The sequence below is a fragment of the Schistocerca cancellata genome, chromosome 2 (genome assembly GCF_023864275.1).
Source record: "Schistocerca cancellata isolate TAMUIC-IGC-003103 chromosome 2, iqSchCanc2.1, whole genome shotgun sequence".
In the NCBI taxonomy this organism is placed as follows: Eukaryota; Metazoa; Arthropoda; class Insecta; order Orthoptera; family Acrididae; genus Schistocerca; species Schistocerca cancellata.
Window position 1 is genome coordinate 633,254,905 of NC_064627.1, and position 144,179 is coordinate 633,399,083.

General features: G+C 43.8%; 1 protein-coding gene and 1 pseudogene across 1 annotated transcript; one reads left to right on the plus strand and one right to left on the minus strand.

Annotated features, from left to right (window-relative positions):
* The first annotated feature begins 16,409 nt into the window (after positions 1-16,409).
* Positions 16,410-16,527, plus strand: LOC126163814 (5S ribosomal RNA; annotated as a pseudogene).
* A 10,282-nt stretch (positions 16,528-26,809) lies between these two features.
* Positions 26,810-118,708, minus strand: LOC126162300 (juvenile hormone esterase-like). The gene is made up of 10 exons (XM_049918719.1): positions 118,560-118,708; positions 92,419-92,556; positions 92,156-92,315; positions 82,790-82,975; positions 78,984-79,180; positions 55,065-55,236; positions 44,843-45,015; positions 36,833-36,986; positions 29,965-30,094; positions 26,810-27,876 (listed from the first exon to the last, which is right to left on the minus strand). The coding sequence occupies exons 1-10, from the start codon at positions 118,701-118,703 to the stop codon at positions 27,699-27,701; spliced, it is 1,632 nt and encodes a 543-aa protein (XP_049774676.1). The 5' UTR covers positions 118,704-118,708; the 3' UTR covers positions 26,810-27,698.
* Positions 118,709-144,179: the final 25,471 nt, after the last annotated feature.

Here is a 144,179-nt window from a genome sequence, read left to right on the forward strand (position 1 = left end):
TCATATATACAGGGTAGACAAAATTGTGTCCCGAAATTTTGACCCTGGGTAGCCGATACCAGTAGCAACCAAAATTACTAAAGTTGTGTAGGTCGACAAAAAAAATGGCTCGAAGTACTAGGGGACTTAACATCTGAGGTCATCAGTCCCCTAGACTTAGAACTACTTAAACCTAAATAACATAAGGACATCAGACATATTCATGCCCGAGGCAGGATTCGAACCTCCAACAGTAGCATCAGCGCGGTTACGAACTGAAGGGCCTAGAACCGCTCAGCCACAGCTGCCGGCTGTAGGTCGACAACGCACAATTTTTAAACTACAGAATCTTGGCGCTACGAGCTCCGATTGGCCGTGGGATTGCCCTGTTGCCGTTCGTTGACGGGCAGCGCTATGGTTGTCGGTTCACACGTACAAACGTCCTTCGCCCCGTCTCTGCCCCTATCGTGATAGGAACACGGCAGCACAAGGCATTCGCCGTCATGCGTTGTCCAGAGCATCCGGCAAGGGATGACTCCCGCGGCCAATCGGAGCACGTAGCCCCAATTTTGATTCGTTCTTGCATCAGCTATCCAGGGTTAAAATTTCGTAACACAATTTTTCTCCACCTTGTATTTCATTAACCTCATCTCTGCTGCCAGTGCACACTATTTTTCTTTTTCTTGTGCTGTACACGATTCAAACACATATAAAAAAGTAGGTACAGCCATAAATTTACAGGATTTCATTTGCGTTTCATTTCTCGTTTTACTTCCCAAAGTTCCTTCAGTTGTTGCACAGACACCGTGATATTTATTAAACTTCTTCTCAATGTCTTCATTACAGTTAAAAATAATATTCCAACCTAGACAATTGAAGTGGGACACTAGTTCTGAAATGTTCTTATTTCCTTTGATACTTATTATCTTTGTCATATTTGCAGATACATTTTAAGTTGTAATAAATAGCGTTTTGGCTCAATATACACTCCTGGAAATGGAAAAAAGAACACATTGACACCGGTGTGTCAGACCCACCATACTTGCTCCGGAAACTGCGAGAGGGCTGTACAAGCAATGATCACACGCACGGCACAGCGGACACACCAGGAACCGCGGTGTTGGCCGTCGAATGGCGCTAGCTGCGCAGCATTTGTGCACCGCCGCCGTCAGTGTCAGCCAGTTTGCCGTGGCATACGGAGCTCCATCGCAGTCTTTAACACTGGTAGCATGCCGCGACAGCGTGGACGTGAACCGTATGTGCAGTTGACGGACTTTGAGCGAGGGCGTATAGTGGACATGCGGGAGGCCGGGTGGACGTACCGCCGAATTTCTCAACACGTGGGGCGTGAGGTCTCCACAGTACATCGATGTTGTCGCCAGTGGTCGGCGGAAGGTGCACGTGCCCGTCGACCTGGGACCGGACCGCTGCGACGCACGGATGTACGCCAAGACCGTAGGATCCTACGCAGTGCCGTAGGGGACCGCACCGCCACTTCCCAGAAAATTAGGGACACTGTTGCTCCTGGGGTATCGGCGAGGACCATTCGCAACCGTCTCCATGAAGCTGGGCTACGGTCCCGCACACCGTTACACCGTCTTCCGCTCACGCCCCAACATCGTGCAGCCCGCCTCCAGTGGTGTCGCGACAGGCGTGAATGGAGGGACGAATGGAGACGTGTCGTCTTCAGCGATGAGAGTCGCTTCTGCCTTGGTGCCAATGATGGTCGTATGCGTGTTTGGCGCCGTGCAGGTGAGCGCCACAATCAGGACTGCATACGACCGAGGCACACAGGGCCAACACCCGGCATCATGGTGTGGGGAGCGATCTCCTACACTGGCCGTACACCACTGGTGATCGTCGAGGGGACACTGAATAGTGCACGGTACATCCAAACCGTCATCGAACCCATCGTTCTACCATTCCTAGACCGGCAAGGGAACTTGCTGTTCCAACAGGACAATGCACGTCCGCATGTATTCCGTGCCACCCAACGTGCTCTAGAAGGTGTAAGTCAACTACCCTGGCCAGCAAGATCTCCGGATCTGTCCCCCATTGAGCATGTTTGGGACTGGATGAAGCGTCGTCTCACGCGGTCTGCACGTCCTGCACGAACGCTGGTCCAACTGAGGCGCCAGGTGGAAATGGCATGGCAAGCCGTTCCACAGGACTACATCCAGCATCTCTACGATCGTCTCCATGGGAGAATAGCAGCCTGCATTGCTGCGAAAGGTGGATATACACTGTACTAGTGCCGACATTGTGCATGGTCTGTTGCCTGTGTCTATGTGCCTGTGGTTCTGTCAGTGTGATCATGTGATGTATCTGACCCCAGGAATGTGTCAATAAAGTTTCCCCTTCCTGGGACAATGAATTCACGGTGTTCTTATTTCACTTTCCAGGAGTGTATGTATATTGCTCTTTGTAAATTGCCTTCTCTTTCCTATGTAATCATTGTTCGTTAACATATAACAGAGTATTTAATGCTACGCTAGATCATATTTTAATCCCTAAGCGTATTTCATTTGTCGGTTCGTAACTAGGTCGTAAATACATAAATAAAATAAAGTGGGTGAGAGACTGCGCCCTTGCCGAACAGCTTCATTTGATCTCATTTTTTCGAACCTGACCATATAACTGTTCTTGTATTTTCGTATAGACTCTTTACGGTATTAATATAGTGTTTAGTGTAACCTTTTATTTCCAATATTTTCCACAAAAGAGATCTTTTTACCTTATCAAAGGCTTTTTAATAATCAATATACACTCCTGGAAATTGAAATAAGAACACCGTGAATTCATTGTCCCAGGAAGGGGAAACTTTATTGACACATTCCTGGGGTCAGATACATCACATGATCACACTGACAGAACCACAGGCACATAGACACAGGCAACAGACCATGCACAATGTCGGCACTAGTACAGTGTATATCCACCTTTCGCAGCAATGCAGGCTGCTATTCTCCCATGGAGACGATCGTAGAGATGCTGGATGTAGTCCTGTGGAACGGCTTGCCATGCCATTTCCACCTGGCGCCTCAGTTGGACCAGCGTTCGTGCTGGACGTGCAGACCGCGTGAGACGACGCTTCATCCAGTCCCAAACATGCTCAATGGGGGACAGATCCGGAGATCTTGCTGGCCAGGGTAGTTGACTTACACCTTCTAGAGCACGTTGGGTGGCACGGGATACATGCGGACGTGCATTGTCCTGTTGGAACAGCAAGTTCCCTTGCCGGTTTAGGAATGGTAGAACGATGGGTTCGATGACGGTTTGGATGTACCGTGCACTATTCAGTGTCCCCTCGACGATCACCAGTGGTGTACGGCCAGTGTAGGAGATCGCTCCCCTCACCATGATGCCGGGTGTTGGCCCTGTATGCCTCGGTCGTATGCAGTCTTGATTGTGGCGCTCACCTGCACGGCGCCAAACACGCATACGACCATCATTGGCACCAAGGCAGAAGCGACTCTCATCGCTGAAGACGACACGTCTCCATTCGTCCCTCCATTCACGCCTGTCGCGACACCACTGGAGGCGGGCTGCACGATGTTGGGGCGTGAGCGGAAGACGGCCTAACGGTGTGCGGGACCGTAGCCCAGCTTCATGGAGACGGTTGCGAATGGTCCTCGCCGATACCCCAGGAGCAACAGTGTCCCTAATTTGCTGGGAAGTGGCGGTGGGGTCCCCTACGGCACTGCGTAGGATCCTACGGTCTTGGCGTGCATCCGTGCGTCGCTGCGGTCCGGTCCCAGGTCGACGGGCACGTGCACCTTCCGCCGACCACTGGCGACAACATCGATGTACTGTGGAGACCTCACGCCCCACGTGTTGAGCAATTCGGCGGTACGTCCACCCGGCCTCCCGCATGCCCACTATACGCCCTCGCTCAAAGTCCGTCAACTGCACATACGGGTCACATCCACGCTGTCGCGGCATGCTACCAGTGTTAAAGACTGCGATGGAGCTCCGTATGCCACGGCAAACTGGCTGACACTGACGGCGGCGGTGCACAAATGCTGCGCAGCTAGCGCCATTCGACGGCCAACACCGCGGTTCCTGGTGTGTCCGCTGTGCCGTGCGTGTGATCATTGCTTGTACAGCCCTCTCGCAGTGTCCGGAGCAAGTATGGTGGGTCTGACACACCGGTGTCAATGTGTTCTTTTTTCCATTTCCAGGAGTGTATAACTGACTGTGTTTCTAAGTCAAATTTCCGACGTTCTTCAACAATTTATGCTATAAATATATTATCATCACACAAACGTCCAGTTCTAAGATCGTTGCATCAGCGATTGTATGCCACACTTGTTGACTATTTTTTCCACATAATCGCCATCCCGTTCACTGTACGTTGCGAGTCGTGGCACAAGCTTCTTTGTGCTCTCCTTGAAGAAAGTTCCAGCCAGCTCCTTCCTCCACGTTAAAACCTCTTTCTGCACCCGCCTGTCCTCTGAAAATGTCATTCAACTCATGGGTGCTTTCAGGGAGAGGAAAACATAATCTGAAGGCGCCGAGCCAGGGGTTTAGGGGAGGGCGTGTAGTGGTTCGAACCATTCCAACTAAATGAGTCCAAGAGCGCCTTGGTGGCTAAGGCTGTGTAAGGATGGACGTTGTCATGTAAAAGCGCCCTCGTCTCGTTTGTATTCCCTACTTTTCTTGTGAATGGTCTTTTTGAGATTTCCTGAAGGTTACTCAATTCACTGTACATTAACGATCGCCTCCTGTGGTAGAAATTCAACCGAAATGATGCCTTTCCGGTCCCAGATTACTGAGACCGTAATTTTCTTGCCCGAAATTGTGGTTCTGAAAATTTGTCAGATGGAGATGGCACTGTGACAACCTTTTTTTTCTGGGGCTTGTAATGAGCCTTCCACGTTTCAGCTCCAATTACAACAGAAAATATCCACCAACCAACTCAAGTCGCTCAACAAACTCGCGGGCGCTACTGACGCGATTTTTCTTGTGCTGCTCTGTCAGCTGTTGTTGGAACCGTCTTGCGTACAGTTGCCGGTATCCTTGTCTTTCTGTGATTATCGTGGAGATTTCCGAAAACACTGCAGAAATTCCATCCACTGACAATGGGCGTTATTCAAAAACTGCTTCCTCGATTTTTTACTCATCAGTCAAAATGGAAGATTTCCTATTCCTCTTTTTGTCATGAACATTTGCTCTACCTCTACTAAACCCCCTACAACACTTAAATACACTTGTCTTGTTCATAGCAACTTCACCGTAAACCGTTTTCATTCACGAAAACATTTCGCTAGGCATTATTCCTTCTGCGAGTAGGAAGACGATCACAGCACATGGCTCGCAGTTTGCGGAATTTCTTACCAACATCTTTCACGCAACTACACTACAACATGAGTTCCTGTGATGTTCACTCTGGTCAGGGGATCTCCCTCTACCACTCTCTCCCTCTATCACTCAGCGTTGCGAACCATAAAAAGACAGCGGTCCATTATGGTTACAGTACACTTACTTTCTGAATATGCCTCCTACCTAGACACGCTACTGCCTCAACATCGCTGTTTTCCCGATTTGCTATCATATTGCACTTTGCGGAGATTAATTAACGGACTGTAAGTGGCTTACCCGCTTCATCACAGGAAAATGTATAAGTAAATTCTCTCCAAAATGTACATAAATTATCATAGAAGCATTTGGTTATTAACAGGGACGGGAAGAAGTACACACTAAAAATTCCAACGCCGTATTACAAAATTAGAACCCAACAGTTAGCAATGGTATATTCAACAGCAATGTAGAATATCATTTAATGTATGGTGTAATAAACCACTTACACACAGATATCGGGAGTCACATTTTGCGCATCAGCAAAACATATGAAGAGTGGTAATGTCAAACGTTCTACATGGCAGATTTTCTCAAAACGCAATTTCAGTCCTTCTGTGTTCTCGGTAGCTACTCTGTTGCATGTCACTAGATTTGTTCCTAGTGCCAAATCATGGAGAAATGGTTTCAAATATTTGGAAATAGATGGCACACGGTGTTGTGCCAGGAAGTTCTTTCTTGTGGAGTTCCAAGTGCCATGTATCACTGTCTCCTCCATTTAGTTGATGCAGAGTTCGTGTGGTACGCATTATACTTGTAAGTTTTTGTTTACATGAATAAAACATCTTTTCACTGGAACGACATAATTTCTGTTTCAAGAACAGTAAAAAAATAGAGAAGTGAACGGACAAAACAAAGCGTACCTGCAAAATGTTACGAAAAGAGAAAGATAAGAGATCTTAGTAACTCTGAAGTGATTTGGAGAGGTAAAGTAAGTGGGTACAGCTTTTCGAGCTGTGGCAGAGATTTCGCAAGTGTAGAAAAACAATTAAAGGCAAGCAAGATTTAGTTACGTAGAATTTACAAAAGACTGTTGAATCAGCTAAATCTATGAACCCATTCCACATAATACCAGTACATAAATCTGAGTTCTTTGATAATAAAGACGCTGCTGAAACAAAGTTGCCACTGCATGTGCGTAACATCTCCAACTGCAGTATGATCAAAGTGCCTCATGCTCGTCCATCTCAAATAACTATTAAAAGTTTTACCCTGAGACATAAAAACGAAAAATATAAGTGTATTCAAAAGAAAAAGTCAATGGCAGAGTATGTCATGCTGTACATTACGGAAACACCAGCCAAGACCTGTTGACGAGTCTGCCATTTCTTCCTAAATAGCACAGACATTTCTTCAATAAACTTTGATATATCTCTTCCGAAGAATGGAGTTGTGTAAGAAATCAAGGGTAGCACTGAGAGATTTTTTATTGAATTTCATTTACTTATCCCGTCGTAAGAAACCTGAAAAACCAAGAAACGGGTTTTATTGACTACGGTTCTATTAGACATGACCGCTTTGTTTCTGTACTTGCACTAAGACAAATAAAACATAGCGGCTCGGTATTAATGGTACATGAAACAAGAACTTTATTGTTCGGACTTAGAATTAGTCACTTCCTAGGACGCTGTTGATAACTACTTATTTGCTAATTTGCCTCAGTATTTTTGCAGTGATTAGGTAAAATGCACATTTCTGTAGTATCAAAATACCACCTCAGTTTTTTGGATACGAGTAAGTTATGTACAGAGATACATACTTCTTTGATTCTCCATGTGAATGTGAGATTTGGGCCTTAGAAAGTTTGACATTTCGGCTCTTTAAATGAAACCATGTTAGTGTAACTGATCAAGTAAATGATAATTAATCTGCTGAAATCTACAAATGATTTCAATTTATGTAATTCGAAATGAACAATTATTTTAGGACTGTTTTGTGACGCAGTACTGAAGTATCGCCATTTGATTAAGTAGCTAAGTGGATTGCGCTGACTTTCTGACTTACAAGATTTAGATTCAATACAGCCACAAACCGCAATCAGAAGTTGGCAACTGAAGCACAACTTAAATGTCTACTACAAACAATTTCATAAAAGAATTCTAGAATGAATCTTTCACTTTACAGTGGATTGTGCACTGATTTGAAGCTTTCTACCAAATTAAAATTGTGTGTCGGACATGGACACGAACCATAAATGCTGCCTTGCAACAGTGAGCTCTTGTCCGAGTCCGGCTCAAAGATTTAATGTATCAGTAAATAATTCTCATTTGCAGCACTGATCTGTGCTCACGAAGTTAGTACACGTCCCTGCCATTATTAGTAACATCTTCAACATTTTTATCGCAGTAGAGTTACTACAGGGATTCATCGCCCAGCCGAAGATATTTATGGAACGTTGACTGAAAGTAACAGTGTTGTATTGTCTAAAAATCACGTAAAGCCTCAGTAAGGGTTCTGTTTACCTGTCAAAGTCGTATTTCGCCGTAGAAGAACAGTACAGGAGCAAACATCAATCGCGGATATAGTTGAGGCCAACGGCCTGGCCGCAGTGGTAACACCGTTTCCCGTCAGGTTACCGAAGTTAAGCTCTGTCGGGCTGGGCTAGCACTTGGATGGGTGACCATCCGGTCTGCCGAGCGCTATTCGCAAGCGGGGCGCACTCAGCTCTTGTGAGGTAAACTGAGGAGCTACTTGACTGAGAAGTAGCGGCTCCGGTCTCGGAAACTGACATACGGCGGGGAGAGCGGTGTGCTAGCCACATGCCCCTCCATATCCGTATCCAGTGACGCCTATGTGCTGACGATGACATGGCAGCCGGTAGGTAGCGTTGGGCTTTCATGGCCTGTTCGGGAGGAGAATATAGTTAACTATCTAACTTACTACGAATAACGCTGAAGAAGAGGCGCCATGACAAAAGTCATGGGGTAGCGATATGCACATATACAGACGAGGGTAGTATCGCGTACACAAGATACAAAGGGGCACTGCGTTGGCGGAGCTGTCGTTTGTACTCAGATAGATGAATCATGTGGAAAGATTCCGATGTGAGTGAATCCCCATGAAGGCAATTAACAGATTTTGAACGCGGATTGGTAGTTGCTCTAGATGCATGTATGAGACATTCCATTATGAAAATCGTCCGTGAATTCAATATTCCGAGGTCCTCAGTGGCAAGAGTATGCCAAGAATATCAAATTTCAGGCATTGCCCCTCACCACGGACAACGCGGTGGCCGACGGCCGACACTTAAAGACCGAGAGCAGCAGCGTCAGTGCTAGTAGACCGGAACAATGCGTGAAATAGCCGTATGAATCAATGTGGGACGTTTGAGACGAACGTATCCGTGAGGACAGTGCGGTGAAATTTGGCGTTAGTGGCCACATGATGGGAGACGAGCGACGAGAGCATGACATCGCCTGCAGCACCCCTCCTTGTCTCGTGACCAAAGTTGTCCACAGGGCACTGTGCAAGCTGGTGGTGGGTCCATAATATTGTGTGCCTGTTTCTGCATGGAATGGACTGGTTCCTGATTATGTTCAGCTACCTGGAGGCCATTTACAGGCATTCATGGACTTCATGTTCCCAAACAACGACGGAATTTTTATGGATGGCAATGCGCCATGTCATCGGGCCACAATTTTTCGCGATTGGTTTGAAGAACATTGTGGACACTCAGATCGCTCGACATGAATCCCATAGAACGTTTATGGGACATAGTCGAAAGGCCAGTTCGTGCACAAAATCCTATACTGACAACACCTTCGCAATAGAGAATGGTTATAGAGGCAGCATGGTTCAGTATTTCTGCAGGTGACTTCCAACGCCTTGTTGAGTCCATGCCACGTCGAGTCGCCTCACTACCGCGGACAAAAGGAGGTCCGATCTCCGTATCCCATGACTTTTGTCATTGCCGTGTATGCTCTATTGCTAATAGTCCATATGAAATTGTCAGCAGCTGAAACAGAGAAAGCGCTTTGAAAATCTCTTTTACTCACGGCATTTCTTTAAAACTCGGGTTCAGTTGATTATTAAACCAATAAAGTCACATGTTAAATTACTTCCTCCGTCTTTGGCTTCTGCACGAGAATTAAAAATGTAACCAAGAACAACGACAATGAATGTGTCTGTCCCCATTTAAACTTTTTGCACTTAGATCTTGAATTCTGAAGAGTATCAAAAAGAATAGTCTACACCATTTGTAAGGTGGCTATAACTTCGCACCTCACAAACAATCATCTACATACTTTGCTGAGATTTACAACCGGAATTAGGTATCATTCGATAGGCTGTACATTGTATATATGAATATTTAAAGAAGACTCACATTTCACGTACACCTTGCAAGTTGCATGAAACGTGATGGATTGTTTTCTTATAAAACTGCGTAATGAATGACTGCCTATACTAGCAGAGGTTGGAACGCCAGTGGAAATGAAACAGCAGCCGTAACTCAGGACCTGGGTGGAAAAACCCACACAGGTGTGTTGGTCCTGCCTACCACAGGAAGTCACCGAAGACGGACAGTGGGGGCTACTTGAGCGCTGAAGCACAACACAGCGGCGGCCGGCCGGTTTGTAGCGTGGCCGGAAGGATAACGGGATAATACTTCAGAAACTCTGAAAGTCTTGGACGCCACAGAGAGGAACGAGGAAGCGTTACCTCGGAAATCACGCAGTCTCGATTCTTTCTGAGGATTTTTTACTCTCAGAAGCGTACCATTGTATGAATTCCCAATTAACGGGTATATGCATTTCCTCACAAACTTTCCGCGCTGGACGACAAAAGACTAAAATATGGTTGCTCGGCGTTCAGAAGAATCTGTAGAGAGGGAGAATATTCAATGGTTCCGAGAATATGATTCGCCTTCTGCAGTTACGAGGGAGGGGAGCCGAGCTTTGTTGGGATGCCAGCGGTGGAGAGAAGGAGGTCTTCCGTTTGAAGCGCCTGTCTTTGACGGTCGATCAGTATCAGCCTCTGTTGGTACAGACGGACTTGCTGTCCTGGCTCTCAGGAGATTTTATAGTTAGAACAGTTAGGCACTGTACTGTTGCGAACTTACACGATTCTGGACTTCTCCTTCAGGTAGAGAGTCGTCGTTCAGTGCGCAGCTTTCACTGATTGAGAGCAGTGTTCTGTCTATACTCACGTTGAGACATAATCTGAATTCCGTCTTTGTGGCTGGGAGTTCCCGTTTCTTGTCTGTAGAACTCAGTGATGTGAAGACAGTATTAGATTATACTAGTGAGAGGACCGCCTTCTGCCGTCCTAGTGTTTGACTGACTTTTATTTTGTGGCTGGAGTTCTTCCATCGTCGCAGACGTGTACGCGAACCATAACTCCGACGCACCGGACTCAGTACATACGGTGATGATGCTAATTGCTTCGGCTTATGAGGGCTATAAGCGAAACAGCTGTGATTACGTAAGTTTTCTTTTCACTGAGGTTGCATACCATTGTAGATCATCTTTGAAAGCAGTGTCTTCTAGTGTTTGGTACATAGATGTTGTCAGTCATCTTGCGTTACTTATATTAGATCGCGTAGCCATGAAAAGGGGCAGATCTGGGCAACTGATCAGTAAGAATAGTTAGAACATTCATTTATACCTCTTGCGCCCATTGGACATTGATATATAAACATTTGTAATATATAAAGGGTTTTTAAAATACAATAAATGTATAAGCAGAAACAACATTTATCATTATTAATAGTCCCCTTAATCATTCGTTTATGTTTATGTTGTAATTTATACGTTAAAGAGCAAGATGAAGGAAATAATATCACCATTACGATATCCTAAGAGCTGCTTCAGGGGGTAGTCAGACAGGGCCAAATGTTCATTTTGGCGTTCAGTATTTTCCGTTGCTAACATTCATTTTACATCCGCCTGGGTTAGCATCTTGGACATTAACAGTAATCTGGTAATATTTAAGTGCACTAGATGCAGTCGGGTTTAAATATACTGCCGGCCATTAAAATTGCAGCACCATAAAGGCGACTTGCAACAAAAGTTAAATTGGCATTAAGTGAACTACATGCTTTGATACAGGACAACCACGAAAAGTAGTTACGTGTAAAGCTGTCTACGGTCTGTATGTACGGAGTTATTATGCTGTGACAAAGGTTTTCCCCATCACAAACTAAGATGACGTATTTTGAATGATAAACAAAACATGTAATGATGATGATCTATAATTCATACATAATTACACTCCTGGAAATGGAAAAAAGAACACATTGACACCGGTGTGTCAGACCCACCATACTTGCTCCTGACACTGCGAGAGGGCTGTACAAGCAATGATCACACGCACGGCACAGCGGACACACCAGGAACCGCGGTGTTGGCCGTCGAATGGCGCTAGCTGCGCAGCATTTGTGCACCGCCGCCGTCAGTGTCAGCCAGTTTGCCGTGGCATACGGAGCTCCATCGCAGTCTTTAACACTGGTAGCATTCCGCGACAGCGTGGACGTGAACCGTATGTGCAGTTGACGGACTTTGAGCGAGGGCGTATAGTGGGCATGCGGGAGGCCGGGTGGACGTACCGCCGAATTGCTCAACACGTGGGGCGTGAGGTCTCCACAGTACATCGATGTTGTCGCCAGTGGTCGGCGGAAGGTGCACGTGCCCGTCGACCTGGGACCGGACCGCAGCGACGCACGGATGCACGCCAAGACCGTAGGATCCTACGCAGTGCCGTAGGGGACCGCACCGCCACTTCCCAGCAAATTAGGGACACTGTTGCTCCTGGGGTATCGGCGAGGACCATTCGCAACCGTCTCCATGAAGCTGGGCTACGGTCCCGCACACCGTTAGGCCGTCTTCCGCTCACGCCCCAACATCGTGCAGCCCGCCTCCACTGGTGTCGCGACAGGCGTGAATGGAGGGACGAATGGAGACGTGTCGTCGTCAGCGATGAGAGTCGCTTCTGCCTTGGTGCCAATGATGGTCGTATGCGTGTTTGGCGCCGTGCAGGTGAGCGCCACAATCAGGACTGCATACGACCGAGGCACACAGGGCCAACACCCGGCATCATGGTGTGGGGAGCGATCTCCTACACTGGCCGTACACCACTGGTGATCGTCGAGGGGACACTGAATAGTGCACGGTACATCCAAACCGTCATCGAACCCATCGTTCTACCATTCCTAGACCGGCAAGGGAACTTGCTGTTCCAACAGGACAATGCACGTCCGCATGTATCCCGTGCCACCCAACGTGCTCTAGAAGGTGTAAGTCAACTACCCTGGCCAGCAAGATCTCCGGATCTGTCCCTCATTGAGCATGTTTGGGACTGGATGAAGCGTCGTCTCACGCGGTCTGTACGTCCAGCACGAACGCTGGTCCAACTGAGGCGCCAGGTGGAAATGGCATGGCAAGCCGTTCCACAGGACTACATCCAGCATCTCTACGATCGTCTCCATGGGAGAATAGCAGCCTGCATTGCTGCGAAAGGTGGATATACACTGTACTAGTGCCGACATTGTGCATGCTCTGTTGCCTGTGTCTATGTGCCTGTGGTTCTGTCAGTGTGATCATGTGATGTATCTGACCCCAGGAATGTGTCAATAAGGTTTCCCCTTCCTGGGACAATGAATTCACGGTGTTCTTATTTCAATTTCCAGGAGTGTATTTTTTAAATTTAAATGTAAACGATTCAGTGTACAATAAATACAATGATGAGCCAACATTATGACCACCTGTTTGTCCGTCTCTGGAACGAAATACGCACTGATTCTGGGTATCATGGATCCGACAGTTTGTTGGTATGTTTCTGGCTTTAGATGTCAACGCAGAGGTCATGTAATTCATGTAAATAACGGTCCAGTGATTTACCTACGCGATGATGGCGGCCGATAGCGAACCAGTTGGGTTCCATAGCATTTACATCAGGCGAATTCGATCAGCAAAACGTCTGCTTGAGTTCGCTATAACGCTCCTCAAACGAATGTAGCAAGATTCTGGTTCCCATACATGGACAATTAAACTGTTGGAAGGTGACATCGCCGTCGGGGAAGACATCAAGCGTGAAGGGATTCACGTGTTCGCAGCTGCAGCATGTCTTCGATTACTACCACAGGTAGCATGAAACGCAGGAGAACGTCTCACACAGCATAGCACTGTCCCCGTCAGCCTGCGTCCGTGGCGCGCTGCACGTTTTGAGCCGCCGTTCACCTCGATGACGGCGTCTGTGGAGACGACCATCGACCTAGTGTAGCAAAAATGTGATTCACCCGAAGAGTTGACATGTTTCCATTGATCGACGGTTTAATCCCGATGGTTGCATGCCCACTGCTCTCGTAATTGACGACGTGGTTAGGTCAACATGTGAACACATAGGGTTTCTCTGCTGCAGAACTCCATGTTAAATAATGTGCGATGAACACTCTGTTCCGTAACACTTCTCCGTACACCAGCACTCTGCTCTTTCGCCAGAGATACCACAGACTACCATCTATCCTACTTTACGGTGTAGACAAGCCTGCGAACCACGAGTTCTGTGAAGAGTCGTGGACGTCCAAGCATTTAGCGCCTAGCGGAAGTCACAGGCTCCTTTTACCTCTGTCTGTAAGTGCTCAAGCCAGTAGCACGTGAACATTTGACCGGCTTTGCCGTTTTCGAGATCTTCGTTCACAGGCTTTGCATGGTAATAATCTGCCCTTTGTCGAAGTCGCTTATGTCAATGCATTTCCCCATTTACAGCCTATATCTTCTCTAGGGTGAACCCCCACCGTGTCTGCTCCGCTTACATATTTCTCTTAGTGCGTCATGTGTCCCCGCAACGCCATCAGGTGGCATCCAATGTCGCCGTGGACAGTGGTTTAATCTTTTGGCTCATCAGACTATGTTGTGTTTGCTGCAACTTTGACTGTGTGTAATTTCCATGCACGCGACAATGCTTTTCTCTAATAGTAGAAATATGATCTGTGCAAACTTTATTTAAGACAGAAGCAAAAAATGAAACTGAGTTAGATGAAGCTGACATATGGCTGTGCAACGATGAAGAGAAGTGACGTATCATTTTATTAGTGGAGAAAAGTGAAAATTTGGTAGGAAAGAGACACTCTTCTTTATAGTTATAAGTGAGGGATGTAATGTGGAGAATTATAATACGGAGACAGTGGAAGTAGTTTGCGCGAAGCAAAGAATTAGGCAGCAAATTATCATAGCAGTATTGTTGTAATAAAAGTAAAATAGTGCAGTTTTGGAGGAGACAAAGATTCATTTCGAAATTATAAACGGAGACAAGACAGACGAGAAAGGAGATGCGAGAGAAAAGATTTCAGAAACGCAAAATTCAGCAAAAGAGCAGTGCGGAAACACAGAAGATTATGAAGATGAAGAAACAAGGCACAGAAAGTATGAGAAAGGTCCAAACTCCATTACAAAACGCGATTGTATACGGCTATATACGTAAAGACACTATTTTGACTCAGGGAAGAGGAGGTGTACAGTGAACTAAAGCCGTTGGACTATGAATCGAAGAACTATTTGCTAAATGTGTTTAACGTCTAGATCAGGACAGCGAAATATTGACAAAGGGACACCACACTACTCAAATACATCGTTATGTGGATTTCCGTTGTTATGCACAAAAAATCTGTTTTCTTATGTCATCCCAAAACATCCCATTCCTACTCCCTTTTTAAAGAGTTATAGAAGGCTTATTAGTGAAGTCTACAAAAAGTCCCCGAAAAAATGGCGTACTATGCAACACAAATCTCAGCAACCACATTTCTCTTATGGCAGCCATTATTTCGATATATCAGTGATCTTCACCTCGTAACCAAACATTACGTAGTACATTTCACGTAAAGATAAAGGATAGAGTGAAGAACACTGAAAGCAAATAAGCTGTTTGAGAAGAAGAACAATAAATCCAAATTCTTATATTTTACACTGAAATGACGGATTTATGATTGAAATTGTTCTGGTTGTTGTAAAGCGTCATTGTATAAAATACTTTAATTATAAAGGGTAAAAACAGGTCGAAACAGAAAGATAAAACAGGAAACCGTCAAAATATTACAAGGAGCTAAGCCACCAACACACAATAGTACACATGAAAAAGACAAGCTGTCAGATGAGTTCAAGAATAATAAGGATATTTGTGGTCCTACATGCAGACAAAGGAAACGCTACGATTTTGATGGAGACTGCTGAATATGAAAAGAAAATGGACAAACTGCTGAGTGATCTCATTTACAGGGAACTAAGGGTTAACCCCAGGTGAGGGCAGTCAAGTAAAGAGCTGAGAACCGACCCTGACACAGCCAAGAGGCTCATCAAGAAAGTTCCATTGCCATCTATAATTTATGGGTTACCTAAGCTCCATAAGGAGGGTTACCCACTGAGGCCTGTAGTGAATGGTATCGACTTACCTAACTATTACGTAGCAAAACATCTGACATCTAAATTGCGATCTGTTTTCGGACAAACATATCCGTATGTGAAGGATTCTTCCCATTTTGTACGACTAATTAACAAGCAATTGATGGTGATGATGATGATGTTTGGTTTGTGGGGCGCTCAACTGCGTGGTTATCAGCGCCCGTACAATTTCCCAATCTTTACTCAGTCCAATTTCGCCACTTTCGTGGATGCTGATGAAATGATGAGGACAACACAAAGCAATTGATACAATCAACTGACGGTCTGGTTAGTTTCGATATCAAGTCTCTCTTTACCAACATACTCATAGAGAAGACCTTTCGCTTCCTACAGCAACAGATTCGTGATACTGAGCGCTTGTGCCTGTCATCAACGTGTTTCACCTGGTGCGAAAATATTACGAGCAATTACACGGAGTGCCAATGGGCTGCCGCCTCACCCCAGTCATTGGGGACATCTTCAAGAATGCTTTTGAGTAAACGGCCAAGCTTCGGCACCCTTACGCCCAAGTTGCTGGTTTCGGTATGAAGACGACACATTCATTATTTGGCCACATTGGGAGGCAGAGTTGGGAATCTCCGTTCGGCATTTAAACATCTTGCATCAGGATATACATTTCACCGATGAAACCGCAAACAACGATGGGTTACCATTTTTTGACATGGTGTTATATATATAATTGGCAACGGCCTTGCCGCAGTGGACACACGGGTTCCCATGAGATCACCGAAGGTAAGCGCTGTCGGACGTGGTCGGCACTTGGATGGGTGATCATCCAGGCCACCATGCGCTGTTGCCATTTTTCGGGGTGCACTCAGCCTCGTGATGCCAATTGAGGAGCTACTCGACCGAATAGTAACGGCGTCGGTCGAAAATACCATCCTAACGACCGGGAGAGCAGTGTGCTGACCCCACGCCCCTCCTATCCGCATCCTCCTCTGAGGATGACACGGCCGTCGGATGGTCCCGGTAGGCCACTCGTGACCTGAAGATGGAGTGCTTTTATATATATATATATCATTCCAGATGGGACACTGAGACACAAAGTGTACCGGAATCCAGCCCACAGAACTCGGTACCTGCACGCGGAAAGCCACCGTTATCCATTTCAGAGATATACAATTCTCCCCACGCCGACTGTCCATGCTTACCGAATAAGTGACACAACGTAAAAGTAGAATTCAGAGAGCTACACCACACGTTTCGCCCAACGGTTTATGACAACAACGTTATAAGAAAAGAGACAAAGGCCAGCCGGAATAAAAGAAGAGAAGAGGGCAATGAAGAAAAGCTTCCGTCAGTGCAGTTACCACAAGTGAAGGGCGGCAGTGAAGGGCTGGGCAACGTCCTCCGCCGAGTAGGTTTAAAACCGATTTTCCACAGCAGCCACGGAATCCACAACATTGTAAGTACCACGAAGGTTGTAGTCAACAAACTAAATACTGCAGGAGTATATGAACTACGTTGTGAGTGCGCAGTTGCCTAAATAGTGGAGACGGGGAGACCCGTCAGCACACGTGTAGCAGAATATGAAAGCTATGTGTGATTAGCACAGGACACTAAATGAGTGATGGTGGAACACCGCCGTAACTATGGGCATCATCTCTTGTTCCAGGAGTCCCTTGTGCTGGCGAAAGAGTCGTGGACGCGACAACGGAAAATTTGAGAGAAGATAGAAATTATTAATGGAGACTAAGATCAACAGAGGAGACGGCTACAAGATTTCCTGCGTTCTGGCTGCTAACTATCCCAGCCCAAAGGGCCGTGAGCATGCAGAAGCCTCACCGGGAGCGGACGCGACAGCATAAACAACTGTAGGGAAACTGTCGGTGCATTTCCGCGCACATCACGAAGAATACCCACCCACCGCAAGCCATATGCTGATTTGCAGACTATCGCCAATCACTGCCAAACCGCCGAGCCGACGAATAGCTTCTTTCCCACCGTCTCCCACTCCATCATGACTAACCTATTATATTCCAGGAAGAATTAACTTTCAAAAATGTGGAATATTGACATCTGTCGTCTGCAGTAAATAGAGCTACGTTTTCTCCACCAAAACCACTCTTATCCTGAGGAAGGCAGCTGTAATACTGCCGAAACGTTGATTTTAAGTCTATAATGAAGGTATTTTACACAATGACGCATTACAATACGAAGAATAATTTTAATCATCACGACACCGCCCACGTGAGCCTACATAGTTAAATGCTTATGGAACTATGTGGATCGTCGTTCAGTTCAGCAGCTGATGGTTACACATATCTTATGTTACTGTTTGCACATGATTTTCACTTTTACATACGGATTGCTCAATAAAAAACTAAACTCCGTCAGAACAGGCCATGAAGGCCCAACTGTAATGTCTGGCCGCCGTGTCATCCTACTGGATGCTGATATGGAGGGTCATGTGGTTAACAAACCGTTCTCCCCACCGTATGAAGGTTTACGAGACCGGAGCAGCTGCTTCTCAGTCAAGCAGCTCCTCAGTTTGTCTCACAAGGGCTGAGTGCACCTCGTTTACCAACGCACTCCGCAGGTCTGATGGTCGCCCATCCAAGTTTTAGACCAGTCCGACAGCGCTTAACTTCGGTGATATGACGGTAACCATTATTACCAATGCGCGAAGGCCGTTGACATAGATTTCTCAATAGGTACAACAATTCGTTACAGTTTATACATCCACAACTGAAGGCGTCACCAGAAGAAAATGCTAATCTTCAGTTTAGCGAGATCTAATCTGATCATGCTGTACGTCGTGGGTTTAGCTGCACTTCACGCTGCCAACCAGGAGCTCCATTTGAACTGCTAGAAAGCATTTATCGGCTACATAATTTGTTTTACCTTGTCCTTGGATGAAAACAGAGCTATGCCACAGTGGCAACGTCAAAATCTTGTAAAAGAGTAAACAAATGAATGTTTGGCAAGGACGCTGATGACAAAAGTGATGCAGACCCTGATTACGCACTGGGGAATACATCAGATGTTGAAAATACTGCAAGTGTGGGTTAGCGCTTTATCGCCACCAGTCGTTTCTCAGAAGGTTTACTCATGGTATTTGTTAAAACTTTAACATTATACGGGGTGTTCAAAAAGTCTGTCCGCAGTGCCTATGATTGTTAGCCCCGCGTGCCGTATGCCATTGTGAATAAACCGAAATGAAACTCACAAGGGAACCTCCCCATCTCACCCCCCTCAGATTTAGTTATAAGTTGTCGCAGTGGATAGGCCTTAAAAACTGAACACAGATCAATCGAGGAAACAGGAAGAAGTTGTGTGGAACTATGAAAAAAATAAACAAAATATACAAACTGAGTAGTCCATGTGCAAGATAGGCAACATCAAGAAGACTGTGAGCTCGGGAGCGCTGTGGTCCCGTGGTTAGCGTGCGCAGCTGCGGAAGGAGAGGTCCTTGGTTCAAGTCTTCCCTCGGGTGAAAAGTTTATTTTCGCAAAGTTATGATCTGTCCGTTCGTTCATTGACGTCTCTGTTCACTGCAATAAGTTTAGTGTCTGTGTTTTGCGACCGCACCGCAAAACTGTGCGACTAGCAGACGAAAGGACGTGCCTCTCCAATGGGAACCGAAAACATTTGATCGCAAGGTTATAGGTCAACCGATTCCTCCACAGGAAAACACGTCTGATATATTCTATACGACACTGGTGACGGCATGTGCGTCACATGACAGGAATATGTTGTCGACCGACCTAACTTGTACACTTGGCGAATAGGTAAAAAGATTCTTCTACCTTGCCCGATTTAGGTTTTCTCGTGGATGTGATAATCACTCCCAAAAAAGTGATGAAAACATGAGAGTTTGTCACATAAACTGCAACAAATGAATGCAACAGTTTCACAGTTTCCCTGTGCTCTGTCAAAACATATGTTTTTAACGTTTTCAGTTTTTGCATATGTAGACCGGCAAATCCTGCATATGTCCAAGCAAATCTGAACATGTCCTGGAATTCTGGACAGTGAAGTTGATTATATAAAAAATTAAACTCTTCTCTCGAATGAGGACTTGAACCAAGGATCTCTCGTTCCGCAGGGGCTCACGCTAACCACGGGACCACGGCGCTCCTGATCTCGCATTATCCTTGATGTTGCGTATCTTGCGCATAGACTACTCCGTTTGTATATTTTGCTTATTTTTTTCATAGTTCCACACAACTTCTTCCTGTTTCTCGATTGATCTGCGTTCAGTTTTTCAAGGCCTATCCACTGTGCCAACATAACTAAATCTGAGGGGGGTGCGATGGGGAGGTTCCCTTGTCAGTAAAATGCAAGTTATTAATTTACTGAATATTCATTTTTACTCACAAATTTTCACATTAAATATTGAAAGTGTCCGCCCTGTTGTTAAATACACAATTCAATTCGTCTAACCATACGGCACGCGCGGCTAACAATCATACGGCACTGCGGAGAGACTTTTTGAACACCCCAGTGTAATACGTAGGAAGGAAGACATTTAAGGTCGTCACAGTCACTGCTTCGTTTTACCTTGTACCAATAGAAATATAGCCCTAAATGTCGAAAAATGTAAGTTAATGCGGATGAGTAGGAAGAACAAACATGTAATGTTGGGATGAAGCATTAATAGTGTCCAGCTTGACACAGTCAAACCGTTGAAATATCAGGACGCAACGTTACAAAGAGATGTAAGGTGGAACGAGCATGTGAAAACTATGGTAGGGAAAAGAAATGATCGACCACAGTTTTGTGGGAAAATTTGAGGAAAGACTGGATCGTCTGTAAAGGAGACCACATATATGACGCTGGCGCGACCTATTCTTGAGTACTGCTCCAATGTTAGGGATCAGTACCAGGTCATTTTGGAGGTGGACATCGATGCAATTCAGAGGCGGGCTGCTAGATTTGTTACCGGTAGGTTCGAACAAAACGTGAGTGTTAAGGAGGGGCTTCGGGAACTCAAATAGGAATCCCTCGAGGGAAGACGGCACATTTTTCGGGAAACACTACTGAGAAAATGTAGAGAACCGACATTTGAAGCTGAACGCCGAAAGATTCTGCTGCAGTCAACATACATCGCGCATAAGCACCACGAAAATAAGACACGAAAAATTAGGGTTCACACGGAGGCGTACAGACAACTGTTTTCCCCTCGCCCTGTTTGCGAGTGGAACAGAACGGGAAATGCGTGTGTGCATATGTGAATTCCTAAGGGACCAAACTGCTAACTACACTAGGCTTACACACTACTTAAACTAACCAACTTACGCTAAGAACAACACGCACACCCTCATGCCCGAGGGGGGACTCAAACCTCCAGCGGGAGGAGTCGTGCAGTCCGTGACATGGCGCTCTAACCGCGCGGCCACTCTGCGCGTCGGTGGAGAAATGGCAAGTAGTGGTGCAGAGTACCCTCCTCCACACACCTTACGGTGCCCGCTGGAATATCTATGCATATGAAGAGGAATATGTTGATGAAATATCTGTAATAATCATATTTGAAGGTCAGCATGTTTTGTCCCTAACGTTAAACATTAGCACTATTTTTATCCTGTTTTACTTTTCTACGAACGTTCGTGTGTATTTATTTTTACGAAGGAACACAGTCTACATCCCTTGAAAGAGAAGTTGGAAGCAGGTGACAACGTCAATGAAAGTCAAGTATCAAGTGAATGCAGACCTCTCAATTTAGAATTAACCAACAACTTTGATGGACCACATCGTCTCAGCTAGAAAGCTACATAGCTCCTATAAATCATTACTACTTTGGAAGCTATCAAGACAGTAATGGCGAAAAGGAATATTGCAGTACACATGGTACAGTGACGAGTTGTGTTACACCTGTCTGGCTATGTAAACTCTGAGAATACAGATTTGTGGTATAATGAAAATCCGCATGCACTGGGCGAGCAACCCCTGCATTCACAAGAGATTGGCGTGTTCTTTGCAGTATCACAGTATCGCAACATCGGACCATTTTTTTTTCGGGTCTATTGTGAGAATTGAATTTTTACATCGAAATGTTTCGGGAATTTGTGAACCAGTTGGACGTTGAAGAACTTACCCTCGGCTGGTACCAACAGTTCAGTGACCATGGCTGAGGTCGAAATATTTTTCTCCGACAGAGTGAGTTCGTAACGACTATGACAACACCAGGGTTCTGGGCAGCAACATTCGAGAATCTGAAGCATCGTGTTTAGCTGTGTTTACATGTCGAGGGCGTTTATTTAGACCACCTTTCGTGATTCACCTTTATTTCTCCGTGAAGAAGGTATGTCATGTCCATTTCATTTCCTGATATTTATGAAACGCCATTATGTTTAATTAATCAATGTGTCTTTGGGGGCCTCTTTCGGATTGGACACACTGTAAAACACGCGCACTTTTGGGATAGCATTTTCTCTCAGCGACACCGTCCCTTTTACACAAGAAAATCCAATCTAGTTACACTGATGCACAACAACTGAGTTACAACAGAGAAGTAGATTTATCAATCTAGACAGCTGTATAAACATTATTGTGATTTCACATTTACACCTCTTTATGTAAGTGGGAATGTTTATGTGTGTGTGTGTGTGTGTGTGTGTGTGTGTGTGTGTGCGTGTGTGTGTGTGTGTGTGTGTGTGACTAGGATGCCCACCATAGACAAGGACAGACGTGTGACTAGCTACAAATAGGTCGGTTGTAAGCATTTCCTTAGCACTGAATTGCCGCTCGAGGTAGGATCGCGGTCTACGGCGCCTTGCCAGGATTCGAGCGGTCCCCCCGACGGAGGTTCAATTCCTCCCTCGGGCATGGGTGTGTGTGTTGTCCATAGCTTAAGTTAGTTTAAGTTAGATTAAGTAGTGAGTAAGCCTAGGGACCTATGATCTCCGCAATTTGGTCCCATAGGAAATTACCACAAGTTTCCATGTTTTAGCACTGAATTAATTTTGCGAAACAGCAGCAAATCTGGTGGTGGTACTTCACATGTTTCTTCTTGACAGTGACAGCAGACAGTCATTCAGGCACACGTCAGCAACAGTTTTTTTTTTTTTTTTGGGCCTTGTCCCGCTTCTACGCCGGGTCGGCCTTGTTATTATGGATTTGGCAGTATTGGTGACAGGGGATGGGTGGATGCCCTTCCAGCAGGCACACTGAACCCCCTGGGACGTAAGTAGTGTACCCCAGATTTCTGCGTCTACTGAAAGCCATGAAATAGTGCGAACGTCTTCAAAAGTCTGTGAGTCGTGTAACTGTGGCGGAACGTGGAGACCAGCCCGGTATTCATCTAGCGGGATGTGGAAAACCGCCTAAAAACCACATCCAGGCTGGCCGGCATATCGGTCCTCTTCGTTAATCCGCCGGGCGGATTCGATTCCGGGCCGACGCGCGTACCCGAGTCCAGTAACCAGCGCATTAGCGCTCTCTGCTACCCTGGCGAGTACACGTCAGTGACAGTCATGCGTATGGAAGCAGTACTCGAGGTTTATTTAGGCAATCAGTCGAAGAGGGGGATTCAGCCTCCCCTACCTATAGGTTTTACACAACCCACAAAGCGTTCAAAAAGCACGAGTGAGATTTTCATATTCTCTGCCTCGCTAAGCACAAACTATTAGGCCGACAGAAAAAAATGTACTGTAATGTTTTTTACTGGATTACGATTTCGCTGGAGGCCACAATTTTCGATATATTCAAGAAAAACGCGTTTGAAAGTCGCTTTGTACGTTTCTCTTGAATAATTCGAAAAATACGACCTCTTGCGAAAACGTGTCCTAGTACATTAACTACATTAAATTTCTTACAAAAAGGTTCTGCTCATTTTTCCTGTAGAACTAATAGTTTGCACGTAGCAAGGGAGAGAATTTGAAAATATTGAGCGTTTTATTGAAGGGTTTCTGGCCTGTGAGAGGATCGTCAGGGAGAAACTTAACGGCCCCATGCAACTATCACTCGAGAGAACATATATGTTATTTATTTTGGCTTGACATGACAGCATAGAGAGATGTGCTGGCAGTGGTTAGCCCACTGCCAGCAATGGACACATGTGTGTCTGTGTACAGACTCATGACGGATGTATTCATATGTGAAGGTTCAGAGGAAAGCGAACGTTGAAAGAGTGCATCTGTCATCATCACAAAGCCCCAGAACTTGCAGTGATATTATTAATTGTCTGTGCGTACGATCATCTCTTCATAGCGGTAATGTGGACAGCACTCGCTACACACCTTACGGGAAAAAAGAATTTGCAACAAGAAGAAATTATCCGAAAGGGACAGAAATCAGTAGATGTGATGCATGTGTACAGGCAAACAAATGTTTTCAATTTCAGAAGACTTGGATGATTCATTCAGTATAAAGAGCTTCACAAATTGAGAAAGTCAATAACGCGTTATGAAACTTCCTGGCAGGTTAAAACTGTGTGCCCGACGCGTTAGTCTCCCTCTGGCCCTTACGCAAGCAGATATTCGGTTTGGCCTTGATTGATAGGGTTGTTGGAATCCTCCTAATGGATAACGTGTCACAATCTGTCCCACTGGCGTGTTAGTTAAAATCGAGAGCAGGTTGGACGGCCCTGCCCATAATGCTGCAAACGTTGTCAATTGTGGAGATATCCAGAGATCTTTCTGTGCAAGGTATGGTTTGGCAAGCATGACGACAAGCAGTAAAAACTCTCGTCGTGTGCGATCTGGCATTATCTTGCTGAAACGTAATTCCAGAATGACTTGCCATGAAGAGCAACAAAACGGAGCGTAAAATATCGTCGAAGTATCGCTTTGCTGTAAGAGTGAGGCAAATGACAACCCAAATGGTCCTGTTATCAAACGAATGGCACTCCAGACCATCATTCATGGTTTCTGTCTGTATGGTGGACGACAGACAGGTTGGGATCCCATCAGGTACGTACTTCTCTGGTCAACGAGGCTCAGGTTACAGCGAGACTCCGTCACTGAAGACAGTTCTACTGTAGTCAATGTGATTCCAGGCCGAATCCCCCAGACAGTGGTGATATACCACCCAGACTTTCGCCCGCCATACAGCCCGACAGCCAGGTTTGATGGTCTGATGTGCCATTTAATTTGATAGCAGGGCCCATTTGATCGTCATAGGCGACACATTTACAGCAGAACGGCACGTCGACGATAGTATATGCCCAGCTTTGTGGCCCTTTATGGCAAGCCATCCTGAGCTTATGTTTCAGCAAGATAATATCCGCCCGCACACAGCGCGCGTTCCTACAGCTTTGTCTTCGTGGTTGCTAAACCCTACTGTGACCAGTATGGTCTCCGGATCTCTTTCCAGCTGAGAAAGTTTGGTGCTTCATGGGCAGAGCACTCCAACCAGCTCGGGATTCTGACTGTCTAACGAACCAAGTGCACCGAATTTGTCATGATATTCCTCAGGTTGACATCCATCAACTCTGTCAGACAATGCCAAGCCCAATAACTGTTTGCATAAGGGCCAGAAGGGCATCAACGCGTTATTGACTAGCTCGAATTGTGACGCTCTTTCTCCTGAGTTAATCAACCAATTCTTCTGAAATCGTAACCATTTGTTTGTCTGTACATGTACATCACATTTACCGAATTCCGTCTCATTTGGATAATCCCATGTAATTTTTTTTTATTTTTTTTATTTCCTTTCGTTCGAAGTCTTCACAAAATGTGTTTCAAGAAGATACAGCAGCATCTTACCCGTCTTGTTCTGACCCACCTCGATACAGATGGTGTGCGACTTTGTCCTTGGCCAGTATGATCTGCACATCGCTGTCCCACTGAAAAATGTTTGGCCAGTGATTAATGAGAGACTGGCACGCTACCACTCGCCGGCCACTATTACTGATGAACTCCGACACAGAGTTAAAGCAGCATGGAATTATGTACTCTTATCTATCAAGCTCATATCAACTCAAAGCTCAGCCTGGTTAAAACCATTGTTGCTGCTATAGGTGACAGCTCTGTGTACTAAATTTTGCTCCCAGTATACCACAGACATTCTACAAATTCAGTCGTGTATTCGTGTTTCTGTACTGTTCACACACGACCAACGTACTCGCCATACTTTCCATCTTTCCTTATTTTGATATTTCAACGGCCAGCAAAGTACCTCGGATATAGTACACTGTACATCATGTATTTATTCACTGTGGAAGGCACAGTCAGTGGACGTTATACAATATTTATATACCTTATAAACGTGTTCTTGATTTTCAAGGCTATCATCAGACAATAAGGGACTGTTTTCAGGTATGTGAGCTAGATAATGGGTAGGAGAGATGTGTCTGCGAAAATGACAGAGTAAAAGTTATCTTTGACAATGCAGTCATGGCATAGCAGAAAATATTAAAAGTAAACAAAAAAACTGAAGGTAGAGGTGTTGTAGAGCGTTAGCCTTACGAAATTAATGCATTCAAACCAGGTTAAAAATAAATGGCTATTTCCTGCATATTATGATAATTTGCATATGTGTGTATTAATATAGAATTACTCATGACTACAAGGAAGATAATAAAAGATGTCGTGTGACTAGGGCCTCCCGTTGGGTAGACCGTTCGCCGGGTGCAAGTCTTTTGATTTGACGCCACTTCGGTGACTTGCACGTCGATGGGGATGAAATTATGATGATTAGGACAACACCCAGTCCCTGAGCGGAGAAAATCTCCGACCCACCCGGGAATTCGGGAATCGAACCAGAGCCCGTAGGATTGACATTCTGTTGCGCTGACCACTCAGCTACCGGGGGCGGACGACAGGGGAGATGAACATAATGTAAAAATTTAGAAACTTAGAAGTCGTTGAAATTCATAATAAGATAAATACGAAACAAAAGAAATGTCCAGCTGTCCACTCAGTGTTACATCCTCTAACATCTTTTCAAGTGCTAAACATGAATTTCCAAACAATGCTCATCACCATAAAAATCATTATCTCTGTCAACAGAAATACTCCTATTCTAATTCGCCGTGTAGTCAACTGAAGAAAAAGAACGAAAGCTAAAGGTTATTCTGCTCTTATATGCGTCGTAGGCGAATCCTTTAGTTGCTTACAGAAAATGGAGGCATACTGCCCATACGTAATTTTAATGTGTTTAATTCATCTAAATACAACCATTGTTTCGAAATTTACCTGTTCAGTTTATACACGTTTCACATACTTTCCTACCCATTCTACTCATTCACTTTGCTAAGCGTTTATTATACTGTAATTTTCAAAGCATTACACACTATTTAGTATTCTCCTGTTTTAGCATTTGTGCATCTTCTCAGCAGTTTTGCGTAAATTTTTGTATTTACAAGTATCTACTGTGTATTTAACCAGAATTGAGCTTGTAATCTAGGTTGAGTCACCATAAAACCCTTGTTTTTTGTATTTATCTTTTCTTAGTTTTAATATTTTCTATTACGCCTTCATTATACTTCGATAATGACTTTAACTCTGTGAGTTTTACAATAAACCTTTTACATGCAGTATCTAATTGTTGAAGTACAGTCACGTTATATCAGAAAGTATTTCAGATCTGTCTTGAAATAATGCACAGACTGCAGTAGCCACTTGCAGGACTGACGTGGGATAATAGTATCTGAATTGGCCTGTCGATGCTCTATCGTTACTTCATTCGGTTTCATTTTGTTTTTCCACAGCTCAGTGAGCAAATACTAGTGGCGTGTTCCAAGGCTACTCCTTCACATCTACGTCTATTGCCGGTTGACAGACTGCTCCAACAATGGGCCAGAGTGTCATGCGGCGATAGCTCCGATCAACGCCGGAGGCAGCACGTGCGTCTTACGTGGAACATGTTGTGTAAAATAGGTCAAAGTAACAACTGTAGCTGCGTGTTTCTTGCTGTTATATTAAAAAGACTCAACTGGAGCTACTAGTATTTATTTTCATAACGACGAAGAATGCACTGCTTCTTTATTCTCCTTGGTGATGTTGAAAGTTGTCTAATGATTCCTATAATCGCTTTCAGGTACTCGATATGACAACGTCGTTAGGGGCATCACCAAACTGCAGCCGCTCACTGCAGATACAGTCTCTTATTGTGCACGTCATCCCAGAAGTCCATCCTGTCCTTGAGCATGTTTTCCTTGATGGCGAGTCCACTGTTGCTGATCTCCAGGTACTTCCCGTTGTCTACGCTGAAAGTTGGCCATGACACACCCAGCACTGGCTCATTCAGGTCTGGAGTGGGATTTCTGCGAACAAATTTGAAATCACAAGTGAACGGCAGGAAAATTATGTTGATGCAGGTATTATAGGTTTTGCCAAAGAAAAGCTGCATCATAAGTAAGCACATACCTAATGGAAACCATTATAACTAAAGGGAAAGAAAAATTCATGTTTCTGAAATGTGATCGTACCTGATACATTAAAATTAGGACCTCGACTGTGATTCGATCCCATAAACCTGCCCTTTGTAACAATATTCTTTCCGTTTAGCTACCAGGACAAGGAGGAAAGAATAGAAAAATACAATAAACCATTAAATATTCCACTTATGTTACGAAAAATCACAAAACTTCTGATACCGCCCAATAATGTCCAATAGTAGTGACAACAAATTCTTTGTAACGCTGCCTTCACTCTACTTCACGACACAGGTCTCTTTTCTAACCCCAGTGATAACGAATAACTTGATGGAAATTCCAGTGAATGTAGTTCTGTAGAGTACTGCACCCACCGAGAGAGATCACGCTGTAGGGTCCACATTAGGCTCGCTTTCGGCAGGAACGGGGTTCAAATCACTGTGTGGCCCTTCATATTTCTTTTCTGCAGTTTCCTGAACGAATTTGACGTAAATGCCCATATGGGATTAAGAAGACCAACGACGTCCTACTCGACCCCATTTCAGTGTTGCCAAACTAGCGGTTTTCCCCCCAAGTTTAGGGGTAAGATAGATAGAAAAGGTTTTTTGGAGGGGCTTCATTTTCACGGGGGGATTTTTGGGGGGAATCTGAGAGAAAGACAGAAAGAGCGCGTGAACGACAGCGGTTGAGATCATTTAGACTAGAGCATAGGAGTGTACACAGCGTGCTTCAGCAGTGGACACGAAATCTGTACCTCTTGTGGCGGCACTGCGGTCGGCAACATCTAAGACATATATGTAAGTAGACTGGTCTGTGATGGGAATGGTTTTCTCTAGTCTCCAAGGCAACGGGAAAGAGCTTCGTACCGCGCAAGCGCTGAACGGAATTGTACTGCTATGGATGGATGTTAACAAACAGCATTACAAAGTTTTTCAAATAATGAATCAAACATTCTTAAATAAAAATATCTATTTTTATATCAATTAACATCATCACAACGCTTAAAAATTAGTCGAAAAAATTCGCCAGTGTCTGTTTATCATAATAGGGTATTTAGATTATAAAATACAACTATGTAAATAAATTCACCATTTCTTCCTAACCAAATGGTTGTTTATTAATAGTGCAATGTTTCTATCAAACGCAGATGCGTATTCATAGTTTTAGGAGGTTCTAAGGAAAATTTAGGGGGTTATCGAAGTCATCCTAAGGGGAACATTTTTTTAGGAGTTGGCAACACTGTCCCAGTTTGTGCTCCACGTACAATGACTTAACGTTGATGTAATGTTTAGCTCATACTTTTCTTCAATTGTATTTTCATTCTGCAGCGGAGTGTGCGTTGATGTCAAACCTCCTCGCAGGTTAAAACAGTGTGGCAGATTGAGACTCGAACTCGGGTCCTTTGATTTTTGTGGGCAAGTGCTCTACCAACTAAACTACCCAAGCACGACTGTCATTCCTTTAGTTCCGCCAGTACCCCGTCTCCTACCTTTCCAACTTCACAGAAGCTCTCCTGCGAATCTCGTAGAACTGCAGCTCTGCAAGTTTCGCAGGAGAGCTTCTGTGAAGTGGGGAATGTAGGAGACGGGGTACTGGCGGAAGTAAAGCTGTGAGGACGGGTCGTGAGTTGTGTCTGGAGAGCTCGGTTTGGCACCGACACGGTAGCTCAGCGTGTTCTGTCAGAAGGTTACCTCCACTCTGTAATAAAAAACTTGAACCAGTGTCATGGGACGTCCGCAGCGATCCAATGCAACGAGCTTTAACAAACAAAAAGAGGTCAATAGAAAAAAAAATTTAAAGCACTTTTCTGCAAAAGGCAGAGGTCTCGAGCTCGAGTCTTTGTCTGGCACACTGTTTTAATCTGCCAGGAAGTTTGTACTTTTCTTACTTACGAGTAACCTAGAAAATTATAGAAATTTGTTAGACATGAACTGTATTAGATTCATTCGAAAGGGCAGTAACACACTGTGAGTGTACCCTGTTTTTGCGAAATTCGTCCACAGCTTGGTCATACTGGCGATGGTACGGCTTTCTACGGAGGTCGGTTCGGGGATTCTCAGGAACCTTGGCTTCCAAACGTAGGCGATGTCGTCAGCGTGAGCAGCTCCTACGATAGAAAAAAAATTCTGCAATTTTACTGCGGTTACAGTCATAAAGCAGAAATACATCGGTGAGCAAAAATTTAGGACGACAGAAAGTTTCGCATCATGTGTGGCTGCCAAGTAACTTCGCTCGATGCAACTTGTACCACACACAGAAAGACCTGCTGCGGCAAATTACAGTAGATAACTGAAACAAACACGCCGTGAGACGTACATAAATAACTCATTCATAGACAATAATTACACTGAAGACACCCCTGGGCATTACAAAAAGTTCCTAATAGGAAGTGTGATCACCACGTACAGCAATGCTTTCTTTGCAGCGTGCTCCCAAGCTGGTCACAAGGTTAGTGCGGAGTTGTTGCGCCAGGGCTTTCCATTGCTCTACGAGTGCGGTTGATAACTGTCGGATGCTCGTTGGCGCATGTGGACGTTCCGCAACACGTCTCCCCAACGCATCGCACACATGTTCGATGTTATTTAAGACGGGGAGACAGGCGGGCCAATCTATTCGCTGAATATCCTATGGTTCCAAGAGCTGCTCCGTCTGCACCAATGTTAGATGGGGTCACCAATCGACATTCACAAAGATGAAATCAGGATCGAATTCTCCGCTGAAAAGACGCACATGGGAAGGAGCAGTGTGTAATACAATAACGTTCACCGGTGACTGTTGTTGAACTTGATTGTTTTAGCGTTACAGATGTTATGATGTGGGCGAAATGACCATTTCTTTGAATACAGTACACTCAATAGTCAACGCTATTGCTACACTGTACAGTGAACACTGTCGAATGTGATCGTTTTGAGGTCCAGATGTTACAGTGATGGCGTAGTGGCCTCCTTACCATTCAATACGGTACAACCATTTGTCAACGTTATTCTAACACTGAAGTCTTTCCCTTCTTTTCAGGAGTGTATTCAGCCTTTACTTAATTTTAAATATGTATACTACTAAAAATTGCCACACACACAGTGTAGCATTCGATCCAGTAAAATTATTTGTATACTGAGGAGTCATTTCCATGTTTCTCGTTTGAGAGAATGGAGTTTTATGTAAGTATTAGGGAGAATATTTTATGTTTCCGTTATTATCCACTAATTTTATAATACATGTTCTCCAAAAATGTTTGTAGCCATTGTCTTGGGAAACCGAGTCGAACGTAGTTACCATCATTATGGTGTTGATGACTTACGTCATGTGCTCTAGGCATAGTGCCGGTAGTTGCGTAGTACGTCCGATCTGCCCAAAGAACTACTTTTGTCAGTGTGTTTCCTATGACAGTTGCTCACACGTTTCGGATCGTTTTCAGGAGGTTGATGGTTCTATATAACGTTTATTCCTCAATATTCCCGAGAAATAGAGACTAAGAGGTGTTAGATGCGGGCGCCATGTTTTGGGCACACCAGCATCTCTTCGACCGATTGATGGTCCAGGTAGAGAATATCCCAAATACGTCAAACATGAGGATGAGAGAAAAAATGTCATATTTCTATCTTCCACGAAATACTCCGGAATGACAGAGACAATCAATGTTTGAAGAATACTGAGGTGCATGTCACTAGTGTGACGAATGCGCCATCAAACTGGAAGGGATCAATCAAGTGGCTTCCATGTCTAGTTGTACAGCTATAGTGAGTTTCAGATTCAAACACTCGTCGTCAGAACAGCTAGCCTACCCCAAAAACCCATCACTCTCTCACAAACCATTCGCAGCACTGATGCCTGCCACCTTAGGTAACGCCATTCGCAGCTGGTATTAGTCTTGTAATGAATAGTGTAACGTAACCAGATGAAATACTCATCAGATGACATGTCCATCTATAAGAACAACTTCAAAGTAGAATGCCAGCTAGCAGCCACCCACTGGTTTACGGGGCAGGCCGACTAGTAGGCGAGACCCACTCCGACAGGGTGGACTGTCATTTGTTGGTGGATGGAAAACCGCGACCGTTGTAAACTGTGCAGCTGTACAACTGTGAACTACTGCCTGCATAGACGGTAAGAATTCCGTAGTGGCATTGCTCAAATTACGTTATTTCTTAAAGGAGTAATGGTATTCAATATGTAAAAATGTATATTTGATGATAAAAATTGAGAGGAAATTGACTGGCTGTGAAATCTTTCTGATACAACTAGTGTTTCCAGAGGTACACATAGTACAGAACATGTTTCACTACCACTCTCAGAAATTAATTAACTCTGTTGAAAAACTGATACGATATTCAATGAGGTGTCATAGATAGATCTTCGGGAGAGCTATTTATAGATATAATCGAATTGTTCGTATGCAGGTTAGCTGACGGGAGACAGTCGCTAATTATCGTACTTTCAGAGTAATTATGTCAAAACTGATATGAGCAAGTGTCAACAGATCTCGGTGAGAGCTATCTATAAATAAATGCACCTACAACGTTCATACGTTGGTGTAGGTAACAGGAGGTTGTCACTGATTACCGAACTGGATTAATGATTTTTGAGAAGCTGCAAAAATAGCAGCATGTTAGACACAGTGGTATGCACTAGTATGAAGGCCTAGTTATCAGAATAAAAATAAATTTCTCTGCCTGTCATATAAATTAAGTCAAAATTAGGTGACTTTAATGTGACTTCTACTTCGACTAATTGAAAATATAGGGTATTATTTCCGGAATTTGTAGGGTGAATAGAAACAGTAACAGTCGGTGCTTCTACAGAAGAACACCAAGAATTTGACGGATACGAAGAACGACCTGACAGTGTTCTCAACACAGGCACATTTAGATTGCATTCATGTAAAATTTATTACTTAGAAGGGAAAGATCTTTTTTTTTGGGGGGGGGGGAGGCGGAACAAAAGCAGTTTAACAGATGAGGAGTCATTTTGTAGTCAAGGATATGCCATTCTGGGTCTACGACTTGTACGAGGTGCATTCAAGTTCTAAGGCCGCCGATTTTTTTTCTAATTAACTACTCACCCGAAATCGATGAAACTGGCGTTACTTCTCGACGTAATCGCCCTGCAGACGTACACATTTTTCACAACGCTGACGCCATGATTCCATGGCAGTGGCGAAGGCTTCTTTAGGAGTCTGTTTTGACCACTGGAAAATCACTGAGGCAATAGCAGCACGACTGGTGAATGTGCGGCCACGAAGAGTGTCTTTCATTGTTGGAAAAAGCCAAAAGTCACTAGGAGCCAGGTCAGGTGAGTAGGGAGCATGAGGGATCACTTCAAGGTTGTTATCACGAAGAAAATGTAGCGTAACGTTAGCCCGATGTGCGGGTGCGTTGTCTTGGTGAAAGAGCACACGCGCAGCCCTTCCCGGACGTTTTTGTTGCAGTGCAGGAAGGAATTTGTTCTTCAAAACATTTTCGTAGGATGCACCTGTTACCGTAGTGCCCTTTGGAACGCAATGGGTAAGGATTACGCCCTCGCTGTCCCAGAACATGGACACCATCATTTTTTCAGCACTGGCGGTTACCCGAAATTTTTTTGTGGCGGTGATTCTGCGTGCTTCCATTGAGCTGACTGGCGCTTTGTTTCTGGATTGAAAAATGGCATCCACGTCTCATCCATTGTCACAACCGACGAAAAGAAAGACCCATTCATGCTGTCGTTGCGCGTCAACATAGCTTGTCAACATGCCACACGGGCATCCATGTGGTCGTTCATCAGCATTCGTGGCACCCACCTGGATGACACTTTTCGCATTTTCAGGTCGTCATGCGGGACTGTGTGCACAGAACCCAGAGAAATGCCAACTTGGAGGCGATCTGTTCAACAGTCATTCGGCGATCCCTCAAAACAATTCTCTCCACTTTCTCGATCATGTCGTCAGACCGGCTTGTGCGAGCCCGCGGTTGTTTCGGTTTGTTGTCACACGATGTTCTGCCTTCATTAAACTGTCGCACCCACGAACGCACTTTCGACACATCCATAACTGCATCGCCACATGTCTCCTTCAACTGTCGATGAATTTCAATTGGTTTCACACAACGTACATTCAGAAAACGAATGATTGCACGCTGTTCAAGTAAGGAAAACGTCGCCATTTTAAGTATTTAAAACAGTTCTCATTCTCGCCGCTGGCCTCATTTTAAAAGAATGCGCATGTTTCTATCTCTTTCCAGTCTGAAGAAAAAAAATCGGAGGTGATAGAACTTGAATGCACCTCGTACATTCAAAGACATCATTTTGCAACATGATGTCAGTGGCTTCTTCAATTTAATTTTACAATAAAGTAATTAGAGATATAACAGTTTTTATGCGACAAACAGAACAAAAACCACAGTTCATCTAATAACTTTTTGCATTGTAAAGAAAATTTTGTGAAAAAAAAAACTTTTTTTTTTTGGTCCTCTAAAATCCAAAATAAATTCTGGCGTGTCCCCACTTACCGCAAAAACCAATAAAAAGAAAACATTATAAGATTGACACTGATGGTATCTATTGAGCACTGTCTGTGGAGTGAAGAGAGAAACCAAGTTTTTATTTTATTTCGTTTTATTTTAAGTTATATGAGTCTCGTTTGTGCGAGGCATCTGTGTCGGTTTAGCTACGTTGGCAAAATATTTGTAGCGAGAAGTATTACCGTTCAGGACCTTAACTCTCCTAGGGACTTGGTATTTGATCCGTAATAAGCAACTCGTGACTAACTTTCGAAGAGGCTTAGCGCAATGAGCTGGATAATTAGTCGAAGATTTAGTTTTTCTGATAGGACATTGGTATAGTCACCATGGCCTGTACATGTGCCTGAGGGTAATAAACAGTTAGCTGAACGTTAATTATTACATTTGCGACTAGTGTAATTAAAAATTATGCGTAATCATTATTATTTAGGAACATTTTCTTGTCTTTTCCATGAGCAATATTTTCGGGAACGGAATGCGACCGTGTATGGCAACCCCTTGTGACACTAACGAGCCACAAACATTTGTTACTTATTCGTCGCATTGCACTACCGGGGTAATATCGTGGAAATTAATAAACATTAGTTTTATTTTAAAACTCCAAATAGTAGCAGAAGAGTCGCAACGTTCTTCAGATCATAATTCGTTGTACCCTTCACATAATTGGTCGACTTTCATGTTCGCACGTATTCACAGACGTTTACTGTTATTGTGAACAGTTTGCATTCCTTACCGTTGAAGTCTTTAGAGTCGAAAATTTCCCATATCTTTGCTTGTGGACATGCACTGATCACCCAAAACATTACGACTCCATGCTTAATAGCTTGTTTGTCCGTCTTTAGAAAGAAATACATCACTGATTCTGGATTTCAGGGATCCGACAGTTTCTTGGTATGTTTGTGGAGGTATGTCGATCAGATGTTTTCGCATTGGTCGTATACTTCGCGTAAATTACGGGCCGCTGATTTGAGTACGTGGTGATGGAGCCCTATAGCGACCCAGGTGGCCTTCATAGCATTTACAACAGGAGAACTCGGTCGCTTCAACGTGAGTTCACTGTAATTCTCCTCAAACGACTGTAGAACGATTTTGGCTGCGAGACATGGACAATGACACTGCTGAAGGATGACATCGCCGTCGCGGAAGTCATCAAGCATGTAGGGATTCAGGTGATTCGCGGCTGTCAGCGTGTCTTAGATTACTACCACAGGTCCCATGCAAGCCCAAGAGAATGTCTCCAATAGCATAATACTGTCCCCGCCAGCCTGTCACCGTGGCGCGCTGCGCGTTTTGAGCCGCCGTTCACCTCGACGACCGCGTTTGTGGAGACGACCATCGACCTAGTGTAGCAACATGGTGATTCGTCCGAAGAGCGAATACATTTCCGTTGATCGACGTTCGAATCCCGTTGGCTCTGTGCCCATTGCAGTCGTACTTAACGATGTCGTTGGGTCACCATGTGAATAAATAGGTATGATCCGATGCGGAATACCATTTTCAACAATGTACGACGAACGGTGTGTTCCTAAACACTTGTTCGTGCACCAGAATTGTGATTGTGATTTTTCGCCAGATATGCCACAGATCACCAAGATTACCATCTATCCTACTTTACAGATTAGCCAAGCATGCGAACCACTTAGCGCCTGGTGGTAGTTTCACTGTCCTTCTACCTCTTTGCGTAGATGCTCACGACAGTAGCACGTGAACAGCTTCGCCGTTTTCGAGATAGTCGCTCACAGGCTTTGCGTAGTAATAATCTGTCCTTTGAAAATGTCGCTCGTCTTAAGGATTACTCTATTTGCAGCCCATATCTTAGCTAGGGTGATCCCCATCCGTCTCTGCTGATCTTGCATATGGCGCGTCACATGCCCGCACCATCACCAGGTGGCATCGAACCTCGCTATGGGCAGTGGCCATAAATTTTTGGCTTATGACTGTATGTACCGTGCGACTGGCTTCAAATTAATCTCGAATGTGGGAATTTTATGACGTTTTGGTGGTACAGTTCTAATTTATTTTTATTTGCAGCTATCATGTTTCAAGTACCGCTTCACTATGCACAAGGAGAAACTTAATTTTAGCCAGATTTTCACATTAAAATATATCATCAGTTGGCCCCATGACGCTGAATGCAAAGCATCCTCTCAGTAAGAAAATCCCTAGCAATGCAGGAAACTGAACCCAGGTCATCCACATGGCACTCAGACAAGATGACCGTTCAGCTAATGAAAATATAAGGATTAAACTGTGGAGAAACTTTCTGAAAGTATAATACACGTTAAAACGTAGTGCCTTTTCACCGCTTTCCATACCTATGGAGGAAATTGGTGGTAGTTAAAGGGACTCACCTGGATATTTGTGGAGTTTTAACATCTGTTTGTATAGGTTGAACTTGGCGTCTACGTCGAAATAGCTAAAGTAGACAGGCGTAGATGGGGCAAGAGCCAGCTGCACCTTGGCCACCTGTTGCGCACCGTACGGAAACACAGGGTCACCTCTCGCCTAAAACACACAATTAACAGGACTGTGGCCAATATCCCACTAACAGTTCTGCTGTCATGTCTACTGATGACGGTATGATACCATGTGAACTACTCAGTCCGAGCTCTGCAGATTTAAATACAAGGAAGTGCGTCTCATCACTGACATCAAATTACAGCGATTAGTGTTGCTTATTTTTAGGTCCACAAAAGCAATGAGTTTGTTCATTTCCATAGTAAATTTTATTTTATAGTGTAGATTGTTTAGCTGTTGGTGGATTAGTTGTTCATCTAAATCTGATCCTTCTATTAGCAGTAGTGTATCGCCTGTGTATCTGTAATAATACACTGATCAGCCGGAACATTATTACCATCTACCTAATAGCCAATATATCCATTTTCGGCACGTACAGCAGCGGCGACGCATCCTGACATGGGAACAGTGAGGCCTCGGTATGCCACTGGAGGGTGTTGACACCACATCTGCATTTACAAGTCACCTAATTCCCGTAAATTCCGGAGAGGGGGGGGGGAGGGAGGCAATGAGCTCTGGCGCCATGTTTAATCAGATACAACAAGAGGTATTCGATCGAGCTCAGATCTGGCGAGTTGGGGGTCTTACACATCAACTGGATCTCGCCACTGGGTTCCTCGAACCCCTCCACCACACTCCCACCCTTGTGACCTGCAGCATTATCTTGCTGAAAAATGCCACTGCCATCGGGATGCATGATCGTCATGAAGGTATGTACGTGGTGCACAACGAGTGTACGATACTCCTTGGACGTCGTGTTACCTTTAACGAGCCCCTGTGGACACATGGATGCCCAGGTGAATGTTTCCCTGTGCATAATGGAGCCCCATCAGCTTGTCTCCGTCCTGCAGAACAGGTGTCAAGTAGGTGTTGGCCTGGAAGACAACAGATTCGTGCCCTCTCATCGGCATGATGAATATGGTATCGGGATTCATCACACCATGCAACGCTCTGCAACTGCGCCAACGTCCTGTGCCGATGGCGACATGTCCAGTTGTAGTTGCCGATTTGTCGTGGTGTTATATCATTGGCAGAAGCATGGGTCGTCGGTTGCGGAGGCCCATCATTAGGATTGTTCGTTGCACTTGTAACACCATAGCTCTTATGCTGTACGGATTTATTTTACTTTTGTTTCATTTAATGTTACATCATTGAGCTTCTGTAGATGTGATTGATTGAATAGGTAACACAGAATTGTATACTCCTTTCTTTGTACAAACTTTGATGTCATGGTTTGGTTCAATGCAAAGTAGTGTATCTGTACTGTAAATGCTTTGTCCCATTTGGAGGGAACAAAACTTACTGTATATAATTGTAATTTTGTGTGAATAATTTTTTGTAGAGATGTCAATATGTGTAAATGTTTTGTTTTATTTAATGTATTTGGTTGCTGTTATGTAAATTGCTGATCCTCACTTAGGGTTCTTAGTTAGTTTGTATGTAAACGGTGTAGTGGTTCCCCTCGGGAACGGAACTGTGTAGCGCGCGCAAATTGTGGTTGGCCTAAGTAGAAAAGGTGGAACTGATAGTCAGTCGGAGACGAGCTACGAGTCGGAGACGAGCTACGAGTCTGTGCACTGCCACGTAAAAGATGCATATTGTGCTGGTTCCGAGAGAGGCTTTTCCTGCCGCTTTCCAATGCCTCGGAAGAATGGATAAATAGCTGGAAATATTCTGGGATTGCTATCAATCATCGCCTCCAAGAAATTCTACCTACAAATTCTACCTACAAATCCACCTAACAACATGCAGTTGCCACCACATTACGCAATCATTACATCGGAATACTACAATGATGTACAGTGAAGGATCAGCTTAATGGATGTGTTAGTGTGCTCAAATATAAGGTAATTTATATCTGAATTTTTGTACCTACCCTGATTTTTCTCCTCATCATAACACCTCTCAGGTTCCTCTCCGTTTGAGCTAAAGTGATATCCGAGAGTCCTTACTAAAAGAACATTAAAGCCCAAAATTTTGCTCATTAATACCTCTTCAACATAGTAAAAAGAAAGTTAAAGTTAAGGTGGCAAGAGAGTGAGTTAAAGTAAATGTTGTTTGCTGAAAATATTCCTATTAAAACTGCTTATTAAAGTGCTGTTGCTAACTTCAAAATTAAAAGTTCTTAAGACTGAGACTTATAAAGTAAATGATCACATTGTTGTCTGTAGTAAAATCTAAAAGTTGAGTCAGTTTCTTGCAATTTTGTCAACATTGTGTTTCGCTGTAGTAAAAGTGAGAAAGCTGCAGTTGTGAAACGTTATATACTCATGTTTGCTAAGTGTTTGTCTCTCTTGTGTATTAGAAGTGCATGTTAATAGTAATGATATAAAGACCATTCACTTTGTGCAAGCCCTGAAAGTAATAGCGTGTTTCGGTATCTGTTATAATTTTGCAAATTGTTTCTGCTGCTCTGTTAGTTTCAATCTTACCGTAAACATATGTATGTGTCAGAGTTCACTGCACTCGCGTGTGACAACGTATAGATTGTGTTTATCCATTAAAGTTACTAACAACTATTTACTTGAACGAGAATGTTAATCATTCTCTTGCCTAGTTAGGCTGGCGACCGTTTTCTTTATCCATTGAACAGTGCTGATAGGCAAAATTTTGTTTGTTACTGTTCGAATATTTACGTAATTCTGACTTTCATTTCCGATAAGCCATTCCCGTTAGGTACAGCACGGTCAACTTAACAAAATTCCTCTCAGGGGATAACACTGCTCTGTTGCTTTATACCATAATTGTACTAACTAGACAGTTTTATTTCACAACCTGCCTCCAGCTTCGAGGTTATGGTACAGCAGTAGCAGACGGTGGGAGTGTTATACGTGGCTTTTCCGTGACAGGACTATTTGTTCAGTCGGTGACATACTACCTAATAAACCAAATTTGGTATTTCATAGTACAAGCTACGTAAATGCTGCTGCAGTGTTATACACTGCGTGTTCAGACACAGCTGTACTCTGCCCAGCAGTAAAATCTGATGTTAGGCCCGCTACAGTTCGCCGCCTGTCCTGTTTTACCAGTCTGCCCAGTCGACGACGTGCGACTTCTGTAATGATGGGTGGCCGCTAAACCCCACGACGTTTGGACGTGGATTCACTCTGGTTTCGCCACGTGTTGAAGATACGCACCACAGCATTCCTCGAGCACCGGGCCAGTCATGAAGCTTCCGAAATGCTCGTGCCAAGACTCCGATCCCTCACAATCTACCCAATCTACCCTCCGTCAGACTGAGATAGTCGCGCGCCTTCCCCATTCTACACATGGACAGCACGCTCAGTAATACAACATGCGCCGTGCATTTGTTCGACTAGCAGTTATTCCTCGCCAGGTGCCGCTGCTTTCGACTGGACGGGTTTATATGGATAGTAAGTCGGTGGTCATAATGTTGTGGCTGATCAGTGTATATAATTTTGCTTATCAATGGCTTGTGTGATTTGAAATATTTTTCTTCTAGTTTTTTAATGAAGATATTAGCTATTGTTCCTCTGTTCTGCCATCCATAGCTACCCCATCAGTTTTTCTGTATATTTTGCTGTTAAGTGTGTAGTAATTTTGTGCCATGTCAGTCTGAGGAGATCTGTTATCTCTTGTGTACCTGTGATGGGTAGTTTTCAGTATTTGAGGAGGTTCTGTTCAATAATGCATTGTTCCTTGTATGTGAATATTTACATATGTCTTGTAATATAACTAACTGTCAAATAATATACATAATTGATCACAATATTAGGCAGCAAGAAAATAGCGAGCAGACACAGCTAAGCAGCTAACAGGAAGTAACTATTCAGTAAAAATACAGGAAAATTAAAATAAAGGCTGTAAATGATAATTGCTTACAACTTACCACAGTGCTATACAGGAAGTCGAGACGAACAATTTAATGTGGGACATATGTGGTCAATCAAGTCGGAAACTGGCCTAAGCCGCAGCGCATGCGCGTCGTGAGAGATTTACACAGTTACACCACCGCCCAACCGGTCAGGAGTTTTAGTATACTGTATAAAAATTTCTACTATAAGAATAGTTTGCACATATTCGGTAATTTCTAGTCGTCATTGACTGGGCTATTAGTACGCCACCGGCGTAGTGGTTCATTAAAAATTGTAGAACTGACGTTTCTGTAAACTTTCCCTAACAATTCTGTGAATTTTAAGTCGTTTTGTCTTTCCGGCCTTGTTACAGCGAAACTGTTGCATGGGTTCTTGTGTAGGCTGAGATCGAAATTTAAACGTAATTAGTTTACGCAAAATATTTCCAAAAGTATTTTTGATTTCATTACTCTCACGGGAAAGTGTAAACGAATAATTTTAACGAAATAGGTGACTAAGACGATAGCGTAATAGCCCAGTCAATGAAGATCAAAATTCGTGTACTTGCAAATTTTTGTGCAGTCGTATGTGGGAGTGCTTTGATCAATATGTAACAAATACAATGAGAGTTAATACATCCTCTTCAAGTTAACTACTGTTTAACGGCATTTCCACCAAACTCGGGATGCCAAGTGTAAAGAATATGGGTGCTATAGGAGATGACAAGAGTAATAATTACGGTATTCAATATTCAAACTATTAGCAGTTTCACGACGAATGAAAATTGTAACCGTCATATGCTACACGGTGGGTTACTGAACGTATCACTTCCCACCAGAAACAAGCGCCCGGTTTCCCATATAAGGTGATTTTATGATTGCATTCTGTTCAGTCATTGTACCGGCTAATTATTTAAAAGAAATTGTACCCATGAAATACGACAATGCATAGTCTTTGCTCTTAACAGGAACGCATACTCAAAAAATTTTGAAAACATGATGTGCCCCTATACAGTTTATGTTGTTGTAACTGCTAGTTGAGAGTGACACTATTGCCGAAATCGCGATCGTAAGTAAATAAATACATCAAAAAACAGTCAAGGTGCCAAATCTCATCCGTAAAACTTACAGGTGTCAGATTAGTGTTGTAGACACTTGCGAACACGCATTTTGCAGGTTATAAGGCACAAGACGCTCGTAACAAAGTGCAGCGCAGAGTTTTGCAGTGAGTTATACGACGTCCGCAGAAATCATGAGCAGATTTACAAAATACCTTTGATAAACCCTGACTGAGTTCAAACAGTCCGAGAGCACAAATAACCACAAGTTTCATGTAAAAGAACATATCTTAATGACTGAAACATGTGTATATAGACATTTTCAGTAGTAGCACGTATGTCTCCACCGTACGGCTCTCTTTATCTTTGTCATTTTCAAATAACGTGTTTATTTCAGGTGTAGTAAAAAAAATTAGTTGTTATAACGCCTGGCAGATAATTAACTTCTAGTTCACATAACCATAGAAACATAAGTACATCATAGTAGTATATGCAACACAAATGTATCTCAAAGCTAACGGGTACGTTCTTCCGTTAGTGTGGTTCACTGGAAGCAATAAGAAAGTTTTCTGTCGTGTTGGATACATTTACCGTCCTTAAAACAAAAAGATTTTGATGCTGTGAGCATCTTACAAGTGGATGATCATAAGGTGTGCCAGTCTTCGGACGGTGTAAACTGACTGTTTACACACGATGGACCAAATCAAACTTTCACTCAGTTCCCCTCTCTGCTCTTTTAAATTCAACATAGTCTCCCCTGCTGTTCTCAATCCGACTACCCGTGAAGGTGAGGCGTATGATGGAGAACACAGCTTCAACCTTTCTCGTACCGGTAGAAAACTGCCTAAAAATAAATTTTTCGGTTTACATGATGATACAGGGTTATTGGACGTTAATATGGGGAGTCCAATCTTCGCCTTCAGCATGGCTTGAACTCTGCTGGGGACACATCCAGTGAGGTGTTTGAATGAGTGTGAAGGAATGGTAGCCCATTCTTCCTCAGAAGCAGAAACCAGGAAGGGCAGTGATGTTGGATATTGGGATCTGGAGCGACATCGACTTTGAAATTCACCCCATAGGTGTTCCAATAACTTCAGATCGGGACTCCGAGTAGGACAATCATTTTGTTTTTCACTATAACCCATTGTCTCACATGTACTGCTTCGTGACACGGTACACCGCCATGCTGATAGAAGTATAATCAACGTCCCTCCACCGTTTTACACAATGCTGTAAAATGTGTCAATATCTTTCCACATTTTGCGTTTTCTTAAGCGCAATAAGGGAATCACATCCTAACCGTGACAGACGTCCAGTGCTTTCACCCCTTGTACCACCTCAAGTGCCACTTAGCTTTGACTAAAGAAATGTGAGGCTTATGGGAAACTGCTCAAACATTGTACTCTAGCAAATGCAGAAATCTTTACGGGGGATCTACGATCACTTCAGAGACGAGTAGTTGATCCTGTATGGGAATAACTGTACCGCACACAAATAGCCGAAAATACGCATAACTGTCAGATTAAAGTACCGATGATAAACCACTGGAATGCGGAAAAGCCGGAAGATACTTGAAGAAACCTACCTGAGTGACCTGACATTGACTAACCGCGTAAACTAATTGTAGAAAAGCAAATGATAGAGAGAGCTTCACTAGAAATATTTTAAAGAAATTTAATTTAATTTTGGATTAATAGAAGAGATGGAGTTCATCCAACGAAGTGTGGGAAGTTTCGCCACGAGATCGTTTAATAAGTGCATAACGTTACGCAGATACTCAACAAATTCCAGTGGCAAACGTTGCAAGAGATACATTGCGCATTAAGGAGAGGTATATTGTTAAGACTTAGAAAGCGTACATTCTACGAAGAGTTGAACATTATTTCCACCCGTATAGTTTTTGTGAAATGACGTAAATGTGGAGCGCATGCGGAGGTTCATCGACAGTCATTCTTCCAGGCACAGTTCGCGAACGGGACAGGTAAGAGAGATAATGGTAGTGATAGCAGAAGTTCCCTCCAACGCAACCGTAAGTTGGCTCGTACAGTGTAGATGGATATGTAAAGAGATTTCAGTGAGGTGAGAGCGATCCACGGGGGATACTCAACTGAGCACCAGCGTGATGGACCATCCAGTTTTATCGTTTTCCGTAAGACTTCCCGATAAACAGTGCTTCAGGACCGCAGTAAAGGTTGGTTATGATTAAAGTGCAGCTTCTCGCAGAGGCCAGGTGTGGTCTGTAATTATCACATGGAAGCGAAACTCTATAGATTTGCCAATGCGTTAATTTGGAACCGATTTTCACTGTAAAAAAACTAGTTCTAATTTTGGCCACCACGTGGCGCTGCTGTACACCATATTGCCCAGTGCTCACATTGAAAAACTTTTGTAAGCGGCGGTTGATAACAAAATCAACATTATGCCCTTGTCATGTTATCTTCCATTAGGAATGTGGGTGTACTCAACAACTGTGATATGACTTTCAAATGATAGAGCACAGCAATAAGTCGCCCTTTTCTATCAGGTTTCATTAGGCAAATCTAGACTTCGGCTAGTGCCTAGCGATTATCAATGCACTATTTCATGGTATCAATGCATGTTCTAGTACGTCATTCCTCTATTGTTCGGGCTTCTGCCACAGTTCGTTCAACTTGTCTGACCTATTCTGCTCACGTCTCGTTCGTGTTCCATTATATATGGAATGTTTCCATAAGTTTTTCGTGCATTCACAGTGCCAGATTTGCACCTGGTAGACAAAATTGGAACTAATTTTTTTCCAGCATAGACTGATTTCGAGTATCTACCAAGCTTCGGCGATAATTACAGCTCTCACTGGACCTCTATGTGTGGCTGCACTTTCGATATAACCACACAGTATGATAGGTCCTTCGTTTTATTGTTGGGACAACAATGCCTTATAGATTCCAAATGCCACGAGTGGCCACTGTTGAAGTGGAGGCGGCCGCCGGTACCTGCGAGTACTGCTGGAAGGTGTCGTCGCCGAGCGGCCTGTCCCCCAGGTAGAACTTGCGGATGGCCCTCGCGATGGCCGGCCGCTCGTGCTTCTCGGCGCTCACGCTCGCCGGTACCAGGACGTCGAAATTAGCGTCGATGTCGCGCCACGCCGCCGCGTTGCCCATCACCCCTGGACACAACAACAAGACTGCCGTTTAATCACAATCGATAGCAGCGTCCCGCATCAGCGTTATTGCCAGGACGCCTATCGTTTTTCCATTACTGAAACATTACCCTGAAATACAGATTGCTGACTGCCGCTGTTAGCATTTCAATGGAAAATTGTTCCATCAGCACGTGTCATCCCAGTTATCAGATGGAAAACGCTAACGATTATACGTAACGAGCACGTCCTTTCTTTTATGTGTCGGCTAGTTATGTGCCCCGTTACCATGCTTCATTCTGAAATCCAAACAGAACCTGTAGGAGATAAGTGCAATTAACAATAAAGCACGAAATCACGCAAACGATCACAAATGCTGAAACGACAGTGCATGAGCAACGTTCGGATTCATCATCGCACCTTTAAGTGGTGCAATCTAAACACTGCGCTATACCGCCACTAAATGACGGAAAAACTGATACTGTCAGATGACAGTCACTATGTGATCCCCCATACGTACATCTGTATACTGCAGATCTGCGCGTACTGCATACAGTAGGACACATTTATTGTCCTACATACTGGACTTCCAGAAAGCTACAAAGATATCCACGTAATGTAATAAAGAACTAATATATTAATTATTTTGATGACTTTTCTGTTTTGTTTCCGCTAACAGTCTTCCTGGTATACAGAAATAAATACGTTATGTTCATCGTCCATTTCTGCCAATCCAAATACACTGCTGGCCATCAAAATTGCTACACCACGAAGATGACGTCCTACAGACGCAAAATTTAACCGACAGGAAGAAGATGCTGTGATATGCAAATGATTAGCTTTTCAGCGCATTCACTTTCAGAGCATTCACACAAGGTTGGCGCCGGTGGCGACATCTACAACGTGCTGACATGAGGAAAGTTTCCAACCGATTTCTCATACACAGACAGCAATTGACAGGCGTTTCTTGGTGAAACGTTGTTGTGATGCCTCGTGTAAAGAGAAGAAATGTGTACCACCACGTTTCCGACTTTGATAAAGGTCGGAGTGTAGCCTATCGCGATTGGGGTCTATCCTATCGCGACATTGCTGCTCGCGTTGGTCGAGATCCGATGACTGTTAGCAGAATATGGGATCGGTGGGTTCAGGACGGTAATATGGAACGCCGTGCTGGATCCCAACGGCCTCGTATCACTAGCAGTCGAGATGACAGGCATCTTATCCGCATGGCTCTAACGGATCGTGCAGCCACGTCTCAATCCCTGAGTCAACAGATGGGGACGTTTGCAAGACAACAACCATCTGCACGAACAGTTCGACGACGTTTGCAGCAGCATGGACTATCAGCTCAGAGACCATGGCTGTGGTTACCCTTGACGCTGCGTCATAGACAGGAAAGCCTGCGATGGTGTACTCAACGACGAACCTAGGTGCACAAATGGCTAACCGTCATTTTTTTCGGAAGAATCCAGGTTCTGCTTACAGCATCATGATGGTCGCATCCGTGTTTGGCGACATCGTGGTAACCGCACGTTGGAAGTGTGTATTCGTTATCGTCATACTGGCGTATCACCTGGCGTGATGCTATGGGGTGCCATTGCTTACATGTCTCAGTCACCTCTTGTTCGCATTGACGGACTTTGAACAGTGGACTTTACATTTCAGATTTGTTACGACCCGTGGGTCTACTCTTCATTCGATCCCTGTGAATCCCACCATTTCAGCAGGATAATGCACGACCGCAAGTTGTAGGTCCTGTACAGGCCTTTCTGGATACAGAAAATGTTCGACTGCTGCCATGGTCAGCACATTCTCCAGATCTATCACCAATTGAAAACGTCTGGTCAATGGTGGCCGAGCAATTGGCTCGTCACAATACGGCAGTCACTACTCTTGATGAACTGTGGTATCGCGTTGAAGCTGCATGGGCAGTTGTACCTGTACACGCCATCCAAGCTCTGTTTGACTCAATGCCCAGGCGTATCAAGGTCGTTATTATGGCCAGAGGTGGTTGTTCTGTGTCCCGATTTCTCAGAATCTATGCACCCCAATTGCGTGAAAATGTAATCACATGTCAGTTCTAGTATAATATATTTGTCCAATCAATACCCGTTTATCATCTGCATTTCTTCTTGGTGTAGCAATTTTAATGACCAGTAGTGTATATTGAGAAGTGTTGTATCCTGCCTACTTGTCAAATATGGGGTGTCTAGGAAACCTGCTTTCTTGGGTTGCTAGAAAACAATTCAAGCAAACTGTATAAGTAAATTTTATTACAAAAGGAAATGGTTACAGTACTTAACATTATGTGATTCAGACGTGTTGCGAGCAAAGGGCGACAGACAAACAAGATACCTCTTCAATATATACAATCCGTAATACAAGAGACATAAGAGTTTTTAAGTCGCTGCTATGCAAGTGCCTACACTTGATGCCACTGTGGAAGCTGTAGAACTGCTAGTCTTCAACTGGGCCGTGGCCAGGAGGCGCGGATCTTATGTCGATTTCGTGTCGAGGGCGCTCCCGTCAGGTTGTCGTCCTAGAGTGGGGTCGGTCCGCGTGCAATTGGCTGACGTCTTCTTCACTGCTGCAATGTTCCCGACCGGCGTGCCGTCGTTAGATTTTACGCAGGAAAAAAAAGTGGCTGTTTCTTGGCTCTTTCATTGTTTCCAAACATATATCTTTTTCGTGATTTGTAATATTTGTTGTAGTACTATCCTCGAGGGCTTGCAATCACCAGTTTCTATATATCTACTCAGTTAATTTCGCACACTCTTTGCTAATCCACTGCATCGGTATTAGGTCTTTGGAGAGCCGGCTGGCCATCAGCCAATTGAATTATTTGCCAGCTAGCAAGCCATGTGGGTGCCATGTTCGAAGGAACTCAACCATTATTACTATTGTATTTTCTGTTACGTTGCTGCACAGTACTCTGGCATGAGTTCTGATCAAGTCGCTTTTGTTTGATGGTAAGCCACATTACTGAACAGTCTGGACGACACCTGGTAAGATGAATCCGATTTATGGTTCAAATGGCTCTGAGCACTATGGGACTTAACATCTGAGGTCATCAGTCCCCTAGAACATAGAACTAGTTAAGCCTAACTAACCTAGGGACATCACACACGTCCATGCCCGAGGCAGGATTCGAACCTGCGACTGCAGCAGTCGCGCGGTTCCGGACTGAAGAGCCTAGAACCCCTCGGTCACCGCGGTCGGCCGAATTCGATTATGTTCTGTGCTGAAATCCAATTACTGCGTGATTACCAGGGTCATATTAATATCGCTCCGCCCACTGCTATCCTTCTAAATGCATAGGCTGAGAATTATTGATTCCTTCGAAGCCGGTTACTATATCATTTATAACTTCATTTCACTACGCGCAATGTTAAAAACCGCAATGTTAACCTGTATAATGAGATTACTGTCGTACTGATACTTTTGATTACGTACCAAACACGATTTTCTGGGTTTTGTAACGTGAGGCTTGGGTTATGTTACTGCTGCAAGTTTGTAAAGAGTGTGCTTCGTTTTTCAAGTTCAATACAACATCGTAAGTTGCGACTTTATCTACTAGCAACGTATCTTCCTGGATACAAGATGCCATCTTGTCTTGTGTATCTCAAGCACGTTCCCTCCAGCTGTTTTCATGAACAGACAGTCACTCAATGAGTGAAGACTGATTATTATTATTAGTAACAAATCCTACAGCCTTTTAAGATGGTAGTTAGTTTTCAGGAATTGTGTAAGATTCTGCGTCACTAGACGCAGATATGACACATGTAGCAGCACTGCCTCAGTGAACTACTATCGTTATAGCACCGAAAGAGTCTTAGGTTTCTGTAGAATGATTTTTCAGCTAGTTACCTATTTTCTCCATTCTCAGTTTGTGTGTACAGAACAGGTGAAACAGTCCCATTTCACTGCCGGACATTATAAGCGGAAGGCTAATACGTACTCACGCAACCTGTTCCTTTCATGAAACCGTTCATTCATGTATTGCGCATTACTTTAAGATGTGCAGTGCCCCAAAGTCCCCTATTGCTACGCTCGGTTTATGAAAGTGTATGCTGTGCCATTACCTTATAGATGTTTCTCGAGTCAGATGGCAATACGAACTTATTGTTTGGGCACTTCTTATTTCATTGTAGAAATCACAAAAATATCAGGGCATATGTATCATTACCGAAAAGATTAGTCGATGTTCCTTACACAAACACAGGCACAGCTTAGAATACGAGTATTCATCGGCTAACTCATTCATTAACACTAGTTTTCTTTTCTGTGGTGCGTACTGATTTCAAGACACTATGTAGTGTTACATAAAAGGATAAAAGGCACCGCTTGTTTTGATGTACATACAGTAATCAGGCAGTTCATTTTGGTCCAGTTTTGGCATTCGATACATTTACAGTTGTCGCGACGTTCTATGTTTAAGTTAATTCTTCGAGGACCGACTCAGAGGCACTACATATCCAGCCAAACCCCAAAGGTTTAGGAATACTGAAGTTGCACCCGATGTTGCGAGAAATTTGTTCAGTAGGCTTGGTACGTGCTGTGGTTCAGTGAAATTGTAATTCGAAACTACAATCATCAAACTCTCAAGAATAGTTGATAGTGAACATCAACAACTGGATATGATCATACCCGATGGGGACGACATTGACGACGAAAGGACGTGACTTTCGCACCTTTCAGTCACCTCACGAACTCCCAGGTGAGCTCTCTCCACGTCACAATAATGCCAGTATTGACCCGTGTAAGTCTTTCGCTGCTTTTGTTGCGCAAGTCTTCTAAAGGACAGCATACCTTGACGCCACCATCGAAGTGAAACTTTCGGCCAAGCAGCTATTTTATTGTACCTCGATTCAGTCACTAAATTCCCAAGACGACTAAAAAAGCGATACGGCTGGTCCAGGCGGAGGTTCGAGTCCTCCCTCGGGCATGGGTGTGTGTGTTTGTACTAGGATAATTTAGGTTAAATAGTGTGTAAATTAGGGACGGATGACCTTAGCAGTTAAGTACCATAAGATTTCACACACATTTGAACATTTTCTTTAAAAAAGGGAAGCTTACAAAATCATTGTGTCAACTTGAATAGGTTTCAAGTGGCCATTTGCCGAATCGTGTTTGCACTGCGCTATCAGTTGCGCCACGAACTGAGGCTTTAAGGAGCTGAAATGCTCACATTCTATGAAATATAGATGGACGAGATCATTCAGCAAACCACGCCGCTTGGGGTATTCACGTTCCCTACTCTATGCCATGGCAGTCTGTTACAGGAAACGGCTGAAACTACCAACAGATGCAAGTAAGATCGCTTGAGTCAGTAGATTCATTCTGCTTCTACAAATGAAGTGCGTTTTATTTTCACTGTATCACATACTGTGTTGCGTGTTTATATTGCGTGGTGTGGTTTTACGTTGCCCACTTTTCATGCCCACGTGGAAGGAATAGTCCTGATACATCGAAACAGTCGCGCTTAAAGTCTCCTGTGTGGATGAAAATCGATGAGAATGAGTGATTATATTCCTGTGAGTGAACTACTGTTAGTATGGTATTATTATTATCATCCTAACGCTAACAACAGCCTACCTACAGATACATACATTAATAATTGCTTTGGAATGTTTTTCTCAAGTTGTTGCAGGGTATTAGTTGTCATTAATTTATCAGATTTTTTAGTTCATACAGACAAAACGTGTAGTATACAGGATTATTATGAAGTTTTTGTGCTAGCCTAAAGATACTTCAATTGTCAGTTTAAAGTAGACAAGGCAAAATTCGAGTGTTCCTCCTGCACCAGATGCAGTCTGCGAGCTTCGCTACGGATCTTGTCACACCATTATCACTTTTTCCGAAAGCGGAATATTTTTGAAAATAATATGTAGTAAAGATAGAACTGAAACAAGTAGTTTTATATTTTTTACTTGGTGCGTTAATTGCGAAGTAGAATCAACACACAACGCCAGTTTCAAGATTCCAGCAAATAGAAGGTATCAGTCATTTATTGTTTTATTTCTCGATATTACAAACCTGAGTTCACAATACACACATATAACGTTCCTAAAAGCCATACATATTTGTAGTCTGCCTGTCTTCCCTTCCAGAAAATGCTAATTCATAAAAGCCTCGCCACGAGTATTGGGTTCGGATAAAACATATACAAGCATCAAAAAAAGCTTTGCATCATCCCGGTTCCCAGAACTCCTGAAGACAGACATTGACTGTGGATACCGTATGACAGACACAGTCCCTTTGACCCCTTTGACTATTCAGAGGTGTCACTAAACCCACCAAAAGATGTAAAGAACATGCATGAGCAGCGCCTATTTGACGGAGAGGGTCCAACAGGCGATGCTCCAGTCATTCCACCAAGAAGGAGGTACAAGGCTCGTGTTGTCTGTAGTTCAGCCATGCCTAGACGGTCAACACCGCGGTTCAATCGCGTCCGCATTGTTACTTTGTGCCAGGAAGGGCTCTCAGCTGGGGAAGTGTCTAGGCGTCTCGGAGTGAACCAAAGCGATGTTGTTCGGATACGGAAGAGATACATATAGACCGGAATGTCGATGTCATGCCTTGCTCAAGCCGCCCAAGTGCTACTACTGCAGTGGATGACCGCTACCTACGGACTATGGCTCGGAGGAACACCGACAGCAACGCCACCATGTAGAATAATGCTTTTCGTGCAACCACAGGACGTTATGTTACGACTCAAACTGTGAGCTATAGGCTACACGATGCACAACTTCACTCCCGACGTCTTTGGCGAGGACCATCTTTGCAAGCGCGACACCATGCAGCGCGGTACAGATGGGCGCAACATCATGCCGAATGGACCGCTGAGGATGGGCATCACGTTATCTTCACCGATGAGTATCGTATATGCGTTCAACCAGACAATCGTCGGAGACGTGTTTGGAGGCAACCCGGTCAGGCTGAACGCCTTAGGGCTTAGACATACTGTCCAGCGAATGCAGCAAGGTGGAGGTTCCCTGATATTTTGAAGTGGCATTATGTGGGGCCGACGTACGCCGCTGGTTGTCATGGAAGACGCCGTTACGGCTGTACGATACGTGATTGCTACCCTCCGACCGACAGTGCAAACATATTGGCAACATACTATCGAACATGCCTGGGATAGATTGAAAAGGGATGTTTATGGACGACGTGACCCACCAACCACTCTGAGGGATATATGCCTAATCGCCGTTGAGGAGTGGGACAAACTGGACCAACAGTGCCTTTATGAAGTTGTGGGTAGTGTGCCACGACGAATACTGGCATGTATCAGTGAAAGAGGACGTGCTAATGGGTATTGGAGGTATCGGTGTGTACAGCAATCTGGACCACAACCTCTGAACGTATCGCTGCATGGTGGTACAACATGCAATGTGTGGTTTTCATTAGCAATAGAAAGTGCGGAAATGATGTGTATGTTCATCTCTATTCCAATTTTTGTTACAGGTTCCGGAACTCTCGGAACCGAGGTGACGCAAAATCCGTGTGTTGGACAGTTTCAATCTGTCAGGAAGTTTCATATCAGCGCACATTCCGGCGCGTAGTGAAATTTTATTCTGGAAATTTGTATGAGTATTTTTATTTCTAAAAGCATAGAGACGATCATATGCCATAATCTGGGCCAAACGTATTCCAAACACATCTTCAGAGAAGCATGTTTTCAAGGGAATATATTTCTGAGCAATACAATAACTAGCTGTATTTCTACAGAAAGGACTGCGACAGTAATGAAAGTCACAGTTTAAAGTAGTGCGGAACGAATATGGTACCTCTTCAAAGCAATTTATAACAAAATATCTGGAATGGAAACTAACACCACCTTGTCAAGGGTTTTCATCATCCAGGTTGATTCCTGGAAAGCTACGCGTGGTTTGTCCTGTGTCTGCAGCTACACTTAGGTAAGATTCTGAGATGGGATGGAGCCGTTAGTTCCGCACTTTTCCGATATCGCACCGTTCAGTCCCCCGCAACATAATCTTCCGTGTACCGCTGCGTACAACTGGCTTTATTGTGGCAGTACTGGTAGGCGTTGCGGGCGACTCTTGCGATGGGCAAAAAACTGCCTCTTCACTCATTGTAATAAAGTGGCGGACAATAGAAAACACTCAGAACATTGAAGTGCGAAACAATAACACAGTACACGATAATCGCTACCTAACGCAATACCGTGTGGTTATAATTAAACTTTCCCTAATTAACACGTTATAACACGGAATATAACCACCGTACAAGGACCAAACCTGGCAGCATTAATGTCCAGAGTATGGCGTGCATGATTTGCATGCGTCACAGCGCCACCGTCCAATTCCAACTATGGTCGCCAGATGCCGCGATCAGTCATTGTCATTAATAGTCACACACGTCTCACCAGTCGCAGTGCACTTGTTTATCTGTCAACATGAGCATGGACAAAAGGAGCATGGCATTACTGGCCAACTTCTTTTATTAAAGCAACAGTTATACTGTAGCTGCACTTCGAGGATATCGCTGGCTGAAAGGATTACGGAAGGGTCCTCCTTTCCCACCTGCTGTGCGGAGCACGTTGAGAAAGTTCTAATCAACTTGAGAACTGGGCCTTCGCTCCGAGATGAGGCTGACGACCGCTTGCACCACATGTGCTTGATGAAATCGCTGTTGCTATGGCAGACAACGCTGCGCGCAATTCCCTATCATCAGGCAGTCCACGTGCTATGTCATAATAGTTGAACATTCCGTGGTCCACTGTACGGAAGGTGCTTCGAACCATTCTGAAGTGGTATCCGCACCTGATCCATATCGTGCAGCAGCTTGCACCACAGGACAAACAATGACGTGTTGACTTCGCTCTCCGCCGGCCGAGGTGACCGAGCGGTCCTAGGCGCTACAGTCTGGAACCGCGCTACCGCTACGGTCGCAAGTTCGAATCCTGCCTCGGGCATGGATGTGTGTGATACGTTGGTTAGGTTTAAGTAGTTCTAAGTTCTAGGGGACTGATGATCTCAGAAGTTATGTCCCATAGTGCTCAGAGCCATTTGAACCATTTTTGAACTTCGCTCTCCACTTTCTCGCAAGGATTTAAGTTGATGAGGGCTGGCCCAAAACCATCCTATGGACAGACGAAGCTCATTTTTCCCTGACGGGATTGCTGAATGTGGGGATCTTCACCTCCAATCGCTGTGCATGAAGTTCCTCTGTATGGCGAACGCGTCACTGTGTGGTATGGCTCCACGGCTACGTTCATCGTTAGTCCATTCTTTTTTGAACAGTTTGGCGCGCTCAAGGACCAAAGACGCGCATTGTCACTGGCCAGCGTTACTGCGATATGCTTCGCCAGCATGTCCTACCTGCGCTACAGGAAAGAGAGATGCAGTGAACTCAACATTTTACATGCAAAATAGGGACCCACCATACATCGCTCGTGAAGTTCATCTGCTTCTTCGAAACACATTTCGATACGATCGAATTATCAGCCCATCGTTTCCAAATGCTTGGCCGGCATGATCTCGTCATCTCACTCTTTGTGATTTCTGGTACTGATCTGAAGCGCGGCATATGAAAATGGAAATGTTGCGTTTCGCCGTGCAGAATCCAATCCTGCGCTTTCAGACTCTTCTGGATACTGATGGACGCCACATTGAGCCCTTTTGTACCAGGAATAGTACCGGTATGTAATGGTATGATGTGCCTTATCAGCACTATAAATGTGTTTCAATTGAATTGATTTTACATTACTTCTCTTCCCCATGTCCTTGGCGTTAATGCTACCATGTATGGTACTCGTACGGTAATTAGTTCCCGGGTTATAACGTATTCAATAGGGAAGGTTTTATTACAACCACCTGGTACTTTTTGCTATGTAATTTTGGCTGCAGCCAAAAACAAACGACTACCGACCGAAGCCTTCAGACCGACCAAATTCAGGACTGGGAAGAGGATCGACCAACTTATTTAACGTAGTGTAGTTGGTAGATGTGATACTTAGCTACAAACTATCTGTGTGCAACTGAAATATGCGTCATCAGCAGTAATTGCGGATATGAAAATTTAATTTCATTCATTTCAGGGCAGAAAGTCACCTTTAGCGTACAGAAAGCCCTCCTGCGAGTTAACGCCGAATATTGTGGGCACTGGGAGGGCTCGTCCGCTTGTCAGAACATCGTAGGGGTCTTCGCTCATGAAGACGTCTTCCTCGCTGTCGGCAGGTTCCAGCGTTGGCCGGAAAGGAAACATCTTTCGCGCTGCCTTGTCCTGTGAAGAAATAATAACATATAATTTCTTAGGTTACTTTCCTGTTAGTGAGGCACAGTAAAAAGTCATCAGACAAAGACTTAGCTCCAGGCTATCTAGAAATCCACTGTCCAGCGTCTCTGCAAAAGATTTCGCTCCAGGCTATCTACAAATCCATTGTCCAGCGTCTCTATCGGTTCCTTTATCACAAGTCTACTCTCACTGCCTCACTGCAAGAGCAGATCTAGTAGAGTGGTTGGCGTCACAGCAAACTCTTTCATAGTGTTTGTTACGGAGTGGTAGGGAGCAGTAAGACTAGGTTTATTACTTGCACTGTTTATCACCATACTGATTAAAACAATATTTCTTAAGTATAAAAGTATTTTAAATCCGTCTCTGCGCCTATAACATATTGCATACTTGTGTCATCAAACACGTTTCGTTTTACTGAGATAAATTATAATCAGTGCTATGTAATGAAATATATTTCAAATTCGGCGTATGCATAGATAAAGGGAAGTTCGTTACAAAAGATGTTGGCTTTACTCACGTTAATTTATGTTCGACTTTCGCTGGCAGGAGGAAACCCGTTTTTGAGGTATTTCTGCATTTGGCATTGTTGTTTTGCACGTAACCCCATAGTGCGTTGCGGAACTATGCGTTTATTGATGTGGAACGTAATACAGTGTAGCACTGTTGTGTTTTTCTAACTACACAAGTCTCTGTATGTTTTGTGTGCCTAGTGTACCAAATTAACTGCAAGATTCCCCTTTAGCCTAAAAATTTTCTCTTCCTCTGTGACTCGTCATATGCGTGTTACAGTGTTGACTTATGTTACAGTTTATTTTCCTGATATTTTGAAGAACGAGGGAGTTGTGATGGATATGAAGATCTAAATGGTGAGTGGGTATGTGTATGTGAAGGAGGTGGGGGGGGGGGGGATCAGAGGTGAACTTGAACAGCAAAGTATGGGAATGCAGAGTGAACTGGTAATGAGATGGAGGGAAGAGGGGTAAGGAGGAAGAAGTGTAATTAAGGGGGGGGGGGGAGGAAGTATGTGTGTGTATATATGAGAGAGAAAGGGGAGGAAAAGGATTTTTTTCCATTACGTGATTTTTTACTAACACTCTGAGACAAAAAAGACGCAGCACGAAGGAATAATCCGAATGGGACGGTAATAGGAAGCTGTGCACCCAGACTTGTATCCCAGTCCGTCACAAATTTTCAACTTTCCCCATTGATTTAAATCAATGCCCAATCGCAGCAACGCTTGTAATTCCTTTGTATCTTAATTTACAGTAGCTTCTGGATCAAAACGAAAGGACAGACAGAACATGTACTCGTATATAGAAAGAAGACGCCGTGGTCGCTGAGTATGGGGCCCAAGTTGTACGGAAATGCAGTTGCCAGGCCGTCTTAAGGATGAACAGCTCCTGCCTTTTCAAGAAAACCTCAACATTCATAAATCATTTAAATACAATAAAGAACTGCTTAGTGACCAGCTAAATATTGGAAAACGTACATAATACAAATAACACTAAAACATAAGGAAACGACGCACCACGATCGAATTATCAGAATGGAACGGAGATCAGTAGATGTCATGTACACGTAGAGACAAAAAATGATTACAGTTTCAGAAAAATTGGATGATTTATTTAGAGAAAGAGCTTCAAAAATTGAGCGAAGTCAAATGGCTCTGAGCAGTATGGGACTCAACATCTGAGGTCATCAGTCCCCTAGAACTTAGAACTACTGACACCAAACTAACCTAAGGACATCACACACATCCATGCCCGAGGCAGGATTCGAACCTGCGACCATAGCAGCAGCCCAAGCTGGTTGGATAGCGTTGCCCATTACGTTCCAAAATTCTCAGTTGGGCAGGGATCCGGCGACGTTGTAGGCCAAGTTGTGGTTTGACAAGTACGAAGACAAGCAATATAAACTCTCCCCATGTACGGGGGAGCATTATCTTGCTAAAATGTAAGCACAGGAGTGCTTGCCAAGAAGGACAATAAAACGGGGCGTAAAATATCGTCGACGTACCGTAGTGCTGCAAGAGTACTGTAGATTACATTGAAAAGGGTCTTGCTATGAAAAGAAATGGCACCCCAAACCATCACTCGTCATTGTCGGTCCGTCTCCGAACAATTGATATTCTATTGCTGTCCGGGGCTTCTCTAGGCACATCTTCGGCCTGGAAACTAGTTGACTGGAGTAGAATTGTCTTCACTGATGAGTCGCGCTTCGAAATGAGCCCCGATGAGCGAAGATCTGTCTGGAGACGGCCTGGACAGCGATGGGATACCAACCTGGTTGTCACCCGCCATACTGCCTGACAACCAGATGTGATGGTTTGGGGTATCATTTCTTTTCATAGAAAGACCCCGTTCATTATTTTCCACGGCACTCTTAAAGCACAGCGATGCGTCGACGATATTCTACGCCCCGTTGGTAACAAGCCGCCCTGGGCTCACAATTCAGCAAGATAATATCCAGAGCACGCAGCGAGAGTCTCTACTGCTTGATTTTGTGTTTGCCAAACCTTACCTTGGCCAGCTAGGTAGCCGGCTCTCCCCCCAGTTGAGAACCTTTGCAGCATCATGGGCAGAGCCCTTCAACCATCTCGAGATTTTGCCGATATAAAGCGCCAATTGAACAGAATTTGGTACGATTCTGTCAGGAGGACATCCAACAGTTACAGCGTTCGATACAAAGCCCAATAATTGCTTACTAAAGGCAAGAGGTCGACTGACGCATTATTGACTTGGCCAGTTTGTGAAGCTGTTTCTCTTTAATAAATCATCTAATTTTTCTGAAATTCAAACCATTTGTTCGTCTGTGCACGTACATAACATAGTCTACAGTTCCGTACAACTCGGACCCTACTCCGCCACTGCAGCAAGTCTTCTTTCTAGAAACAGTATTTGTGGTGTCTGTTTTTTCGTCTTGATCCAGAAGCCACTATGAATTAAAATACAAAGGAACTGTAGGCATTGCTGCGAGTGGGCATTGATTTAAATCAATGGAGAAAGTTGAAAATTATGCCAGCTTGGGATTCGGACCCAGGTCTCCAGCTTACTAGACAGATGCGCTGACCACTGTGCCATTTTTTTTATTTTTTCTTTCTTGTTGATTTTATTTGGTCGTAGCGGACGTCACATGACCGTTGTTGATCCTTTCACTCAGTTTTTTATTACAGAGGCCAGCCAACCCTCTGACCGAACACGCAAAGCTACCGTGCCGGCAGCCATTTCGACACAGTAATCATCGCAGCTGCACGGACTATCCTAGCACCCTTCTGTCAGACCCAGATTCTCAACTTACCCACATACTACTAAAGACATGCCTGAAAGAACAGACACCGCAGATATCTATAATTAACGTTACTACGTCCAATGCTCTCTTGAATGCTGTTGCCTACCAGTCTCGAACTCTTACGGGAATCGGTGAAATGCAGTGAGTAATGAGGATAACGGGCAAGAGGCTCTACATTAGTAGTGTGTGAATAATTTGAGAGCTTTGGTCTGACGGGAGACGTGCTAGGGTAGACCGTGCAGTTGTGATAACCACAGTGCCGGATCGCATAGTGGTCAGCGCATCTGCCTAATAAGCAAGAGACCCGGTACGAATGCCGATACGGTACGAATTTTCAAATTTCCCCATTGATTTAAATCAGTGCTCACTCGCAGCCATTGTCTGTAACACCTTTGTATTTTACGTCTTATTCCGCCCGGGCGGATCGGGCAGCGTTGCGACCCTCCGCATGGCCCAACGGCGCCGCCAGGCTCCGCTGTTGGGAAACTCAGACCCAATGCCGGCAGCATAGGAGGGGCGTAGTGCCCATCACGACACACTCTAAGAGTGTGAAGCAGGAACCCTGGTCTTGTAGATACTAAAGTTCCATCTTCGACGCGTTAACTACCAGGTCCGTCGCTCGCTTTAACCTTCATGACGACATCGCATGAGTACTAAAAGATATCCGCTAAATTTCGATTACACGATACGTTACAAAAATCTGAAGGCTGTAAATTCAACAAAATATTTAGGGATTACAAATACAAATAACCTAAATTGGAACGACCACATAGATAATGATGTCGTCAGAGCAAACCAAGGACAGCGATTCACTGGCAGAACACTTAGAAGATGCAACAGATCTACTAAAGAGATTGCTTACACCACGGTTGTTGGCCCTATTCGGGAGTAATGCTGTGCGGTGTGGTATCCGCATCAGGTGGGACTGATGGATGACATCGGAAAAGTTCAAAGAAGGGCGGCTCGTTTTGTATTATCGTGAAATAGGGGAGATAGTCTCACAGAGATGATACGTGAATAGGAGTGGCAATCATTAAAACAAAGGCGTTTCTCGTTGCGACGGGATCTTCTCATGAAATTTCAATCATGAGTTTTCTCCTCCGATTGCGAAAACATTCTGTTGGCACCCACCTACATAGGGAGAAATTATCATCTAGATAAAATAAGAGAAAAAAGGGCTCGCACAGAAAAATTTAAGTACTCGTTTTTTCAGCGCGCCGTTCGAGAGTGGAACAGTAGACAGACAGCTTGAAAGGGATTCATTGAACCCTCTGCCAGGCACTTCATTGTTAATAGCAGAGTAATCACGTAGATGTATGTGTAGATCTGTTACAATTATCCCCTAATCTTCCACAAACTTGAGCGATGAGCTTTACAAACTACGCGGGCTCAATTACAGCCCGCCACACACAACGCAGTTTGTAACTGCACAGTTGCGCAATTCGCCTATGATATGCAAAGTCCTTCTTATATTTCAGCACAAACACGCGATAACAAATAAAAACCTGGGACCAGTTCCCTTCGTACTTTTTCTAGATTTTCTGTAGTAATAAACTGAGTGATTCTCAAATGCATAGTCTCATAGCAGTCAAATTCTTCGTCTGTACTTGCCGTATTAGGCCAATTATGGCCTGTTACGATTCCCACCTTCTCCTCCGCTGCCAGAATCTCTTTTCCTTTTGCGTATAACGTTATTTATCTGACGTGATAATCACCCAGGAGCCAATCTTTGTAGATGTTTAAATCTACTTCTTTTGGTTTTCATCCAATTTTTCATACACATTCCAAATATTGAACTTCTTTCGAATATCTTCATTTTGTATTTTATCTGTTCATTTCCATCCCTTCACTGCTCTAATAACTCTCATTTATACTCCTTGTATTTATTTTTCTCGTCTTTAATTCAATAATAACGATTCACAGCCATATAATACGTATAGCAATGTGACTATTAGGAGTTAATAATTTCTTGTCCGACCTCTACGATCGATGAGAAAGACTGGGAACTATTAGGCCCGAACATCGTGGAATTTAGATTCCTTCATCCGATGGGCTGCTCAGTAAAATTTTATTTTTTGTGCAACATTGTAACACATTCGTTCGGTTGAGCTACCCTTAACTGTATCATCGTTTTGATCTGCTCCTTCTGTACGCCTTCTGTGCTCAACTCTCGACAACTTTTACTGTACCCAACTGCAAGGAATATAACAAAATATCAAATATTTAATTAAGACAGTTTTGTCCAACATAAAATAGCAAAGCACTCCAGCCATGAGACATTTATGATACTGTTAAGTTACTTTTAAAACACTGCCTCCCATCTTCGCAATAAAAACAAATTCAATATTGGCCGGCCGAAGTGGCCGTGTGGTTCTAGGCGCTGCAGTCTCGAACCGCGAGACCGCTACGGTCGCAGGTTGGAATCCTGCCTCGGGCACGGATGTGTGTGATGTCCTTAGGTTAGTTAGGTTTAACTGGTTCTAAGTTCAAGGAGACTAATGACTTCAGAAGTTGAGTCCCATAGTACTCAGAGCCATTTGAACCAAATTCAGTATTGACATCTTGGGTTGTCGGGTGTTCTGCCGGATATCAACGTCATACTTGCACGATATTTCAGTCACGTAGCTCGTGACCTTCATCAGGTGCGACCTGAGACTGCTCCTCGAGTGGACCTGTCCAGTATTTATGCCTACGACCTTCCCCCTCCACCAACGGCTGCAGGCGCTTCCTCTGTGGTCCGCGCCCATTCCCTGCGACCTGCTGGAGCGTTGCTGCTCCCTTTTCCGTGCGCTGCGGTTCTAGGTGTTTCCTCTGCGGTCCGCGCCCACCAAACCCGCTTCTGGGGGTTTTATCTACGGTCTGGGGTACCAAGCGTTCCCCCTGCGGTCCGCGCCCGCTCACCACGACCTGTTGCAGCGTTGCCGCTCCGTTTTTCGTCCGCTGCGGCTCTGGATGTTCCCTCTGCGGTCCGCACCCACCAGTCCCACTTCTGGATGTTCCATCTTCGGTCTGGTGGGCCTGGCAGTACGTCAGGGGTTCGTTTTCCATTTCCATGTCTCTGGTTCTTCTGTTTGTGTAGTGTTGCAGCTGGCCCCATTGCTCCTTTAACAATTCCAGAGCCGGATCCCAGGCTCTGCTTAGCTGGTACCCTGTGTCACGGTTCATAAGATCGTCAGCCATTTTAATTTCTATCGATTCTCTTATAACACTGTCCCAAAATCTGGGTGTTTGTGCTAGAATCTTGATATCCTCATACTTCATGGCATGATCTAGTTCTAGACAGTGTTCAGCAATGGCTGACTTAGTCACCTGTCTTAATCTAGTGTGCCTCTGAAGTTCTTTGCACCTGATCTCCACAGTTCGTGTCGTCTGGCCAATGTAGGACATGCCACATTGACAAGGTATATTGTAAATCCCTGGTTTTCGTAACCCCAGGTCGTCTTTGACACTCCCCAGCAGTCCCCCAATCTTGTTGGATCGACAGAAAACACACTTGATATTGTGGTTACGGAGGATCCTACTGATTCTGGCAGAAATAGAGCCAGCATAGTGCAGATATGCTTCATCTTGGTCTTCTTCAGGAACCTGTGGTATAGTGGCTGGTTGGAATGCCCTCTCAATTTGTCTGTCCGTGTATCCATTCTTGGAGAAAACTGTTTTGAGATGTTCTATCTCTATAGGTAGATTCCCTTCATCTGACAGGGCACGTGCTCTGTGGACCAAAGTCTTCAGAACCCCATTCTTCTGTGCAGGGTGGTGACAGCTGCTGGCCTGCAGATATAAATCAGTGTGTGTTGGTTTTCAGTACACACTGTGGCCAATTGATCCATCTGCTTACCTCTGGACTAGTACATCCAGAAATGGCAGCTGGCCATTCTTCTCCAGTTCCATGGTGAACTTGATATTAGGATGGCATGAGTTAAGATGTTCAAGAAACTCATTGAGCCTGTCCATCCCATGTGGCCAGATCACGAAGGTGTCGTCCACATACCTAAAGAAGCATGTGGGTTTAAATGTGGCTGTCTCCAATGCCCTCTCCTCAAAACTCTCCATAAACATGTTGGCAACCACAGGGGACAGTGGGCTGCCCATAGCTACACCTTCAGTTTGCTCGTAAAATTGGTTTCTGTACAGGAAATACGTGGATGTCAGTGTATGACTGAACAGGTCCAACAGAGCACCGTCAAATTTCTCTGCAATCAGTTCTAGTGAGTCCTTTAGTGGGACCCTGGTGAACAGCGATACCACATAAAAACTAACCATGATGTCCGAATCTGTCCATGGTGCGGCTTCATGGTGACGGTAGGAGCCTGGAGGGCCTCCATGATTGCCGTGACGAGCACAGGCAGTTGTTGGAGCAGGGCAGAGAGAGAGCTCAGAAGGGCTCCCAGGTCTGCGGCTCCTGATCCTGTTGATGGTGCAGGTACAGCTGCAGCGGCGGGCGCGGGGACGGCCGGGCGCGGCGTCGCCGTCGCGTCCGTTCGCTGGACCGCGCGCCCAGCAGCCTGCGGCGCGGGAGTGTTGAGTGGACTGGCAGTGCGTCGTCCACCGTGGTGGTGGTCGGCCTGGGAGGCAGCCTGTGGGGCTGACGAGCCAGGCGCGGTGGATGGTGCGGTCTCGTTCGAGTCCCGTGGCGGAAGTGGCGGGAAGGCCGCTTGTCGGCTCGTGGTGGCGTCAGCGGACTCCCCCTTGGTGGCGGAGGCGTAGCTGGTGCCAGGTTGCTCCTTCCTGGCAGGTGTTGATCGTCCGTCCTGCCGTGGGCGGCGGCGGAGTGCAGCGCAGCCTCTGTAGCTCGCCACATGTGGCTCACTACAGTTGCAGCACTTTGGTGCCTCCTTTCTCTTCTTCTCTGGTGGGAGTCGGCGCACTTGACACAGTGGGCCGGCATGGAGCAGTAGCGAGCCACGTGGTCAAGGCCCTGGTAGGAGAAGCACTGGGCGCGCCTCCCCTTGGCCTTGAGCGGCTCCACTTCCACCCCAATTCGGGCCACCATCTGCAGCTGGAAGATTTTTCGGTTTTCGAAGTTGTCTGGGAGGACTAGGAAAAGAGGCATGTCTCGCCTCGTCCTGGGCGACTTCATGATGGTCACGGAGCTGGCCGTGTAGCCCAGCCCCGCCAGTTCTTCTTTGAGGTGCGAGGGCTCCATTTTCAGCGGGAGGCGGCGGAAAACCACCTTCAGCTGCATTATGTGTAAAGCAGTGTAGTTTGTCAGTATCAATGATCTTCATGGCTGCGCAGTAGCCATCCATGGTGGCGGTCGAAACCCGGTATAGGTCTCGCCCGACACATTTGACCTTGGCAGCGGACGCAACTATCTCAAATTTATCAAGGAAGGACTTGTAAGTGCCCGTCCATGAGACAGTTATCGGCGGTGGGGCGGGTGCCCGCCTCTTGGGTGGCTCAGTGGCCTCCATGGCCTCTGGCTCGTCGACATCGATGAATGAGTTCGTCGTCGGGAGCGGCTGCACTGTTTGGAGCCGTTTGGCTCGAGCAGTGTGCCGCCGCTTCGGGACGGTGAACCCGTCGTCTGGTGTCTGGTCTGCCTCAGTGGGGGCAGGGTCGTCTGCCATCTTCTGCTTCTGGCTTCTCCTGCAGGCAGACTGAGAGAATGTGGAGGAGTCGTCCTCCTCTATTGCTACCGGCCTCTTCCTGGAGGGCTGCGGTGTTGCCATGGCTTCCGCCTCGAGCAGGTCGCCAAGGTTGGCCTCTACAATAGTGTCGTCACATGGCAGGACGGTGACGTCTTCTCTCGTCACACCTGGCGGTACAGTTTCCGGTATATCTGTGGCCTCTTCACTGGAAGAGACCGGAGTGGCAGCAAGCAGTGCACCAGTTTCTTCTGGAACTGGGACTGGTGGCGCAACACTCATTGGGGCCGCCGCTGACAGAACAGTGTCGTCTGTATTCAACACGCCTGTCAGGGCTCCCGGCGGTACTCGTTCCTCTTCACTGACCACACAACCGAGTGACTTGAGGTACTGGTGGAAAAAGTGGAGAGCTCGTTCCCGGTAATCAGTATCCCGTGACATTCGGTACAGGATGACGTACAATTGGGCCGCTGTAAGCGGGTCTGTTCCCCTAGAATATGCCGTCTCGGTCCATTGTCATTTGCTGCGTCGTCGTACGCGGGGGGCCGGATGGGGCCGCAGACGGGTCGGACTCGGTCGCCCGAGCCCGTCCCGCCTGGTGGCGATCCGCCACACCCTTCGCTTGAGTAGCATGGTCCTGCTTGCACTGCATCACTTACTCGAGTCCCAGACCGTAGATGAAACCCCCAGGAGCGGGTTTGGTGGGCGGGGACCGCAGAGGGAATACCTAGAACCGCAGCGGACGGAAAACGGAGCAGCAACGCTCCAGCAGGTCTCAGGGAATGGGCGCGGACCACAGAGGAAGCGCCTGCAGCCGTTGGTGGAGGGGAAGGCCATAGGCATAAATACTGGACCAGGTCCACTCGAGGAGCAGTCTCAGATCGCACCTGATGAAGGTCACGAGCAACGTGACCGAAATATCGTGCAAGTACGACGTTGATATCCGGCAGAACACCCGACAACCAAAGATGTCAGTAGATCGCCGGGAAAGCCTGAAGAGTTAAATTCAGTATTGTTTATATCAATAGTTCATATGGTGGACGTTGCCTCATTTTATGGCTGATTTCATGCATTCCGATTCGAATTCCTCTCCTGCAGTAACCCTGTCATCTCAGAGTAGCACTTGCAACCTACGTCCTCAGGTATTTGTTAGACGTATTCCATTGTCTGTCTCCCTTAAGAGTTGCTGCTCTCTACAGCTCCCCCTAGTACCTTGGAGGTTATTCAGTGATGTCTTAATACATGTCTTACCATCCTGTTCCTTGTCCTGCCAGTTTTTTCCGTATGTTACGATTCTTTTGAGTACTTCCTCAGACAAAAATGGCTCTGAGCACTATGGGACTCAACTGCTGTGGTCATAAGTCCCCTAGAACTTAGAACTACTTAAACCTAACTAACCTAAGGACATCACACACATCCATGCCCGAGGCAGGATTCGAACCTGCGACCGTAGCGGTCGTGCGGATCCAGACTGTAGCGCCTTTAACCGCTCGGCCACTCCGGCCGGCACTTCCTCAGACCTTCCTCTTTCCTTATCTTACCAGTCCACCTAATTTTCAACACTCTTCTGTGGTATCACATCTCCAGATGCTTCGACTCTCTTCTGTTCCGGTTTTTTCATTGTCCACAAAAGACTACCATACAGTGATGACCTGTACAGTCTTAGAAATTTCTTCCTTAATTTAAAGCATGTGTTTGATACTGGTAGATTTCTCTTGGCCAGGAACGCTCTCTTTGCCCATGACAGCCCGCTTCTTATGTCCTCATCGCTTCATACTTCATGGGTTATTTTCTGCAGAGGTAGCAAAATTCCTTAACTTTGTCTATTTTGTGATCATAAATTTTTTTCTCTATCCCCATTACTTTTGTCTTTCGCCGGTTTACTTTCAATCCACATAGTGTTCTCATTACATTGTCCATTCCATTCAAAGTTACTGTAATTCTTCCTCAATTTCACTGAGGATATTAATGTCATCAGCGAATCTTATTTTTGATATCCTTTCAGTTTGAATTTTAGTCTCGGTCTTCAACCTTTCTTTTGTTTTCATCATTGCTTCTTCGATTTATAGATTAAACGGGTAACTACGAATGAACGCATCACTGTCTTACGCCATTTTTAATGCCAGCACTTCATCCTTGGCTTTCCAGTCTTATTGCTGTCTCTGGGTTCCTTCACATATTACATATTACTCCCATTTTTCTCAGAATTTCGAACACTTTTCATCATTTCAAACAATGTAAAGCATTTTCTAGGTAACAGTTTAGAGCACGTGTTGATTTTTCTTCAGTCTTGCTTCCACTGGCAGGCGCAATGTCAGAATTGCCTCTCTGGTACCTTTACTTTCTCTAAAGCGTAGTTGAACACCATCTACTGTATGTATATTGTTCATGTCAGTGGCTTGGATGTATGACGTGCTAAGATGTTTGTGCCATATTTCTCGCACTTATCTTCCCCTTTTATCTCCGTAATTGTGTGCATGATGGTACGTCGCCAGTCTTTTAAATTCCACGCAAACTTGAGTAGCCATTTGGTTGCCCCATCCTCCAGTGATTTTAGAATTTCCTGTGGAATGTTATCTATCCTTTTTACCTTATTATTTGATCTCAAACCTTCCACAGTTTTTTTTTTAAATTCCAATATTTGATTCCCTGCGTCTTCCATATCAACTGCAGTTCCTTCTTCTATTACACCCATAGACTAGTCCTCCCCCTCATACAGAACGAGCGAGGTGGCGCAGTGGTTAGACACTGGACTTGCATTCGGGAGGATGACGGTTCAATCCCGCGTCCGGCCATCCTGATTTAGGTTTTCCGTGATTTCCCTAAATCACTCCAGGCAAATGCCGGGATGGTTCCGCTGAAAGGGCACGGCCGACTTCCTTCCCCATCCTTCACTCATCGGATGAGACGGATGACCACGCTGTCTGGTCTCCTTCCCTATCAACCAACCAACCAACCAACCAAACATACAGAAATTAAGTCCACTCTTTCCACCCATTCGCACTCTCCTCAGCGTTCATCAGAGGAATTCACATCAAACTCTTATTGTGGCCACCTTTCCTTTCAATTTTACTCACTTCTTTGTGTCCCTGTGTACTGAGGGAGTCCTTCCAGACGGTTATTTCCTTTCGTTTTCTTCACAGCTTTCCTGTTGTCATTTCGCCTTGTCTCCCCTAAATTTCCTATTTGCTTCATTCGTAAGAGATTTATACTGCCATCATCCTGTCTTTCTCTGAACATTTCTGTGCTCCCTTCTTCCGTAGATGAATTGAAGTAAATCTTTTGGAACCAAAAGCTTCTTCGCATTACCTACCCTGTAACAATGTTCGTCTGTCCAACATTTGTCATTGCCCTTTTTAGACATGTCAATTCCTCTTCATCCGAAATTCCTGCTCTGGTATTCCTAATCATTCTATCCACATATTCAGCGAACATCGCACGCATCTCAAGGTTACTGAATATTTCAGTATCGCACTTCCTTCCATACCCATTCTTCCCACATGATCCTGTTAAACTTCTTTAACGTCATTCTACTTTCCTTCATTACTAAACCGTGATCGGAATCTATACTGATCAGCCAGAAATTGTGACCACCGATCTACTATCGATATACACCCATCCAGCCGATAGTAGCAGCACCTGGAGATAGATGACTGTTAATCAGACACACGCACGGTGCGTATAATATCACAGAGCTTGCTGTCCGTGTGTAGAATGGGGAACGTACGCGATCAATCTGAGTTTCACAGAGGTTAGATTGTGATCACCCGGAGGCTCGGCACATGCATTTCGAAGCTGCGCGACTTGTCTTCAACAAGTGCCAAAGCCAAGATGATAGCCAAGGTGATATCACGTCCAGATGTCGCGGGGCAGGGCGGCCACCCCTCATTACGGATGTCGAATGTCGTAGGCTGGGTAGACTGGTAAATCAGGACAGGCGGCGAACTGTGGCGGAACTGACATCAGACTTCAATTCTGGGAAGAGTGCAACTGTGTCTCAACACACAATGTGCCGAACACTCCTACAAATGCCCCTCTGCAGCCGACGACCCATACGTTTACCAACGTTATATCACCACGACAAATCGGTAACTACGACTTAAATGGACACGTGACCATCGGCACTGGACGTTGGCGCAGTGGCAGAGTGCTGCGTGGTCTGATGAATCCCGATACCTTCTTCATCATGCTGACGGGAGGGCGCGAATCCGTCTTCTTCCAGGGGAACAGCTCCTTGACACCTGTACTGCGGGGCAGAGACAAGGAGGCAGCGGCTCCATTATGGTCTGGGGAACCTTCACTTGTGCATCCATGGGTCCAGTGAAGCTCGTGCAAGGCACCATGACGGCCAAGGAGTATCATACACTGGTTGCAGTCCGCGTACAACTCTTCATGACTATCATTTTTCTGATGGCAGTGGTATTTTTCAACAAGGCCAGGAATGTGATGGAGTGGTTCGAGGAACACGGTGGCCCTCTACTCCCCAGATATGAACCCAATCGAACGCATCTGCTATGCGATTGAACATGGCGTCAGATTTCATTGCCCCCCTCCGCGGAATTTACGGGAAAAGGTGATTTGTGTTTGTAGAGGTGGTGCGAACTCCCTCCAGTAACTTCCCTCCAGTAACCTAGCAAGGCCGTATTGCTTCCATGCGACTACGAGCGCTGCTGTTATCCGTGCAAAAGGTAGACATACCAGTTATTAAGTAGGTGGTCATAATGGTTTGGTTGATTGATGTATATCTTCACCTGGGTACGTTTTACAATCTAATATCTGATTGCGGAATCTGTTACTTATCACGATGTAATAGACCTGGAATCTTCCCGTGTCTCCGGCTCTTTTCCAAGAACATCTTCTCCTCTTGTGGGTCTTGAACAGAATATTTGCTATTACCATCTGATATGTGCAGAAATTAAGTAATCTTTCTCCTCGATCATTCCTAATATCAAGCGCATATTGTCCAGTAACTCTTTCTTGTGTTCTTTCCCCTACAACCTCGTTCCAATCCACTATGATAATTAGAGAAGCCAGTTCTGATTTTTTTTTTTAACAAAGAGCTGTGGTAGTTTTGGAAGTAAGAATTAACATGCCTCCTCACGAAAAGCTCAACTATCTTTTGTCATAGTGTAGGATGTATGCTACTAACTAAAACTTTTCATTAAGTTCAGCGTTCGTATGGTAGCTATCGAGAGCAATACAAAACACGGAAAATGGGTCAATATGATCACGCCACCTACAAGGATTTTCCTTGCTGTCACAAGGAACTCAGATACATACCCATTAGTAACCATCCGCGATGTAAAACTTACTTTAAATAGGTTTCCTAAGTGGTACAATGCTGCACAAGACCTTCAGTCTGGAAAGAAGGTAAACATTACGTTCTGATGACGTCAAGTTGCCAGTGTATCAGTTTGCTGACGTGGCACGGCGCCATCCACAAGGAAGCAACTTACTAAATGCATTCAGAACGTAATAAAAATCTAGATCTCTGTTTGGCCGAACAGTTTTAAACCTAAACGACATTAAAACCACTAGGAGAATCTCGCGGCGTCGGTCATAGCGAACAGCCACGCGTCGATCATTGGCCGCACAAACTGTTCTTTGATGGCTTAACTATCGTTAATTAAAGTTAAAATCTTACTCAAAATTCAACAGAAAACGGCTGCCAGAGTGTTGTCAATGGTAATTATTTGATCGGGCACCATTATCTTGATTTAGAACCACTGCCTATTAGGCACCATTGGATTAAATTGCTGGGTGAGACGAGTGATTACAAAATTATTTTGGCATTGCGCTGTGGCGCGAAATGCAGGCATCGTTAAAGCTGGCATCCCTAAAATTTACTATAAGTGTTAGTTATTGAGGTCAAGTTCACTGTCCTACGATTTTCACTAAACAGTACTCTGATATCTCATCGAGTTCACGACCTGGCGCTATCAGCTGCTGCGAAAGCGGGGTAATCTAAAGAACTCCATGTAGAAGGACTCTATAGATACTCTTGGCGATGTGTAACGGATCAGCATGTCCCCAAACACAATTTTTCCATGTACGCTTAGTTTTGTACACGCACCGGTACATGAACTTACTACATGAACTTACCAGTAACTAAATAGCAACAACATGACCATGAAGAATGAGTCGCATCAGCCCTCAGCCCTCGACGAATAGTTCTGCTGGTAAATTTTGTAAATGAATACATTTTGAATAAAAGAAACCGTCAGCTATGTTAGCGGAAGATTCCGGCGTAAAAAGTCACCCTCCATCAGCCAACGGCTTTGTCAAAGAGGTCGCAGGATCAGACAGTTCAAGGTACTTTCACGCCCTTGGGTTGCGAAACTGCCTCTGAAGGCGAAAAAAAACAGCAATAATCAACGGCATGAGGGGGCAAAAGGCAATGGAAACCACTGCATTAAAGACATATAATGTGTATCCACAGCACATGTGGCCTGTAATCCAAAAGAGTGTCACGATGATCTGTCCATTGGTAAAAACATTCCGGACTAGTCCCTGACTTGGATCTCCGGAACAGGACTGGCAAGGTGGAGCTGTCCATGAGAAAAAGATTGAATAACCAACGAAAAATTAAAGTTCTACGAGTCGGAGTGTGGAATGTGAAAAGTATGAACGTGGTAGAGAAGCTAGTAAATCTGGAAAGGAAAATGCAACGGCTCAATGTAGATATAGTGGGCATCAGTGAAATGAAATGGAAAGAAGACAAGGATTTCTAGTCAGATGTGAATAGGGTAAAATCAACAACAGCATAAAACGGTATAACAGGAGTAGGATTCCTAAGGAATATGAAGGTAGGACAGGGAGTGAGTTACGTGAACAGTTCAGTGATAGCGATCTTCACATCAAAATGGACAACACCGACGACTATGGATCAGGTACGCAAGCTCACTTTGCAGACAGATGATGAAGAGATAGAGAAAGTAAACGATGATAGTGAACAGGTAACTCAGTACGTAGAGACATATGAAAATCTAATAGTCATGGGGGATTGGAATGGGGTTGTAGAGGAAGAAAGGGTTAGGGGAGAATGTGGACAAAGAGGAGAAAGATTAATTGAGTTCAGCAATAAATTTCAGCTAGTAATAGCGAATACTCTGTTCAAGAATCACAAGAGGAGGAGGTATATCTCGAAAAGGCCGGGGGATACGGGAATATTACAGTTACATTGCATCGTGGTCAGGAAGAGATTCCGAAATCAGGCATTGGATTGTAAGGCGTACCATGGAGCTGATAAAGACTCAGACCACAATTTAGTAACGATGAAGAGTAACCTGAAGTTTATGTGAGTAGTCAGGAAAAGTCAAAAGTCCCGAAAGTGGGTTACGCAAGCACTAAAGAATGAAGAGCTATGTTTCAAGTTCTCTGAGGCTATAGATACTGCGATAACGAACAGCTGAATAGGTAGTTGAGTACAAGTGGTGTAGACATGCGAAAAAGTGTCGTTGCAGATGGTGGAAATAAAAATATAGGTACAAAGAAGGTAACTGCGAAGAAACGATGGGTAAGAGAAGTACATCAGTTGATCCACGAAAGAAGGAAGTACGAAAATGTTCAGGGAAAATCAGGAATACAGAAATACAAGTCACTTGGGAATGAAATAAACAGAACGTGGAGGGAAGCTAGACAAAGAGGCTGCGTGAAAAATGTGAAGAAATCGAGAAAGAAATGGTTGTCGGAAGGACTGACTCGGCAGTGAAATTAAAAGCAAGAGTGATAACACTAAGAGTGCAATGGGAATTCCGCTGTTAAATATAGATGAGACATCGGATAGGAGGAAAGAGTACTTTGTGGGCCTCTATGACGAGGGGGACGTACCTGTTGACGTGACAGAATAAGAAACAGGAATCGATATAGAAGACACAAAAGAACTTTGGAAGACTTAAGACCAAACAAGACGTAGGAGATAGTTAACATTTCACCAGAATTTTTAAAATCATCGGGGAAGTGGCAACAAAGCCACCAAGTTGGTGTGCAGAATCTATGAGACTGGAGATAGAGGCCTACCATCAGACTTTTGGAAAAAACATCATCTACATAATTCCGCATACTGCAAGTGCGAGACGTATCTATCAGTTGCTGACAAGAATAATACACAGAATAATGTGGAAGAAAACTGAGAGTCTGTTAGAAGACGACAAGTTTGGCTTTAGGAAATGTAAAGGCATCAGCAAAGCAGTTCTGACTTTGCGGATGATAATGGAAGGAATGCAAATGAAAAATCAAGACACATTCATAGGATTTGTCGATCTGGAAGAAACGTTTGATAATGGACAATGGTACAAAATGTTCGCATTGCAGAGAAAAATGGGGATAAGCAATCGGGAAGGACATACTCAATATGTACAAGTAGCGAGAGGGAGCAATAAGTGTGGAAGACCCAGAAAGAAGCGCTCGCTTTACAAAGCATGTAAGACATGGATGTACTGTTTGGCCCTGCTGGTCAGCGTATACTTCGAAGAATACTTGGAAGAATCAATGAAGGAAATAAAAGAAAGATTCAAGAGTGGAATTAAAATTCCTGGCGGAGGAATGTCGTGATAAGATTCGCCGATGACATCGCTATCCTTAGCGAAAGTAAATGGAATAAACAGTTTTTGAGTACTGAATATGAATTCAGAGTTAACTGAAGAAATACGAAAGTAATGAGAGGTAGTAGAAATGAAACCTCCAGAAACATAATGTCAGGATTGGCAGTTACTAAGTAGATGAAATTAAAGGACAGTAATAATGGAATGAAAGCTGGGAAATTTCATCGTTACTTTGATGAAAGTCTCAAAATAATTGGGTGTACCCTTGTTTTTTAATAGGAAAATCTTAAAAAGCATTCTTTAGAGCCTGTCCAACGGTAATGATTTAATGTAAATTCTTGAATTATAGTCATCGCATGTTGAACATTCTTTTAAGTTCGTATAATTGTCTCTACAAGAATTTAATGACAGTTCGAAATCACACAATCGCGTATTGCATGTAAACAGTCTCCGAGGTACTTTTAATCAATAAATCACTTTTGAATGTTTCACAACTCATTTGTGGTGTACGAGTACAAAAGAATAAAACTTTTTAACTGGGGTAATGCATCGCACGCTGCCCAGGCCGTATCAGTTGTTAACAGCGAGTTTTCTAACGTCCGAAGAATTAAACCAATCGGAATCTACAAATTCCGGAAAGTCAACAGCACACGTAATATGCCAAGAGGACTGACCGAGGGAGGGAGAGATACCCCTACAAAAGCAACCGACTATAAGCGGCGGAATATTAGCATGTCTAGCTTCTAAATTAGTGAACACATAAGTGAACAGAGTCTGCAGACGTCTTCCCTTCTCATCTCGTTCACCAGAGGCTCTTTCCAAACACACATGGCGATGGCGTGCCCTGCTGGTGGCTGCTGTGACAAGTTCGCGTTGCCATGGAAATGTCGGCAGACGTGGATATCAAATCCCTCCTCCCTTAACGGACACGTAACGACGATAATTTCCAGGTCCAAGTCTTAAAAGTTTGGGAAGAGGAGAGAGAGTGACGCAGGAAGCCCAGCTAGCAGTTGCAGAACAACGTCTGTATCCTCTGATGTGGCTGCTAGAACCTAGGGCGGCACAAAATGAGACAAATTTTCTTAGCCATGTTCAGTGGGCTGCTCCTCTGCTATCAGAGTTAGCAGCTCAACCTCTATTGGATACTCTCTCCACACTGTGGAAAATTAACACTGCCGTAATCTTAAATAATAATCACGGTGTTAGGGTAGCGAGTCACGTTGCCTTATACACTGAGCGGAAATAGTGACGTCGTCCTTACAGCCTGTAGGTCCAGGAGTTGGCTCTTTAACTGCCTGCTGGCTGTGCTCAAGTCGCATTCATAATTGGTTCCTGTGTCTTGTGCACTTGTTGCCTCCTATCGTTAAGCCAAAAAGTTGTCGACTCTTGTTTGGTCTGTCACACCTTCTGTCCAGCCCAGTCCACATCCTACCATGTGGACCCACGCCATCATATCCTTCAGGAAACTTGGCGTAAAAAGTGACCGCTGAGGGTGGGGTTGCAGGAACAAGACTAGCTTCGGTGCAGAAGTTCCGCCAGACTACACCCATTTGCAGGCGTGGTGTTTTACATGGCTAAGAAGTCTGAAAGAGCGTCATTCACTGGCATGGTTTGCAATACCTTCGTCATTTGGGTCTTAAATGTCCTGGTCATTCGCTCTGACTCTGAATTGGATGGTGGGTGGAAAGCACCAATGGTCAGGTGCTGGATACCATTGCATCGACAGAACGCCATAAACTGGGAGTCATTATCAGAGTCCCAAGATGGATCTCGCTGTTGTGGTGGACGTCCTTAATCTATAGGGGATAACCACAAAATGGTTCAAATGGCTCTGAGCACTATGGGACTTAACATCTATGGTCATCAGTCCCCTAGAACTTAGAACTACTTAAACCTAACTAACCTAAGGACATCACACAACACCCAGTCATCACGAGGCAGAGAAAATCCCTGACCCCGCCGGGAATCGAACCCGGGAACCCGGGCGCGGGAATTCCCCAAGAAATGGACCGGAGAAATCCAAGTGTGCTCGCTGAGTTGGTTCAGGCAACAGTGAAAATTTGTGGGGAAGGGTCGCAGGCTAACATACCGGGTGATCAAAAAGTCAGTATAAATTTGAAAACTGAATAAATCACGGAATAATGTAGATAGAGAGGAGCAAATTGACACACATGCTTGGAATAACTTGGGGTTTTATTAGAACCGAAAAAATACAAACGTTCAAAAAATGTTCGACAGATGGCGCTTCATCTGATCAGAATAGCAATAATCAGCATAACAAAGTAAGACAAAGCAAAGACGATGTTCTTTACAGGAAATGCTCAATATATCCACCGTTATTCCTCAACAATAGCTGTAGTCGAGGAATAATGTTGTGAACAGCACTGTAAAGCATTACCGGAGTTATGGTGAGGCATTGGCGTCGGATTTTGTCTGTCAGCATCCCTAGAGATGTCGATCGATCACGATACACTCGCGAGTTCAAGTAACCCCAAAGCCAATAATCGCACGGAGGCCAAGCATGACGAAAATGGCGGCTGAGCACACGATCATCACCAATCTACGGGCGCAAGAGATCTTTCACGCGTCTAGCAATATGGGGTGGAGCGCCATCCTGCATAAACATCGTACGTTCCAGCAGGTGTTTATCAGCCGGGCTGGGGATGATGGGATTCTGTAACATACTGGCGTACCTCTCACGCGTCACGGTAGCAGTTTTGCTGTCCAGCGCCATCTGTCGGACATTTTGTGAACTTTTTTTTTTTTTTTTGTTCTAATAAAACCCCATGTCATTTCAAGCATGTGTGTCAATTTTTACCTCTCTATCTACATTATTCCGTGGTTTATTAAGTTTTCAAGTGGATACTGACTTTTGGAGCACCCTGTATATGCGTCGAGCTAACGCTTTCATGCGAGATATACCCAGTGAGTAGAATGCAGCAACCGGAGGATGCGTGGATGGAGCGAAGGCAGAATTACAATGCGGCACCCGTCACCCTTAGTTGTAAGGAACAACACTGGCTGGCACTGAGGCGATCTTTCATGCTGAAATAAGGTCGACAATCCGTATGGGCGTCCGCGGGAAGGTGCACAGGCCATCCTATTTGAACCGGTACAATAATGTTGCACAACATTGGGCTGTGTCTTGTGGCTACTGCTACTTCTTTATAAGTGATGGGAAATTCTTGCAGTATTGTTTTAAAGGCATCGTCAATCGCAAAACGAACTATTTCTTCCATATAAAACTTCATACTTGGACTTTTGGGCCACTTCCACGTAGCATCAGAATTAGCATTCTATTCTGTAGGCAGAGAACTGAAACCATAAAAATAATTATGAGAAATAATGTAACGTCCACAGCGCATCAGAGTTAGAATGCTATTCTGTAGGCATAGAACTGGAACAATAAAAATAATTGTGAGAAATAATTCGCAGCGCTGTAATCACGGAGCCATCTTGTCAGGGAGTCTAACCTTAGGATTAAACAACAATACCAATTGTTTATGATCCGTGGTCAAGTAAAATTTGGAGCCATATGGGAAATCGTGAAACTTTCTATCTTTTGAGTGGCGGAAGTAGTTAAGATGCGAAATAAATTTTCTTTCGATCACAGGTAGCAAGATAAGGGAGAAGTATGAACAATATTTTAGTAGCAAAAAGCTTGCTGCCATGTGGCACTCTACTGATATGTCTAACCAGCTTCCTGCAGGTCCACAATGTGACCACATTTAGATGACTTAAACTGTTCAACAGGAGTACATACACTTCGCAGACGTCGCAAAATTGGAAACACTGTTCATCTTTAAACTTTAAGCAGTTACCGACTGCAGAGTCAAAACAGAAGTTATCCAGACAGACATCCTGAACGGCGTCCGATCGTGGCATATACAGGGCTATTACAAATGATTGAAGCGATTTCATAAATTCACTGTAGCTCCATTCATTGACATATGGTCACGACACACTACAGATACGTAGAAAAACTCATAAAGTTTTGTTCGGCTGAAGCCGCACTTCAGGTTTCTGCCGTCAGAGCGCTCGAGAGCGCAGTGAGACAAAATGGTGACAGTAGACGAGAAAGCGTATGTCGTGCTTGAAATGCACTCACATCAGTCAGTCATAACAGTGCAACGACACTTCAGGACGAAGTTCAACAAAGATCCACCAACTGCTAACTCCATTCGGCGATGGTATGCGCAGTTTAAAGCTTCTGGATGCCTCTGTAAGGGGAAATCAACGGGTCGGCCTGCAGTGAGCGAAGAAACGGTTGAACGCGTGCGGGCAAGTTTCATGCGTAGCCCGCGGAAAATTGGCTCATGCCACAACTGGAGACCGACAGCGCCGACTTCATCTTTCAACAGGATGGTGCTCCACCGCACTTCCATCATGATGTTCGGCATTTCTTAAACAGGAGATTGGAAAACCCATGATCAGCAATTCATGTCATGGCCTCCACGCTCTCCCGACTTAACCCCATGCGATTTCTTTCTGTGGGGTTATGTGAAAGATTCAGTGTTTAAACCTCCTCTACCAAGAAACGTGCCAGAACTGCGAGCTCGCATCAACGATGCTTTCGAACTCATTGATGGGGACATGCTGCGCCGAGTGTGGGAGAAACTTGATTATCGGCTTGATGTCTGCCGAATCACTAAAGGGGCACATATCGAACATTTGTGAATGCCTAAAAAAACTTTTTGAGTTTTTGTATGTGTGTGCAAAGCATTGTGAAAATATCTCAAATAATAAAGTTATTGTAGATCTGTGAAATCGCTTCAATCATTTGTAATAACCCTGCACATCACTAAATTGGAACTCCTCAATATTCACATACACTGAGGTGACAAGTCACTGGATAACTGATAATATCACATCGATCTCCTGTTGCCTAGATTAGTGCAGCAATTCGACGTGGCATGGACACAACAAGCCGTTGGAACATCACTGCAGATATATTGAACTACGCTGTCTCTACAGCGGCCGTCATTGCGGAAGTGTTGCCGGTGCAGGGGTTTGTGCACGAACTGACCTCTCGATTATGTGCCATACATGTTCGATGGGACTTATGTCGGACGATCTGTGTGGCCATATCATTTGCTCGAACTATCCTGAATATTCTTCAGACCAATCGGGAACAATTGTGGCCTAGTGACAAAGCGTTTTGTCGTTCATAAAAAATCCAGCATTGTCTGGGAATGTGGAAATGGTTTACACGGAGTCGAATATAACCATTTCCAGTCAGTAATCGATTCAGCTGGACTGGAGATTCCAGACAATTCATTGTAAACACTGCCCACACCATTATGGAACCACTACCAACTTGCACAGAGTCTTAATGACAACCTGGGTTGACGGTTTCGGGAGGATTGCGTCACACTCGAGCCATATCGTGAGCTCATACCAAATTAAATCGGAACTCTTCTGAGCAGGCCACAGTTTTCCTGTCGTCTAGGGTCTAACTGATATGGACACGAGCCCAGGAGAGGCGCTACAGGCGATATCATACCGCTAGCAAAGCCACTCAAGTCGGTTGTCTGCTGCCACAGCCCAGGAACGCCAAATTTCGCCGCGCTGCCCTAAAGGATACGTTCCTCGTACGTCCGACATTGATTTCTGCGTTCATTTCACGCAGTGTTGCTTGTTTGTTAGCACTGACAACTCTACACAAACACCGCTGCTCTCGGTCGTTACGTGAAGGCCGTCGGCCACTGCTTTGTCCGTGGTGAGAGGTAATGTCTGAAATTTGGTATTCTCGACACGCTCTTGACACTGTGGGTCTCGGAATATAGAATCCCTTAACCATTTGCGAAATGGAATGTCTCATGCGTGTACTACTAACTACCACTCCGCGTTCGAAGTCTGTTAATTCCCGTCTTGCGGCCATAATCACTTGGGAAACCTTTTCACAAGAATCGCCTGACTAAAAATGACAGCTCCGCCAATGTACTGCTCCTTTAGATCTTGTATACGCGATACTACTGCAATCTGTATATGTACTACACATCGTTATCCCGTGACTCTTGTCACCCTACTGTATTCTACATTAGTGCCATTGAAAACAGTCATTGAGGGTATTGCATATTTTTTCCGTCGGCTTACATTAGGCAGAGTTGGGTGGGAAGAGGGAGGAGGGGAGTGGGAGAAAGAGATGGAAACAGTGGTAACGCTTCCACTGCCCCCGCACCCTACCCCCCCCCCCCCCAAAAAAAAGAGAACGTATCTTCGAAGCGAACATACGAGGGTATCTGCTTCATAAAATGTAATGCTGATGTACCATACATCACGTAACGTTACCGCGGTTGAGGACAGCATGAGTTACCTGTGCGGAGAACGCCATGGGTGCCTGCTCGACGAGCACCTTGGCGGGTATTTCCCTGAGGAAGTCCGCTAGCTGGTGGGACGAGGCCCCCTGCTGCAGACCCAGGTGGCGGGCCAGCCGGTGCGTGCGCTCCGCCATGGGCACCAGACAGCCGCGGAACGCCACGGCGCTCTGGCATATCATGCGCTGGAACAGCCCTGCAACCGGCGACAGGTGAGCTTGCAGCACGGAGCAAACTAGAGCAAAAGTGTTATTATGCTCTATTGGCCAGCGTCTCTCGCTAAGAACACGTGTGTCACCGTTTGAACACCTGGGATGGAGCCCCATTGGTCTTCTGAAAGCTAATAAGAAGTTGCGAGGCCAAAGAAGTAGCGATACTTCGAAGCAAGTCTACTAAGTGGCGCCCTACTGGAACGCTTGCATGGGGCTAGGAATCAGATGCACATCAGTAGCTTGTTTTAGTAATTAATGAGAAATGACGCCTAGTCTTTGGGGTGTGCCATGGGAAACAATTAACTAAATCAGTACTATTGTGGAACTGGTGAAAGTACTGACTTAGGTGAAAACGGATATTTGAAAATCTGAGAAAAATTTGGTAAATTATGGACCTACAGTGCGACTACAGTTTCAGAGCAACTATCTGTGAAAGTCCAGTGTGGGCTGCTATCATCGTATGGCAGCGAATCTTGGCAGATACGCTAATACGTTAGTGCGTGCAGTACCGATATGTGCTGGAAAAAATTTAGTTCCAATTTTGGTCACCGGGTGCAAATCTGGCGCTGAATAGCATCTCGTCGACGTCTCCAGGGCTGATAATGAACACATTGTGAAAGCGGTGGTTAATAATAAAATCAACATTATGTCTTTTTCACTTGTTTGAGATTTTCTGCCCACATCCCGTTCCTAATCCTTTACATATGTAAGCATTTCTGTACATTTCTCTTGCATTCATAACGCAGATTTGCATCTGGTGGCCAAAATCGGAACCAATTTTTTTTTTTATCGACTGTAAATCGGTTCCGCAATAACACATTAGAATATCCGCCAAGATTAGCTGCCATACGAAAATTACAGTCCACACTGGAACTCTTTAATTATATGCAAACGGTACAATACTGTCACCATAATCGTGCAATTAACATGAAAGCACAGTCGTCAACAAAACCCAACACCTAACGTTGAAAGCAAATTGATAGCTTAAACACAACACAAAACATGGGCGGAACTGTACTCCATGTTCATCTATTTATATGAAAGCTTCAATTTTCGCGATACATTCAAACGTTTTGTGACCAACAAACGTAATATCTACCAGGACTTTTAAATATTGATTTAAGAAACGTTTGTGCCACCCATTCTTGACTCAGGAATGTAGGAAGGTACCGAATCAATTTAGATGCGTGCTGGAAGATACGTAAATAGTAGATTCCCTCTGTAAAAAAGTGTTACCAAAACACTCTGTGAACTTTAACGGAAATCCATACAGTGAAGAAGACGTTCGTTTCGAGAAATGTTATTCAGAGTGCAGAAACATTCCATTACCACCAGCACACATATCCTAAGGACAGTAAGAATAAGAGGTATTAGAATTCCAAGAGAGGCATACACTCAACCATTTTTCCTTAGATAAGGAATGACCACATGGTAGAATTTACACTCCGGCATACACTGTACAACTGCTTGCATAGTATATATAGTAGATATATGTACAATTAGAAAAAATGTTCAACGGAATACAGTTCAGAGTTAGCAAGGAACATTGAGGCGAAACAGTGAAAATACTGAAATTATGAATGGGAGCACAAAATGGATTGGTGATTTACTGGAATTCGGCAATGATTGAGACCATACCAAAACGTTATGAATTCTGTTCTCTAAGAATATACATCAGCTGAGATATCCAACACAGACGAGATATCAGATGCAGACAGCTGCGAGCGAAAGTAGTTTCCTTCAGCAAAACAGCTCATTCAGTGCAGAGGTGCCAAAAGCAATAAGTAAGAAAATGAGGTTATAGAAAACTCGAAGGAAATGAGATTATAGATGTAGATCCCTTTCGGCTTCTCATTATAATCTTTCGGACTAAAATAAGTCGTATCCTGAATGAAGTAATTAGATTGACATCTCTGTGATCTTTAGCAACCGTTGATTGCCTATATTAGTGTGGCTGTAAGCAGATTTGAAGTCCATTGCTTCCGTATAGAGTCCAGTGTGTTAAACACTGTGCCAGCACCTTAGTTGATTGATTTTCATCACAGGCGAGTGGATAGTAAGACCTGTGTCAACACATACCGGAAACGAGATCTGCAAATATTTTTATTTATATTTTATGTTATTTGCAACACAAACACGTGGGTGTCGTACCTGGTTTCGACCAGCCGTTGGTTTTACCAGCCATTGGTCATCTTCAGACTGAAGGCAAGCATTTTTGTTCCTCAGAAAATTTTCGTTGAGAAAAAGTGGAATATGTTGTGGGACATTGTGGAATATTCCCGATTCAGCCCGTATAGTTTCATGAAGTTCCTATAGGTGGCGGCGCTGAATATGGCCTTCAAAATGGCGTCTGTAACAGATGTGTATTCCAAGCAGAGACCTGACAGTGAATTTATTTTGGCAGAAAACTTGAGCATCGCAGACATTTATAGGTGCTTGTAGAATGTCTACGGAGACTTGGCAGAGACCAAAAGCGCGTTGAGACGTTGGGCACGACGTCCGTCACCATCGCAACAAGGTTGTGCAAACCTGTCCGATCTCCCGCAGCCGGCCAGCAGATCTCAGATGTGACTCCTGCAGCGTTGGAATGTGGGAACACTCTCATTCGTGGTAATCGACGGATCACAACCATAGACCTCGCTGCTCAACAGGACGTCTCTCTTGGTAGTGCTGACAATGTCGTCTGCCTGTTGTGGTTTTCAAAGGCGTATGCCCGCAGAGTTCCTCGCTGCCTAACGGAAGGCCATAAAGAGGAAGGAAGGACCAACTATGAGGAATCGCTTGCACATGATAAGGCTGATAGTGACAATTTTCTAAAACATGGCCACAGGCTATGAAACATTGTTTTATTACTTCGAACCGGAAACAAAAAGGCAGTCCATCGAGTGGAGCACACCACCCGTCCTCCGAAGAAAATGTTTAGAGCCCTACCTTCAGCCGACACACTGACGGCGACTGAAGCGGTTGTTCCGTTTGATGTCCTCCCTCATGGTGTAACTACAACTCTCTGGTGTTCTGTTCTACTCTCAGGAAACTGAATAAACTAATTCAGCGTGTTCGTCCCTATAAAAATGCAAACAAACTTCTGCTTCTTTATGACAGCGCCAAGCCTCACACAACTCTGCGCACCCGAGACGAGCTCACTGAACTTTATGCGACTGTTCTCCCGCATCCATCTTACAGCCCGGATCTCACACTTCCGACTTCCATCCGTCTGGCCCAACGATGGAATCACGATGGGGAGGTTACTGATGCAGCAGGACGCTGGCTCCGACGTCGACCAGTAGAGCGCTACCGTGCGAGCACATAGACCCTCCCAGTGGGGTAAAGCCGTCGCATTGAATGGAAATGATTTGGAAACAGAGCTCTGTAGCCAAAAAAGTGGGGAATAACATGATATATTGAAAGGCTGTATAAGCCCAACCTTTCAGAAAAAAAAGTGTTGCTTTACTCATTGAACGTCTCTCGTAAAATGTTCATGTGTGTCGTGAAAAACATAAAATATTAAAGAACGTAATCAATCACTTAATCTCAAATGGACTGTTTCATTTTTTATTTTATTTTATTTTATCACAATAAGTGGGGCTTCTCACCTTCTGCAGCTGAAGATAACATGATGAGGTGACAAGACCTGCTGCCAGCGCTCTCTCCGAAAAGTGTAATGTTCTCCGGGTCTCCTCCAAACGCAGCGATGTTTTCCTTTACCCAGCGCAGAGCCATCAACTGGTCTTTGAAGCCCATGTTCCCAGGCACCACGGAGTCTCCAGTGCTCAGGAAACCTGCAGATTGTTACCGTCGCAAAACTGAGAATGAATGGGAATCGTCTGAAAACTATAATGGTAAGAAAAGTGAAAATAAGAGAGAATGACCATCATACATTGATGAGCATTTGATTTAGAAGAGTTGTTACGCTTGTCTCGCGCGACTTGGATCAGGACGCGCGATGCCAGTACATCTGATCGCAGCCAAATTGTGGACGCAGGGCGCTTTTTAGGTGAGAGGTCGAGCAAGCACTGCCGACGTCACGTGTCCCAGTGTACCTGCCCTATCTGATCACAAGTGTCCGGACATCGCTATGTAATGCGCAATTGACCGCTAGATGTCATGAGAGGCGGACACGCCATCATAAAAGGAGAGTCTTCTGTTGTCAGTAGGGAAGCAGAAAAAGCAGAATCAGTCGGGAGAGCTCAGTGACTACGAACGTCGACTAGTTATTGGATGTCACTCGAGAAACAAATCGATCGAGGGCATTTCTGCTCTTTTAAAACTGCCCAAGTCGACTGTTGGTCGGTTTGATTGTGAGGTGGAAACGCAACTGAATAACCGCAGTTAAACCGAGTCAAGGTATACCGCATGTGCTGACGGACAAGGACCGTTGAGTATTCCGGAGAGTGACAGTAAAAAAAAAAAAAAAAAAACCGCATGAAATCAGCGGAAGCAGAGCCGGGTTAGCCACGTAGCAGGAGCTAGCAAATGCTGCGAGCCTCGTCCATTAGGGGGCTTCCCACCGGGCTATAAACCTATGAAATTAGATATGAATGGTATTCTACCTACCGTCCAACTGGAAAGACGTTGGTGACCAAATCCACAATGAGTAGTAACAATTTTAGCTCATTTCTAAAAGGGAACACTGGCCACTTCATACATCATATATCATAAGTTGACAACGTCTCACAACTTACATGCGAGGTTTCTATTGTTGGCCGTGCCAGGTGTAATAACCTCATCAGTTAGAAAACGGCTCTATTTATCAGCAATAAAAAAGTAATTAATGAACACCATATTTATTTTTGTATCTCTAAGATCACAGTCATTCCTTCTATTTTTCGTATAGTACTCCTTGTACCAGCCGTCTAGACCGGAGCTTGCTTTCCTGTTGGTGAACTACTGTTGAATAACGTGTAGCAATTTCGCGGATCCTGTATTTTTTTCCTGTCGTTTTTTCTCTTTCTGTTGCTGTGGACTAATAGAATACAATACTACACTGATATTTAACGTGCTTTTTCCGCTTCTACCTAGCGCTGGGGTCTTCTTTTGAAAGAATTGAAAGAAACTACTTCAAAAAATCAATTTTGAAAATCTTCTCGGACATAGTGGCATTGACCCGAGCAGATGCTACGAGACCACTTGTATGTGGTTTTACCACTATTAGTCAAGTTTTGGATGAAATATCTAATAGCATGGATTAAAAAGTTAAGTGTTGTAATAAGGCCTACGAAGTAGGTTCGAAGATTAACACGTTCTAAACAGGAACAATGACTATCTTTTGGAACGAAATCTTAGAACGCTTGTAAGCGACTAACTCTTTTCTGCTTCTTAACATGGGATACGTCCATTTAAACAGTTACTTGTTTACGTCCAAGCAAAGAAGTCCACATTTTCAGATTCTGAAGCAAAAGCCAAAGTACTGACCGGCTGTGAAGAATATAAGCAACAGACTTCAAGGCGATGCACGCGAAACATAGAGTACGACTATTCCAGCGGCTCTAATACACTCAATAAAGTTGGAGAAAATCAAACTCCTTGACAACATTTTGAAGTTTACGAGTTTACTGTGATAGTTGATAACGTGTTGTGTGCATTAGTTAAACACACAGAAGCGCACCATCGTATGACTAGTGTATTTGGAATACTTCAGCAGTTTAAGTCTTTAACAACAGAAGAGATCGTGAGAAGAGCTCCAGTTAACGCCAGTGCTTACCCAGAAGAGTTGGAAGAAAGCGTAGGTGACTAGCGCAGTTTGTTCAATGTGAGCTGCTCATAACACATGTGGCTGCTGTTATTGAGAGCAAAACTCACGAGACCCTGGAACTGCAGTTCTATAAACTATTGATAGAACTTTCGTTAGAACAGTCTTTTCCAAGTGTAGAAATACTCTTAAGCAGTTACTTGTCTTTGATGACCACCAACTGCAGTGAGGAACGTTCTTTTTCAATATTAAAGCGCCAAACCATGGAAAGAACGCTTAAACAATTTCATGAACACATGATATGATTTTCTTAGCGACATTACTTTGACTAGTATCATCTTTGAATTTCCCCAAATTAAAGTAAGCAAAGTATTTTTGTGAAGTGCTGTTATATATTATTTCCTAATTCTGAGGCTTAAGGCAAACCAAGGGGCTACGCGCATCGCTCTGGCTTCATCCAGCACTGAGCGAAAGGAATCACTTTCCATCGGATTGCCACGGCATAGAATCATTTATCACTCCATATCACCAGTTTCCAGTTATCCACCCCCAGTAGCATTGCTCTGTGTACCAATTCAAGTGTTGATTCCCATTGACCACAGACATGTGTTGCTTATCAGGAGTTGCTCGACCTTTGCACCGGTTTTTTTTTTTTTTTTTTTTTTTTTTTACATCCACTCTCTACGGTCCTTAACCTTCAGTACATGGTCTCTGCCAGGTCTTGTTTTAGCTGTGGTTGTTCCTTCGCGGTTCCACTTCGCAATCACATCACCAACAGTCGGACTGCACAGCTTTAGCAGGGACTTGTTCCTCAGGTGACATGCAATGACTAGTCCACCTTCTAAGTCTCTGAGCTCCCCTGAAGGAACCATTCTGCTGTTACTGCTTCTCTACTGATAACACAGTACTTACAGCCTCCTTTTATACTGGCGGGTCCGCATTTCGTGACATCCAGCGGTCAACTCTTACATAGGGGTGTCTCAGACTTCTGATTAGGTAGTGTACGTCTATATGTCTTAAAAGTAGTTATATGAAGTTATAAGCTAATTTCCGTAGACTTGTATCTCAAGAGTACTACCCCCTATTAAGTAATTAAATACATTTGTAATGTTAGCGACGGGAAGTTAGCTATTATTCCAGGACGACTACTAAAGGAATCCTCATTTTTATATTCTTAGGTCAAAATGATGATACACTAATTAAGGTAACAAGATAATTGGCATTAAAGAGGGTTTAACTATAATCAGATAAGCACAGACTCAGAATGTGAATCAATCCACGTGCAGTCAAACGAAAAAGATAAGGGAATAATTGCAACCTTGTTCCTTTATTAGACTCCTGTTTCAAACAACGAGCGAGAAGAATGATTCAGCGAGGACTTAACACAATATCACATGGAAATTACATGATACTTTAGCTGCAATTGTTCAACGTAAAAAGAACGTGTGAATTTGGTGCCACACTACATGCTAATTATGTACAGCTGCAAACCAGAATTTCATCTAATTAGCGTACGAGTTTAGATGAACAGTTTATAAGTATTCCAGACATACTGTCTGAGCTTTTGTCTGTAGAGCGTCAAAAATGTAGGTACCAGATGCCTGATCTAAGGACAGCATACGCTAGGTAGAGAATATGAATGATCCAGGGGTAGCATTGAAATGTGTAGTACAGGTGCAAAGGTATTGTCGCACCACGTTTTCTGTGCGTGTATTATTCAATAAAATCCATTATAGGTAACAGATGGTATGTGTCCACGATACGTACTTTCTTGACAAACGAACTCTTCGTCAATACGTGTATGTTTAATTCAAGTTTGAGGCACAGTAACAAGTAATATTAGATGGTATCGTGCCCGTACGAAGATAAACAGACCGCAAAAATGCGATGGCTTTTACTCGAAACATTCAGAGCCTGAATTAAGATAATGGAAAAAACTTCATAAAAAACAATAATCAACACGAGAAAGAGAGTCTCCAGCATACGTCACTGTTTTTTTTCTTTTTCTTTATTGTTAATTTCACACCTGATACAGGTAGGCCAGCAGTGGCACATTACGCCACTCTTTGGCCACAGATAAAACTAATGATACGAAAGAAGACAACCGCAGAACAGACAGGGTGGATATACAAACGTAGACATACAAAATTAAAACACACCGAGCCGTTCACGAGCATGGTGTCCAAAAAAAAATTAAAATAAAAAATAAAATAAAATAAATACATAAAATAAAAATGTTCAGGCACATGGACACGCACAGAGATGACAGATGGCACACGCGAACGTTGGAGCACAAACGAGTAACACTGGAACACTTGAACACGAACACGACGACACACACAAACACTAGGTGATGATCTCTGGCGCGCGAAAGTTCACTATACGTGTGCGAGTCCGGGGACCTGCCAAAAGGGGAAAAAAGGAGGAAGGAGGGAGACGGGAGTGTGTAGATGCCAGTGGCAGAGGAGATGGGAGGGGGAGGAAAGAAGGTAGGGGTGTTGGAGAAGCCCAGGGGAGGAGGGAGGGAGGAAGGGAGGAGGGAGAGGAGGGTGCCCTCGGGAGGAAACACAGGGTACGGTAGAGGAGGATCAAAGTTGGTAGGAGGGGTAGATGGAGGGGATGAGGGCATCATCAGGGTGGGGGAGTTCGTCGAAGCCACCTTAGGCTAGGGTATGGAGGGTGGAGAGATGGAGAGCAGGTGGGATGTGCGAATGCAGGTGCGGCAGCAGACAGGGGTGGGAGAGGATGGGAGAGACAAGCAGTTGAGGGGGATCAAGTTTGCGGGAGGAGTAGAGGATCTGTATCCGTTCAAGGAAAAGAGGGAGGTGCAGGAACGGAATAAGGTCATAGAGGATCCACGTGGTGGAGGGGAGACGGATGCGACAGGCGAGGCGGAGCGCAGGGCGTTATAGGATTTGAAGGGATTTGTAAAACGCAGGAGGGGCAGAGATCCAGGCGGGATGAGTGTAGCGGAGGATCGGGCGGATAAGGGATTTATAGGTGTGGAGGATGGTGGAAGGGTCCAGACCCCATGTGCGGCCAGAAAGGAGCTTGAGGAGACGGAGTCGAGAGCGTGCCTTGGTTGGATTGTCCGGAGATGGGGGGTCCAGGAGAGGCGACGGTCAAGGGTGATGCCAAGGTACTTAAGGGTGGGGGTGAGGGCAATAGGATGGCCATAAATGGTGAGATAGAAGTCGAAGAGACGGAAGGAAGCGGTGGTTTTGCCTATAATAATCGCCTGGGTCTTGGGAGAATTGACCATTAGCAATCACTGGTTGCACCAAGCGGTGAACCAGTTAAGATGGGATTGGAGGAGGTGTTGGGAGCGTTGCAGGGTGGGGGCGAGGGCAAGGAAGGCGCTGCCATTGGCATACTGGAGAAGGTGGATGTGGGGGGGGGGGGGGGTGAAGGTGGCAGCATGTCCGCCGTATACAAAAGGTATAGAAGAGGGGAGAGGACCGAACCTTGGGGCACACCGGCGGAGGGGTAGAAGGTGTAGGTATCTACGTTACTGTATCTTCACGTCGCGTAATAAGCTAGAAGAGAGAAGAAAGTTATGGGACTGGTCTGTATTGGCTACATGGTAAAGTTATGCATTAGATGTCAGTAACGTCCGTAGTTACGTGGGTTGCCCAGAATGTAATGCACGTCATTTTCGTTTTCAGCCGAAAACAATGCGGCAAAAGCGAAACGTTATGTATGTATTATTTGAAATCTCCTGAGTGAGTGCGTCAAGTTTCCGTCACTTCCAACAGATAGCCTAGCTGCAGGACAGTTTCAAAATGGCGTCTGTAGGTGATGTACGTTACAAGCAACGTGACGTCATTGAATTTCTCACATCAGAGAAAGGAACTGTGGGAAATATTCACAAACGCTTGTGTTACGTTTATGGAGCAACTGCTGTCGACAGAGGTACAGTTAGTCGCTGGGCCCGGAGGGTGAGGTCATCAGAAGCGGGACCTCCACGATTTGCAGCAGACGGGGAGACCATCCACGGCCGTTACACCTGACATGTTGCAGTGAGCTGATGCTGTCTTTCGCGAGGACAGACACATTACGACTCGGCATTTTGAGGACGATGAGGAGGTGAGTCACACAGTGAAGCACTGGCTCCGCCACCAGCGTAAAGATTGGTACCGACAAGGCATACACGCGCTGGAGAAAGGCCATAGGACGGGATGGAGATTACGTGGAGAAATAGGGTGTGTAGATACAACACCATTATTTCGTTTGTGTAATTCTCATTATGTTCAATAAAGAATTGTCGAAGAAAAAATGCTGTGCAATACTTCCTGAACAATCATTGTAGATCCCTAACAACCAGATACTGTAATTGTGTATTGTCTCATGGATCGAGGTTCCTGTCAGTGATGATCTATTCGTTGGACGGCTCCCAGGGAGAGATCACACAAGATTTTGTATGCCTTTAACAATCCACACGCAACGGAAATATTTTAGGCCTTGTAGCTACAAACAGGCCTGACCTAACTGAGATGTCAGTATAGAGACAAGGATTAGTAAAAAATTGTAAATTTGTGGTAAGGTCTTATGGTACCAAACTGCTTAGGTCATTGGTCCCTAAGCTTGCACACTACTAAATCTAACTTAAACTGACTTACGCTATGGACAACATACACACTCGTGCCCGAGGGAGGACTCCAGCCTCCGACGGGGGGAGCGGCACGGACCGTGATGAGGCGTCTCAGACAGCGCGGCTAGCCCACGCGGCCAAGGATTAGTGATCGTGATGTCATCATACCGACAATGGGTACTAAGTTAATAAATCCGTCAAGAACGCTAGGAGAGTGTTTACAGCTAGAAGAAACAGCGAAGCCATTGTTAGCATCCCGCTTAGGTAATGAATGAACATAATTTAGTTCCAGTACGACGAACGTAAAGGGATTATGGGCAAAGTTCAAACTTATTGTAAATAGCGCTCTGGGGACATATGTTCTGGACCCTCCGTGGTTTAGTAATCAAATTCGGAAAATGGTGGGGAAACAGAGACTGTTGGTATCTCGGTTCAAAAAAGGGCACGTAAAAGTTGACAGACAAAAGTTAATATAAATTCCTGCATCTTTAAGAAGCTCAATGTGCGAAGCATGCAACAACTTCCACCGTCGTACCTTAACAAAAGACCTTGCCGAGAACCTTGCCTATCCAGTTACTCATAGACCAGGCTGGGATAGCAGTAGAAGACAGCAAAAGGAAAGCTGGAATTTTAAATTTCACAAGAGGTCATTCACGCAGGAGGATCGTACAATCATATGGTCATTGGACTGTCGTGCTGGCTTCCACTTGGAAGATACAGAAACTGGCATCCGTGACGTAGAGAAGCATCTGAAACAGTTGAAAACCAATAAGTCGCCAGGTGCAGATGAAACCCCAATTTGATTTTGCCCCATTACTTAGATTGCATTTAGTGTGAATTTATCGCACAGCGAAAAGCCCTAAGCAGCAGGAAAAAAGCCCAGGTGTTTCCTGTATATAAGATTGATAAAAGAACTGACCCGTATAAACACGGACAAATATTCTTACCATCGGTTTGTTGCAGAGTTCTTGAACACATTCTGAGTTCGTATATAATAAACTGAACACTAAGTGTATGGGATCCCCACCTGGTCAGCGTAAAGGACGATACTGAAGTAATTCACGGGCATGTTGCAAGATTTCTGACTGATAGGTTTGACCAGTACGCAAGTATTACGGAAATGCTTCGATAACTCAAATGGGAATCCGTATAGGATAGTCGACGCTCTTTTCGCAAGGCGCTGTCCCGATAATTTAGAGAACCGGTATTTGAGGCCAACTGCAGAATGATTCTACTGCCGCCAACGTACATAATGCATAAGGACCTCGAAAACAAGATATGTTAAATTAGGGCTGGTACAGAGGCTTTCCGGCAGCAATTTTTCCTGTTGGACTTTTGCAAGAGGGATAGGAAAGGAAATTAGTATAGCTGCGTCACGAAAATAGGTACCTCAAGGAAATCTCATTGTCGTACAGCAATGCCAGTTTGTGATAATTTCAAATCATAGAAGAAACATCTCCAATTGACGTCTCTAATGTGATGGAGTACTTTTCAAAAAAATTATTGGCAGCTGCTACGAAAAACTAGAAACTAACGTTACAAGAAATTTGAAGGAAAATATTTTCTTTACTTCGCCCTGTTGAAACAACAGAACTACAGACATATTTGGACTGAAAACAATAAATGAACATTCTATAAGTTTGTAGATGCGTAAGATACATATTTCATCGTGAAAACATAAAAGTATTCGAAGATAAAAAATAAAATATCGTAAGAGATTTGAACTTGGTCCGCCTGTGTAGCGTTAAATCTCGTCGCTGATCAATCTCCGTTCTGTTGGACTTTGTAGGAACTTCCAGAGAGATTATTGTTAATAAAACTATGAAAATAGTTTTCGTAGGCTCTGAGATATCATTACCGTATCGTGTCACGTATGAACGCATTTTATTTACGTGAGACACTGTGTACGACAGCGCTCGAGTCCTTGTGTGCCACTGCTCCTCCTTTTCGCTCACTACCAAACACAGATCAATGCTTCATTCCGTAGAACACTGGACCCGCCCACGATCACACAGTACCACACAGAAATATTGAACATCTAGCTGACGATGACTTACTGCACTGTTAGAAGTGTACATGCGGCAGGAAAGCTATGAGGCAGGCGAATCACATCCCCTAGTGCCGGCTAACTGCAGGAAGCGCTGATTACTTTGAGGTAATGATTTAGTGCGCCGTCCTTGTAGTGGTACAACGTATCCTGCTCCACGCAGCGTGCTGTGATTTCTGGATTATGTATGTAGATGTGGATATAGACGTAATCTGCTGAGAGCGATGAAATCAAGAAAATCAAAATTGCTGTCGACAGTGACGGTTATGGCTGTAATGCGTCTATAATTTCGTAACTGCAAGTCAAGTCAAGTTAATAAAGAAAGAAATACAGAACAAAATCCTTAAATCTCCGACCCCCTGTCGCAAATTATAAAACCACAAAACTAATAGATAAGCCAAAATCGCATTTCTAGTTAGGTAATTGATCTCATTGTTGCATCACTTAATCCAGACACAGTCGCCGAATTCTACTACATACACACATCCATGTTACACATCTAAAATTGTCCATACCCAAAGGTCGGTATTTTGACACTGTCCTTAATTTGAACTCACTTTTGCTGTTACTGTTACTATTTGTTTCAGCTATAGCACTGGACACATGCTCAGTGTTTGCACATCCATCCTTACCCAGAACACCCAGGCGGTAGTTGATGGTCACGACGACGACGCCGTGGGCCAGCAGGTAGTCAGGGCCATACAGGTCGCCGTCGCCAGACCCCGTCGTGAATCCCCCGCCGTGGATCCACACCATCACCGGCTTCAGGGCATCACTCGCTCCCGATGGTAACTGTAATTTGGCACATTGTCTATGAAATAGCACGGCGGTATCGTGAGCCTCTAAAGGGTTAACTAGAAGTAACTATCAGAAGCGCACTAACAAGGTGCCGTACCTCTGGTGTGTAAACATTGAGAAAGAGGCAGTCCTCGTTTCCGACGTACTTGTTCGTTATATCGTTGATCTGTGGAGCAACTGGGCACTTAGAGGTCGCATCCCTAATGCCAGTCCATGCTTCTGCTGGCTGAGGCGGCTTCCAAAAATAAATAAATAAGTTAAATAAACTATCAAATCAGTCTTGGTGGCAAGAATTAACATAGGCATAAATTTAACCAAAAGGGGGCAAGATTTTGAAATTGCCATTTTTGTTATAACTGACAACGTGTGTAGAACACCTGAATTCCACACGTAGTACACAAAGTGTCAAACGACTGGTATTCTCAATTCAATATTTTTTTCAGATTACTCTGACAGACAATAGGAAGTCATACCAGGGGGTTGTAATTAAAGTGCAGCTCCTCACGGAGATTTAGTGTGGACTCTATCGAATCGCAGCGTAACTTGGTAGATATGCTAATGCTTTAATGCGGAACCAATTTACGGTGCCAACAAATAGTTACATTGATTGGCTGTTCCGTCGGTTGTTGGAAGAATATTTTATATGTTATGAATCAAAACACACACAACACTGATGCAATATTCTACAATGTATATTATTTATTTCACAAACCAATTTTCGGCTGTTAGACCAACATCAGGTACGAGGATAAGTATGCGGTGCAGTGAAATTTTGTTGGATAAAGACATGAAACTACTGAATCTACGGAGTATCTCTATTTCTAGAGATGAAAAATTTTAAAACTAGATTAAGGAATAAAACATGAGGGATTATTTCAGAGTAAATGCGACTTAAGATTAATTAACTAAGACAAAATACGTAACATTTTAACTAATGAACTATGCAATATAATTACAACAGTTGTTCACACAAGAATATAAGCTGGACAATAAACTTTGATGACATAGTCCAAATATGTGGTTGAACTAAATGGTCTTGTCTTTAATAGGTATTAAATTACCTTAGTGAAACTAAGCAGTTGAGTGAAGCAGCTGTGATTATACAATGCAAAATTTATTAATCAACAAGAGAAATGGTAGCAACTGAAATAAAGGAAAGTGGGGCATGTGAGTAAGGAGAGTAATTTTCAACATAGCCGGGATGGGATTGAGAGTAGTATACGTAGTTATTAGTGGCGAGTGAGGAAACTGTGTCAAGTGAGGAAACTGTGTCAAGTCATTCAATCTAGGCCTGGATTCCAATCTTGGGCACGAGGAGCAAGTCTGGCCTTCTACAGCACCTTCTCGTCGTCTCCGGTGCTCATATTGAACAAACTGTGTAAGCGGCGGTTAATAGAAGGATCAGCGTTATGCATTTCTCACTTTTCTGATCCTTTCTGACCACGTCCTGTTCCCAAACCATTACATATGGAAAGATTTCTATATGTTTTTCTTACATTCACAGCTCCAGATTTGCACCTGGTGACTAAAATTGGAATTAAATTTTTTTTTACAACGTAAATCGGTTCCTCATTAATTCTCTAGAACCTCTGCAAAATTTCGCTGCCATACAATACCTCCATGAATAGCTACACTTAAATTATAACCACCCAGTACCTAAATAATCTGTACAAATAATATACTTTTGTCTTAATGTGAATATGGATAGCATCTCCTTCTTTAACGATCTGAAATTATTTCCCCGTATGATTAAATCTAGTGCATCTACCGATTTAGAAAATAAACCTAGAAATAATTTACAAATGGTATTGCAGTTCATAAATCCATAATATTATGCTGAACTTAATAATTAAAGCTACGAAGTAGGAACAAATCAGAATGCTCGAGAAAAAATGTTCGGCTATTAACAAAACTACCCATCAGAAATATTACTCATATGTACTCCTCGAAGTAACAAAACAGGAAATAAACATTAAAAAGGCTCATTTAATTTTGACGCAATGTATAACACTTTTCTTCCATCCAGAACTTCGCATCGGATCAAGTTAATGAGTTTATTGCAGTACTTTCTGCTTCTATGCCTTCTATTTTTGTAGTTCACTGAATTAATTAAAGTGCAATGTTTTTAAAGCTGTAGGTTTTTGATATCCCAGGCGAATATTCGACGAAATGACTGATGAAATTACGAAAATTCCCAAAATAACACCAAGTTGGCTGGTACCACAACCTCTTAAGGGGGGTAGGACGTGAAACGGGTCAACTTGGAGCAGGAGAGGCACCACAGGACATTTTAATTTACACTGTCTATACTTCTCGAAGTCGGCCCGTTTGACGTCCTACCACCCTTAACCGTCAAGAAGTGAACCAATTTGGTCCTTATTTCCCCACTTTGACACATTACTATGCACCCTCCTAAGAAGTGGTCCAACGGTACCATCCAGCCGCCGTGTCATCCTCAGCAGAGTACGCGGTTAGGGGAGGCGTCTGGTCAGCACACCGCTCTCCCGGCCGTTATGATGGTTTTATTTGACCAGAGCCGCTACTATTCGGTCGAGTATCTCCCCAGTTGACATCACAAGGCTGAGTGAACCTCGAAAAATGGCAACAGCGCGTGACGGCCCGAATGGTCACCCATCCAAGTGCCGTCGACGTCCGACAGCGCTTAACTTCGGTGATCTGACAGGAATCGGTTTATCCACTGCGGCAAGGCCGTTGCCATTTTTATGATTGCATGTAACATTTTGTTACACCCCATGGAGTTTTGAGATGGTCTCAATTCAAGAAGTGTAGATCATTTCAATAGTGTTTCTCCAGCATCTCCAATAATTCGCAAATGTAATTTTCATAATAAGGCCAACTTTTCTTTGTGATTGCTTTCACGTTGTACCATTCAGTGTCTGATGGTGTTAAATAGATCGGCACAGTGTTTCCTGAAGCAATTTAACTGGCTTCCACTTTGAGTCCTGCCACGTGGGGTACGCATGCCGATTGCTAGCCAAATTGATGCTTTTAGCATACTCTCCATTCTCCTGTACGCATCGATTATCCACGTAGTATAATCAAATCAGACGTTTCTCCGCAAATAAGACGAATAGGCATGCAAGAATCCTTTCATTACCTGGGACTTTCTGTCCCACTCGCGATTTATCAGGTTTAAACGAATAATATTTTCTTGTGTTCAATAAGTAAGGGGCTTCAAAATTATAATTCTATTAATACGATTAGTGTGTGCTACTTGTATGAATAAATATTGACATAAATTCATCTACACTATTTTATTGAACGCATAACGTAATATTCCCTTTTCATGAATGATCCTAATTTGTAATGTGCGTAGGGGCCGATCCATCGTTCTTGTACGTCAGAGCCTACAATTAAAATAAATGTTACTTGCACTTACGTACAGGGACGATGGTGGAGCAAATATAATATATTTTTGGCCTCTTGCACAAATGGATAACCGTTCGCACTTTCCAAACAGCCTCTTGCACTGACCCAGCTTGTAAAGTGACAAAAGGGAGTTTTAATTTGTAATGGGGCTAGATCGAATCGTACAGCAAATAGCCTGTAGAAACCTGAAGAAAAATTTAATGTGTTGAGTCCAGTGATGTTGATATACACTCCTGGAAATTGAAATAAGAACACCGTGAATTCATTGTCCCAGGAAGGGGAAACTTTATTGACACATTTCTGGGGTCAGATACATCACATGATCACACTGACAGAACCACAGGCACATAGACACAGGCAACAGAGCATGCACAATGTCGGCACTAGTACAGTGTATATCCACCTTTCGGAGCAATGCAGGCTGCTATTCTCCCATGGAGACGATCGTAGAGATGCTGGATGTAGTCCTGTGGAACGGCTTGCCATGCCATTTCCACCTGGCGCCTCAGTTGGACCAGCGTTCATGCTGGACGTGCAGACCGCGTGTGACGACGCTTCATCCAGTCCCAAACATGCTCAATGGGGGACAGATCCGGAGATCTTGCTGGCCAGGGTAGTTGACTTACACCTTCTAGAGCACGTTGGGTGGCACGGGATACATGCGGACGTGCATTGTCCTGTTGGAACAGCAAGTTCCCTTGCCGGTCTAGGAATGGTAGAACGATGGGTTCGATGACGGTTTGGATGTACCGTGCACTATTCAGTCTCCCCTCAACGATCACCAGTGGTGTACGGCCAGTGTAGGAGATCGCTCCCCACACCATGATGTCGGGTGTTGGCCCTGTGTGCCTCGGTCGTATGCAGTCCTGATTGTGGCGCTCACCTGCACGGCGCCAAACACGCATACGACCATCATTGGCACCAAGGCAGAAGCGACTCTCATCGCTGAAGACGACACGTCTCCATTCGTCCCTCCATTCACGCCTGTCGCGACACCACTGGAGGCGGACTGCACGATGTTGGGGCGTGAGCGGAAGACGGCCTAACGGTGTGCGGGACCGTAGCCCAGCTTCATGGAGACGGTTGCGAATGGTCCTCGCCGATACCCCAGGAGCAACAGTGTCCCTAATTTGCTGGGAAGTGGCGGTGCGGTCCCCTACGGCACTGCGTAGGATCCTACGGTCTTGGCGTGCATCCGTGCGTCGCTGCGATCCGGTCCCAGGTCGACGGGCACGTGCACCTTCCGCCGACCACTGGCGACAACATCGATGTACTGTGGAGACCTCACGCCCCACGTGTTGAGCAATTCGGCGGTACGTCCACCCGGCCTCCCGCATGCCCACTATACGCCCTCGCTCAAAGTCCGTCAACTGCACATACGGTTCACGTCCACGCTGTCGCGGCATGCTACCAGTGTTAAAGACTGCGATGGAGCTCCGTATGCCACGGCAAACTGGCTGACACTGACGGCGGCGGTGCACAAATGCTGCGCAGCTAGCGCCATTCGACGGCCAACACCGCGGTTCCTGGTGTGTCCGCTGTGCCGTGCGTGTGATCATTGCTTGTACAGTCCTCTCGCAGTGTCCGGAGCAAGTATGGTGGGTCTGACACACCGGTGTCAATGTGTTCTTTTTTCCATTTCCAGGAGTGTATTAAAGAGTAAAGTTTTTTCATACTTACACATTGTTGCAGGCTATGTCTCATATACAGTATGCCTCTCCTCAGGATCGTCATTTGCAGTTCCTCTAACGTTCCGCAATTTCATTTTTGTGACGTTTTGTCGAAGTTAGCCGTAAGAAATAGTGCGCATCTTGTCTTTCATACGATGCTCAGTGTCGACGAAAAGCACTGGTTGTTACTCGTTACAAAAGAAAATGACTTTTAAACCAGAATTTCAAGTTCCTTTCTATAGAGCTGTCTCAGATTAGTCTAGCGTGATGTTCGTTTTATTGATATGAATTAACAGGGACAGTAAAACACGATGAATAAATAGCAGTCCAGCCGCTACTCACCAGCGGTGCATGTTAGGCGGTAGCGCTCATCGCGGGCCAGGGCAGTGCTGCCCTGTTAATGCATACCTGTAAAACAGATGTCACACTAAACTAATTTGGAATCGTCAGGCCCCGGTAGCTGAGTGATCGCCGGCACGGTAGCTCACCGTGTTCGATCAGAGGGATGCGTGATCTCTTTAATAAAAAAACTGAGTCAAGGAATCCACGATCAACTTGAACAGATGTCTTGTGACGTCCGTCCAGACCAAACGCAACGAACTATATCGAACAAAATGAATTTAAAAAATTAAAAAAGTGGTCAGCGCGACAGAGTGTCAAACCTAAGGGTTCCCGGCTGGATCGGAGATTTTCTCCGCTCAGGGACTGAGTGTTGGTTTGTCCTAATCGTCATCATTTCATCCGCATCGGCGCCCAAGTCGGCGAAGTGGCGTCAAATCGAAAGACTACACTATGTGGAAACGGAATTGCAAATACCTGCTGAAACAACAGAGAAAATGCGCCTTAGGGCCCTTAGGTGAGAAACAACATATAAGGGGCGTGAATAGCGTCAGATACTGAGTAATGGCTGTGAGCGACACGGAGTGTGTCATCCTGCACCAAGATGCCGGCTAACGGTCTACCCGACGGGCAGCCCTAGTCATACGACATTTTCATTTTAATCTGGAACCACTCTATCGAATTGGTGAGAAAAATTGCTCTTTAAAAGTCATTTTGTCTGTACCGAGAAACAAACCGACGTTTTCCGTCGACAATTGGCGTCACATGAAAGATGCGATGAATATTATTTGTTTGCGCTGACTCCAGCTACACTATGTGGAAACGGAATTGTAAATACCTGCTGAAACAACAGATAGAATGCGCCTTAGGGCTCTTAGGTGAGAAACAACATATAAGGGGCGCGAATAGCGTCAGATACTGAGTAATGGCTGTGAGCGACACGGAGTGTGTCATCCTGCACCAAGATGCCAAATACCAGTTACAACACCTGAGCGGCCAGCTACTTGCCTTACGACACCATTCCCAATGAAATCAGTGCATGCATCCAGATCAGAGGTAGTGCAGTGTCATCCTGATAAGCTGATACTGGCACGTTCTTGTTAAAATTTACTACAATTTGTAATCACTAAAATTTCATCACATAACCCTTGAAGGTTCATTTCGTCCCGTTCTCCCTTGTGAATGCTTCTGTGTTCTTTTTACATTGTGAACTCTATAGGCATAGTGCTTAATGCCACGTTCGACAATGTAGAGAAGAATATTTAGAAATATTTAAGACTACTGGACTGAATAAAAAGTCTACAGATCCTAACCTCTTGCGGCGCTAATGGTGGGACGCCTCGTACGGCTATGGCTGGCTATGAAGTGTAGGAGATTTACGAAGTACAGTGTCTCTGAGCTGTAGACCTCTTAAAGAGAGTCGGAAGATTCATTATACTTATAGAGATGCTATGATTGACGGAAAAATTCATTCGTCCTTGAAGTCTATTACACAGTTTCATTAAATAAAAAATTATTGGGCTGGTGCTAAGAAATGGAATCCTCATGTTACACACAATGACTGTAGTACATATCTCGGATTTTTGAAACACAGAGAGCTGCATTACAACTTTTACAGACGCTGAAGATAAGCCCCAATAGATTCGAGTACGAGATCTGGAACATTCAACCCAGAAATGTAATCTGCCCTGTTCAATATATTCTTACAGATGAGCACTATTTTACTTATAAATTTCTGCACACAGTAATTATATCAGTTACTAGTCAGCAGTCACAAAAACACCCTAACATCAACACTTTGGAGAAAATCTGAATAGAAACAGGGAATGAGAACGGAGTTTGGGAAGCTAAGACCGCTAAACGTATGAAAATTGATTATTTATAATAATCATGGAACTCTGAATGAATAATAAATTATAATTACGTAACGTGTATCAGAAGGCTCAGCAGATATTTTCTGATGGAACAAAAACCAGGCAATACGAAATCAGAAGTTGTTTTCAACTTCTATAGAAGAAGGTACAAGAGATGCTCACGGAAAAAATGTGAAGGTTATCTGCATTTTCATTCTAAAAGAAACCTCACTGCCAGCCTCCTGAAACGTTTTGTGAAAACTATATCATTACCGCCCTTTCCTTAAGTTATTCAACTTCAGGAAAGGAAATGTAGAAGATACGTGAAATTAAGTGTCTTGGTGCCTAAAACGCCAAAATTACAAACAGCTAGCAAGATATTCTGCCAGGTAACATCAAGTTACGAGATTATTTACGTACTTGGTAAATGCGAGTTAGATGCCACTAGTAGCTCCTGAGGAAGAAAGCGACGAAGCATGAATTCAGCAAAGGAGACAATTATCGTCGAAGCTACAATCTTTTATGAATAATTGCCCTAAAATATTTATCCTATAATTAACAAGGTTTCAGTCACATCAGGAATATCAAATGGTGTCAGTGGTGAAAATATTATTTAATGCAAAAATATTATTTAATGCCAAACACGTTCCTATGTTATAGTTTGTGTGGAATTTTGTGACCTCTAATGAAGAGCCCCCTACGGATATGCGCTGTTATATATGGAGCTTAACAGGATAAATCATCGGTATGGAACGGGACAGATCCTTTCTTGCGACATTCAGTGACTCACAAACCCTGTGGACACTTTTGCACGCCGAGAGTTGGATTCGTAACGCTTAAATCGGCTGGCGCGCGAAGTCAAGCTACAGGTTTCTACTTAACAGAGGTCCGATATCGTAAACATAACTGTGGATTATTAAATACATTTCTAGTAGCCCAGCTGTTACGGAATCTTGCATATTCTTTTGTGAGGGGAATCAGATTTAACGACAGTAAGGATTTCAGTTTAAAATCCAAAGTAACTTCTGAAATACGCAAAATTACCTAAAATACAGAATGTATCACGTTCCGACATAAAGATACGTTTTTTGCGGAATTCAGTGAAGAATTTCAACTGAATACTTGATCATTAAATAACTGAGTAAACAGCATTTTCATAAAAAATCTAAAATTTTAGTAATAGTTTCAGTTTCAGACAGTTGTTATTATTTTATGTGTTGAATGACATTTTCATTCGTTGTGCTGGCTGAATGAATGAGGGGGTGAATGAGGTGTGAAGTGACGTACAAATTGTTGTGCTATTAATTAATTAATTGTTAGTGAGCATGTGAATCGGATTGTGCTACAGTGAGTCACAGACATGAGGGAATACCGCTACTGTAAAGTAGCTATTTTTCGGGTTGTTTTGAAATAAAATAGTTTCTTCTGCCCTTCAATCTGTAAATATGAGGTTAATTTTATTTCATTTGCTGTTTGGAATGTGTTAGTTTGAATTTTCGTGTAAACTGATTTAGGAACTGTGATTTGCCAAAAGAAGATGATACCAAGTTACGTAAATTTAAAGGGGGAGATTATTGGCTACTGTATTATTCAATCTATCGGAGAAGGATATTTCGTGCGCTTTGGTATCGGGAGACGATTTTAGTCCTCGAGTCTTGAGAAGTTCCTGGTCTACTCTCGTGCTGAGGCCATGTAGCAAGGAGCTGCGATCAGTTTGGTGAAAATTGTACAATAATTGTTTTATAATGGATTGGATCAATATGTAAAAGTACTGTGCAGTCGTAGCTGTGAATTACCGTGGTTCTAAACAAAGTGAACTACATGGTTTGAGATAGCGTTTAATACCATTAAATACGGAATGTTTTCTACAAATAGCTTATTAACTTATAAAAAGTGTAGTTATTTCAATAACAGGTCGTGAGTTAAAATTTTGAGCTGGCTGCCAGATACAAAGTTGGCTGTAAATGTGAAAGGGTTTGTGCAAACTGAGCTTATTTTCATACTTCCATTTCTGGAACTATGTGTTAGGACGGACGAGTCAGCAAAAATTGTGTACCTACTTGTGTACCTATAGGGGCAATATGGAGCAGATTCTTTCATAAAGAATTTTTTCTTCATTTAATAGTTACTGTCAGACGTAATGAAATTAACTCGTTTTACATGGGTAGTACAATAAAATAACTCTACGCATCCTGTTTGCATGTGTAGCGCAGCTAGTTTCTTATGGCTTTCCTCAGATCAGAAGCACAATAGCTAGCGGCCTGCGCTTCTGAAGTACTTACCGTGCTGAGTACTTTCAATGTTATCAGAAAGACGAAACAGGCCGCATCGCTACAGTGTCCAAAATACCTGTTGTTATCAAAGCAAATATAGCTTCAACATAACAAGTGTGTCATCACACACGCAAGATCAACTACTGGTGACGCCGTTAAAATGTGACTTCACCTTCGTGACAACAGCCGGTTTCACAAAAATGTCCGTGAGACAACGGAGAGGGAGGATAGAACACCAAGGTAGTGTCCCGTATATTTGCTGGAGCTAAACCCCTCCTCACCCCTCTCCTTTAACGTTTTTATTCTTTTTTTTTAGTGTGATTTCCGTAACATTAACACTATGGCTTGGCTGGGTCTCTAATATTTCATCAAAAATTTGTAGGTGAATCATAACTGATACATCAGAACTGATGTATTTGGAACTTCTCAGTATCAGTCGCTGTCTTGACGTACAGGTAATTTTTGATTTCTGCCCAAAGCTTAACTACTTGGTGGAACCACGATAAGCGAACAGTGACTATCATACTGAAGGCAATTAAATTCGCTCATTCCAGTGTTTGCTGAAGGGTGGCTGTTGTAAAAATCTCTTAAAACAAGACCCAAACATTAACTTTTAAGAGCCACCGCCTCATTCTTTTGTAACACATAATGTCTTTGCATTTTGTAAGAAATTTCAACTACTATGACATTTTGCTTATATAATTTTAGATGAAATTTTTATAGTAACAAACAGTATAGTAACAAACAGTTTTTGCAGATAACATACAAGTGTCTGGTTGAAAGAGGACTCTAAGTATTGAAATGTGTATAAAAAAGATAGCCGTAGACGAATGTGAAGAGGCTTTTCGTAGCAAAATAATCTCTTCAGAGAAACAAGACATGAATGGAACTCAGGTATTTCATTATTTCCGACTTGAAAAAATAGTACATATGTTTCCTTTTCATTATTATCACCGTTTCAAGAGAGTAATGAAGTGAGTCTGAGTAACATCATTAAACCGAGACCAGCCATCCAAGCAGACGACACAAGTCTACAATATTACTCTATCAACGTACAAACACCATCCTTATCTCAGCCATATATAACTTGTTTCATGGTAGATAAAAGAACAGACCCCAATCTCGGCTGGGCTTTTATCATATCCGATTCGTCAAGGTCGACAGCAAATTAGCCATACTCCGTGTTACACCACAGACGATGCGATACAGCACTTTTAAACGCACAAATATTTCATGCAAATTTTGACGGAAGACCAGAAAAGGACGTCCTTCTTGGTCAGTATCACAAAGAAAATGCAAGGTTCAGGCACTGACAAGCACATAGTTTTAAGCTGTCAAGAAGTTTCTAAGAAATGTTTTGTTCTTTGATGATGCGTATAGGTCAAAAGCTTTGTCACACACGCGTGAGACATATTCTCAACACAACCCATGTCGCTATGATTTCACTACTATATACGGGATTTCACTAATTACCTGATACAAGCACAGCTTAATTCTTTTGATCTCAAACGCCAGCACTTTCAGGACTCGAAACTCATCGCATCTTTCTAGTAGTGTTGAAACGTGCTTCCAATTAAAACATGAACAAGTATGATCGAAAAGAGAGTACTTATTAAAAAAATTCCTTCTGTCGACTGTCGCATGGAAGCTAAAACATTAGAGAGAGAGAAATAAGTTAGTTCTGAACTGACTCCTGTCGAACACACACGACAGGAATAAATGCTACTGGAACGGATGATGTTGCTTGTTACATTCTAGTAGAAAATGGTGGTAGTAGTAGTAGTTATATTCATCTGTAAATCAGTTTTAGAGGGATACTTGACCCCTCTTGGTTCTGCAATTTCACAGTAGAAGTAACAGTGGCATTTGCCTGAAGTAATTTAGGGAAACAACGTAAAATCTAAATAATGATGGCCACAGACTCAACCCTCTCGATTTCAAGGCCGGTCTGTTTAAGACAATGTTACCTAATTGAATTTATCCCCGTGTACACTACAGTTTTATAAATAAGTTATTTAATAATTTTAAAGGAAAGCAGTCCACTGTTTATTCATTTCTCACTCCCATTCACTACACACACACACACACACGCACACACACACACACACACACACACACACACACACACACACACGCACGCAAAACGCACACACACTATACCCACATCGTTTCGTAAAGTAAACTTCAATCGGTTGATGACGGGACCATTGCGACGATATTAGTGTACCACAACTTCCCATTTGCAAGCCACAAAAACTAAAGTATTCCTCTACAATGAATGAGATGTTGGGTTTGGATACAGAATAAGAGGATTATAAAATTCGCAGATTTGCGATTAAAGCTTTCCACAAAAAGCAAAAACAGAAAAGGAAAGAAAAAAAGGGAAGAAAATAGAAGAAAGAAAGGGAAGAACACAGTATGGAACTGTTATGTGATATAATTTCTGTCTTACGATCGTTTTATTATTTCTTCGTGTTACATTTTTTAACACATCTCTGTGTTATGTAAGTAATCCTTCACTGCAAAGTATGTATTGCTTAATAGGTGCTTTTTAAATACCTTTCCCAGTACCTTTGTTTCAGCAATCTTTTCTATCTGCTTGGGCAGATTATTGTACAGTTTTATTCCCTGGTAGAAAATGTTGTTTTGGGTTTTCGTGTTCATTCTTTCCTGGTAAATGTAAACTCCGACTAAACTTGTTCCTGGTCATTTACAGAGCTGTTTCACCAGACCAGTTATAACTTCCTTGTATTCAAATGATTAGTAAATGGTGCAGTTAAAAGAGTTGGTGTTTTGAACAGATCTCTGCAGTGAGCCCGACAGCTATTTTCTTTTTGTCGTTGTTAATCTTTTGGTCCTTTACTGTAAACTGACATTCTATATCAAACAGTGAAAGAATTGGTTCCTGTTTTAGCAACTATTGCATGTCGCTGGAACAACAACTAAGCTTCTCATGTGAGTGGTAATATATGCAACTCGTCCCACATTTTAAGGAATGTCTCAGGAAGACGCGCAGAACTACAGAGCAATTTGTTGTAGAATTCTGAGACGTATCTGTATTAGAACCAATTGTATGGACCTGTAAATAGCATAACCTGCAATGATGTCGTGTTCATTGATATATAATAAGCCTTCAAAAGAGTTCCACACCTTTACCTAGTAAAGAACGGGTTAAAAGATGAGGTAAGTAACTTGACTGGAAACTTTGTAACTAATAGAATTCAATATGTAATTCTTAATAAAAGAGAATGTCACAAGTGAAAGTTGTCACTAGCATCAAATATCTATAAGAGATTGTAGCAGCTGTCGCCCATGGATGTGCTTACAGTAACAGCTTTTGCTTTACACAGAGTATTTGGTTTAGTTACATGTACTCCTGCGACAAAGTGAACTGTATCTGTGTATTTTACTGTCTAGGACAGTGTTTACTGATTTACTCTTAAGGATTTTGTGTAAATTTTGAGTGGATTTGGCTTGGATTAATTGATTTTGGAGTGTAGTATAAACTAGAAGCAGCAGCAGACTTTAGGTAGCTCCTAGAAACTTTTTGGCTCAGTGTTCCATTACTTGCGATACAGACCAAAACTGATTAAAGTAGGATAGAGACTATGTCTGTTGTGTACAGATGGTATGAGGAATTTGCCACAATCCCTAAATAGCTGGAAGCTGTGTTGGCCACAATCGACAGTGTTCGGACTTCTGCCCTAGGCTACTGTAGCGTTGGGGCACCTGAGACGAATGCTTTAGCTCCACTGGAGCCTCCAGCACTGCCTGGGATCCCTGACGCCGCTGCGGATTTCGATTCGCTCGTCCCTGCCGGTCGACACTTACGTCACGGTGACAGATCGCAAATACCTGGGTGGAAGACGAAAGCGGATACCTGCAGCACAGATGTCCCCTTACGCCTTAAAAACAGGTTTGAGGTATTGCTCACTGCTGAAAGTATGTCCGAGCCAGCGCAAAATTCTTCGAATGTTCCGACTGTCGCCGATTTTCGTGAGAGGTCCGAACAAGCACAGAGAGTGATATAGCGTGTAACTAGTAGTTCCAATCTTAGGCGGGTAATGAAGCCCTGCTGGGAAACAGTGGCAAGTCTGTAAACAAGACCACTGTCTAGCCTGTTTGCTTGGCACGAGAGTATCGTCTCAGACGTGAAGCAGGCTGTGCTGTCAGCGACCGAATGCACTGGCTGTACCTGGCAGCAAATCGTGGCTCATGTCGGCACGAATATCTCCTGCTGCCTGGTTTCGGAGACCATCCCCGGCTCCTTCAGGAGTGTGGCTCATTCAGCGAATACCACTAGCCTGAGGTGGAGGAAAGGGGTCTGGAAACAAAGTTGTTGTTTTGTAGAATCTTTCCGAGAACCGATCGCGTTACTGTGACGATCTGGAACGACGATTTCTCGACCTCCGCCACCAGGAGCAGAAGTGCAGGGCTCCCATTAATAAGTCAGGCATGGACTACACACATGAAGCAGGTACTGGGGTAGTTGAGTACTTGTGACGTGCACATTTGGCTTTTAGGGTAGAGAAATCCCTCCAGCAACCCGATAACATGTATTGCGATTCCAGACAGTGTATCATTTGTGATTGTAGATCAAAGAAAGAAGATGTTAATATAGTTAGCGCCAGGATCGTCTATCGGATGGAATCAGGGCTATACTCACTTATGAACAGTAACACCGCCCACATAGCACCCGGGACAGAAAGTGGCTGAAATAAAATCTTAACAATGATTGAAATTTATACAGCAAAGGTAGGTCGATTTCTGGCAATGGAAGCGTGTTTATAGTCATAAAATAATATGGTAATATCAAATGATATTAGAACATATTCAGAATACGAAATAATATGGGTGAAGATAAGTGTTAAAGGAAAATTATACGTGGTCATCTGATGCTTTTATACGCCACCTGGCTCACGAGCAGTATTGGCGAAACATTTAAGGGGATGCTTGGAGAATATTTCGCGTAAGATTTCCTGCCATGTTATAGTTTTAGTTGGAAGTTTGAGCCAGCTGTAGACTGGGAGACTCTAGTGATTAGGAAAGACAGTAGGCAATTGTTCTAAGTGCCTTGTCTGAAAATTACCTAGAATATTTAATTACAGAACCAGCTCATGAGAGTAACATCTTAGAAGTGCTGGTGACATACAGACCAGAACTTTTCGACTCAGCACGGAACAGGCAATCTGTGATCTTTAGGCCGTTACAGCAATACTGAATATCGCTGTAAATAAGAACGCTTACTGCTGCGGTTAATAGTAATGGCCACCATGCTTGTGGTGTGTGTTTAGAACTTCTCTGTGTAGTTCCTTTTTTTCAGTTTCTTCGTACAGAATATCACGAAATAGTATGATGTGCGAAAGTAGTCATTGTTCCTTTAGTAATTTCATTAATAAACCGAACATCACAACAAACTTTATTCAGATTCAATCTGCAACAGAATAGATTACATAATCGTCTTACTCGCAACCACTTGCTGAGCTAGAACAAAATTCCGGTGGTATTTGTTGCAAAGGAAACACAAAGCATTTAATGAAAGCTGCTTTTTTTGAAAGTGGTACCGGAAAACACAGTTTGTTTGGATGCAGAACAATCGTTCTTTCTTCGATAATTTTCGATGCGAACCACGCTCATTTGATCATTCCTGTGAATGCAACATTTTGAATTTTTTCCTGGATATTTTAACCACACTGTAAAAGTAAACATCAGACGGATGGCTAATCCATAGCGTGGCAGCTGTAAACCCAGGCCACTGCACTCCGCTCGCTTGCTCGAAAAATGACTAACGTTGAGGGTATAGGTGGTAACCATAAAATTTTAATATCGATTTTCTCGCAAACTAGGGGCCGTAGCATAAAAAGCCACGAGCCGTGTACTCACGATAGATCCCTCTACAGCGTAATTAAGTCTCATCAAACTCTGTGATTACCAGGTCTGATGGTCTCCTTGTCAGATTACCTAACAGAAGCGCCGCTGTCAAGAGCCCGCCACAAGCTGTTACCGGAGTTAAGTTGTGTGTACTACTTTTCCGGATACTCAGCCTCTGTAGTGATACTACCGCGTCAATAGAGCTTCGGCAACGGACTTGGATTATTCTGCATTGTATACTGGATTTACGGGCACTTGTGTGCCACTGCGACCTATTGAAATTAGGTAAACAAGTTTTACCTAAGCGTTGTTTTGTCTTACATTCTCTATTTTCTGCTATAGAATCCACGCATCTCTGCTTTAGACAGAACTGCGCCGAACAAAGTTGTGAGGAATGGAAAAGAGCCATCGTGGTTCGGCAACTGTGTTCGAAAGCTGATACGAAAGCAAAAAGGACACCACTGCAAATTGAAATACAGCCAGAGCCAGACAGACAAGCAAACGCTAATTGAGGCCAAAATTAGAGCAAGGATGGCCGTGAGTGAATCATTCAAGAAGTTCGAATATAAAATACTGCTATCGATTTGACAGAAAATCCTAGAATTTTTGTACTTATGTTAAATCAGTAAACGCATATGAGCCTTCTGTCCAGACACTCGGTGACGGTAATGACACTAAAACGGAGGATGACAGACAAAAGGTAGTTATACTAAATATCTTTTTTACAGAGGAATATCGCATGCTGTTTCTCTTTTAAATCGTCGCGCTAACAACGTCACAGATATCGAAATAAGTGACCATGGGAGAGAAAAGCAACTGTAGTCGTTCAACAGAGGAAAAGCTACTGTACCTGACTGGGTAGCAATTCGATTGTACGTAGTGTACGCAGAAAAATATGCTTCTCTTGTAGCCACAGTGAACCGTAAGTCTCTGGATGAGTAAACCATTCCCAGCGATTGAAAAAAAAGCACAGATCATTCCCATTTTCAAGAACGTTCATCGAAGAGACGCACGAAACTACAGGCCTTTATCTCTGTCGTCGGTCACTTGTAGAGTTTTAGAACACGTTTTATGCTCGTGTATTATGATATTTCTGGAAAGCAAAAATGTGAAGTGTTAGCGAGAAAACCAGCTCGCTCTGTTCGCTTACGAGACCGAGAAGACAGTAGATTCAGGCGTACCCGTAGATGCCGTGTCCCCTGATTTCCGAAAGACATTCGATACAATTCCAGATGATCACCAAAAGAAGATAATATGAGGGTATGGAATACCAGACCAACTGTGTGATTAGACTGGAGAATTTCTAGCAAACAGATGACAGCATCTCATCTGAACGGAGAGAAGTCTTCAGACGTAAACGTAACTTCAGACATACCCCAAGGGAATGTCACGGGACTACTAAGTTTCACAGTATGTATAAATGGCCTAGTAGGTAACGTCGTAAGTTGGGTAAGCTCTTTTGTGGCCGATGCTGCTACGTACAGAGAAGTCGCAATGCTGAGGAATTGTAATGAAGTGTAGGAGGACAAGCAGAGGAACGACGTTTGCTGCTGGGAGTGGGAATCGACCCTCAGCATAAACGGATGTAACGTACTGTCTACACATAGACTGCAAGACCCGTTATTGTATAATTAGACGACTGCAGAACAATCATTGGAAGCAGTAACTTCCACAAAATATCTAGGACTATGCGTACAGATCTGAAGTGGAAATACCACAAAAAATTAGTCGTGAATACGGTACAAGGCAGACTGACATTGATTGGAAGAATCTCCAGAAAATGTAGTCCATCAACAAAGGATGTAGCTTAGAGAACCCTCGTTCGACCAATACTGGAATGCCACTCTTCAGTCTGGGATGCGTGTCAAATAGGACTGATGGAGGAAGTAGAGAAGATCCACATAAGAGTAGTACGTTTCGTTACAGGTTCATTTAGTAAACGCGTAAGTGTCAAGCGTCACAGAGATTATCAACCAACTCCAGTGTCAAACGCTGCTAGAGAGACAATCTGGACCACTTAATGGTCACTATTAAAGTTCCTAGAGCCTATGCTTCTCGAATAGGGAACAAATATATTGCTTCTTCCCATGTGTATCTCGCGAAAAGACTATGAAGATAAAATGAGAGAGATTTGAGCCCACATGAAGGCTATGCAGCTGTCGTTCTTCCGCGAACCATTCGCGACTGCAAAACGAAAAGGGAGAAATCACGACTAATCCACAAAGTATCCTCCGCCACAGATCGTGAGTTGGCTTACAATGTGGATGTAGATTTCAGGGGCAATGAACACGTACAGTCTATTCCACCGTTATCTGTATGAAACAAGAGATGCTACTGTAAATGTATGTTTACATGCAAATACATGGTATTGCAAATTGCTCAATTACCTAATAGTTTGTCCAATCACCGCCGTCATCGATTATGGCTTGGCTCCTTTTTCGGCATGCTTTTCACGAGATTTTCTGCATTTTCTGTCCATAAGGATCTATATATCGTCCTATATGACAGCTGCTTCAAAGCATATATTGGCTTTCCTTTAAGCTTCATCTTAATAAATGATCAAACATTCCGATCGGATTTGCATACGGAGACAATGCAGGCCAGTCCATCGTTGACATCCCATTGTCTTGCTTCGTCGCAGTACAGTGAGACGGCCGCGTCGTTTCGGATGATTATCTTCTTGAAGCGCCCAGTTTGCCTCGTTCGAACCAAATAGCTTCTTAAACGGACCTCAGAAGGCATTTTTGATAAACATAGCACATATTCTCAGCGTTGAAATTGAGCGCAAATACCAGAAACTGCAACCGACAAAACAAAACATTCAACTCATACACTGAAACTTCTTGGCAGATTAAAACTGTGTGCCGGACCGAGACTTGAACTCGGGACCTTTGCCTTTCGCGGGCAAGTGCTCTACAACTGAGCTACCCAAGCACGACTCACGCCCCGTCCTCACTGCTTTACTTCCGCCAGTACCTCGCCTCCTACCTTCCAAACTTTACAGAAGCTCTCCTGCGAACTTTGCAGAACTAGCGCTCTTTGGGTACCTCAGTGGTAGAACACGTGCCCGCGAAAGGCAAAGGTCCCGAGTTCGAGTCTCGGTCCGTCACACAGTTTTAATCTACCAGGAAGTTTCATATCAGCGCACACTCCGCTGCAGAGTGAAAATCTCATTCTGGAAACTCTTACACTGTTTATATATACACTGTGCAAAAGCGCATTGTATACAGGTTAGAGCCCACTACCAGAGATATCGTTGCGCACGTTATATATTAACTGGTTGTAAATCTAGCCCCGGACAACTTACATCGCAGCCTGCGATGTATCGAAAGCGTGATAATTCACTTTCTTACAACAACCCGTTTGACCAGTTCTTCATGAGAAGATAATCACGATTTATCGCCAAGAGCTGCTGTAAAAAATTTCTTTATTCCTAATACTGTTGATTTTATGTAGCTTAGGGTGATGTAAGTGTTCTATGAAACTCATCTTGCCCACGGACCAAAAGTGGTTGTTAAATAAAGAAAGTTTATCAACAGCACTTGGCAGTAAATCATGTCGTTCTTGCAATATTTGGGAGCTGCGGGACACAACCTTCTTAAAGCTCTTGATTAATGATCGCAGTTTAAGTTCTTACACAGTTATTTCAGAGGCAGATATTGCGATATTTCCGCCAGTGGCCATGTTCACTGATTCCCAGCGTCAGCGGTACAGGGCGAGCACCAAAGTCGTGGCCACTCTGCAACCACAAAAGGGGTAGGCTGGAAGACGTTCCTGCTAGTCTGAGAGTGGGAACCTTGCGAAAAGCCTAGCGCACAATGAGAAATGTGCAGATAAAAGTGAACCCCTGCAGGCACTAAGGCAGGGCATACGCAGAAAAGAGTCAATTACGCACACTTGAGGCGCGTGAAACTCCTGTCTGGCAGCAGCAGTTTTCGCCTGATCTTAAAAAAGCGAGAAAGTCATGGAACCCCTGCAGGCATTGAGAAGGAGCATAGACACAGAGCGCCAAGAATCCGCACAGGGAAGTAAGTGAAGCTGTTGAACTAAGGAAGAAGTCAGGCAGTTTAAAAATAATGTTTTCTGAACAGTAAGAGGCTGGCTAGAAATCATGAATGCCAGCAGATTCTTAAACAAAACGCAAACATAAGACTGTCCAGGCCTCACACAGAGGCAGCCATAACAGAAAAGTGTAGTGTAGCTGCTTCCACAGCAGCTAAGAACTGTAGACAAGACATTGGAACAATGTGCACATACGCCGGGGACAGCCTCTACGTGAACATTTGAGAAAGATGCCAATGCTCCATTGATACACCAGCCCACGCAAGGTATAACATTACCACCATTCACTGGGAAGCATGCTCATGATACGGCAATCAGTCACTGGTTGGTACTGTAAATTTAGCCTGTGCATGACAAAACCGAGAAAAATTTGGGCAGTCTCTGAGCTGTGGATGCTGATGGGAGGGCGGTGAGTGAGATGGCGTGCAAGCAATGTGACATGGAGACTGGCTCTGAGAACTATGGGACTTAACATCTGTGGTCATCAGTCCCCTAAAACTTAGAACTACTTAAACCTAACTAACCTAAGGACATCTCAAACATCCATGCCCGAAGCAGGATTCGAACCTGCGACCGTAGCAGTCGCGCGTGACATGGAGACTGTCCCACCGACCGCCTACATAGTTTACTCATTACGACTGATCCTTACTTCCATCCTAATGTTCATCTCCGTTTTTCGATGCTTTTCCTGTTTCCAGTGCTTGGTTATGAAGCGCTCGTTTGAGTGTTTCAGTTCCTTGCCTAACATCAACTCCCGACATCGTGACATCGCTGTTTCAACTATGCCAACCCACGGTGACAGTCAATACGGGGAATGTTTCAGAGGCCTCAACGATGAGAGCTGCCGACTCGCTACCGCCACTACAAGTCCGTACCGACCCAGAATCCGTCACCGCACACGAATGACCATGAAGTATTGTGAGAAGATTTGTTCCCCAATCCTTCCTATTAACAACTGAGTCATGTACACACCCAATCAAATCGACCCTGGGATCTGTAATTTTATGTAGAGAAAGTACTGTAATGAAAGATAACAAATAAAATTTTAGTCATCTAAACAATCTGTTCCTTTCACTTATGAATCTTTGCTGTTTGATTTCACTTAATTATTGCCTCCCAAAGTGGGGCGATCTCATAAGTAACATGCACAATACGTCATATCGATGAGCTTTGAAGGATTCACCACAAAGTTTGAAGAAAATTTACGTGTTCCACGGGGTTGTTTGGTCACGGAAATGCTGAAAATCCATTGTGACAGGTCTTTTAGGCACACCGGCCGGACATTGGACTAATACCTTGGACCACCGACTCTGAATTGGATATTGGCCTCAGTTTCTTCATAACGACATATCCCGCTGCAGCCACTCATTGATGATTAGTCCTGTGTCCCAGAAACGTCCAAACTTCGGGAATAATTATTGGTGCTTTTACCCGCTGTTCCAAGTAGTTTCAAATATTTTCCAAGGAATTACGGTCGAGTGATTTAGCGGACTAATAGTGGTGCGACAGGGTGCCCATGTGTTTGTCAAACCAGGAATGAGTACGTGCAGTCTTCTGAATGCAACAGTAACCATTTTGGAAGACGGGACTTGCACAGCTTACTCATCTGTTACGGCGTAAAGTCAAGCGCCGGCACGCAGAAGACTGTGGAAAGGCGTCAGCCAATCGCACGCTGACCAACCACTCTCCAGGACGACAACCCGACAGCAGCGGCCCCTATGTGAAGGGGACTCAAGCGCCGCGACCGACTGGCGACGCCACAATTTATAGCAGCTTCAAGATTAACGAGTTTTATGGCAGGATCGACATTAGTCATTTGCTTTGACACTCTATGTGGCACCGACTTGGAATTGTTTATACAGAAGAAGGTTGATTATTTCGTATGTCGCCCTTTCCTTGCGACACATCTGTGTAATTGCGAAGTTAAGTATTGTATCTTTTCATTTCGTAATAAAACTCATTAATATGATTTGTTTGAATCGTTTGTCTAGCGAACGTACGTAGCATTCCTAGACTCCACATAATTGACGACGACCATGCAGACATAATATAATCACGAAGATATAGAATGTAGGGCAGTGCTTGGTCAGTGAAAATGTTCAAATAAACATTCTTGTTCACGTTCGTGGTAACATGAATGAGTGATCCCAAGGCAAGTATAGAAAAATCAAACATCACAGAATCGCCTCCGGCCCGAACTACACTCTCTACTCTCTGCGAGTTGAACCCCTCATTGGTCCTTCAGTGGTTCTGACCTCTTGCATCACTTGAAAATAGGCAATATCGCGGCTCGTCGGATCATACACACGCCTCCAGTCAGGTACTGTCCTGTTTTTGAGCAGCCGACTCCGAATGTCCACCACGTGCAACTCATTTCCCAATGCTTCGCTCGTAAATTGGTTACTATGGTTTCCATTCGTCCTGTTTTTGAGCAGCCGACTCCGAATGTCCACCACGTGCAACTCATTTCCCAATGCTTCGCTCGTAAATTGGTTACTATGGTTTCCATACGGTGAGAGCAGCAATTGCTGTCATAGATAAAACCGACTGACATTAGCGACTCGTGACGTTCGTCTCCGACACCTTTAAATTAGGGTCTTCTTATGAGTAACACTGTGTTACATGGCTGCGAGTGACACTGACACCATTATTTGTAGACTCGTCAAACAGCCGCTATAATCAACATATTGGGCGCTTAAATCAACGGTATATTGGTGCCTACGCTCAAACACAATAATTTCCTTGCGACTCACTGTCACGACATATCTGAACCAGTGGAGAGTCACACGACCGCCATCTACAGGGCTCCAAACCGTCCAGTGATCTCTGTTAATGAGCTGTCTAGCACATGGTCCAGTCACATACATATAACCACCACCTCTGTTCGACATCAACGTGCAATAACCACTTACAGACGGCAGATGGCTGCACCAGCAGTGGAGGGTATAGCTAAAGAGCGATTAGGGGGCGGGGGGGGGGGGCGGAAAACAGTGCAGTCGTTGTCGTACTGCGGGAAAAGAGTGACTCATCTCACATCCAAAAGGGCATGATCATTGCCTTTCGTGCCAAGGGCAGAAGAATTTTCGAAACGGCTAAGTTTATGAACCGCTCGTGTAAAAGCAACTGTGCATGACCAAATGGCGCTCTCCAAAATAGGCGCAGAGGCAACTGTGATACCACACAGGCCACGGATGACAGGGGTGACGACGTCTGCAGAAATGTGTTCTAGCGAATAGACTTGATACTGTGGAGCAACTGACCGCCCAAATCATCTACCGTTCAGCAAAAATTGGTGCGTATGAGCCTCCATAGCAGACGCCTGTTTATGCACCCATGCCGACACCTATTTATCACTAACGTGCACTGGAATTTGCACGCGAGTACTGCAACTGGATGTCCGCCGAGTTGCAACAGGCGGCCTTTTCAAATGAACTTTTTTATGCGGGTGAAACGCCTGAATGCAAACACCTTGAAACAGTCGTCAGAATGGTCCAGGCGGAAGGACGGAGAGTTATCCACTGGAGAATGTTTTCGTGGCATTACCCGAGTAATCTCGTGATTCTAGAAGGTAAAATGTTTCAACACAAGAATGCACCTATCCTTTGGGTACTGAGCCGCATTACTCGCCGGCAGTACATCGATTCTCACGTTTGTGTACTCTTCCGCTGCGCTTTGGATCGGGGCGACAACGCCAGCTGGTGGCTGTTTTCGAACATTTGGGAGGTGTGGCTCCGACGGCGGGCAGTTAGCAACGGACACCGGTAAACAGCAGACGGCTCCTGCCTGTTTCGACACCTAAGTTGGCTTCAGCACAAATCGGAACTCTGTACAACAAAGAGAGCCGGAGCGGTGTTCTAGCTGGACGGTATCGCCGTGGCTAAGCTGGGGAAGTGCAGCAGGGAATGCCCGTGTCTTTTCTGCAAAGCGGCTAGTGCGTTCCACTGGACGGTGTTTTCTTACCTCGGCAGTTGCTAATGGTTGGTTCCTTTCTCAAGTGACCGTGGTGAGAGAGTAATTTTGCAAGTGCAACATATCTCTAACACAGTCTCACCTTGTAAACCCATTGTGTTTGGAATCTCTAGTGTGACCACATGCAGCAGCTGACTTCCTTGTCCCTAATTTAAACTGAACTCAATGTGCTAAACTACAGTGGTGTCTGACTGCCGTAATTTTGTTAAGTTGATGAATTAATTGCCGCTCCTGATTGCCCTCGTTATTGTGTGGCTATCATATGAACGTTTGAAGTTTCTTGCAGCTATAAACGGGTCAGGAAGGCAACAAGAGTGACGGTATGTTTTGCAATTAAAGATTGTTTGATAAACTGAAGAGTGGTTACTGTTCATACAGATTTAATTTGTGCCAAGCAAGATGAACTCTTACCAGAGTTCTGTTCGTTTACCTTATAGTGTTGTTTTTTTAAATGGCAAGAGTGATTATCAGTCTTCTGTTTGCCATAAATTTTCGAATTCGGGCGCTGGATTATGCATTGGCTTGCAGGTGGTTCTCAGTTCTTTCCTGTGTCTGCTAAACAGGCGTGCCTGGTTTATTTACTCGCGCTGTTACGCCATTACGCTACGTTCGTGTACTCGCATCATCATTGCCTGCTAGCTGTTTGCGGACTGGTTGCCGGTTGACCGCGCTCGCTAAGATGCTGGTGTCCGCTTCTTTCTTAGGTACCCACCAAAGCCTGCTATATCTGTTGTCTTGTTGTATATTATGTCTGTTATCGAATTTGATCCACTCTGTTGCCGCTTGCTTACGGCCAGTCTTAGTTTGTTACAGATATCACTTCTTGGATTTCTGCCGCCACTAGTCTCTTGAGTGTCGCGTTGCCACGGTATCTTGCGTGGAAACGAGAAGAATACCGGTGGCCCACAGCCTAAATTTGTACATATTGCGAATTTTTGCTGTAAATTTTCTTTTAAATCCAATAGTAATAATTTAAGCCTCGAAAGACAAATAAATATGTCGTACACCCACTGTGTGTCGCTAATTCACTCTGACATTGAATGTTCGGATAATCTGGTTACACATTGCGATGCCGTGGAAGAGAATAAGAATAGAAGCCTTACGGTTTAGGTAAGCTAGTGTTTAGAGTTATTTGACCACGATAGTAGTTTTTCTTTGAGATTGGCTGCTTCTAGTGCTAACATTTGTTAATCGTTGTATTATTTCTCTATTTCTACTTTACATACATTTTGGAGAAGTTGCATTCAGTTGCCTTGCAGGAAAAAATCTACTTTCAAATTAATCCTGTGTAATTTGGCCATAGGCTTGGGGGGAATTAGCAGCTACTTCACCCCGCTGATTAGATATAGACTATATAGTTATTTTATTGTTCTGTCATGTATTTGTTCTTAAATTTTTAAAGGTCTTTAATGAACTTCAGTTCTTTGTACAGCAAAAGCATTCATTATGTGAGTCCCTGTGTTTAATTGCAGTCTCATCATGACTTTTCCAGTAATTTTTCCTTGCAGTTTGAATTTAATATTGTCTATGAGATCCAATGTTACAGTAATTTTGGAATAAAGGGGCAGACTGAGTACCTGTGTTCACTTTCCCTGAGGATTAATATAAATTGTTGAAACTCTCACTGATTGCTATATAAAATTTATTTATTCTAAATAATTGCGATCAGTTAAATTGACTGATTGTTAATCGCGTTCTGAGCTTAAATAAAGGGTGCGTAACTAAGAATGCTACTGCCCCTGTAAGTATTTGAGTTCCCCTTCCACTCCACAGCCACTTGGCCTGCACCTTGCGTCGTTTTAACTAAGAAAGACGCATCAACTTACGTGCATGATATGAAGAACACAGCGATGAGTTGACCGTACTTCCCTGGCCACCATACTGCTCACATTTAAACCCAATTCAGTATCTGCGGTACCACCTTCATCGTGCTGTTCGCGTCATTGATCCTCAGCCGAGAAACTTACCGCAGCTTGCCACTCCAGTGGAGTCGAAATGACTACACATCCATGTCGCTACCTTCCAGAACCTCACTGAGTCTCTTCCTGCTCGTCTCGCAGTAGTTCGCGCTGTAAAAGGTGGTTATTCAGGCTTTTGACAGATCGTCGCATTAATATGACTCGAAGGTGTATACTGCCTGCTAAGCTGCGTAGGACTCTGTAAATCAGAGTCTTACTCTCCGAATTCCAAGATCTCAAGTTAAAATACAAGAAACATACATCCTACTTCTCAAATGATCATCGCGAAAGTAACATAAGATCGATACGAGCTATCTGTCTTCCTGTGAACCACCCCGAAATTCAGGAAGAGAAGTTTTTTATGCACCCTACAACACACTGCACAGTCAAGTAGCAGATCTGATTAATGTCCCATCATAAATCTAAGCATGTTGGCTATTCCATTCTAAGTGGTTCACATTTTTAACCTAAATGTACTTTGCAAACATTATCAATGCCACTTCCACTTGTATACGTTTCCCAGTTTACGCTTTGCAGTGCCACCGAGGTGCAGTTCTGTATGCTCAGTTTTAACACCTGTGTGGTGAGAGTAACGGTGAGAATAGGTTAACTTATGTTAGCAGACGACACCTCAGACACCTATTTTCGCACCTGCATATACTCAAAATTTTAGAATTCCACTATCCACACCTACAACTGATCATTGTCACTGACATATTCGCGATAGGCGCTGACTTACACTCAGGCACCTGAATTCAGTTTTGATCAGAAAGTAGCTAGTGTGAAACGGGCTAAGTAGTTAAGCTTCGGGTAAACACTGAACTGGGAATGCCGTTACCTATGAAGCACTGACCTTGAACCGTAGCGATCCCACAGGTGGCTTTGCATAAGGGATACCCAGGAAACTGCAGAATGCGGTTCCGGTGGGTGACGTCACCAGCTTCCCCCGCAAAGAGCCCTGCCGCACCGCCGCCAACACCGCTTTCGCCGCCGACATCTCTGTCGGACTACGCTCTCTGGCTGCTGCTGCCGCTATCCGCGTGGCGTCATCTGTTACGTATGCGCGCCAAGGCCGACCGTCACGTATACGCACGGAGTGGGGCAGGCGCCTTGCTATTGACCCAGCAGTCGCCAGCTTATGAAACTGCCGCCTTGCTAGCACATGACAATGCAGACAGGAAAACAGCAAGTACCTATGTTCTTAACATGTTACATATCACTGCACAGTGCAGGCCTGTGAGTCTCGCGTTGTGCTCTCGATATTTTTATATATCATTCATTCACTTTTCTCTGGAAACCCTTTGTATCGAAACAGTTTGAATCGAACTGCCAGCGCAACTACTCTTCGCACGGAATTAAATGTGAGATACGAAGACTGAGCAACGAAAACTGTGACCGATTCTTTCCTGTACTTTCCTATTTGTACGATGAATTTTTGAAAAGAGTGGGTTTCAGTGTCTCAAATACCTGACAAAAATGCCTTGCACTATTTGTTTGAGGACTGGCAGAGACCCTATAAAAAGTTCATTCGAGTAGGCAGGTCCAAAGATTATGTAAATATTGAAGTGGAGTACTAAACACACGTCAATAAAATCAGTTTCAGTGTTTGAAGATCAGTCTTCAGAATTCAGAGTACGAACAGCCGTTTGGAACTGTGATAATAGCAACGTTATTACACATTAGTAGCCAGCAGTGGACGCAAATAACAGTAACTGAGTGGAAGAATTTACAATAGTAGTGTTTCACTCACTGCCTCGTCCGTGAAACATCAAAGTTCTTAAATCCAAGACAGTCGTTTCATTGGTGCGTTTTTCGCCACAGAACAGTCAGGTGCAGATTGTCGAATAGCAGTTAACGTGGTTGTTACACAGGTGCACATATCTGGTGAGCATGGCGAGTGCGGGTGAGCATGGCGAGTGCGGAAGACGCTTGCAACGTTGGCTGTTTTATCTTACCTGAGTTTATCTTGGTCTTGGATGTTTGTGTTGCTGTTAAATGCTGAACATTTCGCTTCTACACAAAGCACTGTCTCATTCATCGACCGGATAAATGATGCCGGAGAAGTAAAGTATCCCCATATACAGAAGAGCACTCACGTAAAATGATTGAATGATATTATTGACCGGGATACCACGTCTGCAATAGATTTCCTGGTGCAGTTTATGTGTTTGACGCCGCTTCGTCGACATACGCGTCTTTCTAATAAAAATGAGAGGAAGTTATTGGGAAAACACAAACGCCCAATCGCCATATGAAGAAAATATGCGACCCGGTTGGAAATCGGCCCCGTGATTTGGGGCAGCTGCGCCGCTCACCAGGCCGCAAGCGGCGTACAAAAGATCGCTAATTTGTGTTGGGAGCCTAATGTGTTTGGAGAGAAAACGTATTCCTGATAGAAGTCTGCAGCCTACATCTGCATACATACTCTGGAAGCCACTCACTGTACACTGCGTGGCGTAGGGCACCCTGTACCACTACTAGACATTTCCTTTCCTGATCAACTCGCAAACAGAGCCAGGGAACAAAGACATTCCATACCAGAGTCGTTCAGCAAAGCTGATCGAGAGCGCGGAGGCGCGAGAAATAAACAGAGCGACAGGCGGGAGTAACGGAAAGAGCGGGAGCCTTGTCGGCCGCCAGTCCCAGCCGTCAGCGCATTCAGACGTTGATGGCAGGTGTAGCAAGCAGCTCTTAATAGCAGGCCTTCAGCGCCACCTTGTTCTGACGCTGCATGGGAGGATTTGTACCTTTTTACTGAACACGGTCATCGTGTAAATTGTTTAGTGTGTCACAAAGTCTTAAATCATATAAAGAAATAAAATTTAAGACTTCATTATACAGTAAATCACGCAGCAGAGTACCACACATACACTATGTGATCAAAAATTGCTACACCACGAAGATGACGTGCTACAGACGCGAAATATAAGCGACAGGAAGGAGATGCTGTGATATGCAAGTGATTAGCTTTTCAGAGCATTCACACAAGGATGACGCCGGTGGCGACACCTACAATGTGCTAACATGAGGGAAGTTTCCAACCGATTTCTCATACACAAACAGCAGTTGACCGGCGTTGCCTGGTGAAACGTTGTTGTGATGCCTCGTGTAAGAAGGAGAAATGCGTACCATCACGTTTCCGACTTTGATAAAGGTCGGATTGTAGCCTATCGCGATTGCGGTTTATCGTATCGCGACATTGCTGCTCGCTTTCGTCGAGATCCAATGACTCTTAGCGGAATATGAAATCGGTGGGTTCAGGAGGGCAACGCCGTGCTGGATCCCAACGGCCTCATATCACTAGTAGGCGAGATGACAGGCATCTTATCCACATGGCTGTAACCGATGTTGCAGCCATGTCTCGATCCCTGAGTCAACAGATGGGGACGTTTGCAAGACAACAACCATCTGCACGAACAGTTCTACGATGTTTGCAGCAGCATGGACTATCAGCTCGGAGACCATGGCTTCGATTACCCTTGACGCTGCATCACAGACAGGAGCGCCTGCGATGGTGTACTCAACGACGAACCTGGATGCACGAATGGCAAAACGTCATTTTTAGGATGAATGCAGGTTCTGTTAACAGCATCATGATGGTCGCATCCGTGTTTGGCGACATCGCGGTGAACGCACACTGGAAGCATGTATTCGTCATCGCCATACTAGCGTATCACCTGGCGTGATGGTATGGGGTGCCATTGGTTACATCTCTTGGTGATCTCTTGTTCACATTGACGGCACTTTGAACAGTGGACATTACATTTCAGATTTGTTACGACCCGTGGCGCTTCCCTTCATTCGATCCCTGCGAAACCCTACATTTCAGCAGGATAATGCACGACCGAATGTTGCAGGTCCTGTTCGGGCCTTTCTGGATACAGAAAATGTTCGACAGCTGCCCTGGCCAGCACGTTCTCCAGATCTCTCACCAATTGAAAACGTCTGGTCACTGGCGGCGGAGCAACTGGCTCGCCACAATACGCCAGTCACTACTCTTGATGAACTGTGGTATCGTGTTGAAGCTGCATGGGCAGCTCTACCTGTACACGTCATCCAAGCTCTGTCATCAATGCCCAGGCGTATCATGGGCGTTATTACGGCCAGAGGTGGTTGTTCTGGGTACTGATTTCTCAGGATCTATGCACCCAAATTGCGTGAAAATGTAATCATATGCCAGTTGCAGTATAATATATTTGTCCAATGAATAACCGTTTATCATCTGCATTTTTTCTTGGTATAGCAATTTTAATGGCCAGTAGTGTATTTACATTCCTTTTGTACTGCATTATCTACAGGCAATGTTTCCTTGAATTCGAAAATCTGTTTGGCATTAAGTCGACTGTCAAAAACGTCTTTATTAAACGTTCAACATGTTTGTCTAGAACTGTCGTTAATTTTTACGGCTCCTTTTGTATCCATATCCCCAATTTCTCAGCAGAGTATTGATTTACTTGTGGCTTAGCAGTTTCAGATACGGCCTTCTATTTACCACACCACAGTCTTCCACAAAAGGAGAATCAGCCAGCTAGGCGCAGCGCCGCTTGGCTGTCACCGTCAGGCGAGAAGTCAAGTGATCAGCGCTCCTGCTCTCAGAGCTCCGACGGAGCCGGAGCAAAGAGTGGAATCGCGCTGCTCCATGGAGCAGTGCCTTCAACGGCACTGGTCTACGTTCTTCCACATGAGCCCTAATTTCTCGTTTATTATCTTCGGAGTCCTTACGCGAAATGTATGTTGGCAACAGTAGAAGCTTTCTGCAGTCACCTTCAAATTTCGGTACTCTAATTTTTCTCAATATCGTTCCTCGAAAAGAACATCGCCTTCCCTCCAGGCATTTCCATTTGAGTTCACAAAGTATCTCCGTAACACTTGTCTGTTGTTTGAACCTACCAATAATAAATCTTGCAGCACACCTCTGAATTGTTTCGATGCCTTCCTTTAATCCTACCTGCTCGGTACCTCAAATAATCGACCAGTAATCGAGAACAGGTCGCACTAGCGTCCTATACGAGGCCTCTTTTACAGATAAACCACACTTTCCCAAAATTCTTCCAATAAACCGAAGTTGACCATTCACCTACCCCACCATAATCCTCACATGCTGGTTCCATTTCATATAGCTCTGTAACGTTACCCTCACATATTTGGTATATGTGACTGTGTCAAACAGGACACCACTAACGTTATATTCGAAAATTTCAGGTTTGTTTCTTCTACTAATCTGCAGTAACTTACATTTCTTTATATTTAGAGCTAACTGCCATACGTCACACCAACTGCAAAATTTTGTCTAAGTTATTTTGTACCCTACTAAAATGGCCTTTATCAATAATTTCACGCATGTCGATTTACGATTATTTGGCATTACTTCTTTCAGCTCTTGACATCATAGTTCACAAACTTGAGAAATAAAATTCAGTGTCAATATATGGTAAATCTTGGGCCTTTGTAGGGTGTGTTCATGTAATTCAGTTTTACTTTTCTTCGTCGTTCATTTGTCAAATACTTCAGTACTCGGTACAGAAGTTTTGTACTGAAACAAATGGTTATTTTTACCGTTGTTGTGACAGTGTTATTTTTCAAAACGTGTTATACTGCAAGAAATAAATACTACTATTAACTTGCAAATTTAATGTGAATTTAATGAAATCAGAATATGCACAGCCCTCTAGCTAGTGAGATAAGTAGCTGAGCCAGACCCAGATCGAATCCATGCTGCACGTTAACGACAGTGACTGGTGCACCGCCCAGCCTGAGTGTGGTATGTAGGCGGTTTCCAACGCTAGTTCAGGAAAATGCTGAGTTGGTATCCAATTTCTGCTTCAGAAAACCCCACAAACTACCAGGTAAAATACGATGACGCACAGAACGAATTTCATGCAGTTCACGAGGCAGGTGGCGTACACAACTTCCTTCCCCTCAGGTAACTGACAGCTGCTGTGGCAGGAAGGGTATCTGGCCGCAAAAGTAACATAAAATAAACCTGCCAGAACAAGAGTAAAGCGAACCCTGTACTAAACGGAGATAAAGCTAAGTAAAAGAAGAAAAGGAGGAGAATGAATTTAGAATACAACTGAAAACCACTTACTTCCTAATTGAGGTGTGCAGACGTTAGGCGAAGTTCTGCAACAGCCGAAACAATAGATTAAGAGACTTGTTTGAAGGATTTTCAACTCTGTGGGATGTAGTTATGTGAAAGGTGACAAACAAATAGTATATTATTGTCAGGTTTGATTCTATAGGGACAGAGCTGTGCCCAGCGACTCTGTTCATTTTAAGTAATAAAGGGCACAGTGATTAGTAGTGAATGACGTTTGCTGCATATCTATATTTCGGTCACTGTGTGGGTATCTTTAGTGCAGCAAATGTGAATTAAAACTTAACACTTGTATATGCACGTAATTCCAACTGTACTATTCATGTCAGAGGTTGAGTTCACACTATGAGTTCAGTCTCTGACATGATTACTGTACTACAATTGGGACTATGTGCATATACAAGTGTTACACTTTAACTTACAAGTACTGCGCTGAAGACGGCCACACAGTGACGGACATCTATATATGCAATATATATCATTTGCGACTGATCGTTGTACCATTTACTGCTTGAAACAAATATTAATCCACCGAATTGACTTGTTTATGACAACAATACTTATCAACGAAGAAAAAGTTTTAAATAACTTAACAACAGCTGCAAAATAACACGAAGTAAGAAGCTGGCTTTTCATCATATCAAACAGGTCAACAAATACAAAAAAATTGATAACTTACATTATGGGAATTGGGTTCCATCTGATTAAGTATACAACTGATCTTCCCGTTGCCAAAAAGATGTTTCAGCCCATTTGTGCCATCATGGGTAGGAAATATTTTACTCGGGTTTTAGCACCAACAAGGTTAAATTTTGAATGCCCTTGCCACTCTTTTTCTCTCATTTCTTGCCTTCATATGCATGTTCTCTCTTCCAAAAAGAGGCACAGAAACACGGTATATGTCAGTTTAGTACTAGGAGCCTACAACAGAAACGTAAGAATCGTGTTTTGGAAAATATACTCTAAATTGTGAGATCTGTGCACTAAAATGACGTGGAGTGTTCGTGTGCCTCTTTTTCGAAGCGAGGAACATAAGTATGAGAACAAAAACCACGAAAACAACGATGGCAATCTATATGACTATTTGACACAGATCGTATAAAATTTAATCTTAAGACAAAGACCTGAATAAAATATGACCTACTGATGACTGCTCAAAATTGTTGAAATATGTTTAGGCAGCATACATATTAGTTATCTGGTTAATAAGGTGGAAATCATTCCCTATAATTTAGACTGCAAACATAGTCATTGATAAGGCAGCAAAACCAAATAACGATAGTAATAGCATTTTCTGTGCTTCTTTACTCGTTGCATTCGTTCAAGTGAATGCCAGTCTCAATCTGCTGATTGCAAAATAACAGGAAACTTTGGATGCCGAAAAATTTTCACAAGCTCTCAAATAGATTTTCACTGCACATCACACATGACAGCAGTTGTAAATGAGTGGAGAAAACTGGTAGTTGACTCCATACTCTTCAAGCAGCAACCCAGGTGCGCTTCATAAACCAACGTAAATCGTGGCCCATCCTGTCTGGAACTATCATCAAGAACAGCTGATGTAATGATGGACAACATGAGTATAAAAAAAGGACAATGGGAACCATTTAAGTATGACAACAAAAAGCTAGCATTCTGATTCCTGTGCATTATTCTTGTTTCTTCATTGAATCGAAAAGTTGCAGAGAATTTTGACACCTGTGTTGCTCCCTTTGCACAAAGGTCACAAGAAACAGACCCACAGATGACACAACTTTGATACCATAACATCTAACTCAGTTTTTGGTTTCTGAATTCTATTACACGTTTTAGAACACAATATAATGAAAGAAAATCTGACCATAATCACCCAAAAGTCCCAAGATTATCACGTTAAAATAACAATATACTGATCTTCTTGCCTTTGTCAACATCGCGAAAGTTCTTTTAAAGGTATTTAACATTACAAATGAGTCCACATGTTTAATCTTAAACCCCGTGCCTGAAAATAAGAATGAAACAATTACACATACATGGTTCAAAGAGGCTGTTGGGAAATTACTCAGACTTCACAACAAGTCATGCTGCGCTCACCAAAGTCTAACTGACGGGTGACTCAATTTAACCTACTTCGAAGTTCTTGACTGTGTAAATCACGATATCCTTTTAAGTAAATTAGAATATTACGGTATAATAGGAAATATTACAAAATATATCACATCCTGTACATCTGGCGGACTACAAAGGATAGCATTTGGAAAGAAACATGTATTGTTAAGTTATGAGTCATCACCCAACTGTGGCTTAATTACTTGTGGCGTTCCAGAAGGTTCTATCTTAGTGCCCTTATTTTTTCTTGTGTGTATCAATTATCTTTCATCTGTAATATTACCAATGTCAAGTTTGCCTTCTTTGGTAATGATGCAAAAATTGCAATAAATAGAAAATCAAGTACAATCTTAGAAAGACGGTTAATGAAATTTCCATGGACACCAATAAATGGTTCGTAGCCAGTACTTCGTCACTAAGCTTTGAAAAAAAAAGACACTACGTACAGTTTGGAACTTTTAAGAGCTTTCCCATCAATATATACCTAAAAAATAACATCAAACAAACAGAAGAAGCTGTCAGCGTAATTACTTTAAATTAAAGTTTGCTAAAAAATTCAAGTGGGATGAGCATAAAGCGGGACTGCTGAAGCACCTGAACAAATTTGTGTTCCAAATGCGAATATTTTCAGACATAGGTAAGGTAAAAATAAAGAAAGTGGGATACCATTCTTACTTCCATCCATAGAGTTATAAGGGATTATTTTTTGGTGTAACTCATCAAGCCAAGCTAAAGTATTTTCTAACCAAAAAGTCTAATAAAAATTACTTGTGGTGTCAATTACAAAACATCGTGCAGAGGCCTGTTTACGGAACCAGGGATACTGGCTATTGGTTCCCAATATGCTTATCCTGTAATGAAATTTGTCGTTAAAAATTTATCTCTTTTTTCAAATTAACATCGCAGTTCTTCGACTATTAGTCAAAATAAGGATAATATTCACAATGATTTAAAGCTAGCTCCTTTGGTCCAGGATGTGTCCATTACTTCAAGAAAACACACTTTCTATAAATTGTCGGCAGCTGTAAAAAGTTCAACAACTAATAAAAGTCAAATTTAACAGCAGTCTAAAGAATTATTTGATGACCAACTCCTTCTTCTCCATTGATGTATTTCTTATTAGAAATAAGAGATGTATGTATGTTCCTAATAATATCAAATAATGCCAATATTAGTATTATGTGAATTATTAGTACTATGTGACTTCTGTACACATTCAGTGCAATAATGCAATCATTGTAAACAGTTGTTATGAAATTATTTTTCTATTTGATGATGCATGGCTACCTCAGTGTATTGAATATTTCAATGTTTTGTGATAAGTTATTAATTACCCTATACATAAAAAGTGTTCAAGAGATTTTTACTTATTCCACATCCACAAGGACCGTTTCACTTGCTATCTGTGGCAGATAGATCATCATATTTTTCTTTGTTATTTACTATTGCATTTTCTTGATTTTCTGGCACATTTTATATCTTGGAGGATCTGCTCATTACGGATCCACTAGAATGAAAAGTAAATGTACACTAATCTAATATTTAAACATGTCGCACATGAATCGTATCTCAGTTTCTACCAGAAAATTACATATTCGAAGTCGTTAAGAACATCTTCTTGCAGACGAATGGTAGAAATTAACTGAATAAATAATATTCCAATTTTTTCTACAAAATACTTTGGTAATTTCCGTAGTGAGAAAGGCTTGCTGTGCAGGTATCAGTAATGACAGGTAGAATACACTGAAAACCTATAAGAGACGGTGGAACTTTCTGACGACGGGACGGAAGAAACAAGGGAAATCGGTACGGGAGACATAGATAATCCATTTCTAACAGAGCTTCGGAAGTCATAGACAACATAACTTCGGAATTTTTAAGAGCACTAAGGTGGTGGAAACTGGACGACCAAATTAGTTTGTCACTGGAGACATACTATCAAACTATTTGACAAAAATCATTCACAGAACCCCAAAGATAGGAAAGGTAAGTAAGTGTAAATACCCTCGTACGATCAACTTAACATCTCAAGTATCAAAGCTATTAAAAAGAAGAATATATAACAGAATGAAAAACAAAATTGACGATCTGTCAGACGACTATCAGGTTGGTTTTAGGAAACGTAAAGGCACCCAAGACGGACGTTACGCTTGATGCTGGAAGCAAGACTGAAGAAAAACTAAGAGACGTTAGTAGGAAATGTCGACTTGGAAAAAAATTCGACAATGTAAAATTGTGCAACATGTTCGACATTCTCAGAAAAACAGGTGTAAGCTACAGGGAAAGGCGGGGAATACACAAAACTAGATGTCACAATAAGAATGAAAGACTAATGACAAAGTCTGAAATGAGAAGTGGTGAATGACAAAAATATGCATTTTCTCCTCTACTGTTCAATGTAGACACTAAAATCCCAGTGAATGAAATAAAAGAAAGGTTCAGGTGTGGGAACAAAATTCAGTGTGAAAGTATACCAACGATAAGATTAGCTGCCGGTCGGGGTGGCCAAGCGGTTCTAGGCGCTACAGTCTGGAACCGTGCGACCGCTGCGGTCGCAGGTTCGTATCCTGCCTTGAGCATGGATGTGCGTGGTGTCCTTAGGTTTGTTAGGTTTAAGTAGTTCTAAGTTCTAGGGGACTGATGATCTCAGAAGTTAAAACTCATAGTGCTCAGAGCCATTTGCACCATTTGATAAGATTAACTGATGGCATCGCTATCCTCAGTGAAAGTCAGAAAGAATTAAGTAATATTGCACTGAATGAACAGTCTACTGAGAGCATAATGTGGATTAAGAGTGAAGCAACAAAAGACGAAAGCAATGAGCAGTATCAGAAAAGAGTTTAAGTTAGCAGCGCTGGTGACCATAAAGTAGATGAAGTGAAGGAAATCTGCTAATTTGGAAGTGAAATAACGTTTCAGAAGCGGATCAAAAATTTAAAAAGAAGCTCAGTCAAAGAAAGTATTACTGGCCAAAATAAATCTACTAGTACCAAACGTGAGCCTTAATTTGAGAAAGCAGTTCCTGATAACAAACGTCTGGAGCACAGCATTGTATGGGAGGAAATCAAGGACTGTGGGAAAACTAGATATGAAGAGAATCACAGCATTTGAGATCTGGTACTGCAGAAGGATGTTGCAAATTAAGTTAACTTACAAAAGAAGTAATAAGGAGATTCTTTGTAGAATCAGCGAGGAAAGGAACATATGCAGAACACTAACAAGAATAAGGTACAGAATGGTAGGACACGTGTTAAAACATTAGGGAATAACTTCCATGTTACTATACGTATCTGTAGAGGGTAAAAACTGTAGCAGAAGACATCCAACTAATAACTGAGAACATTAGGTGCAAGTACTACTCTGAGGTGAAGAGTTTCACATAATGAGGCAGAATATATTCTGGTGCAGTCTGCATTGTTGCCGGATCTCGTTCTAGAACGCGCTCCCTCCTTTCCCAAACCCTCTCCCCTGTTCTACTTCTCTGGGCCAATTTCACTGGGCGTAAATGACAAAATTAAAAGGGGCATTATCCTATTAGTTAGAAGATCTTTTTAACCATGGATGATTCCCAGATTTCACATGCATATTTAGGAATTTGATGTACGACCCAATTACCTTAATTTAAGAACCACAGGCCCCAGCAGAAGTTCGAGTCCTCCCTCGGGCATGGGAATGTGTGTGTGTCCTTAGGATAATTTAGGTTAATTAGTGTGTAAGCTTAGGGACTGATGACTTTAGCAGTTAAGTCCCATAAGATTTCACACACATTTTTTTAAGAGCCACTATGGAAATGGCTGCCTGTGTACTTAACTTCATCTTAATTACTATAATTTATGACTCAACATGGTTTCCTCTGTACAACTATCACCCTTATTTTAATTAGCAGAATTTATGACTTAAAACGACATCACAGTCAAATATAACTGCCCAGACAGTTCGACATTATAGTGGGTGGGTAAATTTGAGTAAAATCAATATGAAGTGGCACGTATTTACTAGAAAACGTACCAGAACAGCGGTAATGTAAAATTATTATTTTTTAATTAATGTAAGGAAGTTGTTTTTACATTGTCAGTGTGTTAACACACATCACACTGTGCTGACAAAGTGTTATAGCTTAAGAAAAAGGCCATTAGAAACTTGTTCTTACATTAGAATTGTGTTGAAATGAATTGAATATCACTTGCTGGCATATAATAACATATTTAAAAACTTTATGGAACTTGTTCTCAAAGTGTCAGTGTGCTAAAATACTTCACACTGAACCACATCCCACACAGAGGAAGAGAGACAGGTCTCACTGTGTCAACTGACTGCAGAGCTGATGAGGCATACTGTACTGCTCCTCGCCACACTATGCAGCATACGAGACTTACAATACTACCAGTCACCTTGATGTTAACAAATGACCTTGCAGCAGCTTCCACATACTCACTTGACCATCAACACACAAACACACACACACACACACACACACACACACACACACACAAACACACAAGCGCATTCAGGGCAGTAGTGAAGGCATCAAACCGCATGTGGATGGCTCTTTCTTGCTCTACCTCTAAAAGCTGCTGCGGTATTTTACAGTGGCGAGAAAGCCAGGTGGCTGATTAATAGTGTGCACTGTTCTAAATCATCGTTCTCACTTACCTCCATGTTATATACCATTCATTCTGCTTTTAAGTAATACATGCAAGTCTTTGCCTCACACAGGAGCAGCTGCAATCAGTTTGCAGCTCCATGAGTGCTTTGCACATTAAAAATAGAGGGTAAATAATGCCAATATTCTATATGGACAAACATGCCACAGTAAATTTGTAAATACTGCCATCAGAGAGTAAATTCATTCTACACACGTCAAAAAAGTTTTGCATCACCCCAGTTTCCAGGACTCCTGAACATAGACGTTAACTGTGGATATTGTATCACAGATACATTCGGTTTCACTGTTCACAAATGTCACTCAACCCACCCAAAGATGTAAACAATCATGCACGTAAACAATCATGCCTATTAGACGGAGCGGGTGTGACAGCCGATCAGTTCCATTCATTGCAGCAGGAAGGAGGTGCATGGGTTGTTTTGTCTGTAGTTCAACCATGCCAAGACGGTCAAACCCACAGTTCTATCACGTCCGCAATGTTACTTTGTGCCAGGAAGGGCTCTCCACAAGGGAAGTGTCCAAACGTCTCGGAGTGAACCAAAGAGATGTTGGTTGTGTATGGAGGAGATACAGAGAGAGAGGAACAGTCGATGACATGCCTCGATTACGCCCCCACAAGTGCTACTACGGCAGTTGATGAACGCTACCTACGGATTATGACTCCGAGGAACCCTGAGAGCAACACTACCATGTTGAATAATGCTTTTCATGCAACCACAGCACGTCGTGTTAGGTCTCAAACTGTGCGCAATAGGTTGCATGATGAGCAACTTCAGTCCCGACGTCCATAGCGAGGTCCATCTTTGCAACCACCACACCAAGCAGCGAGGTACAGATGGGCCCAACAACATGCTGAATGGACCACTCAGGATTGGCATCTAGTTCTCTTCACCGATGAGTGGCGTACATGACTTGAACCAGACAATCGTCGGAGACGTGTTTGGAGGCACCCCAGTCAAACTGAACGCCTTAGGCACACTGTCCAGCGGTGCAGCAAGGTGGAGGTTCCCTGTTGTTTTGGGATGCTTTTACGTGGAGCCGACGTACGCTGCTTGTGGTCATGGAAGGCGCCAGAATGGCTGTACGATACATGAATGCCATCCTCCGACCGATAGTGGAACCATATTGACATCATATTGGCGAGGCATTAGTCGTCATCGACGCCAATTAGAGCCACCATCCTCCACATCTTGTGAGTGACTCCTTCAGGATAACGACATCGCTCGACTAGAAGGGCCACCATGTTCTCCAGGCATGAACACTATCGAACATGCCTGGGATAGATTGAAAAGGACTGGTTATGGACGACTTGACCCACCAAACACTCTGAGAGATCTACGCCGAATCGCCTTGAAGAGTGGGACAATATGGACCAGCAATGCGCTGATGAACTTGTGGATAGTATGCCATGAGGAACACAGGCATGTATCAATGCAAGAGGACGCGCTACTAGGTTTTAGAAGAACCGGTGTGTACAACAATCTGAACCACCAGCTCTGAAGGTCTCGCTGTATGGTGGTACAACATGCAATGTGTGGTTTTCATGAGTAATAAAAAGGCCGTAAATGATGTTTATGTTGATCTCTGTTCCAATTTTCTGTACATGTTCCGGAACTCTCGGAACTGAGGTGATGGAAAACCTTTTTCGATGTTCGTATTTGTTAATGGACTCTCACACAATACTCTGACAGACACATCATAATTAATAATTTCCTGCAATGCATGTGTGCACTATATTAAGTCAGCATTCCAAGTTTACAAAGGGTTCCTCACACATTTCACAGTAAATTTTTTTAATTTCCTGCAGGGCACATACAGCATAATTACACCCTCTCACATACAGGTTGTTACGCTGGAAATGCATATCCTTCTGTTTCCATCTATTGTAGTATAAATTTTTTTCCTTATTTTGTTACCTGAAGATATGACATTTCCGAGTCTTTTATATATTGTAATTGTTGCATTTATGTCGATGTATAATTGGTTTGTTTTGTAAATATTATTCGTATTTTTAAGCTGGGTCTGGCCTAGGGAAAACTATGCTATCGAACGATTACATCGATAGGTCGTGTGGAGAACCAAACTCTGCCGCATGGAGCGCGGGCAGAGCGGGGTCTGGCTGGGGTAGGGCGGTGGAGCATGTGTGTTGTGTGACGCTCCCGCGAGTTGCCGCGCTTTCGGGGTTTGGTAGCATGTAATTGCGCTCGACTTGCTATGATAGTTTCTGACACGGTGTCGCGGACGGGAAGCATTAGCTGGCGCACATCAAAAGCCCGTTTCGCCTGGTGACCGTGTCGAGAAGAAGGCGCGCCAACATCCAGCTTCTGCAACAGCGACGACCGACAATGAGTGACTGTCGCCACCTCCCCGATCGATGACTGCAAACCTTCAATTAACCAACAAGGAAGACTAAAAGCACGTAAAGTTTTAGAACTGTATGGCAGACTTCAGCTTTTCAAACTGTTGCATCACAAAAATACAACAACTTAGCATGAACCTTTGTTGCTCATTGTCCCAATTGCATTACCAAGCAGGGTGCCTTCCTTTTCCGGAATGAACCCGAGTGTCGTTGAAATTCAAACGCCAGCATCATTCCATTTCACTGCTTTAATTTCAAAGTTCAGTTAAAGTATTCGTAGCTGGCTACAATATTTAGATTACACAAGCAGAAATTAAGAGTGCGAGTTTTGTTACCATATTTTAGCTTACCTGTGACTGAAGCTCAGCTTGGTACGTACTAAATTTTACTATTGTTAATTGTTCAGAATCATTTAATTCAAGTTCAAAGTTAAATCTCTTATTTCTAAATTGCGTAGATTCAAGTAGCTTTTGAAATGATTGTTGAGGTAGCCCAAGACTAACCTTATTTTATTGAATTTCGTAGTGCCTCAGAAACAAAGTTCACTATTAATTTCAGTCACTAAAGTAACTTTGAATTTTCCGGTTTTATTAATTCTTTTGCTAAATTAAGTCAGAGTGTAGAGAAATTTATTACTTCTGACAAACACTCAGTTTTCACACAACACATGTCAACCTTCAGTCGCCACGCTTTCAGTGCTAATTATATGTGCATTAATCTTTCATTTACAGTTATTATAGTAGTTTTCCATAAGACTGGCGACCGTAATTTTTCACAAATCTCAAATATCTAATTAACGCTAATTAATTGTTAACGTAGCGACCGCACATTTACTTTCTTTACTAATTTTGCCCTTTTCTCAAAATTAATTTCCACCAATTTCATTTGCATTTTTCCTTTCATTTGGATGTAACTCTTTCCTCCCTCTTTACCGACAAATTAACTTCGGTGACGATTGCTTTTCCCAAATTTCCATTAGATGCACGCGGTTTAATTTTTCACTGTCATTAAGGTCGATAAGTGAGGGAGGTTACAAGGTTTGCTGCACTTCGTTAAACATTGGACATAGAAGGTGTAAATTTCGAGTATATGACTGTAGTGTCAACATTATCACTCACTTACTGGCTGAAAAAGATATGGTGTGATTTATCACAATGGCTGGTTGTGATAGATCATGTGATGTACCTGAAGCAGATTTGTGCGTGTGTGTGTGTGTGTGTGTGTGTGTGTGTGTGTGTGTGTTATCTTCCCTGCATTAGTCCAAGAACGGAGGTTTTAAATTTAATTGTACGTCGCCTGTCCGTTGCAGTTTGCTTTGAAAATGGCGGGGGGCGCTCACGCCGAAATAGCGGCGGTTGCTTTTAATATTGCTTGGTTTAATTCCCGTTAGTTGTTTGAAAATTGTATACGCCAGGAGAAACTCGAGTGTCACAATGGAAACTCTGTTTCTGTGTGTTCTGGTCCAGTTCTTCATAAGCGATCCATTGTGGTTCAAATGGTTCAAATGGCTCTGAGCACTATGCGACTTAACTTCAGAGGTCAACAGTCTCCTAGAACTTAGAACTAATTAAACTTAACTAACCTAAGGACATCACACACATCCATGCCGGAGGCAGGATTCGAACCTGCGACCGTAGCGGTCACGCGGTTCCAGACTGAAGCGCCTAGAAACGCACGGCCACAACGGCCGGCGATCCATTGTGCTGAGGAATAACTTATGAACGAAAACGCATATATACACACACTGAATAATAACGATGAGGGAAAATGGGTGATAATACTTACTTTCCAAGGTGAAAGAATTTTTTTCTGGCTAGCGGTTGTAACGGATCTCTGTAGTTCACACAGAGACACAGAGATGTCTGAAGCATTACATGAATCACCTTTAGAAAGAATTCTGAATGGAACTTTAGATGAAGATTCTATCGTTCGGAGTAAAAATGAAGATGAGGATGGTGTTATTTAGTGTGATGCAGACCAGGAAAGTCACTAGAGGCAATGAGAATGATACAATTCCTTAAGAAGGTATGTACTCACAAATCAAAGAATACTTAGGAGATCTATCGAAAATATTGTAAGGAAGCAGGTAGGAGTACCTCCAGCAGGTGTTTGGCAATCTTCTGAAGAAGCCTTCATGTTACTTTTTACACTTGACATCGTGGATGTTAGAGTGAAAGATTTAAACAAAGAGGCAGTTAGTTGGGCTAAATGTTAGTTCTACTAGTGGGAAATTGCATGTCCTTATCGGAATACGGATAATTATCGGTACATGTATGGACAATTCTGTGAGTTCATATAATCTATGGTCAAAGTTATTGAGTCAGTCTGTTTTCAAGGATATTGTGGCAAAAGAATGTTTGAAGAAATTCATTAGTATCATTAAGTTTGGTGAAAAAACTACGTGCCAGCAAATAAGGGAGCAGACGAGCTCACATCAATCCGCAAACCTTTCAAGAATGTGAACGATAGGTTTCCTCCGTTGTATTTATAATCCAGGAATGTATCTCGCCAATGATGAGATACACAGCTTGTCTAGACGACACTGTCCCATTGAAATGTCTGTGACGAGGAAATTGTACAAATATGGCATACTTATACATGTAATGTCAGACGCAATAGAACAGACACAATAGACATCAATATGTAAATTACAGGATTTATCCTAGGAAGAACGAGGTTCAACAACTGTCGTTAAACGTGTGACAGTGCCTGTGAAAAATACTTCTCGAAATGTTACTACGGAGCGATATTACACATTGGTGAATTTGGCGGAAGAGTTACACGAAGACTGCAGTGTTACTATGGGAACTCTTCAGCCAAACAGAAAGTCTATTCCAGACATACTGAAGACCATCAGATCGAATCGAGAGCGATATTCTTAATGTTCTTGTTCACTGACCCAACAACAACAGGCAGGCCACCAATTATCTAGGTGTCCTAAATAGAAAAAAAAGAGAAAGGGACAGAGAAAAACCCTGCTAACGTTATCAATAATGCTTCAAGACGAAGCTGCTGTAGGAGAGTGTACGAAAAATCCAACATAAACATAGCTGTGTCATTTGAACAAGACGCGGCCTGGGAAAACCACAGCCACAAAGATGCGAGCTGGTACCAGTGCCATAGAGTCTCGCCACTTGCGCGCCTTCCACCAGCGCCACGGGCGGCGCTGAGGATGAGAATATCGACTTCGCCTCGGACAATAGCCGGCCGAGTACAATCCGCCAATGACCGGACGTCAACGGGCAGGAGTCTAATCGGAAGATAGCAGAGCAGCTCTGGCGCACTTGGATATACAATCCTGGAAATGGAAAAAAGAACACATTGACACCGGTGTGTCAGACCCACCATACTTGCTCCGGACACTGCGAGAGGGCTGTACAAGCAATGATCACACGCACGGCACAGCGGACACACCAGGAACCGCGGTGTTGACCGTCGAATGGCGCTAGCTGCGCAGCATTTGTGCACCGCCGCCGTCAGTGTCAGCCAGTTTGCCGTGGCATACGGAGCTCCATCGCAGTCTTTAACACTGGTAGCATGCCGCGACAGTGTGGACGTGAACCGTATGTGCAGTTGACGGACTTTGAGCGAGGGCGTATAGTGGACATGCGGGAGGCCGGGTGGACGTACCGCCGAATTGCTCAACACGTGGGGCGTGAGGTCTCCACAGTACATCGATGTTGTCGCCAGTGGTCGGCGGAAGGTGCACGTGCCCGTCGACCTGGGACCGGACCGCAGCGACGCACGGATGCACGCCAAGACCGTAGGATCCTACGCAGTGCCGTAGGGGACCGCACCGCCACTTCCCAGCAAATTAGGGACACTGTTGCTCCTGGGGTATCGGCGAGGACCATTCGCAACCGTCTCCATGAAGCTGGGCTACGGTCCCGCACACCGTTAGGCCGTCTTCCGCTCACGCCCCAACATCGTGCAGCCCGCCTCCAGTGGTGTCGCGACAGGCGTGAATGGAGGGACGAATGGAGACGTGTCGTCTTCAGCGATGAGAGTCGCTTCTGCCTTGGTGCCAATGATGGTCGTATGCGTGTTTGGCGCCGTGCAGGTGAGCGCCACAATCAGGACTGCATACACCCGAGGCACACAGGGCCAACACCCGGCATCATGGTGTGGGGAGTGATCTCCTACACTGGCCGTACACCACTGGTGATCGTCGAGGGGACACTGAATAGTGCACGGTACATCCAAACCGTCATCGAACCCATCGTTCTACCATTCCTAGACCGGCAAGGGAACTTGCTGTTCCAACAGGACAATGCACGTCCGCATGTATCCCGTGCCACCCAACGTGCTCTAGAAGGTGTAAGTCAACTACCCTGGCCAGCAAGATCTCCGGATCTGTCCCCCATTGAGCATGTTTGGGACTGGATGAAGCGTCGTCTCACGCGGTCTGCACGTCCCGCACGAACGCTGGACCAACTGAGGCGCCAGGTGGAAATGGCATGGCAAGCCGTTCCACAGGACTACATCCAGCATCTCTACGATCGTCTCCATGGGAGAATAGCAGCCTGCATTGCTGCGAAAGGTGGATATACACTGTACTAGTGCCGACATTGTGCATGCTCTGTTGCCTGTGTCTATGTGCCTGTGGTTCTGTCAGTGTGATCATGTGATGTATCTGACCCCAGGAATGTGTCAATAAAGTTTCCCCTTCCTGGGACAATGAATTCACGGTGTTCTTATTTCAATTTCCAGGAGTGTAGATCATCGTCCAGTGCTGACTTAAACATGAAATGTCGTTTAGTGAACTTTCGGAAGTGAACAGAAAATTGTTGTGAATTGCATTAGCTAGGTACTGTGAAGTCTACTTATTATTATTTGCACTTAGGCATTGAGGGACTTTTTTCTTTTATATTACAAGCAATTTTGTAGACTTCATTATTCATCGAAGATAAGTAAACCTTTTTAACTCATTTGTGTGACACAGTTACTAAGTTCTTGGAATGTTGTAGAACCTTCGTTCTCCTATCCTGTTACCTGACCCTGGGGCACAGCTGTGTAAAACTGACAGGGAGTAATTGTGTTAGCGGTGTACTGCACTAAAAGCCGTTTCACGAACTCACAAAGTCGGCCTACAGTAACGGCAGTGGCAACTGTCTCAACCACGGTAGCGACCAGGCCTTTACAAAATTGGCGGCAAGGGTTTACAAAACTGGTGACAAGGGTTTACAAAATATATAATTCCACTCAAGGTGGAATTTATAGCATTGATCAAATGGATCGTACGTCCATGTCCAAGAGAAGAACAAATCTGTGCTATCAACGCAACGTCCCAGATGGAATGAGAAGAAACACATCAGACGGAAACTTTTCCTTCTGCAAGATGGGTTGGAACTAGTGAAATCGCCGGTAACAGAGAGAAGTACTAATGTATGGTTATCTAAACGAATGTCCGCCTGCTTAACGGGGTGGTGTCGTGCTTGCCTCCCATGAGCAGGCTCGGGTTCGATTCCTGGCCGGGTTGGAGATTTTCTCCGCTCGTTGACTGGGTGTTGTCTTGTCCACATCATCATTGCACCTTTATCATCGGCCGCAAGTCGCCCAATGTGACGCCGACTGAAATCAGACTTGTAGTTGGCGGCCGAATCCGAAACGGACCTCCCGGCCAACAATGCCATACGACCATTTCATTTCACATCCAAACGAATGCTCGGTCAATAAAAGGTACTGTACAAAAGAAAATAAAAAACGTGAAAACACCTGCTCATCAGCTTCCCGCAGGGGAATGTCGTTGCCATGTTTGTGTAAGAGATGATAAAACAAGGAAACTAATTGAGCGAAAATAGTATTGTAGACAGTGTCATAAACATGTACGTGACACACATTCAGAAAGAACACTGTAGTGGGTCTCCTGCCTTGAAGCTGAGGACTCAAAGTAGTTTGTGTGGAGTATGTACTGTATCACGTACGGTACCATAAAACTTTTTTTGAACGTTTACGAACTGCGTTGAGACATAGAAAATCAGGAGAGCAAGTTGTGGCTCCGAGCTGATTTAGCCAGTAAGAGCGATGGACAGCTGAAAGTGCAACGCGCCTCCAAAAGTCTGTGGTAATACGACGAGACGGACGCTCATCAGTTCGTGAACAGTGGACTTTCTGAAAGGATAATCACGATGGTATGAAGATTTGTATTATAAAGACGTGTACTTAATTTAGGGAGATTTAAGCACGTTGTTCAGTGCCTTCAGAAAAGAATTTTTAATTTGATGCAGTTGCTAAGACATAGTCAACTTGAAGTCAAGTGCACGCTGTTTGCAGATCTTTGAATGGAGACCGAAATTATTTTCAGTCTAAACTGGCTCGTGAAAAAATTTGTTGATTCATTTCACCTGATTATATTAAGTGAAATTGTGCGGTCTGAAATTGAACGTTCATTTCGAAAGTCTGAAAAAGTCTGCCGTTCACTTGACTCCATCACAGCCAAATGCCCTGCCCACATAGCAGTTCGTCATGCACTACGACAGTCACCCCAGTTTCATACACACCTTATGATTAACTGAACGAAAGAAAAGAAATAACCGAACGTTACAGGCGTCGCCGAAGTTCCACAGAGAAGCAAGTCGATTGATCTACTACAAGTAAGTAATTTTCGGTTCGTGTATGCAGGATGTTACAAAAAGGTACGGTCAAACTTTCAGGAAACATTCCTCACACACAAATAAATAAAAGATGTTATGCGGACATGTGCCCGGAAATGCTTAATTTCCATGTCAGAGCTCAATTTCATTTCGTCAGTATGTACTGTACTCCCTCGATTCACCGCCAGTTGGCCCAATTGAAGGAAGGTAATGTTGACTTCGGTGCTTGTGTTGACATGCGACTCATTGCTCTACAGTACTATCATCAAGCACATCAGTACGTAGCATCACAAGTTAGTGTTCATCACGAACGTGGTTTTGCAGTCAGTGCAATGTTTACAAATGCGGAGTTGGCAGATGTCCATTTGATGTATGGATTAGCACGGGTCAATAGCCGTGGCGCGGTACGTTTGTATCGAGACGGATTTCCAGAACGAAGGTATCCCGACGGGAAGACGTTCGAAGCAATTGATCGACGTCTGAGGGAGCACGGAACATTCCAGCCTATGACTCGCGACTGGGGAAGACCTAGAACGACGAGGAAACCTGCAATGGACGAAGCAATTCTTCATGCAGTTGACGATAACCCTAATGTCAGCGTCAGAGAAGTACATTCCAGCCTATTACTCGCGACTGGGGAAGACCTAGAACGACGAGGAAACCTGCAATGGACGAAGCAATTCTTCATGCAGTTGACGATAACCCTAATGTCAGCGTCAGAGAAGTACCTCTGTACAAGGTAACGTTGACCACGTCACTGTATGGAGAGTGCTACGGGAGAACCAGTTGTTTCCGTACCATGTACAGCGTGTGCAGGCACTATCAGCAGCTGATTGGCCTCCACGGGTACACTTCTGCGAATGGTTCATCCAACAATGTGTCAATCCTCATTTCAGTGCAAATGTCCTCTTTACGGATGAGGCTTCATTCCAACGTGATCAAATTGTAAATTTTCACAATCAACATGTGTGGGCTGACGAGAATCCGCACGCAATTGTGCAATCACGTCATCAACACAGATTTTCTGTGAACGTCTGGGCAGACATTGTTGGTGATGTCTTGATTGGGCCCCATGTTCTTCCACCTACGCTCAATGGAGCACGTTATCATGATTTCATACGGGATATTCTACCTGTGCAACTAGAACATGTGCCTTTACAAGTACGACACAACATGTGGTTCATGCACGATGGAGCTCCTGCACATTTCCGTCGAAGTGTTCGTACGCTTCTCAACAACAGATTCGGCGACCGATGGATTGGTAGAGGCGGATCAATTCCATGGCCTCCACGCTCTCCTGACTTCAACCCTCTTGACTTTCATTTATGGGGGCATTTGAAAGCTCTTGTCTACGCAACCCCGGTACCAAATGTAGAGACTCTTCGTGCTCGTATTGTGGACGGCTGTGATACAATACGCCATTCTCCAGGGCTGCATCAGCGCATCAGGGATTCCATGCGACGGAGGGTGGATGCATGTATCCTCGCTAACGGAGGACATTTTGAACATTTCCTGTAACAAATTGTTTGAAGTCACGCTGGTACGTTCTGTTGCTGTGTGTTTCCATTCCATAATTATTGTGATTTGAAGAATATAAAAATGAGCTCTAACATGGAAAGTAAGCGTTTCAAGACACATGCCCACATAACATATTTTCTTTCTTTGTGTGTGACGAATGTTTCCTGAAAGTTTGGCCGTATCTTTTTGTAACACCCTGTATAAAAGCGTGACTATAGCATTACATATTCAAACTGACGAAACCTTGGAAGTGAATGTATAATTACTTGTGCGTAGCGAGACACTGTATCCATAAAATGTACGTTAAACTCTTTAAGGTTACCTACTTTGCTGATATATAATTTATTGCTTTAACAGTAACGACAGGAATTCAAGACGACATTCTGAAATTTATTTTCTGGAGATATCTAAAGTAGTAATTTAAATCAAGCGGAATCTGACTGGGTGATTGGACAGTATGAGTGTGTAGAAAAGACTTACTAACTTATAAACAATTTACTACATAATTATTCGAGATAATTCTGTAATAGAGAGCTTTCCCAAATACAGGTCCCAATTACACTGCCCCACAGTAACTGTACAATGGCACACACCAGCACACAGGCACGCAACTAACAACTTCATACTAATAACAGTCAGGACAATACAATGTGGCAGATAGAGTGCAAAACATGACAGAAGGAGTGAATGGAAAATAGTTGAGCAACATACGTGGTAATCTATTTTGCGGTTAGATTAATTGTTGTTTTGATGCTAGTGACTGAGTAATTTTTGGTTCATGGACGTGCCCGTGAAATTGAGGATTTTGCTTGAAGCAGCCGGGAGCAGTGTCGACTCTCCACACGCCAACTCTCGCAGACGCTAAAGAAGGAAACGGGGGAGCACTTGCTTCCACTTCTTTGTCGCCTGTTTGTGTTGGTTTTAATGTGCTTCCATTTACACCAGCAAATAGCTTTGGCATTAAATGTACTGGCACAAACAATCTCATGTAGAAAAGTATGCTGCTAGAGTAATAGCTTCCATAATTTTCAAAAATAAGTTAAAGAAATTCAAGATTCACCGGCCTTGGTAATTCCTCACTTTCAGAAACTGTCTACATATGTAAATTGTATTAGAATACATCAAGATGACCTAAATAGTGCTGTGGAAAATATGAGTAAAAAGGTAAATCGTATCAGTTTATGACATGAAAAATTGAAAGAAGAAACGTTTTAGATTTATGGTCAAGTCATTTCCATTAAAAGAAGAGACTGGATGGATCAAAAGAATAAACAAATATCCGCTCAGGTTACAGAGAGTATACAATGCGCAGTGGATGAACTTCCGCATATTCTTGCTTGACTGATATTCAGTGAAACAAGACGTCGAAATTTTGAAACAACACATAGGTTCTGACTCGGCGCGATCGAAAGAATAAATAACTAAAACGTTAGAAAAGTCTCTAAAAGGGTGCAGAAGACCAGGGGGACTAAACAAATATCCTCTGTAGCTTCGATTGCTAGTAGAACACATACTTCAGACGACAGAAGAGATAGAGATTTTGTTAACACTTACTTTGTAGCCCTCATGTATCACCGCAAAATCTATGCACCTCTAAGCTCATGGAGAATATCTCCTAAAGTACTGGCACTTCCAATCATTTGTGCCTGATAAGAAAAGTGTTAATCCTGTCGTATTCATGAGAGGATTTCGCAATGTTCTTCCATGCTCGTTGTCAAAGTAATAGAAGACAAGATAATGTATCAGGATACATCCATGATGAAGGTTCATTATGGGTTCAAATGGCTCTGAGCACTATGGGACTTAACATCTGTGGTCATCAGTCCCCTAGAACTTAGAACTAATTAAACCTAACTAACCTAAGGACATCACACACATCCATGCCCGAGGCAGGATTCGAAACTGCGACCGTAGCAGTCGCGCGGTTCCGGACTGAGCGCCTAGAACCGCTAGACCACCGCGGCCGGCGTTCATTATGGGGATGGGAGGCAATGGAGAATTGTGCTAAGTATAAAGTGCTCGAAAAGTCCTTTTGGCGAAATGTTAGCCTTAAAGGTATTCAATAAAGATTACGCACATAAGTGTCAGATCCAGAGCCATTCTCATTCCATAGTGAAGTGCCGAGAAGATATTTGGAGAAATACTTGAACAAAGCTAAACAGTGGGACGCTCCAATGCCACTTGTTGACATTACGATTTCTGAACGATGCCTGTTGATTTACAGGGAGACAATCGTTAAAATTTTCTGAGCACAATCGATTCTGTCTACTCAAATTAGGAAGAGGTACGGACACGAAATAATGGTTATGAAAGAAGGATGAATAAATGGAAATAATATGACAGCACACCACAAGAATTCGAATGGGTCACTGCACGCAGATAACAGTGAAGGGAGACAGCCAGCAAACCCTTTTAAAACAAATTGCAGCTACAATAACGTTCCGTGGAAACAACTGCACGTGCTCAAATAAATTTGGTTGAAGATATCACCTGACTTATCCATGTGATAATAATAACAATAACCAGAACAGGAATAATAAGGATATAACCAGCCACCATTAATCACAGATGTGAGGCTGTGTTAAGATCATACAAATGCTCAGGAACTGCTAAACTAGAGGTGGCTGAATTTAGGCCCAAAATTACAACAGACATTAGGGACCAGAGCCACAATAGTCAAATAGATTTCTTCCAATTCGAAAATTGAATGGATATTAAAATGAACTAGTTTAAGATGTGAATAACTGTGGCAATAAGCATCCATAAATATCTTCAATACAATTAACCATTGATGCTATACCCATAGAGGTTCTCTCTGCATGGGCACCTCTGTGAATGTTCTTTGAGAGTCTCTGTTTAATCAATTGGCGTCCCGAATAAAATTGCCAGTGTTTCCAATTCGAAACTGTTGGATAGATCACAGTTGTGGGCACTTGTTCGAAAAACGTAAGGTTTCAGACCGGTTTATGAATGAGTTTTCGGAGTGGAGCGATAAACTGCACATTCCTCACAGTGAAAGATTTGTGGGAAACCTGTACCCTGGGCTTGGGGCTACAGTGGCAATTCCAGGTACCCAGAAAGAGGGTGGACGTGACAGATGCCAAACGAAGCCATTCAATATTGTGATGCAATGGAGAACTAAAGTTGGTTCC

Bases quoted from the DNA above. Each gene is read 5' to 3' on its own strand.
- LOC126162300 (XM_049918719.1), bottom strand. From the start codon at position 118,703: ATGTCGGCGGCGAAAGCGGTGTTGGCGGCGGTGCGGCAGGGCTCTTTG. The intron at 92,316-92,418 runs GTACGGCACCTT...GCCAAATTACAG, and splicing joins TCAATGTTTACACACCAGAG to TTACCATCGGGAGCGAGTGA. The intron at 36,987-44,842 runs GTACCGGCGGCC...TGTGTGTTTTAG, and splicing joins CCTTCCAGCAGTACTCGCAG to GCGAGAGGTGACCCTGTGTT.